The sequence below is a fragment of the Eleutherodactylus coqui genome, chromosome 6 (genome assembly GCF_035609145.1).
Source record: "Eleutherodactylus coqui strain aEleCoq1 chromosome 6, aEleCoq1.hap1, whole genome shotgun sequence".
In the NCBI taxonomy this organism is placed as follows: Eukaryota; Metazoa; Chordata; class Amphibia; order Anura; family Eleutherodactylidae; genus Eleutherodactylus; species Eleutherodactylus coqui.
This window is the reverse complement of record NC_089842.1, coordinates 198,594,433-198,738,611: the sequence shown is the minus strand read 5'-3', so window position 1 is coordinate 198,738,611 and position 144,179 is coordinate 198,594,433. Positions and strand designations below refer to the sequence as shown.

General features: G+C 43.2%; 1 protein-coding gene across 4 annotated transcripts; it reads right to left on the bottom strand.

Annotated features, from left to right (window-relative positions):
- Window positions 1-23,784: 23,784 nt before the first annotated feature.
- On the bottom strand, window positions 23,785-115,186 carry NOVA1 (NOVA alternative splicing regulator 1). Of its 4 annotated transcripts, none has more exons than XM_066608577.1 (5): window positions 114,537-115,186; window positions 112,769-112,912; window positions 34,308-34,474; window positions 31,771-31,842; window positions 23,785-27,939 (listed from the first exon to the last, which is right to left on the bottom strand). In XM_066608577.1, the coding sequence occupies exons 1-5, from the start codon at window positions 114,688-114,690 to the stop codon at window positions 26,932-26,934; spliced, it is 1,545 nt and encodes a 514-aa protein (XP_066464674.1). In that variant the 5' UTR covers window positions 114,691-115,186; the 3' UTR covers window positions 23,785-26,931. The 4 variants fall into 4 exon arrangements, with proteins under 4 accessions (XP_066464674.1, XP_066464678.1, XP_066464676.1 ...); XM_066608581.1 differs by lacking the exon at window positions 114,537-115,186 and adding an exon at window positions 113,846-113,880; XM_066608579.1 differs by lacking the exon at window positions 114,537-115,186 and adding an exon at window positions 113,691-113,822.
- Between the last annotated feature and the right edge of the window lie 28,993 nt (window positions 115,187-144,179).

Genomic DNA, 144,179 nt, shown 5'->3' with positions numbered 1-144,179 from the left:
TTCATAGCACTAAAAATATTCCGGAGTGTGAGGTCAAGCAGAGAGGGAGAACTCTGACCATGTACTGAATGCTGAAAGCACTTCTTTCATGTCTCATCTGAGAAATGTATCAAAAATATTTAAAAAAAATACAGAGAACTGCAACATGAACTCTGTGTAACAAAATAACAATCTAATAGCCCGAGAAACAATACATACAAAAATAATCCATAGGTAAGATTAGCGATATATAGTTAACCCAACAGTTTGGGACAAGCTATGCTGTTGTGCTGAAAAAGGACATTACAATTTTGGACAGTTTTTGAGGACTAAAGCTCGTTCTAGTTCAAATGGCTTTAAAATAACACCAAAAACATGGAGCTACAGCCAGGGTTTTTGGCTTTAACATGACACCAAAAGTGTATCGATTGCACTTACAAAACCGGAGCTATAGCCTTTTGAAGTGGGAATGGGAATACTGAATTTCCAGCTGTCACTTTTTATTCAATGATCTGTGATTCTCCTGTCTTTCCATCTGTCTCAGGAGAGAGGTAACATATATTTTTTTTCATATTATCACCCCCTCCATCAATCACAAAGCATTTTTGCTCTCTCGTTGCCACATATGGGGTCTTTTGCCCAGAAAATGAGTGTAATGATGAGGATTTACTAATCTAATCCCTCATCTACATTGTTTAATCCAACAGATTCTGCAGTCATTGCTGACCGTGGCATCTAAACATTTTCACAAACAAATGTAAAAAAAAAAAATGTTCCCCTTTACATAAGGCATTAAATACTGAAGAAAATGAAAGACAAAAACAATACACATAATTGGTATCGCCACACTCATAACAACCCATCGTTATTTAAGTTATTCAATGCATTATAAGTACCCGTAAGTGGTTCCAATAAAAACTAGAATTTGTTCTGCAAAATGTGTCATATAGCTACATTGACAAAAAAGTTTTAAAAAATGATGACCGCTGGAACACAAAAAGGGGATAAGATTTACTGGCACTTAGGGAAAACATTAGTTCTTATACTAAAGGGTTAAAAATGTACTTAAGGAGATTGAGTTCTGCATCAAATATATTTACATGAGTCATAAATACAGTAACATTTTGGAAGGGGTTTTCCAATTTTAATGAGAGTGTTAGGGAGTTAAAGGAGTGTTTCCATCTTGTAATATTATAGCACGTCACCAGGATATGACATACCATTATGATAGCTGAAGGTCTGAACTTTGCAACCCCACCTATCCTGAGAACAAACTGGCCTTGGTTCTTTCAGCTTTCAGGCACCCTCTGTGAATGAACCAGTAGCATAGGTTAATTCAAGTGAGGCATTACTATGCAGGAAAAAATCTGTGAAGCGTTTGGAATACAGTGCCTTCTCTCTGAGAATCATGGAGCTCTATGACAATCAGGAAGAGATGTTAATCCTATCTACACTTATATGCCATCACTCATTTTGGTGAGAAAACCATTTAAACTGTCTATACCTTTTCAATAGAGACACTAAGGATGGCTTCAAACGAGCATGCACGCACAAAAACACACTTCTATTAGAACCCATGCATTCCCTATGGTGTATTCACATGTCCGTGTTTTACAGGTGTGTGCCTGTAAAGATAGGACATGCGTGCACCATAGGGAATGCACACATTGTCTTCAATGGAGCCACGGCTGCTGCCCGCGGCTCCATTGAAAACAATGGTCTGCCGGTACCCCTGAATTGTTTTTCAGGGAAGAGCTCTACATATAAGCTCTTCCCTTAAAAACAAGAATTTTTGTATAATAAAAATAAATTAAAAAATACTTACCTGTCCGCCACTGCCGTGTCCTCATGGGGATGAAGAATACATCTGCTGCATGCAGCAGATGTTTCCTTCATCCTCGCAAGGAAAAAGAATTCGTTGCTGCACCTGCCACATCTGTAACAGATGCAGCAAAGGAATTCTTCATCCCTGCAGAGCATAAACAATTCCCTACCACAGCTATAACAGATGACAGCTGTGATAGGGGATCCAGCTGTCGGCATCCTGTAATTGTTTTTTTGGGAAGGGCTTTAAATGTAAGCCCTTCCCTGAAAAGAAAAAAACACACCTTTCTTTAGCTGCCGGGGCTCAGCCGCGTACAGCCGACTCTTCTCCTGCACTGCTCTGGTAAGTATTCAGCAGGCGGGGATTTAAAATCCCCGCCTGCTGAATGGGCTGTCTCTGATTGGCTGAGCACTGTGACCAATCAGAGGCAGCTCTCAGCTATTGAATGACACCTGAGAGCTGCCTGTGATTGGTCCTTGCGCTCAGCCAATCAGAGGCAGCACTCACCCATTCATGAATTCATGACAGCTAGTCTCCACCCTATGCAAGGCTCAAGGACAACTGAAAATTAGAGATACAACCTACAAAAGGAAAACTAGGGATACATGAAGAACCCAAGTCATATAGCTGTAGCAGAGTTTAATTTGATTCTTAATGCATTGTGATAACTTTCTGTGCCACCATTAATTAGCCCTTTCAATTGCTTTACAATGGTTTTTGTTGTGTAAAGATAACAATAGCTTCTTAATGGCTTAAGCTAACTAGTCACAGAAAGTTATCACAGTCAAGTTAAACATTGCTGCATCTATATAATGGCCAGCAATGGTGTTATTCATCATGTACACACACAGCATATTAATCTGAAATGTCATCTAAGTGCATCTAGCTTACTTTCTGTCAGTAACTATACTTTGGCATGTTCCCTTGTTTACCATATAGAGAGCCCTGTGCACAATATTGTATCTGTCCATGGTGCTGAAGGTAAAACATGTTCACTACTACTTTATAAGGCTATTCTTTTAAAGCGGAAGGATTGTGAGTGCCTCATAATACCGGTTTAATTGTACAGTAAATAGGTAATATATTTGTTTATCAAGGTTAGGTCTGTAATGGAGTTGTCAAGGTTGATAGATTAACTAAACTTGCAAATAAGTGTTTAATTATTCCACTATTATTTTCCTATATGATACAGTAAACATCAATCATAAAGTCACATTTTAAATGGTTCACAAAATTGCTGTATAATTACAACAAACACCTCTTAAATGTGGTACTTTGCTACTTTCTTGTTACTAGTTATTCATTTTTCCCCACTGAGATGTGCTAAGTGTGATAGACATTAAGAGGTGTAATAGACATTGCTAAAAACTAAAAACGCTACCCAACATTGTTATCACTTTACCAAGGAATTATTGCGACTACCCTCCTGTTCAGTTTTAAACTATAACAGCATAAAACTGCCAACACACCTAATGTTAGATGCCGATAAAGGTGGATGGAGACCATTTTCAACAATTGGAGCATTTTCATGACTAGAGTGTTATAGACCAATTCAGATACTCTTATATGTGTAATAGATTGATCTGATATACTGGATTTTTTAAATAACATTTTTATTGGAATTTGACATTAGTTAACTTTTTGCATCCTCTCATGTGACCTAATGAATATTCACGGCCTTTGCCTATATCACAGAGTAACATAAAACAAACAAAATCAAAAGCCCTTCTGAGATATCCACCCAATAGTCACATTGTAAGGGTTCGGTCAGACGAGCGATTTTTTTTTTAGTGCATGTATAGGCGCGCTAAAAAAAACCCCACACATCGTGTTTAGAAAAATCATGTTACTGGGTGCATTTGCACTCACATGCCTTATCTTTTGCAGGTGCGATTTTTTTAGTGCTTCTAAAAAACGGACACGTGACCACTTTCATTGGAAAGAATGTAATCAGTCACTTTCATTAGAATAGAACAACCTATTCTAATAGAGCCAATTTTTTTAATGCGCCTATACATGTGCTAAAAAACTCGCTCGTCTGACCATGGCCTTAATAGTCCAAAAGAGGTTGTAACTTACTTTTTACTATAATTACTTATTAATATCACACTGCCCATAGTGACAGCTTGCTACAACTGCATTTGGTACTCCTTAGGCCTCAGTCACACGGGCGCATCAGCACCCGTACATCGGTGCCGATGCGCCCGTGTGACTGCAGGAAGGAGACGGCTGTACCTAAAGACGGTGAAGCCGGTCACATGTTCTTTCCTCCGGCGCTGCAGAGAGACGGCCGTCTTCAGGTACGGCCGTCTGCTGGTGTCAGTCACACAGGCGCCGGTGTACGGGTGCCGATGCGCCCGTGTGACTGAGGCCTTATTCTGGTGTTGTATATAAGAACAGAGAGTACATGTTCCCTGTCACAAATATTTCTCCATCCTTTTCCCTATTATTCCACATTCTGGCAAATATGCAATTTTCCTCTTGTCTGGAGAGAGCACCTCTTAGGTGTTGGCGACATGCAAGAAGGTGCAGAGCTGTGTCCTTTTTATTTGGTTCTAGTTGGATGTCTTGAGAGGAATTAGGGTAGTTTCACATCTGCGGAAGGGATTCCACTTTCCTGCTCCGTTTGGGGAGCAGGAAAAGGGAATTCTTGCAGATGAACGGCTTTTGTCTCTGAGCAGAATGGCATCAAATGGACCCCAATGACTGTAATGGGGTCCGCCTGCTTTTGGAAGTAAGAAAAAGCAGCACTGCATGCAGTATTTTCATCCGGAGGTTCCGATGCAGATGTGAAACCAGCCTTACTGATGCCTGCAGATACGATACCTCTGGGTTTTTGGAAAGTGGTCCTGCTCTCACACTTTCTTGCATCCCTCTCTCCTGTTGCCAGTTTTAACAGACCTTTACCACACTTGAACAAGTCTGCACTGGCTCAGGTCCCATCCACCATTCCCCTCTCTGACCTCTACTCACTGCTTACCTTCCCAGATCCTGATTTAAAGCCACAAGGAAACACGACGTGGGCTGTATGTTCTCCGCCCTCAGAATGATAGAATCCTAGAATTTACTCATAAATCCTCTATTGCGAGCAAGCTCCATGAAACTGACTGCAAAGTACTCACTAGGTGCTACAATGTACCATACCGGCTTTGTAAAAAGCTTCTGTCTGTTTCCCCTAACTACTGGCAATGTCAAGGAGTGGAGGGTTCCCTTTTACACATGTTTTGGGATTGCCTGAAATTCATTGCTTTCTGGAGGAGGGTCACATGTGAAGTTCTTTATCTTGAGCTTCCAAAATACTCCTGACTTTACCTTCTACACATATCTGATGTACTGGAAATCCATATTAAAACACCCAATTAATGCTGCAAGATCATGTATCCCAGCCCTCTTTAAATCTAGTATAGCTCCTACATTCTCCCATTGGCTACAGAAGGTGGAGGAGATTATGACTCAGGAGGAACTCACTGCATTGCTACAAGATACACAGGCTTTCATATAATCTTTGCTCTCAATCATCTTTCAGGGTTCTGCCACATACGGGTCAATTCTAGGTGCAGTAGGGTAATTTGCTCCCCAACCTCTTTTTTTCTAACTTTTGTCTCTTTCTCCTTCCTTTTTCACCTTGCTGCACATTTTTCCAATCTTTTCTAGTGTATCTGGTTTCAGCTATCTGAATACTGTTGTGTAGGTAGATACTGAGATTCAGTGATAATTCTCTTTAGAATGTCTTCTAGTAGACCCCTTATTGTGGAGAGAGGATGATAGGGATTTCATTTGGACTGTTATATTAGTTGGTTACTGTATGTTGTTTTTACAAGAACATTATATGGTCAGATTTAAGTATTGCTATCTTACATTATTTCAAATATCCCATATTCTGTTCTCTCTCTCTTTTGGACTATTACAAAGTGACTAGCAATAACTGTGAAGAATCAGAGAACCAGATTTCCAGCAGACTAAAAGCCAGTCTAGTTGTAAAAACTTGTGATGAACATTTTTTAAAATATTTTTCCAATAAAGCAGTTTTTATTCTGCCAGACATCTGCTGCTGGATTCTTCACAGTTATTGCTATAAGTCATTGGAAACCAAACCTCCAGCGCTCTGAGGTTACATCCAATCTAAGAGGATCCATGTTTCACTCAGGTGAGCTGACCAACCCAACTTTTTGTCTTGTTGTTTTATTTATAAACAAAGAATAATTAAAAAAACTGTGCAAAAAAAGTGAATAAAGCTGGTACAATCAGCTGAGGAGAATAGAGCAAAAAAACTTGAACATTTACTCACATACAAGGGGACATTTACATAACACTCCTCTTACATCCCACCAGGTTGGATAAGCCCTTCAATGTCGGTTCCTCTATCCATAAGATCCATAGGACTCCTCAGCAACAAGTTCCAAGAACTCTTGTTTTGTTAATGAAGATGTAACCGTTTTATTGTTCTTAAAACAGTAAAAGTAATCTATGCATTTCAGGGCAACTCTCCTTCATCAGGAATAGAACAATGAAGCATAGTTACCCCATTTAAATAGACCACCTTAAACCCAGTCTCACCCCTTCTTCATGTCACGCTCCACAAGAGGATACTGGAAATGATGTAGGGGTATTTGCTATAATACAATACTTCTAAATTGCGTGGATTTCCTCCCAGACTCGAAGGAAAATTTAAATTGTGAATCTCTAAAGCTTCATTTCAACCAGTGTTTTCCAAATTCCAGCCCTCATGACCCCTCACCGCCATCCAACTGGTCCTGATTTGACGATATTTTATAGAGGGGATGCCTGTTGCAATGTCTAAGGCAATGACAATCATTACACTACCTGTGCAATATTGAGGACATCCTGAAAACATGACCTTTTGGGGAGTTCTGAGGATTGGACTTTTGGGAAGCATTGATTTAACCCCTTAAGGACCTCGCTGCTTTGTACCTTAGGGACCAGACACTTTTTAGGGATTTTACCCATATGGTGGTTTAACTGCCTTATTTTATTTCTTCTTCAGCCACCAAAATTATTTTTGCAGCATTTTTTTTCCTGTGACATATAGGCAAATTTTTAATATCTTTCTCACTGACTTTCTTCCCGTTTTATTGGGGGTAAAACGCTTAAAAAATGATTTTTTTTTTAACATTTAAAGTAATTTTCTTTTAATTAGCATATTTACGCTAAAATAAAGTATAGGAATGGGTTCCTCATTTTGTTTTAGACATTTTGATATATAACATGTATGGTTTTGGATTACAGGGCGCATACTGTGATGGTTTTGTTTGGCGTTGGCTTTGGGTAATTTTCTTTCTTATGCATATATTATTTTATTCTGTAATTTTGTTTTACTGATGTATGTAATTATTTTTTTTACCATCTATGTCCCCCATGAAGTCATGTAAGACCTCTAGGGGACATTCACATGGTCTTTTTTTTTAATTTGCCATTTTTTCACTGTAACTGGGGATCCACAGGAGCCCCAGCTACAGGAGAAAACATCCTCTGTAGTGACAATAGTTACTGGCAAAGCTGATCAGGGTCTGTGGGACCCTGCAGCTCTGTTGTGCCAGAGGATCCTGGCGGTCATATGACTGCTGGCTCGTGTAGTGGAAGAAACACTTCTACTTTTTAGTACATAGCACTCATTGAGCCAACAGCTGACAACCTGACTTGCTTCTGATTGATTGCAGAAGCAGGAGCTTTAATCCCCCGCCATGTTTTTACTATCATCTGGGGTTAAAGCCCAGGACCAAGCCCGTACATTTACTGTGTTTGGTCCTTAATGGATCAAACCATTTGGAACTAAACCATTCAAATAAAAAACCCAGAATATTTCCCTTCTGCAGAGCTTGTTCTATCTCGACAAGAATTCATGAACTTGTTCAGTTGGCGTTCCTTTAAAAATTTGGGATCGCTGTAATGTTTTGATACAAAGTGTCTTGAAACTGTCTACTGCATGAATCCATGCCCAATATTAAATCTATATGTATGAAGATTATGCATATGCTCTCTAAACGTTTAGATAAAGTAGTCCTGCTTACATGCCGAAAGCCACACAGTCATCCTAAACCAATTCTAAGCAGGCAAGTCAAACCATACTATTTTTTTTACGACACTTGTGCTCAGAAACCTTTATTTTCATACAACATACTAATCAGTTGTAAACCATCTAATGGGTGGTTCAATTGCTGGACTGGTTCAAGTTCTTTCCCTCTCAATTATTACAAACCATGTCCCTTCGCTAATGATTGATGTCTTCAGTTCTCATGAGCTGAAGATACCAGGCATTCCACACACTCCAATATCGGCACATGCGCATGACATCAGCAGCGAACACCACTACATATAGGCCAATCCTGGAAGTATGGTGAAGCACAGCATGTGGAACGTACAGCCTCTTATGTTCAAGGGAGCTGGAGTCGTCAATCATTAGTCAAGAGATGTGGTTTGCACAAATGGTGGACGGAGAGCCTGTACTAGTGCAGGAAGTGAACTGCCCACCAGATGGCTTACAACTAATTACCACACCATTTTTGCTATGCAAAAACACAGACTTCAGTGCATTGGTGGTACTGTAAAAAAAAAGGCAATGGTTAGACTTGTCTGTATATTCCACATCACTGGTTAGGATTAGGGATGAGCAAGCACGCTCGTTTAAGGCTGATGCTGGATCGAGCATCGGTCTTGTCGAGTAACTAATTACTTGACCGAGCACCAGGCATGAGAGTGGTAGGGGGCAGCAGGGGGAAGCGGGGGAGAGAAATCTCTCTCACTCTCCCCCCCTAACCCCCCGCATGTGGTGCTTGGTCGAGTAATCACTGACTCGACAAGACCGATACTCGATCGAGCATCAGCCTTAAACGAGTGTGCTCACTTTTCTCTAGTTAGGATGCTAACTGTAGGTAATAGACTTTCTTTAGGTCATAATTTTCCATTATAACTAGATCACAACCGTTGCACTTTCTATGTCCACATCTTAAAACCCAATTTTCTAAAAATATTCTTCTTTCCCTAACCAAAGATTTTTTAATCCTGATCACTGATGGATTTGTTCCCAACCCCACACTTACAAATAAGTCACTCTTGAGGATATTCCAACTCTTCTTCAGAATTTTTTTTTTCTTCTGAACATTAAGTGTTTATTAAGTTTCTTCGAGCAGATACAAAGTATTTGAGAAGATAATGTATACATGTGCAGACAAAGTTACAATGTGTAAATGGTACAAAGAAATTGCACTCAATTTGTACGTATAAACTTGTTCAGAATCACTTTAATATGTTTAAAATTCCCATTATATTTTGTTACGAGTGATTAAATACATTAGTTTACTCTCCTTCTTTCTTTTAACTGTCAAGCAATCCTTCCTTTTTATACATTTTGCTTTCATTTTTGCCACTCCGATTCCTTTAATAGTGTCAATAGATGACTTGAATCCTGCAATGATATAACAAATCTGTGTAATTATCTATATATCTTGGGAGTTGCACTACTGAGTGAATTAATTTCCGTGATTAATGGTCTACTTGGGTTTTTAGTAATGTAGGTACAACATGGAAATATGGTGTTGTCAGATTGTCTGTTATTAAAAAAAATCCTCTTCTTCTATAGAGAATATTGGTTACCTTGTGGGTCGTGAATTAGATTCAAAAACTTTTTTCTCAAATTTAAGCAATCCTGTTTCCAATTATAATTCTATAATAATCTACATTGCCTAAAATACTATTTGCCTCTTCTAGACAACATTGTTATCCATAATAACACCCCTCCCCCCATTCCCCATATTAGTAACTATTTTTTCCTAAAATCTTCCAAGGCTGTCTTTTGTCTATTGTTTAATTTTTGTTTCCCTTATCAAGATTTCTAAAACTATTTCATAGAAGGTATCTATGGAATGAGCATAGCAAAAGGTTTCTTAAAAAAAAAAAGACTGCCAAATTATCAGTGATCACATGCTCAAGCGATCTCGTTTTTTATCAATAAAAAAGAGGAAACTTTCTTTTCAGTTTTAGTTGTAGAGAAATGCCTCTTTAACCCATTAGAAACAACAATACGCCTTTTTACTGACCTCACTGATTGGATCTAAACCTGCATATACATCTTGATAAAGTGATGTCTTGACAGACTATTGACAGTCAGACTCCTGCTACAACAGCTAGTAGCGGAAAAATCTCAGATACTGGCAGTTTAACCCCTTATATGCCACAATCAATAGCAACTGCAGCACATAGTGGGGTTCCTTCTGATAGCCCTTGGCACCCTGTAATGCGATCACAGAGAACCATTGGGTTTCCACGTCAGCCAGAAGCCTGACCAAGGCCTCCATGCCTGCCAAGTAACTCAACCTATTATGCCCTGCCTCCTGCAGAGTTCAATAGGCTGATATCATAGTCTTAGTAGATTGCATAAATAATGCAGTGTACTATTTTAGCGATCAAACAATCGCTTCAAGTCCCCTTCAGAGACTAAAAAGTAGCTTAGAAAATATTCAATAAGAATTTTAATGCAAAGAAAAAATCTAATGAAAAAATGCATTTTCCTCACAAAAAAACTGGATAAAATATCCCCCAAAATTTAAAAAAGCAACACATAATAGGTACTACAGCTTTCATAACGCCCCAAACAAGAAAAAAATATTTTGTTGTTTAAATTGCTAGGTGAACGTAGAAAAAAAGTGTTTTAAAAAGTAAATGCTGCAATTGTCACAGTTTTTTTAGTTGCCGTCCCAAAAATGCAATAAAAAGCAATCCAGGAGTCAACTGTAACTCAAACTGGTACCAGTAAAAACTACAACTCTCACAAAAAACAAGACCTCACATAGGTCTGTTGCTGGAAAAATAAAAATGTTATGGGTTTTAGAATGTGACAATGTAGATTCAAGTGTTTTCCCTTTAGGCCTAGGTCACACGGGCGATTTTTCGCGCGATTTGCGCATGCGATCTGCGATTTCATAGAACCATTGCTGTCATTCAATAGCTGAGAGCTGCCCGATTGGTCCCTGCGCTCAGCCAATCAGAGGCAGCACTCACTCACCCATTCATATATTCATGAATGGGTGAGTGAGAGCTGCCTCTGATTGGTGAGGGCTGTGACCAATCAGAGGCAGCCCATTCAGCAGGTGACGATTTTAAATCCCCAGTTGCTGAATACTACCCAGAGCAGTTCAGGAGAACTGCCGGCCGCTGCTAAACTCCGGCTGCACGGACAAGGTGAGTATATATATTTTTTTTTTACACATTTTTGGATGATTTTCAGGGAAGGGCTTATATTTTTAAGCCCTTCCCAAAAATTCATCCCGCGCTCACCACCAGCCCATTGCTTTCAATGGAGCCGGCTGTATTGCCGGCTCCATTGAATTGCAATGGGTTGGACAGCGCTCCTGTGATCGGGGCCTTTTCCCCGAAAACGCTGCTAGCTGCAGATTTTTCGGGCGATTTTTCGGCCCCGGTCACGCGATTTGCGGATGCGCATCCGACATGCGATCTGCAAATCGCGGCAAGAGACGGTCGTCTGACTGAGGCCTAAAAATGTGTGTTTATTGTGCAAAAGTAGTAAAAGATTTTTAAAAAGTCTATATAAAACTTGGTTTTGCAGTAATCGTGCTGATGCAGATAAGAAAATTATTTTACCGTATGGTGAATGCTGTAAAAATAAAACCCAAAAAACAATGGTGGATTTTTGCAGGTTCTTCCCCCCTGCCCCCAAAAGAATTAAAAAAAATTAGAATAAATCTTATGTACCCCAGAGTGGTGCTATTAAAAAATACAACTTGTCCTAAAAAAAAACACACAAAAAACAGCCTTTATATGGCTATATTAACACGTTATCTCTCTTGCAATGTGATGATGAAAATCACATGGTCTTAGGGCACAAAATAGACTGGTCTCTAAAGGGTTAACATTAGAGATGAGCGAGCGTACTTGGATAAGCACTACTCGCTCGAGTAATTGGCTTTATCCGAGTATCGCTGTGCTCGGGGCTAAAGATTCGGGTGCCGGCACGGAGCGGGGAGCTGCAGGGGAGAGCGGGGAGGAACGGAGGTAAGATCTTTCTCTCCCTCTCTCCCGCCCGCTCTCCCCGCTGCGACTCACCTGTCAGCCGCAGCGGCACCCGAATCTTTAGCCCCGAGCACAGCGATACTCGGATAAAGCCAATTACTCGAGCGAGTAGTGCTTTTCCGAGTACGCTCGCTCATCTCTAGTTAACATCAATTTCCTGTTAAGTGATTCAAATCCACAAGAACTTCAAATAAATCCATCTCTGGAGGAAAAAAATGAAAGAGCCTTTTCTGATACTTCCAGTTCATCCCAGGTTCCATTATACCTTTTCGAATGGCTTTCTACTCCTGGGGGCACATCACAACTTGTTGATTGTCTCCTCATACTCTTTTGGATGCATTTTTCCCTTCTTCTAAGTTAAGTGTATTTCTTGCAGGTCCTCTTGCTATTGGGTTAAGTACTGTGTAATTTATACAGACTCATATTGGAACTATATTTTGAAATTAATGTCAATTCCACAACTTAATAAATCCCTGTTGAGCCATAAGAAACTGCAGAAGAGAAATATTTTGGATTTTTCATTTAACGGTTTAGATTCAAATGCTTTAAAGGGGTTGTACCATGAATAGCTTTTATCAGCTATGCATATGATAGGTGGCAAAAGTCTGATCGGTGGAGGTCTTCAGTCTCGGGAAAAGAAGCGGTAACCATGTTTGTAAACCCAATTGTGCAAGCCCTCCCACTCAAATTTATTTAAATACCAGGTTGTAATACAACAAAGCAGGAAAAACACCAAAGGAGGGTGTGTGCGTGAGTGAATACGTTCTAAAGGCACTATATATATTGGATGTTCAGGAGAGATAGATGATCTGAGTAGCCACTCTTCATTGCACCCATTAGAATAATAGGAACCTCCCTATTAACACAGAATACCCTAAAACGTATAACTGGTGTGGAGAGACATATTTATTTGCTTGTGTAAAAACATGTACAAAAGTAGCAAAGTTCAACTTGATACTTAGTTCTTTAAGTTATATGTCAGTTTTTTATCTTTTCAATGGTTTTGTTTGTGATAAAGCTAACTTGTTACAAGTTATTACAGCAAAGTTAAAAGAACCCTAAACTGTAAACCGAGTTATGATTTTACAATTTGTACAGTCAATGTGGCATTTAGTGTATGTTTTTGATTAATATGCCAAAATATGATTTTTCTCAATGTTTTTTTCTATCCACAATAAAATAAATTTAGGTTTAACAGAAGCTCACATGGTCCAGAAAGATGAAAGTTATGCTGTTGAGAGCCCTCAGATCCTACTAAACAGCACCATAGATGTCTCCTAACTCTTGTGCATGTGATTTGGAATAAATAGACTAAATTCAATGGAGATGTGTCAACCCTAAATGTATTTCCAACTTCTTGTCCTGAAAGGTCTATGAAAAATAAGGAAAAAAGAGACTTATACAGTACATAATGGTCTAAAACATAATTGGGGTGTGTTTTATTTAAAGTTACAAAGAAATGACTGAACAATAAGTGCATAACTGTACTCACCTCTCACTCCCACTCTGCTTCACGTTTCCCTGCTGGTTTGTGTTTACTAGGTGTAATCTACATATAACAATGGCAGGCAGTCAATGGCTGCAGCGGAGATGTCAGTATGGATGACTTGTCAGTCCAGTAAACCAATAGCAGCAGTAAACAGTAGAGCAGGAGTGCCAACAGATTTGAAAGGGTAAATGTAACAATTCGTTATTTTTAGCCAGGTGCAGGCCAGGCTGTGGTCACATTTGAGTTAGGGCTTTCCATCTCAATTGTGTCTCTTTTACATTTTTGGAGCAGAAAGAGGGAATTGAAGTGAAGTCTCCCCTACCCCCCATTAATTTCAATAGGTTTGAAAAAAAAAATTATATATATATATATTTCAGTTTATTTCCATCCCGTTATGTTTCTGTTTTTTTTTTTTTAACGGAACAAATAGAACTGCAGACTGTGCTATTTATACCATTAAAAAAAATGAAACCTTACAGAACAGAAGCGAACCGAAAGCATTCTGATTTTTTTCAAAAACCCAATGAAATCAATGGAGCAAAAAATGCAAAACATTTCCTGCTCTAAGGGCTCCTGCTCACGAGTGGATATTTGCTGCAGAATGCGCAGTTGGCGTCGCACAACGAATACCGCCCATCACTTACTATGTAGATCTGCTGCTTCCTCCACACAAGCGGAAGTCGACTGTGATTTCCACTCGCGGAGGAAAAGTCGCAGCATGCTCCATTTTTGTGCGGATTCCACACAGACGGCTTCCATTGAAGTCAATGGAAGTTGCCGGATTTGCAGCATGTCCGCAATGAACAAAAAAAGTTTGAAAAAAAAAATCTGTACTGCGGATGGACCCAGCGGCTCGCCACAGCACAAGCGCAGTACAGATTCTCCGGCGACAGAGCAGGTACGCATGGACCCCACTGCTGGATTCCGCATGCGTGTGCAGGTGGCCTAAGAATGGAACAGAGAGTTCAAATTGAATGCGGAAGCCCTAACACCGATGTGAACACAGCTTGAGGCCAGCTTCACATGAGCATATGCGCAATTGTACATGCCTTAGCACTACTTGTGAACAAACCCATTGAAATCAATTGGTACTATGCATATTGCGTGTGCAAATACGTCCATGTCAAGATAGCTTTATACTGGAGTTTTTCAAAATGTAGAAAAATCCCTTACAGTACCACTATTATTACATGTTTTATTACTGAAATGAATGTCACTAAACAATGTCCTTCATTACCTGATATATTACTGCTACTCTTTAAAAAACGATTGGTGTTTAGTAGAGATGAGCGAGTATACTCGTTAAGACTAACTACTGGAGCGGGTACTGCCTTAGCCGAGTATCCTCCCGCTCGTCTGTAAAGATTCGGGGGCCGGCGCGGGTGACAGGTGAGTTGCGGCGGTGAGCAGGGGGGAGAGAGGGAGAGAGAGATCTCCCCTCCGCTCCTCCCCGCTCTTCCCCGCAGCTCCCCGGCCCCCGAATCTTTAGAGACGAGCGGGAGGATACTCGGCTAAGGCACTACTCGCTCGAGTAGTTAGCCTTAGCGAGTATACTCGCTCATCTCTAGTGTTTAGCAATGTGTGACATATATGTGTTGAGGAATACAATGTGCTGCTTTTTCAGTCTTCAGACATGTGCCCCACTGAACCCCCTTAAATTTGCATTTAGTTGGCGCCTCCTACTTGTAACTATGGTGTGTACTGTATATATATATATATATATATATATATACTGATTTACTGTATTTAAAGAAATGTGGCAATACATAGAAATAAAGCAGAGGATCCAATTACAACAGTTTTACATCACATATTCTAGAACATTCATTTACGTAATAAAAATGTATTTTGATTCTTTATTAAAAAAGACTGAGGAAGGAAGAATCAAGGATTAGAAACTTACAAGAGCACTTACACTTACAAACAACACTATGCAAGTTATTTTTTTCAATATTTGCTTTCCTTAAATATTATTCTGATTATGAACCAAGTAATTTATATCAATATTTGGGACATAGTATCAGGAGTTAAAAATCTTACCTGCTTTTGGTTCTTTTACTATTTTTTCAACAAACTTTGCTTGTGTGATAACTAGCAAAACTACAAATCACTTTATTTACATAAAGTGATGTTTTTTTGTGTTACAAAAAAATTTTTAAAAAAATGCTGGTAACTAGAGATTAGAGATGAGCGAACGTGTTCTTAACGAACACTTACGCTCCCGGACACCGGCTTTGCCGAGGACTTCAGTGTCCGCGCGTAAAGCTTCGGGGGGCGCCGGGGGGCGGGGAGAGGCGCGGCGGCGCGGGCGGCAGCAGCGGGGAACAGGGGGGAGCCCTCTCTCTCTCCCTCTCCCCCCCACTCCCCGCCGCACCCCCCTGCGCTGCCACGGCGACCCCCGAACTTTTTTCGCCCGAGCACGGAATTGCTCGCAAAGTTCGGTGTTCGGGCGAAAAGGGGCGGAGCCGATCACGTTCGCTCATCTCTACTAGAGATCTCACTTCCTTCTAACTTGCAGTCTGTTGACATGCAAAATCCATCACTAGTATTGGAGACACCATAACAGATTATAGAATGGTCTTTGTTTGCTGCTTTCTCATGCTGCCTGTATAAGTCTACGGATAAACGAGGGGTGAGCACAAGGGACATGGCTGCAGATTCTAGAAAGTGTTTTATCTCACCTCAGTGTCGGATACAGCTATACTGCTCAATACTGGTGTATTATGTCCTCTTCTAAGGGTATACTATAATGCGATATTGAAACAGAATCTCCTCTATTTTCTGTATGGGTGACATTACGGCAACTAGTCTCCACCTGCAAGCTCAGGGAAAACTATTAGAGATGGACTCTGTAGAAGGTAAGATTGATGATAAATGCCATATGCAAGTCTTATAATGGCCAGAAATAGTGTACATCATGTACATATGATAGTTTATTCTTAAAAATGTCACTTGCAATGGCAGGTATGCTTTAAATCCATCTCCTGTGTCATGATATGCTCAAGATGCTAGATGGTCTTCTCCCATACTTGACACTGCAGCTCTGCATGTTTACATTTGTATAAGCATAAGGTCAGAAGCTAGTCCATGGACAGTCCCATTTTAGAAAGAATGGAATGAGTACAAACAACTAAACAGTACTGAAAAAGGTTATATTAAGTCATATGAACCTTAGTAAGAGACAGCCTGAATGTCAGCTTTAATGATTATATTTCGGCTTTTAGAATTGTTTGATGGAATTAAGCCTGCAGGATTATCACATGTAAGGCTCTCTTCACACTGGTGTCCTGGGTTCCCATTACTTTTGGCAGCAAGAAAAGCATAATATTCAGTACTATTCATGCTTTCAAAATGAAGAAAACCTCAATGAAGCCCCTGTGGACACCATTATCAGTCAATGTGTCCATAAGCCACGGCTTGGTCCTACTGTATGGAAGCCATGATACCAATTGTTGGTCGAAGCTATGTGACACAACAAGACTTCAATGGTGCTTTACGGGAAAGATTATCCTATTGCAAACATTTTGACAGCTGAAATTTTTCAAAAGTAGCATAGTCTTAGCAACTTCTCCCATTTGGAACAGTTCAAAGCAAACCTCCAGCCCTGGACAAACAAAGGTGGCCACGCCAGCTTCTCTGACTATGTGATGCACACTGTGCATTAGTAAGCATCAATAGTCTAAGACACTATACATGTTTTAACTAGTTCTGCCCAGTCAGATCAGCATGTATAGCCTATCGATGCATACTATGCACTGTGTACATCAGGAAGTCAGAAAAGTGGTGCAACCATCTTTGTTTGCCCAGACCAGAGGGTCACTTCGATATTTACATTCACATGAAAGAGACAATGTAGCCCCTAATATTTTGTATAATTGTTTGGTGTCAGTGTTCAGCATTTACTATTTTATGTTTCGAAGAAATGAAGTTTCATTTTCTGGAAAGCAAGATACTTTACATTGTTCATAAATAAAAATACAAGTCTAAAACTTTGTAATGTAACTTTTCTGCTACACATATGAAAAGCAATGTAACAATCTGTAAGGTTTATAAATACCAAGGAAAACTTGTTTAGTGGCATTAACTATTCTCTAGAGAACAACTTTATTTAATTATGATGCATATTCTCCTGCTTCACTTTTAATAATGACCTTGACTGGGGCCAAAGACCCTTGGCCCATTGGTTCATATGGGGAGTAACCGTTGCAAAACATTGGCACCTTTCTAGAAGTTGGTAATTTACATATTCCATCTTAAATGGGATGGATAGAGTAATTTCCAAACCAGAGACCGTTTTAGGGGCAGGAGTTCCCAAACCACGGAGAACATACTTCTTTATTAGATAAAGTTGTTTTCCCGTGGCAGATCTTATTTAAGCTTTTAAGTTCAAGAGCTCTTTAGAAACCAAATCTGTATTGCTAAAATGTGGTACTCTGATACAAGAGCATAGATATAAACAAAATGTCAGACTTCAACTTCTTTAGTGTTGTGGGATTCTCTTCTTTCAGAAATATCATTAAACATTCATGAGATCCTCTTCATTAAAACATATGTTATGCTTCCTACGGAATATTCACAACTGGTGGGCAATGCTTCATTCACATGTAACTGTGCAAGAAACAGTGCTGGAATACATAGGAACCAAAAGGATCTATAATTTGAAACCGAAAAATAATGATGGAAGTCATACAGGGTATCATCATCTGTGATTGCCATGACATCCAGCGCTGTTCCATACTTGTACATGTGAACCACTTCGAAAACCATCACGTAATTTGCCAGCAGTGTGTTTCTGTACCATTGTTCATTGCATGATATGTAACTGTGGTCACCCCTTTCTTAAACTGGGGACTATCTGAAGGTGGGCTCAGATTTAGCACCCAAATTACTTAATTTACCAATTTTTAATGCTTTCACACTGTTTATTTTTGTTTTCAAGTAGAAAAATATTTCTCATACATTCAAAGTGGTACACAAAAGAAAATGAGTGGGATAACTTTTTTCTGTTTTTCTTCATTGTTTTCGCTCGTATTTTCCGATAGCACCATATCGATACATTCTTAACGTAAACATCCTGAGCACTTTCTTAGAAAGCGAGACCAGAATATATTCATTTTCATATATTTTAAATATATATATAAATATATAAAGAGAGAAAGAAAAAAAGAGAATCTGGTGACTCTGTGTTAGCCACTGGGATGGGATGAAATATTTTAGAGTACACTGAGGAGAGTTGGGCATGGCAGGATTTAATAACTGTGTTCACAGATGTAATGATAGACAGGTTTGTGGGAAGAGCAAAAAAAGGGTCTGTAACGCTTCCATTATGATGAATCCATGCAACACAAGGTGTTGTACACCCCTGTGACACTGAATGGGTTACTGTATTATTCATGGAAAGGGCCACTGGAACTCACCTCATTTCTCCAGATACATCATATGATTGAGGTAGGTTCCTCTGACCCTAATAACCTTTGAGGAAACAAAATAAAGTAAAAAGACAAAATGTGTATGTGTTGACATTAAAATATGAGTTCAGCTCCCCCATGAATAGTGAATGAATGAAACATTCTAAGAACTACATTTGACGGGGGTGGCATGGATAAATTCTGTGAATTTTTGCACAGCTCTTGTATTCTTGCCCTGAATTTTTTTATTTATTGGAGGTCTGAGCTCATCTTACCAACGGTGATCAGGAGGGCTCCAGAATGCATTAACCTCTGAAAGACAAAGTAGTGAAAGGAAGAGCGAGGGTGTGGAGAGGCAGGTGCTGAGTGGAGTGAAATGGGATCTAAAGGAAAGTGGGAAGTGTAGACTTCAAAACCTTTCTACAACACCTTCACGATGGAGAGTATTAACATCTTTGTGCAGTGAACCTAAAGCCTTTCCTCTCATGTGTGAAAACCCTTCATTTAGAATTTTCGTATCTCTTTGTTTCTGAAACCAAATTCCATAATATCTGCAGTCATTTCAGAAGACCCTTTCTTTAAAAGTACTATTTCCTGATGGCAGGAGACTGTCCTGCTCAAGACTGAGGTAGCAATAGAACCTTGTTGTCCTCCTCATCAATGGAAAATTCACAGTTTAATCTACAATTGGTAGGAGCGTCTGCTGAAGTTGCCACACATTGTAAGACTTAAACGGGCTTACTAAATTTAATACAGTAGAATATACAAATATGGCATCTAGATAAAGGACGTAGCTTTCAGTTATGGTATAAATACAAGTACAGTGCTTTCCTTCCATAGGAAGAAATTACGTCACACCTTTGGGACTGGTCAATGCTATTCTGTACCAAATATAATAGATTTGCTTAGGAACTTTGTCTTCTTTTAACCATCTTAGCATTTGCCAATTGGTACAAGGATGTCATCAATGACTAAAAACTGTAACTCCACCTTATTACGGTAGTATCCGACACAAGTCATGGAGAACATTTTTTTTCTCAACACTTAAATAGACTTTTTTTGAATATGTTTAGAAAATTCTCTTGACAAATCAAAATCCATGACAACTATTGCCCGGGACGAAGCTATTACACTGACATATCCTTCTGGAGGCTCATCTTATAGTTTGCAGCCGACTGCCTGCTAGTTCTAGAGAAAGTAGGATTTCAGTCCTGAAACAGTTAAGTATTGGGAAAGAATTGTACAACAGAGCACCCATTCAATCACAGCAAAGTAAATGAAATATTGATTGAAAGTGTCCCTGAAAAGAGAAAGCCATTAAAGAGGCACAAGAGTCATGGCGTTCTTCATCCTCTCAGCTCCATCCCCCTTTCTTCAACAAAGCATGAAAATTAAGTGCATTATTCCCAGGAGTTAGGTCTTTGTCCCTGAGCAGATACTGCTGGAGAGGACAGAGATAATACTTCTAAAAGCAGAACCCCTTGAGTCAGCTTGAGCAGACCTGTATGCGATTGTGACAGCATTGCGTATGCCAAAAGAATTGTTGGAATTATACCCATTAATGCAAGCAAAACTCTCTGCTCCCTCATAAACCCCTATTACTGAAAATATTGCATGCTTGCTTAACGTTAATAATCTATTTATGGCTGTACCCACCCATGTAGGTACCATGAACCTAATCTTCTAGTAGAATCCCTGAGAGTAACCATGGATATTACTCCGCACGGTCACTGTGGTGTTCACTATGGCACTCCCGGAAAATAAAAATCTAAATTTTCAATGGCTTACTTAAAAATGCTTTAGCAATCCAATGGACCAATAAATTACTTACTACAAATTAAAGCTCTCAATAAATTGTGGGTTCATGGTGCATCTGTGATACAAAATATTGGACAATGGGGTAATTTATTATTCAATTTGCAGCAATTTTGTGGTGTGAAAAAAAGGCAATTTGTGGTGCACGCTATATTTGCATTAGAATTTTTGACTTTTCTCTGCACTCACAACTTTTGGAAAGTGGCAAGAAAACTGGGCAGGGTTTTGCAGGGGGATGAACGTGGTCAACAAGTCTCCAAAGTTGGGCAAATTTAGTTGGAAAAATATTAATGGTCTAGCCTTAGTATAGGCCATCAGACAGTGATCCCTGGGAACCTCTAAAAGTAGCAGAGTGAATGGGGCCCCATCACTGTTCTGGATATGCCCGGTACAACCAATTAGCTCTATGAAGGCATCTTCATACTACAGACCCACCAATCTCACATAGATAACTTATCCCAGGCTAGACCGTAAATGTATTTATTCACGAAATCCCAACTGCTGTCCACAGGATATATTTTGCCAGAACAGTCCTACGGAGGTCCTTGAGTCTATTCAGCAAATCTATATTGAGTTAGTGGAATCGTTCTTAAGTAGGAAATGTAGATTCCTCATATAACTGTTAGGGGTTGGAAAATGTTTATATTGTCACCGATTTTCTACCAGAACTGAATCAGAAATACCTGCTGACCATAATTTATTGACTTTTCCAATACACAAGCTAAACTAACTTTTCACTTCTAAGTTGTCTTTTACAAAGAACCGAGCTATTAATCAATGCACAACAGACAAAGCGGTGGGTACGTACTGCATGTAGAGTGTGAAAAGGACAGTGTCCAGTCTCATGCAAAAGTGTAGGGGTTAATCCTGTTAGAGCACATGCGTTAAGATGTAATTATTTCATACAAAGGTTTGGATTGTATTCCAGCCTCAGTGTCTTATTTTCCTGAGTAAAGTCTTCTCAATGTAATGTGGCTCTTAGACAGTGTGTATTGCAGAATAATCGGAGCTCTGTGAACATTGTAAGTATTATATAATATCAATGCAACATTAACTGCAGGCAGAACAAACCAACACTGGGCCCTTCTAAACTGCGGGAACATGTAACTGAGGTCCTCTGTTATCGAATAAGAGGTTGGTGCTCACTGAATGCGTTTATTTCTCGCCAATCAGGGTCTGAAATAGCCATTAGCATTTAAATTCCCCCTTTAAAAAAAAAGGATCAATTGAGAATTCCACAGAACAGCTGAAAGGACTGGCAAGGTCTCTGTATCCATGGCAATCCTGAGCCAGTCCCAATGGTCTATGCATGGGAGCTCATGCTTGGACAGAATTAAGAGAGTGTCAAGGCATAATTGACTGACTGGTTTACACCACAACTGTGAGCTACAGAGAAACAGAATAGATCTGCCTAAGGATAAATTCTACTTAACAGGAACTTGTACTTTCTGGAACTTTTTTTCTTAAGCTTTGAAATCATCAATTATGGTCTTCTAGTATGGCAACTCCACAGGATTGTTTTTATTGTCTGACCCAAGATTATATAAAAAGCAAACTGGGCTGCATAAAGTGTGATCGCAGCAATGTAACAACCCCCTGGTAATAAAAAGTTACAAGATCTGTAAACTTAGTATCAATGCTTTAAAATAGAAACAAGTAATAACTTGAGGGTATGTGAGAGAATATATATAGTCCCTTTCCTTGTTACTATAGTGCTGAGGGATGAAGGGGTAAGACTTACAGGAAGGGCTAGGTGCTGAGTCTATGAGTGAAGCTGAGTTAATGGTGATGCTGTAAAGAAGCACATTGTCAAGACATGAATGGGTCGGGCATTCTTTTACAAGACAAAAGCAGCTTCCTGTGTTGTTCTTCGCTTCAAGACGTGCTGCTGGATATGATTCGAAATGACAGGCATAGAGACCTTTCTCCGTGAACCCTCCCCCCCATCCCTCTTCCCCTCCACCCCACCTTGCGGTGAAGTTACAATTGTGGCTCTTTCTGTCCGATTTTTCTAGACTGAGGAAGGAAATGGATCCATTGAATGTACCCAAAAGCTATACATAAAAATGGACAATTAACTCTGTCACTGCAGAAGAGGGACTACAATGAAATGCCTTGGTGCCCTCCTGTGTCAGAGATTAACGGGCTGTTGACATGTTGTGCACCTTGTAAAATGACGAGAAGGCACTTAATATTTACATTTCATAAAAGGTGTGGTATTGACCTGCCACGGGATTAGCTACATCTAGGTGGCAGTGAGACCCTTGAGCTATATATATAAATGACTGGAATAACTATAGGGAGAGCAATAAAAGTCATGGCTATCGGTGAAATTTCTTTTTTGAACAAATGTTGGCAACATATAGAAATGGAGCCACTTGCAAGGAAAAAGGCAACGCAATGCATTTGTGCAAATACTAGATAGAAACACATTTCGTTTTGTGTGTTTTGGGGGGAAAGAAAGATGCCTTATTGCCAGGATGGTTTCAACATGTCAACAGTGATGGCTATAAGAGAGTCCATGTAACAAGACCCTCATTTCTTGCCACACATAGCCTGAACCATAGGGCACAGGGTTATTTACACTGTGAATGAAAATGTATGATCCCTGTTGGGATAGAGAGATATGACAAAGGGTCGGAAGCATTTCCCCCACGTTTCCGATAAATAGGTCTCTTAGAAGCCACCTCTCTGCTTCTCGCAGCCCTTGATTTTTTTTTTAAGTCTGAAGCAGCTTTTCCTATCGTTGTGATAAAATCGCCTTTTTTTTGCAAAATGAATATGCTGCAATGTACATGGGCGCTGAGGACGCTGCATTAGCTTCACTGGCTTTTCTCTACTGTAAAATAACACTAGGCGGACAAGAAGAAGGAGTCTTGTCGGCTTTATGTGATCTCTTCTGCTACTGCCGTCTGACCACACGGTTAACCAGAAGCAGAGCTTTGTCAGTGCTCGGATACGACCTACGTTATAAGAAGCGGACGTCTGTGATCAAGGTTGTATCCGTTGACTATAGTATAATGTCTGTAATGCAGCATGTTCATTTTTAAAGGAGGATATCTGAGCATGAAAAGCTGATGACCTGGAGCTCTTGTTGGTGCACCTGCTAACACCAGGACAGTGGGGAAAATAAATCTGATAGGTATTATTCACTGTTAATGTATTATAAATGAATTGAAACTAGTGACATGCAAGGAAAATAATGAGACGGGAGACAGTGATGGTACATGATGAACAAAGCACATTTATAATGATATGAGTAAATATATTCGCATCATCGGCTAACCACTAGTTACACTGTATTGTCATAAAAACTTACAGAGCTACAGAGACTATTAACGATAAATAACCATTACCAATTAAAACACAGTTGTACGACAGCTTTGCTCTTTCCATTTTAAAAACAAGCAATATCATTCCTTTTTTTTTTTAATATATATCAGTTTTCTCTTTTTGAAAATGTTTTTTTTTCTATAATCAAAGAGAACGTGAAAATGGAAGTAAAGAAAGAAGAAGAAGAAAAAAAAAATAAAGTAAAAGAAATTGACTTGATCATCAGATTGGAATGGCTGGATCACCTTGAGAAGCCTATGACGCAGCTTGTGAGGAAATAACAGCCAATGCGTCACCGGCCCCTCAGAAGTTGTGGGGCTCATAACAAGTGAACAGAAACTGCACAGGAGTAAGGCAGGAAGGTTTAGGGTAAAAGGAACTGATGGGAAGAAAGTTTTTAAAAATCAATAATCCACAATTTTCAGTGTCCGCTACAGATAGGACACTAATGACTTGGTTAAACTAACATGGTGATGAAGGTCTTTTTTTTTTTTTCTCTAAAGTTTAAAGAAAAGAAAACCAAAAGAAAAGAAAGATCACAGTTCAGAAAGAGAGATGCTGGACGAGAAGCCAGACGAGAGGACATCACAATCATTGTTCAGTTATCAGTTGCACAGGAGGAGCAGCGGAAAATGTCACTGAGTTGGTTATGATGGACGTTATCAATGGATTGAAGTTGAGATGGAAGGAAAACTGTTGTTTGGGAATTTCTCAGCCTGATGATCCAGAGGTAGCCAGCATTTTAGTTTTTTTTATTTTTTAGTATTATTATTTACTATTTTTAATTACTTTCTTGTCCATTGAATTTTTTTTTTTAGTTTTTATTAATTTTTTTTGTTTGTTTTGTTTTTTTTGTTTTTTGTTTTTTTTACGACTGCATGCATAGCATGAGAAGATGCTGGGTTTATGAACGACCACAATTCAGTGGTTTTGGTGGCCCAAATGCAGAGGTTAAACATAATGATCTGGCTAGTTGGCACTCAGAAACATGAAGGAGGTGACAAGTTGAAAAAAAACAAACAAAAACAAAAACAAAAAAAGGCTTATTCTAAAAAGAAAATTAATTTTAAAAAATGGCCCTTGGAGGAAACCTGCGCTGCGACAGGTAGACACACGCCGGAAATGAACACTACCTCAGCTAAACAAGCATGCAGGGAAGTACTGACTGAAGCCGACATAAAGATGCCCCACGGAAAAAGAACATGCAGGTAAACGACCATCGGAGCCTGCGGCGGCTGGTGTAGCCTAAGCCCCGGAGGGATCAAAAACAGCTAAAAATCACAGATACTGTTCACAGTAAAATCTACATTGACAACACTAAGAGATCGCTAGTGTTAAAATTATACACAATCAGAAGCGTTTTTTAAAAGGCAACGCCCTCGTTAAGTCGTTGCAGAGAATGAAACCTCATCAGCTAACAGTTGGCACTTTAATTTGTGCGTGTGTGCGTGGTTTGGCTTAGAAAATCCCCAATACGCACACAACGCAGCACTACATCTAAAAGGGGGAGGATGTTAATGGATCAACTGGTGCATGGCTGGCCAGGTACTATGGGGTCTAATTAAAACCCCAGTCCTACAAACCCCAAATGAAAGCCATTAACATAAACTGTAAAGTGACAACTAACGTGTCTTCGCTTATAAATTAATTTGTAAAAAAAAACTTTAAAAAATTATATATATATATCTATCAAAGCTGGAGGTTTGTATGATAAGAGAGGAATGCCTTCAAATATTAGCTGCCACAGCCCCAAACAACGGCAAGTAATAGGTTAAAGTCACACTGCCATTGTGAATTGTTGCTGAACATGTGACATCGTTGTCTCTCCAGATTGCGATTAAAAAGCGGGTCAACTAGTGAAGGAAAAAGCATGGGTGATTAATGCAATTAAAACAAGATGGGGTGAGAGACTGGGGATTTAAAAGGATTTCAGCATGAAGGGGCAGGAGGGAAAACCCAATGGAAGAAGAAAACAGACACAGCTCTTGTGAAAACCAAACGTCACCCATCAGAAGAGTTAAATCTGAGGGGATCAGTGAGCCATAAATGATAGAAATGTAGCCTGGCCAGCCGGAATATTCATCGTCATACAGGTTGTTATGAAGACACTGATCTGTAAACTTACCAAAAAAGGTTATTTTTCCACAGTTTTAACCATTTTAATATATATTTTTACAGTGCTTTTTTGCAACTATATTGCTTTTAGATAATATATATATATATATATCTCTTTTATGTTTTAATTTAAAACTATTTTTTTTCTTTTTTTTTATTCCAAAACATGTTTTGTTTTTTTTCCCCCTCATACGCTGCCACCCCAGGGCAGGAAGCATGAGTGAAGTTGGACAGTGCTTTTTGATTTTCTTTACTCCCTTTTTGTTTTATAGGTAACTCACCCACCCAAACCCCTCCCTGCTGTTTTCCAGCAAAACAGTAGTTCAGTTACAGCGTCACTTAGGACTAATACTGATAACTGTGCGGGTTCTGAAGGGACCAGCAACACTTGGCTCTGCAGTGCATTGCTGGACGCGTCAGCCCCTCACAGAGTTTTAAAACCTATGCGTCACTTCATGTTTACATTCAGTTCATTTTCAACTACAACAATGCTGGTAAAATGGCAGGCTTCAAAAACTTTTTTTTTTTAAACTTTTTTGACGCGTAAACAATAAAACCTCAACGAGAGAGAGAGAGAGAGAGAGAGAGATATAACCTGTCAAAATCCTTCAAATAAAAAAAAAAAAATAATAATAAAAAAACACTAAAAAAATTCCCTCTCTAAAACATCCGCAGAACATGTATTATTTACAGATGCGCTTTGTCAACACTGTTGCGTTCATTTGCATAATTATATTTTAATAACCCGACGCGCACTTCCCCTGCCAATAACAAAACAGAAACAAAAAATAAAAATTCAAATAAAAAATAAAATATAAATCGCTCCTGCAAAATACAGTACATCCATGAAAAGAAGAAGGGATAAGGGAGGGACAATTAAGTTAACATCCTGGGGAAGGGAAGAAGGACAGGGGGGGGGGCAATCAACCCACTTTCTGTGGATTGGCCGCCCGAACACCTTGCTCGTAAGTGACTCGTTGCGTGATTAGATACTGGGCAGCTTGCGTGGCAGCTGGTGTGCCTGTTATGGTTACCTTACGGTTTCTGGTACCGGGGACAAACTCCCCTTTTTTGGAGATTTGTATCCTGGCGCCAGTCAACTCCTGATATTCCACCAATGTCTTGCCACCTTTGCCGAGAATGGCACCTACTAGATTTTCTGGCACAGCAATTTCTACTACGTCCTTGGAGCCGTCCGTTGACTTCTCAGTGCCCAAAATGGCGCTAGCAGCTAGTGGGGATGCTGCCCCAAAATATCCATTGGTAGCTGCCGTGGCTGCAGCTAAGCTGCCTAGTGCAAACGTTCCAGCCGCTCCCCCTGCAGTGCCACCACCCGCAGTTGCTTCGCTGGCATATGTAGCCAGCAAGTTGGCTGCTGCAGCTGCTGCCGGATTAGCGCTTGCAGCGGCAGCTGCTAGTGCTCCTGTGGCTGCTGCTTGACTCAGTCCCAACCCTAAAGTATTGAGGTTGTAGCCGTAACTGGCCAAGGTGTTAAGAGCTGATGTAATAGCAACCAGATCATTGCCAGTGAATCCGGACAGAACAGCAGGAAAGGCTGCCACCCCAGCGAGGTTGGCATGTCCCAAAAGCCCTGCTGCTGCGGCAGCAGTAGGTAGAACTTCAGCAGTGTTGGCATATGGAGATCCTGTGGGATTGGAGTTAGCTACAGGTCCGGTGACATTGGCATAGCTGATGTTCAAACAGCTGCCACTCTGTGGGTCCTCCTGGATCTTTTGCACGATCAGCTCTACAGCTTTGCGGTTTTGTTCTGGCTCTCCACTTACAGTCACCACTCGTTCCTGCAGATTAATGCCATCTGGTTTTTGGGAAAGCTGTACCCATGCACCAGATTGCTCCATTACTGCTTTCACAGTGGCTCCTCCTTTACCGATGATCAGACCTGCGGTGCTGTTGGGAACGATGATCTTCACCTGAGGTCAGAAAAACATGAGGAAGAAACCAAGGGAAGAAAGAAAGATAGGTAGACATTACATCACTAAAAGTAAGACAAACAGTTCAGTGTGGTGGGGTGTTGGATGAAAGACAATGTCTAAGCAATAGAGTTCCTTCAAGTAGCAGACTGAGCCTAGATTACTAATTCTTTCAAGTCAGACTGTGATGAAATGTGGTCTTCAAAGTTGCATCAGCTTTCTCAGAAAAAAAAAGCTAAGCCGTATTATTGTTTTAGCATGACTCAACATTCATTGAAGTTACAAAACATTGTTCCACTGCCATATGATTTACGGATTCTGACATATAACACATTTAGTGGATGGAAACAAAGACTCTGTTCCTCAGCAATTGCTCCTTTACACAGAAGATACAATCTTTGAGATAGTTTAGAGATATCAGTATATCCAGGAAAATCAGGATGATTTTTATTTCTATACAGTATAACAATAGAAGAAAAAAAAAACAAACTGCTATTTTTTAGAAAAAGGGTTAAAGGTTGAGCACTACCCGGGTGGGGAGCAGAGGCAGTAAGAGGAGCTGCTGACAGTGTCTCGCAGGCAAAAAAAAAAACACCCATAAATTACAAAATTGCTGGCAGGACCAAAGAGCGCAGAGTGTAATTGACTGTAATGTAACACTGTAATGAAATGATTGATCTAATTAGCTCTGTCTGGTTATCAGTAGTGACCCCGGCATGAGGTGGGAGCTGCACGACTGGCTTTCCTGCATGCTATTCCTGCACCCAAAATTGAAGATCTTATGGCAATTGGTACTTGCTATGGAGCATCATGCAATGCTCAAGTAATCTTGAAGGGCCAGATAACAGTTTTATATAGTTTTTGCAACTCAAACAAAAAACAATATTACCATGTTTCCCCGAAAATAAGACCCTGCCTTATATTCATTTGTGCCCCAAAAGAGGCACTGGTTCTTATATCAGGGGATGTCTTAATATACTTACCTAGCAGCTGCGGCCAAGGTCCTCCCACCGATCTCCGGAGCTCCGGTGTGCTTCCTTGCAGTCCTCGGCCGCTCACAGAAGATTGTTTCCTGGTTCAGCGAATCACAAATCCCACCTCCAGGAAGCAATGGCTCTGATTGGTTCTCGAGCACTGCCAGCCAAGCAATGCAGCACTTGATGAAACAATGTGATGGCTGTGATTGGTTCATTGAGTGTGCATTGATTAGACTGGGCAGCACTCTAAGAACCAATCAACAACCATTGTGCTGTGGATGCGTGATTTTTTAATTTGCTGAGCAGCGTTCATCTTAGCGAAGTCTCTGCATCTCTGGCAGCAGCTTCTCCTCACTCTGCAGTAGATGTCGCTATCGCCACCGGAGATGCAGATGAACGCCGCTCAGCCAATTCAAAAATCCTGCTGCCACAACGCAATGGTGATTGGTTCTTAGAGCGCTTTTCAGACAATCACAGCCATTGCTTTGTTACATTTAGCGCTGCATTGATTGGCTAGCAACGCTCGAGAACAAATCAGTGCCATCACTTCATGGAGGCGGGATTTATGAATTCCGGAACCAGGAAATGATCTTCTGTTGGCGGCTGAAGACTGCAAGCAAGTGCACCAGAGCTCCGGAGACCAGCGGGAGGGACCCCAGATCGCGGCTGCTAGGGAATGTGTTGCTTTTTTAATGTAGTGTAGCTAGGGCTTATTTTTGAAAATTCAGGGTAGGGCTTATTTTGAGGTAGGTCTCATTTTCGGGGGAAACACAGTACTTTGTAAATCACATGACATTGGAACATATTGTGAAAACCTTAACTGGTGAGACATATTCTATAATGTTCTTCACAAAAGTACCAGTTAGGCTGTATTTACAAAGGCAATTTTATAGTGCAAGTCTTGCGCTATGTACGACGCATAAAACTAGCACGAAAATAGAACCCTTTATTTGCGATGAGTCTATTTGCATGTGCGAATTTTCTATTTTTGGGTGATCTTGCTCATTATTTCCTATAGTAGGTAAATGTTGCATCACAGTTGCATGCAGAGTGCAATGCAATTTTTGCCATTTAAGGTGCTGGAGCAGCATAGGAATTTGTTCTTACACATGAAACTTGCATGTAGAGCATCACACTTCCAGAAAAATCACATTTTTGCAATCTCGGTCCGAGTTTCTCAGACCAATATCATACTCGCCCATGTTAATGCGGCCTTAAAGGGGTAAAAAAAATCATTATACTACATGAGTGAATCACATATGTGGACTGGAGCTACCAGTATGCTTATATGAAGATAGACATGTCACCTAGACACAATTCACAAGGAAGAACTTTGCTTTGCTACATTTAAGGGCCCTTCTACACTGAACGATTATCGCTGGATCATGAGAACCTGAACAATAATCGTAAACGCTGCCAGTGACTGAACGATGAAGGATAATCTGTTCACTTATCGTTCAGTGTGGGCAAGCCTACAAACCAAAGATCAGCCTGTGCAAACAGGTAGTCATTCATCTATGTACAACTGCCTGTTTACAGGAAATGGAGGCAGGCAATTGGAAGAGCACAGAAGTGTTAATCTCTGGGAACACTGTTAGGCACTTAATCACCGAACCGTCATCCCGTGCAAAAGAACCCTAAGACGCTTTCATTACCACCCAGTCAATTCTCCATGTAAAATGGAAGCCAGTAGTATGTGCAGTTGACAAGTCTATCACATTGGAGACTTTAATTGGTTCTACAGGGGCAGATAAATCTGCCTGTGATAAAGAGTGACAGTTGACAATCTGCATTTCAATTGGTGCTCCGAAATTATAATTACACGGGCAGAAGATCGGTAGTGCGTGGACAAATGATCGTTACTACGATTGTTTGTCCCCATACAGAATACATTCGTCAGTGACAAATCTCCCCAGTTAAATGGCAAGATGTGCTGCTGCGAAGCAAGAAATCTCATGCCTGCATAAAGGATCTGATCAGTCAACGAATGAGCGATTAATGACTGCGTGAAAGTTTGTGCTTGATCATCAGCTCGCGTAAAAGGGTCTTTAGTTGGTCTTTCAGCACCAAGAGATCTAACTCATCTCAATATTTGTGGAGAAGTCAACACTTGATCACAAATTCTTTAATTCGCTAGCCTGTCTTACCATAGCAAAGGCTTAAAATAAATATAGAAGTTGCAATGAATCTAACAAAACCAAACGAAAAGTCATGAAACCAAGAGAGAAAATAATGGAATTAATGGATCATAAGAAAATGTCAACTGTTTCTAGTAAATGGTAATAAATAGTTTATACAATGCAAACTAATGGTCCTATACATGATCAACTATCTATTGGCAACTCTGTAAGTGCCTTATAATATCCCACCATCTGCTTTTGGAAATGATCTGTAGCGTCAATACATAATTCTAACCAATGTATTCTGCTATACCTGATAAAGGAAATGGTTTTAACCAAGCATGTGTGCCTAATCAATGTGTGCTGTCACCCTGAGGATCTATACTGCGTTGTCCGCTTCTGGATACTACAAAGTGCAGAAAAGTTTACTAGCATGTGGTGTCAGAGTTGATAAGCATCTCTGTTAATCATTACCCCTACTAAATCTATGTTATTGAAATTGTTGCCTGCAATGCATCCGAGCATCCTACTATTTGTTACTAATGACTTTGGTCCCAACTAAGGCAACAATAAACAATAACACTAAGTTATTTCTTGCTCTACGGGGGGTTACCACCTATAAAATAACCCAATATTGATCTGTATATTATCCCCCCATGATGATGAACCCTGGCATGTTGATGAGCTGTACTTCCTAACATGAATAACATGAAATATGGAGAATGGTACTGTACCTGGCTGGCTCTGGAGATGGTCATGGGGTCAGATGGAGAGGACTTGGTGGCTGGTGGTAATGATGACAATGTCTGCAGAACAAAGCAGGGTCAGAAGCAGAATTCAATCAGCTCTAGTAATAAATTTACCCCTTCACTGCCAGCATCTGCCTGTTGGAAAATTATGTGGCATAGACTTGTCTGGCACCGAAGGAGTTAAACCAAAGAATAGGGTAAGGGGGGAGAAAAATAAAAACGGAAAAGCATTCCCAGGAACAGCAAGGGTGAAAGGAGGATGGATGAGATCGGATTAGTGATAAAAAATAAATCAATTTCAGCAGGAAAGTTTAAAAAAAGAGGAAATAAAATCCCATCACAAACTATATATACAAGTCAAAGCAAATTCATTTCATGGTAACTGCATGAGCGATAATAGGAAATATCCTTTCATAAATAATAGCAAGAGTATACAGGGGTGTATGGAATAATATAGTGTGAACAATGGGGTCACACAGGATACCCTCCTATTACATCCTTGCAGGATTAGTACAATGAAAACTTTTCTGATTGTTTCACGTAGAAAACAATGAAATCTGCAGTCATACAAAATAAAGTACTCTTGTCCAAAGCGGAAAATCCCATTATTCTCTTAGTGATCCCATTCATAGAATAAACTGGACTTATCACTGTCCATGGATAATAAGTGGAAATTAGGGTCACTTTACATGGGACAACTCTTGGGTGTAGAAGTGCTGAAAAAGTCATCCCAACGACTATCGTTACTATGTTTTCACAAAGGACAGAAAAATCGCTCAGTGAACGGAGGCGGAGTGCGCCAGAGATCTCTTCTGGAAGCTTGCCTCCATTCACTGTGGACAAGTAGTTGTTCAAAGATGGACAACTGCCTGTTTACACTGAGTGAGAACTTGGTCACTAGTTGCTTTGTTTCAAGAAGCGATTTGTCATTCAGTACGCAGTCTGGTCCCATATTTACACTCAAAATCACTCATTTGAGCAATTTTTCAGCTGATAGTTGTCCCATGTAAAGCCACCCTAATTACGGTGTTCTGCCGAGTGTCTAATTGCTACACTAGACATTTGGATCTGAGCAGATATGGCCAGAAGTTAGTTTTGGTGCTGTCAGCAGATGTTAGTATGAAACAAGATATCATCCACCTAATGTCATTCTGATGCAGCCAAGTGTAGTTCATCTGAGTCTTGTTAAGAGTGGACAATCCTTTGTCAGGGCCGGCTTATGGTGCCCCACGGCCACAGATATGGCGCTGCTATTTACTTTCTACATTAAGTATAGAATATAGGAAAAGTAAGAAATACTTAAAGGCTATGGACACCTGTGGGAGCAATTGCGTTTTATTGAAATGTAAACATTTGGGGCTGAAAATCATTTTTGCAATAGGATTTAATTAAAAATTTTGCACCATTTGGCTTCTGCAGCTTCTACATATCACTGTATATAACAAGCTGCAGAAAATATCTCCCTTCAGATCCATTAATGTGCCAGACTGATGACTTGGTTTCCAGCCCTCATCTCTCCTCTGTTGAGGGATCTTATCAGCGCTTTTTATGACTTGAGCAAATATAACTTAGCTGTGGTCATAATGATCCTCTCTGCAGCTTGCTACATACAATGATATGTAGAAGCTGTAGAAGCCAAAAAGGTACAAAATTTCAAATAAATTCTTTAGCAAAAATGATTTTCAGCCCAAAATATTTTCATTGAAGTAAAAAAAAAGAAAAAGCCTCCAAAATGTCCACAACCTGTAAAGAGGCATTCGGGGGAATTTTAATTGATAGCTTATCCTTAGGACAAGCCATCAAAGACTGATCAATGGGAGTCAGAGGACCCCCACTAGGAATGCCATACATACATATATGTCTGTGCTTTGTAAAACGTCAGTACCAGGACCAGCCACACTCGTATGTAGGGCGCTGTGCCTGGACACATACTGAAAGGGTCATTTTGTTCTTCAGACTATCAAATGAAAGTGGCAGACAACCCTCTTAACTGGAAAGATTATTACAGGTATGTTGATATAGTTCAAAGTACAGTTACCACTAATATCTTCCTATTACTGATGGCTATTTTAAGTCAGCAAAGTGACAGCAATTTCCCAATATCCTCAGCAAAGTTCTATGAAACAGGATATGAGGTGCTGAAAATGTCTCATTATATGACATTATGTGATCTAGGCTCTGCTGAAACATATATATATATATATATATATATATATATATATATATATATATATATACACATACTAGCCAGCGCGGTTTCTGTAGAGGACATCTTAAAGACTAGATAGCACTGAGATTAGGGCATATAATACATCCTTAGATTCAGAATGGGAAAGTCCTGGTGGATTATGTAATCATAATTACTTCTACGTTATATTACAATTATTTCTTTATGAGTTCCCACCATTAAATCACTTGGTTGGCTCTTTCATCCATATTTGGGGACTAATAATTTGGCGTAACGAGATCAATGTCAACAGCGCTGGAAACAATAAGTTTATTTCTGAACTTCAGACACATACTTGTTTGATACGGTCAGGATTAACCGTAGTCTGTGGTTGCAGGATGCTGACCGGTTCCGTCTTAGCCACGTTCTGTGGCATTTCTCGAATTTTCTCTGCAATGAAGCCATGGACAGCATTGAGAGCTTCTACAGTGCCCTGGATCAGACAGACCCGCTCTGTGGTACCTGCGGAGAGAAAGTGGTTCATATTAAAAAAAATATCTTATTTTGCACTTAAGATCAAGATGAAACAAAGAAACATGCTTCCGTTTAGCGGCTCTCATAACGAAATAGATACGTAGATAGATACAAAAAAACACTATGTTGCAATTAAATGTACAAGTCTGTATATGACAAGCCCTGGCAGTAACTTGTTCATCCTGTGTGTAGCGCTCACCATGGAGTAGCACCCACCTAATGTCATTCTGATGCAGCCAAGTGTATTTCATCTGAGTCTTGTTAAGAGCTGACAATCCTTTGTCAGGGCCGGCTATGGCGCAGCTATGTACCTTCTACATTAAGTATGGAATATGGGAACAGCAATAAATACTTAAAGGCTATGGACACCTGAGGGAGCAATTGTGTTTTATTGAAATGAAAGCATTTTGCAATGAAAATCATTTTTGCAATAAGATTTAATTAAAAATTTTGCACCATTTGGCTTCTGCAGCTTCTACATATCATTGTATATAACAAGCTGCAGAAAATATCTCCCTTCAGATCCATCAACGTGCTAGACGGATGGCTTGGTTTTTAGCCCTTCTTCAGCCCGCGTGTAGCGCTCACCATGGAGTAGCATCATGAACCCTGCTGCACAACACTCTTCTGTACAGTAACTAATAGGATGGCTATTCTGGATGTATGTACGCACTCCGAGTTTTAGAAAGACAGACGCCATCAATATCTTTTGCTGGAAAACAGTCAGTGAGTAGAAGAATTATCTTCCTTTATTTTACTGCTTTTTGCTGCCATAAAGTGGCATAGCAATTCTCAGCGGTGATCCGCACGCCTGCCACGCCGCCAGAGCTGTGGTTACCATTGGTAATAAAAATAAAAGCTGTAAATCAACAAACCCGGGGAAAATGTTGTCATGTTTAAAAGCTTTCAGCCTTCATTAGTGTCTAAAAGGAACAGCAGGGTCCTTCATCATCATCACTGAGCTGACAGGACAGAGCGGTGTATTAAAATGCTGCTGAGAAGTGCTCACATAAAGCCAACAGAAAAAAAAAAGCCTTGATAAGTACTTCCCGCACCAGCGTATAAATCAGCGAGGCCGCAGGTCCGCCAGTAGAGGCGCTGCATCCTCCTCCTCCTGCTGTTATGCCACATTTACATATTACATCTCACAATGAATGTAACAAAAAGGAGGCACGTCAAGAGAATGTCATTCCCGCCAGTCCACATTATATATGGTAAGAGACCTGAATGAGCAGAAATGCATGGTTCTGATAACGATGAAGATGGTCGGCTGGGAAATGTCACACCCAGTTATTGCTGGTCATCTGGTAATACAGAGGCAGCTGAAATTAAGACCCATTAAGATCGTTCCCCCCTCCCACCCCATGGGTGGTGTAAACCTGTTCACTAACACCATAACATAATAAAAAAAAGAAGGAAATCATCTAGGGGTTTCTAACATGGGGTAGAAAATTGGGGGCTGCAGATGTGTCTATCAAAGGACTCCAAATTCTCAGGCTATAAGAGCAATGTCATTTTGTGTAAAAAATCATCTAACATAAGGACGATTGACGATGGATGGTTGATATACGACAGCCACTCATGGAAGCCGAGTAGCAACGGATGGCTGACAAATGACATTGGTCGGATGTATACAATTTTTTTTTCATGTCACATAACACATTTTGAGATATGCAGATTTAAGAGAGGACACGTCTGTCCTCGGAGGAGTAGAATGATGCAGTGTACAAACACCAGGAGTGGGCGTCCCATTTCGGGGCATATTTACTTTTTATGTACACCCCAGCTCAAATTTATATCTACAGAAGGTTTGTATGTTCTCCCTGTACTTGTGTGGCTTTCCTATTATGCACTAAAAACAAACTGATGGGTAATTGGCTTTCCACAAAACTTACCCAAGTATGTGAGTACATGCATTCGAGATATAGAAGTTATACTGCAAGCCGTAAAGGGAATGGGGACAGAGGATAGGGACAATCAATATGCTGCAGTAATGCAGGAAATGTAAAAAAAAAACAAAAACAAAAAAAAACCTTATTGCCTTATATGAAACTACATGAACTATACTACAATTGGGGCAATTAATAAACCAATTTGATCAATTTCCATTTTGTTGAGGCACAATTCTAACTTTCCTTACAAACGTGAAATTGGGACTAACCCTGCCCCCTGCGGGCAGGGTTAATACTGAGATGGGAAGAGGAGGTGTGGAACCCCATCCTTCATGTGTATATAAATAAACGTTGATACCCAGTTCTATTACATAAAAAGTATTGGATTATCAGGAACTGTCCAATTCAATTCTAATAATCAGTTTATATTAAAAGGGTTGTCCAGCTCTAAAAACTATTGCTGGACTAATACATCATCAATAGCAAATCTGCAGTGGTCTGTTGTCCGGAACCCCCACCAATCAGCTTAGTTCTCGTGCACTGAGCTGATTTATGCAGGAAGCAGATAGCTTTGTTCACACTGTAGTGGCCAGGCTAGGTATTGCAGACCAAGCTCTCTTTGAAGTGAATGCCGAGCCTGGCCACTGCAGTGGAAATGGAGCCGTTTGCTTCCTGCAGAAATCAGCTCAGTACATGAGCACACTGGCCCCGTAAACAGCTGATCAGTGGAGGTCCTGTGCAACGGACCCCTTGATCTACTATTGATAACCTATCCTGAGTATAGACCATCAATAGTTTACAACTGGGCAACAATTTTAACCTTTTCCAATCCACTGTCTGGTGTCTGAAGACATTATGATTTAAGGCTATACACCTCCGATGTTGGAAGACGTCCGTCGGGGTTCTCTTACTGTATATTGCCAGCCTCTCTGCTGTCGGAGCCTATCCAACGTGTCACCTCATGCAGTACTGGCTTTAGCCAGCAGATAGCACCGTTGTATAATGGCAGAAAAAGAGTAAGCCCTCTAGGAAAACCAGGATACAAATTGGATTGGAAAGGGTTAAGGAACTGCTGCGTTTGCAATTCCATTATGTAAAAAAAGTGTTTTTAGCTTGTCTAGCAAACAAATTGAGAATAAAATTAAAAAGGGATTTGGAAAAAAAAAATAGATTTTAATTTTTGGTGAAATCGCCTAGCCCTAACAATGATCAGTGTCTTATATTCTTCCCCCTAGTTTTCCATTAGTAAGAAGAGCAGGAGGAATAATCTTAGCACTGACGGCTGGAGAGGTGATTAGCTATTTTCAAACACGGCCGCATTGTCAAAGTTCTCATTGTTGTGATTGCATGAAAGTGTCCCGCTACCACTCAAGAAAACAGATTTCTTTGTTAACTGGTGCCGCTGTTGTAGACAAAGTACAACTGGATAAGATTATTATACAACGTAAATTAGAGGGTTGAAGAAAGCTACATTATAACATTACCCGAACCTCAGGAACCCTTTATTCTGACAACCCCTACTCCAGCAGCTTTGAGGAATCCCACTATTTAATGTCCTGCATGTGGAATTGCCAGTTTCGTACTTATTGCCCAGAGAAAATTGCATGTCTTAATTCCATCCCCGATCGAGAGGACCTCATGCGATGCCAGCGAAAGTAGTTGGATGCCGCTTTGCCTCAATAGTGACTGGCTCCAGATGCTGCCGAGCTCATAGGTGCAAATACTGTGTCTTTATAATTTAAATACAAATATAATGAAATCTTAATGTGTTGCCCCAACCACTTAAAGATTACGAGTCCTAATTGTAACAATTAGCAGGCAATTGGAATGTGCTAATTGTTCAGAGTGGCTAATTGCTGGTGTGTGCCTGTCACTGGATGAAAACTGTATTTATCTTGCACCCCCAACCCCCAGACACCATCCTCTGCCGGAGAAGAAGGGATTTTCAGGGTAAATGGTAAAGAAGAAATGTCTCCCAGGAGATTCTGTATCCAACCACAAGTTTAAACACTTTTTAACGCTTTCTTGGCAATCAGGTGTTAATGGAGTGAACCTGTAAAGTTGAGCTGCATAATAGAATAGCGGTGGCATCCTTAATGAATTGAGCTGCCCTTGCCGTATCCCTTTAGAATATGCCAATGGTAGCAAGTTTGCAAAGTTAAAAGCAGATTTGTAAGTTTTTATGTAAACAGTTAGGCCTCCTTCCCACGAACGGATTTACGCCGCGTAAATTCGCGGCAAAAATCCGCTGCGTGGCCCCCTGCTATTAGGTTCTATTGAACCTAATAGCACAATGCTCACGTTGCGTAATTCCACCGCGGAATTACGCACCGCGATTTCTCCCGTCCTCACCCGCAGCATGCTCTATTTGCTGCGGGTGAGGACGGGCTGTACGCGCTGACAGCTTCCATTGCAGTCAATGGAAGCCGTCCGTTCACGTTATCTCCCGCTGTAACCAGCGGGAGATAGCGTGAAAAAACGCTTCCCCACCTACCGCCGCAGCGTCATTTGACGCGGCCGGCGCGTCACGTGACACTGCCGGCCGCGTCGTGTGACACGCCCACCGCGTCACGTGACGGTGGGCGGGGAAGCGTTTTCACGCTATCTCCCGCAGGTAAGTATAGGGGCTCTGGGGGGCGCCGTGACGGGCTTCACTGCGTAATATTACGCGGCGGAGCCCGTCACGCTCGTGGGAAGGAGGCCTTAGGGCGCCCACCCACTGGCGTTTTTTTTTCCCTGCGAAACTCGCAGCATTTTTTTTCTGCAGGGGTCTATGGGACTTGTAATGTTAAAATCGCGATTTTGCGCGATCGCGATTTTAACATTACAAGTCCCATAGACCCCAGGAGAAAAAAAATGCTGCGAAATTCGCAGGGAAAAAAAAACGCCAGTGGGTGGGCGCCCTTAACATTAAGAAGAAATAAAGAAAAAGTCTCCTTCTTGGAAATTGGTTTGGTACGACGTACAGAACTAGGAAGCGTCGGCACTTCACCCGTGTCCTAGTCAAGTTCACCGTACCGCATTTGTTTCTCAAGCACCTACATTAAGTGCATATACCTCCCGAAAATCTCTTCTTCCACGAATGGGACCACAGGTCAGAATATACACACACGACAAAGTGCTACGGTGGAGGGATCATCCATGATGAGGCAGCTCCCCCCGTGGGGAGCCTCGTGGCAAACCACAAAACCAATAAGCTCCCCGGCATTAGGTAGTTGTATCATGGACCTTGTACTGGATATAATGACGCAAAAATGACCCATGCAACCGTGTCATATACTAATTCTAGGAGGGCACTTTAAAAATAAAGTGCAGATAAGGTCTTGAAATTGCCAAAAAAGAATTACAAGATTGCCCTGCGAGTCTCCAATATGGCCACATCTGACAATTTGTCATAAATATGCGTGAAATCTGTTGGTTAAAAGAACAATACGTTATGCATCTGTTCTATATGAAAATTAATATATATTCAAGGTGTTCAAAAATTCGATGCACTTATAACAGTAAAGCTTAGTGATAAATGCAGGGCTGCCATAATGGTTGGCTATCCAAGCCCCCATAATAATCTTTCTACTTGCATTGTTTATTTCTGCGGTAACATAGGATCAACAGTTTGGTCATTCCGTAGTCACTGACCAAAATCTCACTCGCCCGTGTGAATACAGCCAAACTCTACGCTCTGTATATAAAGGTAATATGGGAAGCTTTTCTTTGTCCGCACTATGTCCCTCTAGTCACCCAATTAGTGCTTACAGTCTACAACGTTTTATAGTATAAAGTAATCAAAGAAATATTTGCTGAGAAATGATGGCTGCAACAGTTCTAATAGGCCTAATGTGTTTATATAACGTGTGTCATCCACCCTGTGCCAGTCACTGTGCTGATGCCCCACCCTGTGCCCGTCACTACACTGGTTATCCGTCCACTATCGACTACAATTTAAACTCATCACTCTCATGTAGAGATGAGTGAGCATACTAGCTAAGGGCAATTGTTCGAGCGAGCATTGCCCTTAGCGAGTACCTGCCCGCTCGAGAGAAAAGGTTCGGGTGCCGGCGCGGGGGAGTGGTGAGTTGCGGCAGTCAGCGGGGGGGGGGGGGGGGGCAGGGAGAGAGAGATCTCCCCTCCGTTTCTCCCCGTTCTCCTTCGCAGCTCCCTGCCCGCCGCCGACGCCCGAACCTTTTCTCTCGAGCGGGCAGGTACTCGCTAAGGGCAATGCTCGCTCGAGCAATTGCCCTTAGCGAGTATGCTCGCTCATCACTACTCTCATCCATAAAGCTCTCCACAGTGCTGCACCGCCCTATATCTCCTTGCTACCACCCTACCTGTGCTCTCTGTTCTGCTAATGACTTTATCCACTTAAGGACCAGGGTGTTTTGGTCCGAAAGTATCAGACACTTTTTAGGGATTTTATCCATGTGGAGGTTTTAGTACCCTATTTTCTTTTTCTTCAGCTGCCAAAATTATTTATACAGTGATTTTTTTCTGTGACATGTAGGACTATATATTTTTTCACTGAATTTTTCTGTTTTTTGTTTCATTAGCGGTAAAAAAGCTAAAAAACTAGTCCCATAGTAGAAAAAAAGAGGAGCATAGGAGGGGCAAAAAATTAGAAGGGATACTCACATCCAAAAGGACATCTCTCTTTAGTCAAAAAATTCAACTACAACAAAGGCGACGTTTCGACTGCCATTTGCAGTCTTTATAATGCAAACTTATATTTGTTTACCGTATTTTTCAAATTAGTATATTACGTTAAAATAAAGTACAGGAATGGGCACATCATTTTGTTGCGTTTATATATATATATATATATATATATATATACACTTTAAAAAAATTTTTATTCTGTAATCTTTTTTTAACATCTATGTCCCCAGTGGCGTCATGTAAGACCTCAGGGGATCATTTACATTGTCGGTTTTTTTTATTACACACTTTGCAGGGGGGGGGGGGGGGGGGGCACATATACCTTTGATTTCTAAAGTGTTGCAGATTATGTTGGTGCTACATGAATAATGATGATTCTAACTATTATTAAATGATCTTTCTCTATAGAATACAATGTAATCTGTTTAGGCCTCCTTCTACCAGACCTGGTATACAAGTTTGGCCACGGAAGAGTAGCCCAGCACCACAATCTCAAGACAGCTATCTTTATTGCAATAGCAAACAATCAGCCCCATTGAGGTTTTTGTTGCCTTCCTCTGGATCAGCAAGGTGGGGTGGAAACAGGCTGAACTAGATGGACATTGTCCCCCTTCAGCCTATCATACTATGGTACTATGCTATGTTATTATGGATTTCATTTTACGCCAGCAGTATAAGACATGAAAGCTGCGCAGTGATTGGTTGCTATGAACAATAATGATTGATTTTCTTTTAGACAGCTTTTATAAGAGTGTGGCGTTCCTTTTCCGTTACCCATAGAGGATATACTGTTGTACATTTCAGATACCTGTTGTCATTTTTGTCAGCATCTTCTTTTTCTACAAACATTTCTTGAATCGGAGCATGAGGACATCATGATGGATGGGGCCACCGGGCCAGGAACCCCTTGCCAGGGCGCAGAGACACTTATTAGCATGTTGCTCACTGGGTGCCATGTAATACCGCGTTTCTCCTGCAGTGCCCGCTGCAGGGGAAACGTGCTTCCCTGGTGGTGGGGATTTCAAATGTCAGATATAACCAGCGGGTCTTAATTTAGAGAAGAGGTTGTGAAGATGGCGCTACTCCTTTAATGGGATCTGAAATCAGTTGGGACCCGAGATCATAGACTTCTCCAATGTGATCTTTTCGCATGTATCTCTGGCATATCAGAAGATTGCTTACACAGTTATATTACTGTATTAGGAGTACAAGGATACACAAGAATGGCAAATAGAAGAACCTGAGAAGCCACATTACTATAAACCACTCCTGAAGAAAATCAAATCTCTCTCGCCATGTCTTTCCGAAATAAATGGGTTAATATGTCATAGTGCAAATGTACTGCAGGGTTTATATTCCTTTTCATGCTTTGATTCCTGCTGCTATAATCTGCCAAATGCCTTAATAATCCCAGACCAAAGGGGTTGGGGGGAGTATTTTTTTTCTTGTGCGATTAAGCATGCACACATACATGTGGGATGAATACTGGGACATAGATTAAAGAGATGACACTATGATATGTATTAATAAATGATTACAAGTCATTACTAATGCGCAGTCAAGTAAAGCGAATGCACTTTTACTAAATACGCAGTTAAACGTTTCAGATCAAAGGCTAAAAGTGTTATGTTGATTTCTTCCAATGCATCAAACTACATGAAAACACTCCTGGTTGGAGTACCACTGAATTAGTTACTTGTTGTCCCAGACCTCTAGGCTGGATGAGGCAATAAGCGAGACCCCCTATTTAATGCCCGGTATTATCCTGCTCGTTTATAGTGTTTGGGATGAACTCCTTTTAAAATCAGGTTTTCAGTCTACTCATATACACCTGCAGCTCCTCTTATATATACTCCTTTGTTCTCTGCGCAGTTACAATCTGCTTTGTTCTGTTGGTGGAAAAATAAAGGCCTTTTTAGAATTGGCGATTTTATATCCCAACTAGATAGTGTTCTAATAGCACGAGGCCATGTGTAGCCTCAAAATAATCAGGAGGATGACTAGCACTACTCTGAAGAAGCATTTTATTATGACTTTGAAGCAGAAGCATGGAGATACCGAACCTCGTTCTAAATATCAGACATACTGCTTGGAGTTTCCCAGAGCCAGAGGAGAAAGCTCCTTCATATACAATCACTGTCCAACCTCCCTTAGAAGTTGTCAGAATCAAATGAAACTTTCTGTGTGATTGTAGCGTTGTTATAAGTAAAGGATTACAATGTCAGCGCAAAAGGATCGTTTATTGTGGAGAACTAACCGCTTGAAGGGAGGCTCTAGTACCCTGTTGTACTACCTCTAGCTTGGATACAAGATGTGATACAGGTGGGCATGGAGGCTATAGCACCCTGTTGTACCACCTCTAGCTTGGATACAAGATGTAATATGGGCGGACATGGAGGCTCTAGTGCCCTGTTGTACCGCCTCTAGCTTAGATACAAGATGTGATACGGGCAGACATTAAGGCTCTAGTACCCTGTTGTACTGCCTCTAGCTTGGATACAAGATGTGATACAGGCGGGAATGGAGGCTCTAGTGCCCTGTTGTACCGCCTCTAGCTTGGATACAAGATGTGATACGGGCAGACAATAAGGCTCTGGTACCCTGTTGTACTGCCTCTAGCTTGGATACAAGATGTGATACAGGCGGGAATGGAGGCTCTAGTACCCTGTTGTACTGCCTCTAGCTTGGATACAAGATGTAATATGGGCGGGCATGGAGGCTCTAGTGCCCTGTTGTACCAGCTCCAGCTTGGATACAAGATGTGATATGGGTGGGCATGGAGGCTCTAGTACCCTGTTGTACCGCCTCTAGCTTGGATACAAGATGTAATAAGGGCGGCATGGAGGCTCTAGTGCCCTGTTGTACCAGCTCTAGCTTGGCTACAAGATGTGATATGGGCGGGCATGGAGGCTCTAGTACCATGCTGTACCGTCTCTAGCTTGGATACAAGATGTGATATGGGCGGGCATGAAGGCTCTAGTACCGTGTTCAGCCACCTCTAATTTGGATACAAGATGTGATACGGGAGGGCATGGAGGCTCTAGTACCCTATTGTTCCGCCTCTATATTGAATGCAAGTTGTGATACGGGCAGGCATGGAGGCTCTAGTAACCCGTTGTACCGCCTCTAACTTGGATGCAAAATGTGATACAGAGGCATACAGGTTCCGTATGGTATCCTGCCGCTAATCGGTCCACATTTGCTGTAACTGAGCCTCTAGATCATGCCAGCTCGTAGAATGTTGAAGTTGGCATCCCAGATGGTCCCATATGTGTTCTATTGTGTTGTAATGTTGTGGAGACACTCCTGTGACACCCTTGCTGTGTGCTGCCAAGTATTATCCTGGTGGAAAAGGTTTCTTGGAAGCCGCCATGACAGACAACACGCATGTCTGCAGGATGTCCTCAACATATTGCTGAGCTGTCATTGTTTCTCATACCACTACTAGGGGTGACTAAGTTTTGTATGCAATAGCCCCCCAGACCATCACACCAGCAGTGGGGTCAGTGTGCTGCTCCACAGCTAAGGCAGAATTGAGGCCTAGATCTCCAGACATAAACGCACATGGGCGGATTTGAATTGTGAAATCCGGGGCGGGCGACTGCCTCCGGATTCCGCAGCAAATACCCTCCATAGCAAGCAATGCAAAAGTAATTATTCATACACACGAGTGGAAACCAATTGTGATTCCTGCTCACGGATGAAAAATCGCAGCATGCTCTATTTTCCTGCAGATTCCATATGAACAGCTTCCATTGAAGTCAATCAAAGCCATCCGACCCACAGTCCATCCGCAATTGCAAACAGACCGCGGATTCCGCAGGAAAAGCAGGAGTTCAAAAAAAAATCTGCACTGTGCATGTCCGACGGCGAGCCGTGTGGACCATCCGCAGTACAGAAAATAAGAAGAAAATAAAGGTAGGGGCGGATGATGGCTGGGCACAGGGTCGAAATACGCTATGGGCTCCCGCATGTGCATGTGGCCTTATAGAAAGTTTTCATACCATAGCTAAATGTGCACTGGCTAACTCTCCTCTATGTTTTAGGGCTGAGTCACAAGGGCATATGCAAGTTCTGTCAGTGAAGAAAACGCACCATTCTCAAGTGTGTGTACGTGTGTGTTTTACATCCATATTCACTGTGTTTTTTATACACGTTATACACATTACTTTGTTCTGGTAAATACAGACTAAAATAGCACATGGCGTTTATTGGTGTTTTTTATGCGATTAATCAGTATGCGAAAACAATGTTGATCTGAACGCACCAATACAAGTCAAGGTTGTTGCATGCTGTCTGTATTCCATCCATAAAGAATACAGATGCAATATGCACATAAGTACACCCATGTAAATGGGCCCTCAGTGGATGTGGGCAACAGGGATCGATGTATCGTTTCTGGTAGATTTGGGATCTGAATTTATAATTTAATTTCTACGGTTACTCATCACAACTCAAAGGGATTGTTCCTCTGAAACAAGTTATCCCCTATTCACAGGATGGAGGATAACTTGCTGATCAGTGGGGTTCTGTTGGGACTCCTACTGATGCGGAGAATGGGAGTCTGGTGCAGTAATGAACAGAGCGGTAGACGCACATGTTCACCGCCACTCCATTCATTTCAATGGGACCGACAAAAATAGCTGAGTGTTTGAACTCTATTGAAATGACTGAAGTGCAGTATTTATCTACCCGCGGGTGGTCAATGCATTCCTATGGGGCGCGGATCCGCATGCGGGAAAAACGCTCCGGATTTTAATTCTTAATTTGCCCGTGGACATGAGGCCTAAAGTATGCTGATGCACGCCAAAAAGCAACGCTCATTCCACAAAAACGATCACTTGCATGCATGAACCCCCTGGATGAACCAGATTGTAGGGCCGCTATGTAGAAGTGGTTCGTCTTCTGGTGGACTCAAGTTGACTTGCATTACATGGATAGTCATTTAACTGAATTGTTGTGACGTAATGCTACATTTATCCTGCAGAGGCCGCTGACTGCAACTACCCCTGTCAAAATCAGTAGTATGCCAAACGCACCTAGAGCGTGACTTTCTGAAAGGCTTTATATCAGATGGGATAAGGTATTCTCTTCGGGAAATGACAGGTTTGATAACATTTGGACTGGTATGTCATAAATATATAGACAACCAGTCTTGCCTCCCCCCACTTCTTCTTTCCCCTCTTTCTTCGGATGAAACAATGGAAATCATGGTTATCACTATTCCCCTATTTTTCCCTTTTTATTGAGATATTCAGCTTTCTCGTTTTGATCCTCAGACATTACGTCAGTTGTTGCAAAAATATTTTTGTCAATCTCTATTTTTTTCTATTGATTTAGATTTATTTGTATTGTCTTTATTACACTTCATCCTGTAAAGTCAATAAAAACTTTGAAACATGACCTGCATGACAACAAATCCGTGGTGTGTAGTTCATGTTCGTAAGCCACGTTCGCCTCTGATTCCGTTTCCAGCCTCTGGCGCAGATCCAGCACAAAACCCCAGACGAAAAAAAAAAATGGTTGCGCTATTGTGTCTGGGAAAATTTTAGGCAGCATGCCAAAAGGCCCCCGTTATAGTCAATGGAGTCCGTCTGGCGCAGTTCAGGTCTGGTAGATGCCAGGTAGATTTTCTTCGTTTGGCTTCTATAAAGGAAATTATAGCACAAGAGCAGTTGTGATACAATCAAGTAAACAACTGCGTGCAGTTGCGTAGTTGATTGCACAGATGTATATACGAGGCATAAATAGACATAGAATTGATTCACCAGATCATCAAGAATCAATGCAGAATAGGAATATTTCCTCATCTCAACACATCTACAGCCACAATGTTTACTAGACTGTAAAGCATACAAGGTATTTATATAGAACCTGCTCAAGTTCACTTCCTAGAATCCTTTACTTCCAGGATAAAATCAACTCAAGGGGAAAAAAATGCCTAAAGTTGTCATTTCCTATTCTTACCACTAGAGGGAGATGGAATCCGTTTCCATGTCTAGAAACCAATTCTAAAGGGAATCTCAGGATTCTGCTCCTTCCCGCTTCAAGGACAAATTTCACCTTCTAGACTCCTGCAGTCTACTGATGAGGAATACATATTTCTACTTTGCTTTACTAATTAATTGGCGTTTTTGTTTTATAAACGGTCATAATGTGAATGCTTTTACATTTTCGTGGTATCCTTATTACATCTGGTTTGAGGGTAGATGAAAGGCCATATAAAACTAGGACTGGGCATGCGAGCGCAGGGTGATTAGTCAGGGTGACCAGGAGAGACGTTGGTAGAAAGAAGCATTTTTCAGTCCAGCGTTTTTCACTGCCTGCCTTGATAAAAATGAAATCTTGTGACATCATTATGACACTACCAGTTTCCATGGCAACCAGCCGATGGAGCATTGTGTATTTTCAATTGAGTGACGGAACTAAATATTTTATTTCGCTTTCATGCCGCTGGAACCTGGGCATCACCATGACAACCAAGTTTCAGCTGCATGTAGGGTGATCAGCGAAGGCCATCAATCCTGACGGAGAATAATTTTATTCTGTTGGTTCGTCTTTTCTTGTCCTTGCAAGGGGAACGCTACAGGACAGCAGCGGTCAAGCCATATTTAGTGGCTGATTGGCGTCGTTCTTGATGACGTGTCCTATATAAGATGCTATGGTCCTATATCTTCCAGCGTTACGCCTTAGTTGTAGATATACCAGTACATTCGCTCTGCATCAGCGGCAGGCCTATAGAGATGAACGGGATGGATGGATTTTTCATGATTTTTAGTAAATGATAATCTTGCACATTCAGGGCCCAGAATACACCGCCCGTAATATCCTGGGGGTTGCTGATATACCTTCTTGGGCTACTTATTCTTAGGCCTCATTCACACAAACGTTTTTATGTGGCTACTTAGCTGCGATAAAGTGTCGGCTGGAAATCGCGACTATGGGAAGCATTGGATTCCAATGTATTTGTTCACATGGGCAATTTTCAGGCGTGTGAAGAAGAAAAAAAAAAAATCGCATTGTCAAAACGTCAAATTGCCACCTGTTTTCGGTCGATGATTTTTCATGCTGCGTCAAAAATAGGTCTTGCCCTATCTTTTGATGAAAAACGCTGGAAGCTCCCATAGACTTCTATGAGAGCTGAAAAAAAGGGAGGGGGAGGGAGTTTACCTGCGTCCGGCATTCCGGAAAGAAGACAGCTGGCTCTATTTAACCAATGTGAAACACTTGCTAATCCTCTAACGCACCTGAAGGTTGCGCCGGAGGATCGCTACTTCGCATAAGTGATGGGAGGCTTTTTTGCCAGAAAAAAAGGCTTCACATTGGCGTGAAAATGCATGTTTGTGAGTGCTATTTCAGATGAGTCCGCGCTCGCCCCTGTGTAGGTAGGCTTAGGCCTTGCTCACAGCATGGTAATACGCTGCGTAAAAATTTTGGCATTTTACCAGCACAGGGTACTGCATATCTCTGTGTATTATCACATTTTTTTCTTTAATATGCCTGTGCATGTACGCATATTTTACTCGTGCTGACCTTCGCTGGCTTCCTGGTTTCTTCTTTTCTTTAAATTTCCTAGCAACATGCATAAACAAAACTGCACATGGCGTATGCACGGAGTGTAGAACACACCCATATGAGCGTAAAACGCAGTAAAAACATGCTGCGTTCTCTTTTACGTGCGTAACACACGTTCAGTCAGGAGCGCTATCTTTTCTCCTTAGGGAGAGCACCTAAAAGGTGGGTGAGGAGACCTATAATATAATGCATGCTCCTCTGGGTAATATGCAAATAAGGGAGATGGAAGAATACCTCTGACATTTAGTCAGCACATTCTGCAATATGGGGTGAACTAACCTCAGCCCCAATACAGTACATGGGCACTCAGACACAAGCAGCAGTGCGTATGATGGGGTAGTGAGAAGAGTTAATTGTTGTGGATGATGTGTCCTATATTTGTAGGTTCTGTAGCCGGCTGCTGTGGAATGTAAAGCCATAGGGAGTTCCAGGGCCTTTAGTTTAAGCTGCAGAACGAGAGGAGGCAGCTGTTCTTTTCTGAGCAATCATCAGAGCTATTAAAATGAGGGGTTGTTCCTTATCTCCCTGTCACAGGCCTCCATCCAACATCCACTTTCTTATTGTCCATCTGTGTGCCTTTCTGATGACCCCTGACCCCTTTCGCCTCTAACCTTTTTTCAACGAAAACAATTTCAATCTAGTGATGAATCATTAGCATATATTCCCATCAGTGCAGAACACCAGAATGTGGGACTCTGCAGGGGGTGAAGGGTAACATATGACTATTCTGAAGCACGAAAAACAAGGAATTCACATGCAAAATACACAAACCGGTATATTAAGAGACCCTCCGTTATAGGGGAGCTCCCTCTGGGCGAGGCCGACATCACATGAGGGTAGAAAATCTCATCCGTGTCGTGTCTGCAACAGACGGCTTTTTTTTTTCATCTGCGTGCAGCTCTATATGTTCATTTTTTCTTTACCGCCTTGTCATCCATGTTTTTTATATCCGCAAAAAACCCCAAAACAGCCCCAATTCATTTCTTTCTATATATCTCAACAACGGATCAGCAGACGAAAGGTGACCATGTGCTGTCCCTTTATTTTCGCATCCCCATGGATTTGAATGTTGGAGTCCCATTTGCAGATCAGACCAGAACAGTGGATGTTGTGATGCTTTTTTGCGTGGACCATGTATCTGTGAGAATTGGCACACATTGACTACTATGGATTCATGTGCTGCCTGTCAATTGTAAACTCGTACAGCATGCCCCTGTGTATTACCCTGAACCACATTGCAGGGCCATTGTGCCCAACTCATGTTAAAGGGGCGGTACTGTCTCTATTTATTTTTACCTAATTAAAGCCAGATAGGGAAATGGTTTCTATATTTCTAATCTGTTTTCATTTTCTGACTGTAGATTTTTTAGTCTATTGTCTGTACATGACTATGGGGGCAGCCATCTTGCCTGAGCTGCTAACAACATTTAGAGATATGCTTTAACCCCTTGAGTGGCGGGTTTCCTACCACCCTGTCGTGCCCACCAGGGCAGGTTTTTTAAAATGGTCTAATCATTGAATTTCAACTAATTTTGCAGTTGCGTCTCAAGAGCCATAACTTTTTCATTTTTCCATTGACATGGCCATATGAGGGCTTGTTTTTTGCGGGACAAGTTGTGATTTTTTTAAACAGTGGGGAGGAAAAAAAGAAATGGGGAAAAAAGAAAAAAAGGGGCCATGTCATTAAGGGGTTAAATAATGTATTAACTTCCTTCTCTGGGTCAGTACGACGCATGGATACCACATGTGTGATTGTATTTTTGATTTTTTTACAAAGTAAGGGAGACAAGTGTTTTTATAATTTTTTACTTTTTTTTTTTTTTTTTTAATTTTTTTTTTGTCCCTTTAGGGGACTTCCACAGGGACCCATCAGGACCCCTGATCACATTCCAGGGGTCCGATGGTGACAGCCCTTTACATGCTGCAGTGACAGCCCTTTACATGCTGCAGTCACATAGACTGCAGCAGGTAAAGGGTTAACACAGCAGAGATCGGAGGTTTTCTCTGATCTCTGCTGTAAGAGCAGGTACCTAGCTGTCCTCTGACAGCCAAGCACCAAGCTCTCCCTGCCACAGAGACCATCGGCTTGCTTCTGACAAGCCGATGGTCTCTATGGCAACCTGTAAACAAAGCAGGAGGTTGCCGACATATCGGCAATATCTTCTGCTGGTTTTTCAAAGCCCTTGCACTGCTCTGTGTGGGTCTGTGCAGGCAGAGCACACTGTCACAGCTTGTGGCATTGTGCTCTGCAGCTCCCATAGTGATACATAGCCCGTAAATCTTCCGGGCTATGTCACTATGAGCAGTGGAGCTCGTCCCGGAAAATTTCCGGGCGTGCCACTCAAGGGGTTAATCTAGCTTCATGAGGCATTCACATAATGGTCAGGAGCTGATCCATCGACTTCAATGAGAGTGTGGTGGGCATGTTCTGTGATGAATGCAGAGGGGGAGGAGGTGAGCTGTGACATCACCTATTAAAGGGGTGGTCTCGCGAAACCAAGTGGGGTTATACACTTCCGTATGGCCATATTAATGCACTTTGTAATGTACATTGTGCATTAAATATGAGCCATACAGAAGTTATTCCACTTACCTGCTCCGTTGCTAGCGTCCTCGTCTCCATGGTTCCGTCTAAATTCGCTGGCAGCTTGCTTTTTTAGACGCGCTTGCGCAGTCCGGTCTTCTCCATTCAGCACGAGCCGCTTCAGTGTGCTCCCCGCTACAGCTCTTCTGCGCATGCGCAGACGAGCTGTCACTGCTCGGGAGCGCGCTGAAGCGGCCATTCTGCACCATCCTCTGTTAGAGGAAGGTGCAGAAACTGGAGCTGCCCAGCGGAGAAGACCAGCCCAGCCCAGCCCAGCAGCCCCGAGAAGCCTCCCAGGTAAGTGATGGGTCGGGGGGGGGCTGCCGCTGCGCCGGGCTGCGCCGGGGGGGCTGTCGCTAGGCCGGGGGAGCTAGCGCTAGGCCGGGGGGGCTGTCGCTGCGATGGGGGGGGCTGTCGCTGCGCCGGGGGAGCTAGCGCTAGGCCGGGGGGGCTGTCGCTGCGCCGGGGGGGCTGTCGCTGCGCCGGGGGAGCTAGCGCTAGGCCGGGGGGGCTGTCGCTAGGCCGGGGGGGCTGTCGCTAGGCCGGGGGAGCTAGCGCTAGGCCGGGGGGGCTGTCGCTGCGCCGGGGGGGCTGTCGCTGCGCCGGGGGAGCTAGCGCTAGGCCGGGGGGGGCTGTCGCTAGGCCGGGGGGGCTGTCGCTAGGCCGGGGGAGCTAGCGCTAGGCCGGGGGGGCTGTCGCTGCGATGGGGGGGGCTGTCGCTAGGCCGGGGGGGCTGTCGCTAGGCCGGGGGAGCTAGCGCTAGGCCGGGGGGGCTGTCGCTGCGATGGGGGGGGCTGTCGCTGCGCCGGGGGAGCTAGCGCTAGGCCGGGGGGGCTGTCGCTAGGCCGGGGGAGCTAGCGCTAGGCCGGGGGGGCTGTCGCTAGGCCGGGGGGGCTGTCGCTAGGCCGGGGGAGCTAGCGCTAGGCCGGGGGGGCTGTCGCTGCGCCGGGGGGGCTGTCGCTGCGCCGGGGGAGCTGTCGCTAGGCCGGGGGGGCTGTCGCTAGGCCGGGGGGGCTGTCGCTAGGCCGGGGGAGCTAGCGCTAGGCCGGGGGGGCTGTCGCTGCGATGGGGGGGGCTGTCGCTAGGCCGGGGGGGCTGTCGCTAGGCCGGGGGAGCTAGCGCTAGGCCGGGGGGGCTGTCGCTGCGATGGGGGGGGCTGTCGCTGCGCCGGGGGAGCTAGCGCTAGGCCGGGGGGGCTGTCGCTAGGCCGGGGGGGCTGTCGCTAGGCCGGGGGAGCTAGCGCTAGGCCGGGGGGGCTGTCGCTGCGATGGGGGGGGCTGTCGCTGCGCCGGGGGAGCTAGCGCTGGGGAGCCGGGGGCTAGCGCCGGTTACCTGCTGTCTGGTCGGCGGCTGCGGGGCGTCTGGTCGGCAGCTGCGATGCGTCCGGTTGCCATGGAGACACAGCTGGCGGCGTCTCGGGAGCGCGCACGTCGGGCTGCAGCGAGCGACGGGGAAAGAGCCGGCGGCCATCTTGAGGAAACTTTTATAACTTGCTGAAACGCTGGAACGGTAAGTACGAACCAGCTAGAAATGTCATTTACAGGGGGGCTTAGTAATGTATGTTTAATGGGGGGGACTGGGCAAAAAAAAAAATTAACTGCTTCCTCGAGACATCTCCTTTAAGAATAGTGGATCCTCTAGTATCTATATATAGCAGTCACCTTTCATTATAATCCTGTGATGAAAATCAGATGACTGATGAAACTTTTTCTCTAGAGAACAGGAGGGGTCAGATTTAGATTTATCACGTTTAGTGGTCAGTGTGAAAACTGCAGGATTTCAGGAATTAAAAAAAAGGGTAGTGACATCAAGCATTAAAAAAATTACTAAATAGACTTAAAAAATATGTTTAACAAAACCTTGATTTATACAATAGGTCATTTTCAGATGACACATTCACTTTAGATATAGCCAGATGGGCTTCTGTATACCGCGACTGATAAGTAATGACTACTGGCAGGAACGTACTGTACATTGTGGCCAATCAGATGTTCACTCTTATTACTGGATGTAACCACGAAGTACAAAATTAAAACCCCATGAATGGCCTAAATGTCCAGATATAAATCAACATCTTACTGATTGTTCAAAGAATAGGAAAATGAGTCTAAGTAGTGAGCCCTGGTATCTGCTAGAGCCTCTGGAGAAGAGAAGGCTCACGAATGACCAATCGTTGAACTGACTGCAATCCTTGAAAAATGTCCCACTGAATTGCAATAAGAGGATGTTGGCACTGGCAGTCTAATCTTAGGGTACTTTTACATGGTCTGACTAACGGCCAAAAATTGGTCAAACAAGCTATTTTCAGTGATAGTCGTCTTGTGTGAAAGCGGGACCCAACAGGGTACTGGGCAAGAAATCAGTCATTATTCACTAGTAGCTTGATTTCAGCTCACTGAAACAATGGGACTAATAAGAGAATTCTCACTCGGTGTAAACAGGCACTCACTCCTCTATGAATGACTGTCTGTTCACTGTGAATGGAGGCGGGCAGCCAGAAGAGATCTGCAGTGTGCTCCGCCTCCACTCAGTGAAACACAGCAGTAATAGTCGTTCAGATGGCTGACAGGCGTAAAAGCACCCTTAGTTATCCACCCATCCAGAACAGAAATGTCTGGTGCTTGTTCCCCTCTGTGGCCTTGGGGCCATTTCCCCACCCCTCCCTTGTTTGCTCACAATGCAATATGTTATGTAGTTGTCACCTAGAAGCGAAGGGAATGGAACCCACCAGAGCCCCTCAATCTAAGGTATATCTCTGGGCTAATAGGTCTTTGTTTCCTGATCTTATATTGAATTACAAATATTCAGGTGAGGCTGTGTCTCTTAAGGCCCTTTTACACGTTTCTTCATTTAATCGTTGACTTGTGCAAACACAGTAGCGATCAGCAGACAAATGAGCAACAACTCGATTGTTGGCTTATTTGGGCTGCTGGAGAAGTCATTGTTCTTGGGTTGTGAACAGGGATTGTCCTTCCGATAACTTTTAGGGCTATAGGGGACAAAAAATTGCATGTATGATCATTTGTTCCCTCCCCTATTCAGTCTGAATCCGATTCAGGTAAGGCCAAGTAAACAAGCCCTAATGCCAATGTCTGACACTTGTCAGCGATTTCACGTTAAACCATATTAGAAAAAGCCTCAAGGCGCTACTACACGAGGGCCGTTAACGCTGGGGTAATAGTGGCAATTGCCAAAAATGAGCGTAGTGCCAGCCGTATAATTTTCACCTTTAGGCTGGGTTCACACGGAGCGGATTTGCCGTGGAAATTCCGCCCGGAATTTCGCCGCGGCAAATCCGCCTGCGGCCACTAATCCCAGGATTAGCCAGCCAGGTGAACGAGATTTCTCAGAAATCTCGTCCACAGAGGACGGCAAATCCGCCACGGCAAAGCCGGCAGAAGCCGGCGCTGCGGAGCGAATTAGCTGGCCGCATGTTCATTTTTTCTTCTTGCGCTGCGGCCGCGCTCTCCTCTATGGGAGCGCCGGCCGCAGCGGAAGAGCGAGCTGCCAGGCCGCTTCAAAACACCCAGCTAAGTGCCTTGGGTTTTGAAGCAGCGCTTCGCCTGGCGGAAATCTTGCGGTTTTTCGCTGCGGCCAAACCGCGAGATTTCCGCCGGGAATCCGGTGTGTGAGAACCCAGCCTTACTCTAATCATAATACAGCTCTGATTTTTTTTATGTCAGTGTCTTAATGAATGAGTAATCGTTTGTTCCCATAGTAAATACATGATCACCAGTAACACTTGGCTTCCAAAGAATAAGCTATTTTTGATCCAATCAAGATCCAAGGAATGGTCTACAATATCCAATCGCCTATCTCCAGTAAGTTCTGAAGACCCAGCCATTTATACATGAGCTATACCCCCACTATTGTATCAGAAAACAATGGGATCTCTGCTCCAAAAGGCATTAGTGCTAACTTGATCTATTACATAAAATGTCTATGAAGGATGAAACTGAATGGGGTCCAGTCCAAACTTGTCCTGCAGACAAAAGTTCTCCAAGGTCTAAGAACCTTCCTGGCAGCATTTAGTAATCCTCAGTTAACACATCTGTTACTAAGGGATGGCGGTGCATCCAGAAATCACAGTAAGGTTAAAGCAGACCCATTGCAGTGGTTTAGAGCAGCACTTTGTGGGTAAGTGCTTGAATCTGTCCCCATGGTTTTACTGGATCAATTTTCCAATTAATAAAACAGAAAAGCTTTGAGCGCTTGAGATGCTCTGCTAATGAAACAGCGCAATTAGACAAACTTGCATTTAACTCCTTGGCTGCCAGAAATATCATGGTGTGGCGTAAGTGTTCTAGAATCACAAGAGAAAATGCTCTAGCGTAATCTCAAACATCACCTGCCCGCTTTATTAATATTATTAAAAAGTCCTTTTTTTAACCAAATTTAGGTAAAACACTACTGCAGAGAGAAAAGGAACACAATCTGTGACCGGAGAAGAAGAGTCAGAAAAAAAAAAAAAAAGGATGCAAACAACACGCCTGATACAAAGTCTTTATTTTAAATATCTCTAAAATAAAATATGGAATAAATTATCTTTTTGTCATTTCAACAAATTACCATTTTTCGTCCTAAAAGAGAATGTTCGGGAGCGAGACGATTTTTTAACTATAGCTGCAAACCTGGTAAAATAATGAAACCAGCAGTACTCACCTCTGGCCTTCCCGGTCTTTGTTCAGTTTGTACCACCTGATCTCTGCAGCCAATTAGAGGTCTCTGACTGACTGCAGTAGTCAGGTGGTACGTTCCGGAACAAAGACAGGGAGGGCCGCGGGAGCTGCAGCACTGGCTCCCCGGAGGGGTGAGGATGTGTGAATACCGCTGGTTTGATTATTTTCACATATTTGCAGCTATAGTTAAAAAAAACATCGCCCCACCCTTAGACGGTCCCTTTAAGCTTTGGGAGATTTTCAAATATAATTCAGTCCACAAGTCAACGGATGTGTATCTTTATGTATCATTAAGCAAAGAAGAAACCCTTTTACCCGCATTCTTTGTACAATTGTGACCCACATAAACGGCAGTTGTCACAACAGAGTTCTGCGTCTATGCTGCAGAGAAATGAATGGTCTGCTTCTTGTGCCATCAGATTCTCTCGCTGGTTGTCCCTCGTGTGCCTTGAGCTGACAAGGAGCCAGCGTGAAAATGTATGCGGTGTCCTCACTACGGAGAGGGATTTCATCAGCATCAGTCCCATGCTGCCTGCTAATACTCAGAGACGGCACACAGCAGCAGGAGCTCCACCGTCCAGCTCTTGTCGGCAGTCTCACTATAGTTGGTCCCAGCATGTGGAGCGCACGGTATGCGAGTCTGCGACAAATGGAAGGTAAAACAGCTCTGTGAGCTGGTAGAATAAGCACACGGTGTGCGGGTGTACTCTTAACGATGCTACATGCAAGGGCAGTGCAACATATTATCATTCGGATTCTAGTGGGTGGGCCATGGAAAAGTAGCCCGGTACCACACAGATATGAAAGTAGTCTAAGGCCGACTTTACATGGGTGTATTTGCGCATGCAAAATTGTGTACAAATGCAGAGAATGGAACCTATTGAATTCACATTTCTGTATTTTGTGTGCTCATTTTGGTCGTGCAAAGAAAAAAAAAAGAACATGTTCTATTTTTCTGAATATTTGCGCACCAAAGGTCTTCAAAGAAGTCAATAGGGGGTGCATGAAACACTATGTAATTCCGCAGGAAAAATAACACATCTGCAAGTAATCAGCCATTTCAATCTGTGCGTTTGCTTGCTGGGTGCAAAGGAACACACCTTGCGGCACAAAAAAGTACAGTAAAATACTCCGATGAGTGCACAAGATAGCAACCCGTGCAAAATGCAGCGCTCAGGCACGTGCAAATATGCTTTCACCCGTGGGAAGACGGCATACGTGTATGTTCAACGTAATGGAGATGCTGTGGATGTTCCACAGCAGAAAATTCTGCGGCAAAATCTGTCGTTTTCCGCTTCAAAAACAACAAAGGTGCGGATTTTGATCTGCAGCTGATTTTTGGGTCAAAATCCACACGATGGTGGAGAATTGGACTCTGTTCTTGATATGGATTTTGCCATGGAATTTACTGCTCGGCAAAATCTGTAACATTTCCGCTCCGTGTGAACATACCCGTAGGCCTTATTCGCACGACTGTATATACATGGCTAATTTAGCTGCGTTAAAAAATCCTGACCATCTGAAGCATTGGATTCCAATGTATTCATTCAGATGAGCGATCTTTAGCACATTGGCGATGATTTTATATGGCGTGTGAAAAGATACGTCTTGCTCTGTCTTTTGCCGAGATAAGCGAATGAGTCAACGGTGGTTTTATCTCTGTAATATATGAACGGCGAATGAAAAGCCAGCGATTCTCGTTCAGCCGTTGGCTCGCGGTTACACCCAACAATTTTTGTTCACTTTCGCTTGTTTGAACTATTTTGTGAAAGATTATAGTTCGGTCTAAAAGCACCCTAACTAGAGAGTATATGTGCCCCGGATCTAGCTCCCTGGCCAGACAGGTCCCCAGACATGGCCGCCCACGAGTGTGTGTCTACAGCACCAATACTCATCCTGTACTTAGGTCATGTTCATCTTTATTATGTAGTATGTATATAAAATAAGACACATAGGAGCTCTAACAACAACTCCTTCCGGGTTAATCTGAAGAAATGGTTATTGTGACGTCAGTTTTTACCTATTCTGCTAGAATGATTATTTCCGTTGCCCTCTACAACAACCGTAGGGTGCTGACCCTACCCATTCGTGTGTATCAACATATAAAGGGTGAGCCACAGAAAAGGAGCGCGGCACCACACTCTTATCAAAGCTGTCTATGGGAAAATCTGTCTGTGTTGGCCATAGCAACCAATCACACTGTAGCTTTCATTTTATCTCAGCAGTATAGGCAATACCAACCAATCACAGCGCAGCTTTCATTTTACCTCAGCAGTATAAGAAATAGCAACCAATCACAGCACAGCCTTTATATTATCTCAGCAGTATAAGACTTACAACCAATCACAGTGCAGCTTTCATTTTACCTCAGCAGTATAAGTCTAACAACCAATCACAGTGCAGCTTTCATTTACCTCAGCAGTATAAGAAATGGCAGCTGTGCTGTGATCGGTTGCTATGGGCAACAAGGATAGCTTTTCTTTCAGATGGCTACTTTTCCATTGCTGCCCCTGTATTTGTGTCTCAATGTGAATGATTTGCCAGATGTGAACCTAAACGCAATGTTATGTACTAAATAGTCTGTTTCTAAGGCCTCCTGCACACGGCCATATTTGCACTGCGGAATCTGGAGCTGGCATCCGCCTCCGGATTCCGCAACAAAAGCCACCCATAGCGCGTTATGGCAAAACGCTATTTTCTCTACGCGGGTCGAAATCGACTGCGAGTTTCCGCTAGCGGAGAAGAACTTCTGTGTGGCTTCCATTGAAGTCAATGGAAGCCTTCCGTCCCGCAACGGCGCAGCACAATCTGTACTGTGCCTGTACGTTGGGCGGCACATACACAGCACAGATGACAAGACGGCGGAGAGGTACGCTGGGGTTGCGCAGGCAGCCTAAGGCTACATCCACACAGGTGAGAATCTCATGTGAGTTTTGTACGTTGCGAGACGCACAAAACGCGCACGAATATAAACTCCTTTCTTTCGAATGGCCTTGTTCACATGAGCGATTTTTCTCCTTTGCAGTGATGCCGCGAGGATAAAAATCGCAGCATGTCCTATTCTTTTGACGTTCTCTCGAAAAGCTTTTCTCATTGTTTTCAATGGGATCTTAAAAGCCCTCGCCTGCCGTGCGATGTGCATGTGAGTCCGAGGATCGCCGGAGGATCGTAATTTCTCAGAAGCGACGCAAGGCATTTTTAAACGAAAATCGCATGTGGGCAAGCGCAACATTGGGCCTTCGCCTCTGTGAATGTTGCCTAAGGGGAGACTTTGTGCACAACTATTTTTCTGCCGCGGGCCGTGCACAAGGGGGCGCTAATATTTATGTGATTTAATGACACTCGGTGGAGCAGTAAGACCTTATTTTGGCGGCCTGTAACCTCCTCCCTGGCAGATGATCTTTTCAGGCCTTTCCTGCCTCCATCTGCTTTCTCGCTGGCTCTCAGCGATTCTCTGTAAGTGTTTCCTCTCAGATTAGAAGATGCCCTACATTCTGCCCTACTTCCCAGCGAAACACAGAATCCAGCAGAGGATTTGGAGATCTGAGTTTGCTCCCTGAGCTCAGCAAAATACATGGGGGAGGTTCATTTAAAGTTTAATGAGCAACGCCGGGCAAAGCAGATGTTGTGAAGATAAGGCTACGTGTCCTATTCTAGTAGCCTTCAAAGCCACAGTGGGAACACCGGTCCCTATGGGATCAGGATATGGCGGGTGATCGCCATGATTTCATTAACACAAGGAGGTCCACATACAGAACATGTCCTCCAATAAACCGGAGCCTACACAACAGTCATGTAGCATCCTCTGCTTAGGGATTGTGCCGTGGCTTCTTCTAGCTACAAGGTGCATTTAGACAAAACAATTATCGTTCCAAAAATCGCTCAAACGAACAATATAATCATTCAGTTAAAACACGAGCCAACCATTGTACAACAGTCGTGTGCTTCTCATTCGCCGTTCAGTTTCAGTCGGCATGAAAATAATCGTTGGCTTCTCGTTGCACAGAAATGTGAAACACGGAATGAGAAGTTCACGATTCCCAACGATGATCTGCCTGTCTAAACAGGCTTACGGGCGCGAATGAGCAGGTGATGACGTCACGGCTCGTTCGCTCAGGCAAACGAGAATCGTGAGGTTCTTGTTACGTGTAAAAGGGCCATTAAATTGGAAGTTTCTCTACAAAGTCTGAATTATTACATAATTACTACAAGTGAGGCATCTTCTAGCCTCGTTTCGCATGTCTTTGTATAAATATCTCTGCGGATTAACTAATAAATCAGACGACTTCCTATGGCATTCAATGCTGCATGTGATTTGTAAGCTTCCTCGAGCTCGAGCATTAACTCTTAATTTGGCCACCTGAAGACATACCAACTAGCAAATATTTGTGCTAACAGTCTGAACGGTCAGCACCAATTGGACACGCCTCATTGACATTTCCAGTAGGAATAACAAAGGAATACACGCTATGGACGTCTAAGAGCCAATGCTGATGGGTGGATTTGAATTGCGTAATTTACACGGTGCACCCAAGCAGATGATCTGCAGTTCAAGCCTGCACCTGAAATAAAGCATGCCGATTTGATTTGCGGATCTTTAGGTGCAGAAATAAAATCGCAGCATGCTCCATTTCAGTGTGGTTCCCGCACAGAAGGCTTCAATTGACGTCAATGGAACCCTTCCAATCCGCGGCCCGTCCCCAGCTGACACTGTGGACGGCCTGCGGATTCCACTGGAAAGCAGGACTTTAAAAAAATAAATAAATAAATACTGCGCATGCGCGCCGGCCAGCACTTTTGAAAAAAGAACACCCGGACACGTAAGCAGGGTCCTTGGCCGTGGGCAGGGTTGGATTCCGCTGCGGGCTCCAACATGTAGAATCTGACCCACCTGTGGACATGAGGCCTAAGAAAGGTGGTCCAAAACTGTTATTTTTATGGAGAATGAAATGATGTGTTACAGACATGAGGAAAGTTGCAGGTCCTCTTAAGGGTGTGTTCACACATTAGGAAAACGCTGTGAAATTTCTGCAGAGAAAATGCAGCAAAACCGCAGGTTCGAGTTACAGTACAGTTACAGCAGAAAACCTGCAGCGTTTGGTTTTTTTTTCTCTACATGTGATTACTTATAGTAAAAGGTTTCTGCAACATGTGAATGCACCCCTAAAGTGGGTCGTCCAGGAATGGTATAAAATGGTTGCCATCAATGCAGTCTGTGGAAACCCATTTTAGTACAAAAGAACTCATAGACAGACGAGGGTGGGCGCACAGCCTACGGCCACTCTACATACGTGTTTCAAATACCGAGCTAAACGCTGCAAAACGCATCCACTGATTTCAATGAGGCTACTTAGACAAGTGTTTGAATGCCATGATTTTCGAATGCTGCCTGCTCTATTTTAATGCGATTCAGCGTTTTTAACGCATCTCACCACCCATTGTAAGCTTTGGATTCATATTATGGACCTAAATCGCCCATTAAAGTCTATGGGATGGCGTAAAAATGCTGCAAATATATTGTTGCAAGTATATTCCCTGTGATTTTTACACATGTTGTCAAGAGACGGTGGGACAAAAAAGTGACATTAATTGAGCTTTCTTGCACTTTTTTTTTTTTGCACGTGTAAAAAAACTTAGCGAATTTGGTTGCAATGCAGACTTAAAAAATGTGCACATGCATCAAAAAAGCATGCAAGACAATAAAAAATTCTGTTTTTCATGGACCGAAACTGCATACACTGGTCTGAATGAAACTAAAGGCCCTTTTACATGGGACAAGTGTCAGGAAAATGAGACCAAGGCTGAACTTTTTGGACATAATTCCAAAAGGTATATTTGACACAATTAAGTCACAATGGAGGGAATTTTGAACAATTCCAAATATCAGTCCATTTTGGCACAAATTCTTCAGGCCTCGGCTAAAGATGAAGAGGAATGTCACCTTTCAGCACAATGACCCAAAACAGATCGCCAAATAACCAAAAGAATGGCTTTGCCAGAAGAAGGTCAAAGTTTTGGAATGGCCCAGCCAGAGCCCAGACCTCAATCCCATTGAAGATCTGTGGGTTGACCTGAAGAGGGCGCTACGTAGGAGATGCCTCACAATCTGACAGATTAGGAGCACTTTTGCAAGACAGAGTGGGCAAAGATTGCCAAATCAAGATGTGCCAGGCTGATAGACACCAACACAAAGAGTGAATGCTGTCATCAAGTCAAAGGGTGCAGCAACAAAGTATTGGTTTTAGGGTGTACATATAATTTTAGGTTGTTTTTCTCCACCCTAAGAGATTTCAGTTTGTTTTTCAATGGACTTGTACAGATAATGGGTCACATTGGAGGTGGAAATAAATGTGAAATGATTCATCTTTGTTGGATTTTTTAACATGATAAAACATGGCATATTACCAGGGGTGCGTACACTTTTTACATCCACTGTAGAAGACTAGGTGGAAGTACACGCATAAATAACTAATCTCCCATACTGAAACCACAATACCCGAGACACCTCTTGTACAGAGAAATTCAGCATAACAGGGTAGATTTAGCTGATGCCTGTTTGTAAAAACAATGGCATCAACAAGGGGCTGTCCAGGGAAATAAATGTAGCCAAACCCAGCCCGGGTCCAGTGGCACCAGCACCTCCACTTCCAACCTGACTCTGACACCAGGTTACATGATATAGATCTTCCTTCCCCTTCTCGGTGTCAGCGATGTGCTTGCAGGGGGCTGACTAACGTATTTTAATGACTAAGACTTTTCTGTCTGTGAACCAGATGTCATAGAGAAGGGGGTGGCTTAATTTAATTAGTAAAATGAGTCAGTCACCCCGGGCAAGCACCTCACTGCCACCTAGAAGGGGAAAGACCTAGTGTCAGAATCAGTCCACAAGTGGGGTTGCTGGAACTACTGGACATATTTCCCTGAACAACCTAAATATTTTTTAATGCCTGAGAGTAGCAGCTCAAAAAGACTAAAACATAATAATAAAAAAATCTATATATTTAAGGTGACCCTTCAGTGGGGAGAGCAAAATTGACATATAAAAGTTAGTAACCATAGGGAATGATTAATTACCTGTTTATTATACCTCAGATCCCTGGCTGCATTTTTTTAGCTCAGCTGTGATCTGTGACTTTAGATTTATAGCTACAGTGCGTATTCTGAAGTAGTCCAGGACACACCCCTTGCCTGCTTCCTTTGCAGTTTGAACCAATGATGAGACAGGGTGCGTGTCCCAGACTACTTCAGATTAGGCACTGTAGCTATCCTATAACCACAGATGACAGCTCTGTCCTAATGTAACTGAGCTAAAAAGCAGCCAAGGAGCAAGATCTGAGGAGAAACAAAAAGCATGTAACCATTCCTGTACATACTGACTTTCATACCAATTTTAAGCTTCTGACTAGAGGGTCACTTAAAGTGGTCACTCAGATAGGGAGTGGTTCAGCAACCAACAAATATGGAATTCATGCGGTATTTCAATGTAATTATTGACTGATTGCAATTTAGATTTCCAATGCTAATATGATTATAAATATTCAAATTGTTTCACCATAAAATCCTGTGTTCTATATTGTAGAAAGTAAAAATAATTCTAATTATACCATGGGATAAGCAGATCAGTCCTGGTGAAGGTCTGGAGCCAATTCTATGGCCATATATTAACAAAACCAAACCCAATTAGGGTCCCATCCCTGAATGTAGTCTTGGATCTACGTACTAACTCCCAAAACATAGCACGTATTAAAGAGGACCTCTCACCTCTCCTAATATGTCTGTTTTAGTAAATACTTGCATTCTCCAAAACATAACAATTCTAAAGAACCTTTGCATTCTACTGTTACTCTGTTATTCCTCCTGGAAATGTATGTATAAATTGAAACTGGGTGTTATCACTCTATTCCAATGTCTAATCAGTACTGACACTATTAAACTGCGGACACGTGAAAATAGTAACCCCAAGTTGTCAATTTATTTATACAATTCCAGGGGGAATAACAGAGGAACCAGACACATCAGAGTTTAAAACGGTTTTTCAAATACTTACAGTTGATGAGCTATCCTCAGTATAGGTCATGGATAGTTGATGAACTATGGTGGGGGTCCACCAGCTCGAGATCCCTACCAATGATTATATCTGATCCTCTAGCCTGCTGTCAGTGCAGCAAAGTTGAATGTCTGCATTGGGGTCGGAGCCACAAGTGTAATAGAAGGCATCGCTCCCACTGAAATCAATGGGAGTGAAGCCTACTAGTACATGTCCAGCTCCGATCCTAATGTGGGCATCAAGCCATTAAACTATTGATGACCTATCTTGAGGATAAGTCATTAATAATTAATGCCCGGAAAATCCCTTTAAGATGGTCCAGATGTTATATCATGAGTACTTACTGAAACAGACACATCAGGAAAGCGGACAGGTCCTCTTGAAATACCAATATGGAGGCCCGGAAATGTTATAATCCGATGTGATGCCCTATTATAACGTCCTCATCAAAACATGATTCAGAAACACTAATTATATTTAGCCTACAGTGTGTCTTTTCCAGCACTCTTATACATAATGTATCTACTGCAGCTGGTAAACTTGCAGCAACTAAAGAATGTATCATCCCCTAGAAATTTGTTCATTTCATTATTTATACGCACTTTCGCCCCAGCAAGCAATTTAATCCTAGTAACAAGTTCAAAAGTGGTATCTAGGTTCAGTTACTGTATGATGCCCATAGCCTGCCCTCCACGCTCACATGGCACGCTGAGGAGTCTACGGTAATGGGTGATAAGCATACGATTATGCCACTCTATGGCATCTTACGTATGTACTCCTGGGGGATACAGCCATTCCTATGCTCTAGTCTGCTTGTAGGAAAACCCCAAAGGTATGAGGGAATGAATGTGGGGAGGAAAATACATTAGTAATGTAAAGAGTTTCTTCTTACAAGAGATCTTCTACGTAGGGGCCTTGTGTTTTTAATGGAGCTAAAATTCTGCTCGTTTGGAATTAAAAGTCTAATTAGCTATGTAATAAACCCTGTTCATGGGACAATCTGCTTCGTCCGGGCTCACATGAGAGGATCAGATTCGGCATGTGGGAGGCCCGCACCGGATTCTGGCTGTGAGCCTGGCCGGTGACCCTGCATACCTCCCTAAACTGTACCATGTATGACCAACTGTACCTTGCCAGCGATCATGCACGGTACAGTTTTTTAAAAATGTATTTGCATTTCCCGTGCCATCGCGATAACGTGGGTACCCGTAGCCCATATGCAATGTTAATTGTGTATGGGATGCAGGTCGGACAGCCTCCATTGACATCAATAGAGATCATCCGGGCAGCGAAATAGAGCATGCTGCCATTTTTCTTCCACTTGCCAAATACGTAATTTGCATCTGCAAGTGTGAATGAGAAAAATCGAAAACAGATGCCTTTCAATGTCCGCGTTTTGACGTGGATCGTTCGCACAGATGGCGATCATGAAATCTGCAATTCAAATCTGCCCGTGTGTGTTATTGTTTTAATGTTTAAAGGGGTTGTACCAGAATTACTACTTATTCCCCCCATGATAGTAGATAACTTGTTGATCATGGAGGTCTCAACGCTGAGACCCTCACCAATTCCAAAAATGGGGTGAGTCATCGCACCCCCAGCAGCGAGGAGAATGCATGGAGTGATGTAACCAAACAAAAAACAAATGCCAGGAAAAAAGGTTTCATGCAAAGGCTTTCTAAGAAAAATGCAACTATGTTAGCCACAAGACGAATTATATCCTCAGGTATTAATACTTTACAATTTTAGGTTCAAAAATATATTCCTGAGGTTCTGAGTGGATTATCCCATTCGCACAAGACCTTCCTAAAAACAGACCCTCTCCTGCTATTCTGTTAAACCGTTTCCACGGTTCTGAAAAATGCAATGTACTACACACCTAATCAAATGAATGTGTCACCTTGTGAGGCCGTGGCGGTTTTAGATTTTCATCATTGTCTATCATTCAAGCCATCAAACTTACTGGATTTCTAAAAAAAAAACACAAAAATTTAACAGGGCGCATCATGGATTTCTTAGGATCCATTCAAAAACAGATCTGATATAGGAATCGTGGCTGCATTATAAACAATTGTCATCACACTAAGAATGGATTCACATGGGCAAGAAATCGCACGATTTTTGCGTGATAAGAGAATTCGTAAAAAAGCAGATTATGAAACCAATGATTTTCAATGGTTTCCTTCCCATCTGCCATGTTTCACTCATGCATTGTTAAGAGAACAAAAAATAGCGGCGTGCTCTATCTTTCTGCAATGTGTGACTTTTTATCTCCCATGTTTCCCTATGGAGCCTCCCTTTTATCGCATCGCAACGCACAATTAAAAAACGTGCGATTCCATCGTGGGCGGCAGTGAGGCGATGCGAGATCATTCTTAAAAAAAGCCTTGCTGACGCTCAAATTTCGCAGGAACAAAGATGTGATTTTGCCGCAATTTTCTTGTGCCAAAATCGCAATCGCCCGTGTGGAATTAGCCTAAAGTGGACAAAGCCTAATATAGGTTTACACCAGGTTTGCTCTTTGCAATGGCTCTCCTCTCTGCTAATAAAGGCGCAGAACAAGCGAGGGTCCTCCCTCTGTGACATCCATAGGCCATTATAGAGCATAACAAAATATTATTTGTATAGTGCCAACTAAGTCCACAGCGCTTTCAGGTAATTTGTTTATTTTTACCAACCTTGCAAAGATGGAAGGCTGAGTCAACCTTGACCCGGCTACCCGAACCATGCAGGGATTGAACTCGCAACCTTCAGGTCGTGAGTGAGAGGTTAGGACTGCATTTCTGCTGCCTTAACAATCTGCACCACACGAGGCATAAGGAAAAGAGTCAGAATAGGGACAACCCCTTTAAATTCTATTTACTTGAGATGATTTATTTCCAGCAATAAAGCCCTTTCTTAAACAGTCCCCATTAGATAGATGGAGTAGCGAGTGCAGGCGCAGGCTGGAGGAGCGCCTGCACTGTATAATTAGAACAGCATCCTGCCTCTGGCCTACATATCCCATATACCCAGGGAAATGCACAGAGATTTGAGAAGAAGAAAAAAAAAACACTATTGTCACTGAGAGTCTAAATTGGCCTGGTCCCCGGGCGACGGGGGAGGACTATAAATAACGTTTTGGTCGGTTTCCATGATTTTCGAGTGTGCAGCAATGTTTGGTATTATTGCTGCGATGGAAGGCCTGAAAGCTTATGTGAATAGCAGAAACACAACGGCTCACAAGGGGGTTATTAGAGGGGTAATTCTTATTTAAGGCCACAGTTAAAATCCTTTTTCCATCTTCCTTACTGAACATATTAAGATGTGATGAAAGATTTGTAGATTGAAAAAAGACAGTTTTTATCCCTTTTAAATTTACCCAGAACCTCTGATAATCTGCCATAGAAATGTTATGTAATCCGGAATCGCAAAATGAAACTGGAAATAACAAATTCTAAGACTTCTTATAAATAACATATGCATTTTGGTTTTGTCTCTCTAGAGTCACCTCTATATACTGTGCTATTACTGATAATCCAACATATTTTATAATTAAGTCTTCTCTATCAAGGATTAAAAGACATTTCATTCATGTGAATAAGGCTTGCAGAAATCTATGTGGGGGGGGAGGGGGGGGGGGGTAAAAAAGACAAATCAGAAAATCAGATCAGCTATTTTTCGTTTTGCTTCAGTTTCTGTCCTCCAAAAATGGAACTGAGACGGAAACCCTACATGCATGTCACGTGTGGATTTTACTATGGGTAGACCAAGGCTGGACCAACCCTTACTGTGCCGTAACCATTGTAGAAAAAATGGGTGGAGAAACCCTATGGTGATGCCTAAAGGTGTAGGCTATGGCAAGGGCGTAGGGATGAGTGAATAGGACAAGATGGGCTAGGTGAAGGTGCTGCCAATCAGGTGTATACCTTACTGGTGGTAGGCATGAGGTGATGCAAAGACAAGGGGTGTGAGAAAATACATGACATGAGGCACAACCTTCTAAACGGGATTTTTTTTAACAAGACAAAAAGGTTCAAACGTAATAAGCCAGCATAAAAGGCTTTTCCGGGCGAAGAGCCTCTCCTTCAGTCAAGCTGGAGGGAGAACGTACAATTGATAAAATTGGTGGTGAAGTGCATTGGGGTGTGGTGGGGGTTTATGGAAGGGAAGTCAAAATTAAACAATGACCATTAAAGTCAAAAATTAAAAACAAGGTTTACATAAAATCTGTACGACGTAACGCAATGGCAAGAAAGGATAATAGAAATCAGTCACATTAGAAAGGAAATGAACAGTAAAAGGTCAATTAACAATAAAAAACATTTGTTCAGTAACCAGGATAACATATTTTACATCCAGATTTTCTGCAGTTATTGTATTTCATTTTTGTCTTTTTGGTCATTGTTACATTTTTGCTTCCCTTTGATATAGTCTCCCCCTTTCCCCGCACTTCTCACCAGCTACTCTGTCAAAGATTTGAACCTTTTCCTCTTGTTAGAACGTTCTCATTCGGAAGGTTCCACCTTGTGGTGGATATTTTTCATACCTCTTGTCTTTGTGCCTGAACCGCATCCATCAATCAGAGGTCCTGGGACATACAATAGGTTGGTGAGGTTGGATGGAGTCCATTCTTGAACCCTCTGTGAGGTTCTATCAGAAGAATTCAGATACATTCTCCGGCTTCTCTTTTCTCATTTTTTCTGACATTGTGCATTATCTATGGGTACCAGGAACCGGGACTAGATGGAATGTAATAGAACGTCTAGAAATTCTGCAAATGTTTTCAGGTTGTACATTTTCGGCAAGGCATGTGGTCTTGTTTTTTGTAGGAAGAGTTTAGTTTCTATTGGCACCAGAGGCGTAACTTGAAAATTCAGGGGCCCCAATGCAAAACCTGTAACAGGGCCCCCAACTATATGCTTTATTCATACTACTAGGCTCCCTATATGGAGAAGAGAGGCCTTATGGGCCCCCTAAGAGTCCTGGGCCTGGGTGCAACCGCACCCCTTATAATTAGACCCATGATTGGCACCATTTTGAGGTACATTGAACTTTTTGTTAAGTTTTTTAGGAAGCGAACAAAAGCAATTCTGGCATCACTTTTTAAAATTATATTTATGTCATTCATCATAAATAACAAAATGTTTTCACTATCCTTGTTGTTAGGAATGCGATAATACCTATTATGTGCTGCTTTTTAAATTATTTGTTTGCATTTTATACATTTTCTTCAATTTGATTTTTTTTCTTTTAAATGTTATTAACTTCTTTCAATACTATCTATTTAGTACCTCAGAGGGACTTGAAGATGTGATCATTCAATTGTTAGGATAGTGCACTGTGTTTCTTATGTAGTACATTTCTGCCAACCCTTGAACAGCAGCCTATTAGACTCTGCAGGAGGCATGGTCTAATAGGCTGAATTACCTGGTAGAAATGGAGGCCTTTGTTAGGCTTATGGCTGCTATGGGAACCTATTGGTATCTTGCAATTGCACTGCAGTGTGCCAATGGGTGACAAAAGGAACCCCCTCCCTACTTAAATGCTGCAGTTGCTGCTGATTATGGCATGTAAGGGGTTAAACTGCTAGAATCTGAAGTTTCTCCGCTTCTGGTGGTTAGAGCAGGAGCCTGGCAGTCAGTAGTGAGCTAAGCCACCACCTTAAAAAGATGTACGTCTAGGATTAAAGGCCATTAGTGAGGTCAGTAAAAAGGCATATTGTCTGTCACTAAGGGGTTAAAGCAAGTATATGATAATTACACAGTGTTTGCAAGCAATGTATTAGGCCAATAGAAAGTAGACAGACTCCCTCCAAAAATCCTCTGTGCGGTCACGCTACTTACTCACATTACACGTTTAGCTCCTGTGGGTGTTTGGAACGGTCTCTAATATTTGCTAAGTGTCATCTATGAGCAAATTCACCCACACAAAAGCAGATGAAAGGCAGCTCACATCAACACCAGTTATCATTCTTCCGTACACTTTACTGCAGCCCACATACATCACATTGTTTTCTACCAAACCAATTATTAATGCAAGAAAATTCCAAAAATATCAGGAGAACCTCAAGGACATTCCAGCCACCGTCTACAAAGACAGAGACTAGGAGCCATCTTTAGAAGAGGTCTTCAACAGCCAAGAGTGGCGCTGAGACCCTTTGACGTGGACAAACACCTTAAAGGGGATTCTAGAAGATTTCCATAACCAAGAACATAAAGTAGATCGCAGCTTACCACTTATATGTCACCTACCCATTGGTCGAGGGGGGCAGAACTGCCATTAATCTACATTCATTTCATTGGAGGTACCAATAGGAATTGTTAATAGGACTATGAAGTTACAATAAGTTTTCCACTCAGTTGTGTTAGTATCTCTACATCTCAGAGTACGTTTTTTCTGTAGGATCTCCTATATTTTAGAACATACAATCTAAAAGGTACATGCTAATGACAAAAATATGTCTTCTTCTCATGTTGCACTTTCGATCCAGTAACCGCCCCTCTTCCCGTAAGTCAACTGTGACTATCAAATCCAGGCGAGCGTCCTTCTGAAATAGGATGTTTTTGTTGTTGCAATTCAGCAGAGGATTTTTCTTGTACATACTTTCAGCATGTCGTCAAAACGATGAGGCAATGGATTCTCAAGGATTCTGGGAAACGGGTATGGAGCTCTGAGACGGATTAAAGAACAAGAAGGGAGGAGAGCAACACACAACAATGGCCATAAGCCAACGCAATAGGGTTACAACTTCTAAACACCCGTAACTCTTTCCAAGCCATGAAATGTACTTTTTGTCTGCACTCGTAAATGGCCGTTATGGCCATATTATCGCACTATGCTTCTCAGGAACTGTTTAAATGGATGGCACCGCGCTGTGCTTGATGTTACCACTCAGTTTGATCTCAGTGTGCACTGTTGGTAGCTTCTCGACTAACGCTGACCCCCATATATATAGAAATATTCTTTTTTAGACCTCTTTCGCAACCACTTCTCACTTTCTCCCATAAGAGCAGTGTTATCATGGCCAGCACTTCATCAGGTTTCCACACGGTCTTCATAACTGAAAGCCAACCTACCTGACACTTCTTTATCGGCAACCGTGTCGCTATTCCCAAATCAAACCAGTCACTTTATGCTATCTCTGCAAACATTGGCGTAAGCCCTCACCGTCTTATATGTTACATTTGTTACTACGAAAGATCAATACGGCCATCACTACATCTCTCACCAGGATCGTCATTTGTCAAGGGGAGTTGGGATAGTTTACAACTGGACAATCCCTTTAATAACCATAGTTTTGCTAATAACAAAGCACCTAGGGAAGACATACCATATAAGTAACCTACAAAGTTGTGGAACCCTAGCAAATTAGGGGGTCCGCTGTCACCCTAAAACGGCTTCCTGGTGTCTATCATACACATAAATAATCAATTTCCTGGCTGACTAATACTAGTTGAAAGTTAGATGTAAGGAGAGTTATACTTTGAGCTACATGGGTATCTTCTGTTGTCCGTGTCTGCCCCTGATCCTTAAAACCCTTCTACACGGCTCGAAGATTGGGCAAGGACGTTCGTCCAAATATGCGCACGCCCGATCATTGCACTAGTTGCACAAGTTGTATTGGTGGTTATTTTGGATGCCAACCAGTTTCCCAATACATACACATTACATAGACATAGGCTGTTGGTTCAATAGTAACACCTGGTGAACAATTGTTTTGCAGACACATTTAAAGTGCAACAACGCTTTTGAAAATCTTTTGAAGTATCGGGATATATCAAAAGTTTTAATCGCATGGGGTCCGACTGCGGAGACTCCCATCGATCCGAGTGCTATCACTGCTGACTAGCTGAACACGGCACCACAGAACTTCCATTAAGACGTACAAATCTCGCACGAATATGAGCCCCATTCTGAGGTCATACACATGAGCGTTTTTTTCCCTGCATTGCGGTGTGGAAAAAGATCGCGGCATGTCCTATCTTTGGATGTTCACTTAGAATGCATTGCCCACTGTTTTCAATTAGGCCGGCACAAGCATTGCACAGCGTGCGTGCTGCATGCGAGTGAGATGAGATGTTTCCAACTAAAAACAATTGGAAACACTTGCCGAACCTCCCGCATGGCTCGCAATTTTTACAGAAGCGATGCCCCTATAAACGTAGCCTAAGGGTGGCTTTACAGGGGTAATAAATGGTTCGTACTCTGATTGGACCACAGTCGCTAGCGGGGTGCCACAGGGTTCAGTACTAGGCCCCACTCTGTTCAAGATATTTATCAATGACCTGATAGAGGGGCTGCACAGCAAAATATCAATATTTGCAGATGACACAAAATTATAAAATATAATTAATAGAACGGAGGACAATGTGCGGCTACAAACGGACCTGGACAAGCTGGGGGCTTGGGCAGGAAAATGGCAAATGAAGTTCAATGTTGAAAAATGTAAGTTTATGCACATGGGCAGGAGAAACGGATGTCACTAATATACACTAAATGGGGTACTGCTAGCGAAAAGTGATATGGAAAAGGATCTAGGGGTATTAGTGGATAATAGACTAAACTGGAGTAACCAATGCCAGTCAGCTGCTGCAAAGGCAAATAAAGCCTTGGGGTGCATTAAAAGAGGTATAGGGGCGAAGGACGAGAACATTATCCTCCCACTATATAAGGCACTTGTCAGACCTCACATGGAATACTCCGTACAGTTCTGGTCACCGGTGCTCAGGAAAGATGTTACAGTGCTTGAGGGGGTTCAAAGAAGGGCAACTAAACTAATACATGGAATGACGGGACTGGAATACCCAGAGAGGCTATCCAAATTGGGATTATTTACTCTAGAAAAAAGACGGCTAAGAGGTGATCAAATAACCATGTATAAATACATGGGGGGACAATACAAGGATCTCTTCCATAATCTGTTTACACCCAGGACCATGACGGTAACAAGAGGATATCCGCTACGATTAGAGGAAAGTAGGTTTCATCACCAACATAGAAGGGGATTCTTTACTGTAAGAGCAGTTAGACTGTGGAACTCTCTGCCTGAGGAAGTGGTGATGGCAAAATCCTTAGAGGAGTTTAAAAGGGGACTTGATGTTTTTCTGGAGAGGAAGGATATTACAGGATATAAATATTAGGTTAATTGTCAATCCGGGTATATAGGCAGGTAGGAACTATTAGGGGTTGATCCAGGGAACAGTCTGATTGCCATTAGGGAGTCGGGAAGGAATTTTTCCCCAAAAGGGCTAATTGGCTTCTGCTCTTGGGGTTTTTTGCCTTCCTCTGGATCAACACAGGAGGATAGACAGGCTGGACTAGATGGACATTGTCTTCATTCAGCCTTACATACTATGTTACTATGACTATGGCTCGCTCCCCTGCCTTCACACAGGTGCAACAGTCATTCAGTGAATAGAGGCAAAGCGTGCTGGAGATTTCTTCCAGCTGCCAATTGTTGCTCAGTACCCTGTAAAATGCTGCGCTTACATGGCCGGCAGTCGCCACTTAAGAGTAGATTTATTTTTTAACACGCAGCGGAAATTCATTTGCTTTTATATGCTGATATTTACTTAGAATTTAGGTGGAAATGGTCTTTAAATGGATCCCCCCCCAAAAAAAATCTATATCCATAATACAAGGGTAAGCATTGCTTGGGACTGGAATGCATTCAATGCAGCCATGGTGAAGCTAATGAAGGCAGAGAATACGTAAGCAGTAAATAGTGAAAGGGGCAGACAATGCAGCTGAAAACAATAGGGAAAGTGAAGAAAAAAAAGTTCACTTGAGAGCGAGAAAGTGAGAAAAAAAAAAAGTTAGCAGCACAGATGAGGTAAGACACAGAGAGAGGGTCAGAAACTCATGATTTGGCTGTTCTGACTCAAAGGAGCAGGGATCCAGGAAAAGGAGCCTGGAAAACAGCAGAAGCCCAGCCAAGAAGCCAAGGAAATTAACACAGAAAATGCCTTTAGTTAAGTGCGGTGAAACAAGCGCGGGCCGCTCCCCGCCAGCGTAGAACTGTACAGACCGGCCAAGAGTCTGCTGCCATGTTTGCACAGAAGAGTTTGGGTATAAATATGTGGCGGTGCTTTGTACATACGTGTGTATAATTCATTATGACTCGGGGTGTAAGCGGTTGTGCGGTGTCCAGCGAGGGTGTGTCGCACTCTAGGAGCGAGTGTTTGGAAGCACAGCCGGTAACCGTGGTTACACAGCGCAGCCCAGACATGGTGCCACAGTCGCTACCACCTAATAAAGAGTTATGGGACGGGGCGTGAAAGGGTTACAAGATGACTTTTCTGGTCAGTGACACACATCTGCCCAGCGTTATGTAAGAGCACAAGCATCTGTCTGTTCTGCATTAACACTGATTGTTTTCTTTCATCGTTGCTCAGCCGATCTGCTGGATAAGAGCGGCCACAGCTTACAGCGCTGCAGAGGGGGGAGCAGGCTGCACAGACTCCCACGGCCGGGGAGCAGGAGGTCACTCAGCCTGCACCTGCCGCCACCAGTACTCCACACACCATGCACAGCCAAGCACTCCGCACGCCATGCACAGCCAAGCGCTTCGCACGCCATGCGCAGACAGGCGCTCTGCATGCCATACACAGCCAAGCGCTCTGCACCCTGCACCCCAAGCCCTTTTCAGCTTGTAAGATAAGGTCCAAATCAATAAAAAAAATACAAATTTTATTGATCAATATCAGGTACAAAATCATAAATGTGGACACAAAGAGGTGCAAAACTGGCAATACCAGACCCGTAAATCCCAGTTAGGCTAGTTTCACACGATCAATCGCAATTTTGCCGCAAAAAAAATGTGGCAAAATCGCATCTTTGTTCACTGCGATTTTTGAGCGTCAGCAATGCTTTTTAAATAGAGAATAATCTCGCATCGCTGCCACCCGCGATAAAATTGCATGATTTTTTATCGCAAAAGTCAATGGGACTTTCTAATCTTAAAATCACAACACATGTTTGCTGCGTTGCAATGCGATAAGATGCAGGCACCATAGGGATACATGGGAGATTAAATAAATAAATAAATAAATAAAAAAATCGCACATGGCAGAAAGATAGAGCATGCTGCGATTTTTTTATCTCTCAGGGTTCCCGCACACTAGCAAGAGCGATATCAAGATGTGATTAACTCCCCAATATCGCTCTTGCAATCCTTCTGAAGCCCTGGATGCAAGATGTTTCTGCAGGGAAATAGCCTCCCATCCCAGCAGGACTGAAGGAATCTCCTGTCGTGGTTGTCACATGGCTTGAAATATAAGCCCTACCCTGAAAATAGTCCATAACTGTAGGAAAACTAAAATAAAAAATAAGAATACATCACCTTAGAAGCGCTGTCATCTTCGGCGCATCTTCTGGCAGGTCCGCGACACTCTTCTTCTGCTTCTCTTATGGCTGGGGATTGTAAATCCCCACCTCCTGAAACGCTGCCTTTAATTGGCTGAGTGCTGTGACCAATCAGAGGCATCGCTCAGCTGTCATTCCATGCTGTGACAGAAGTGGCAGAGGATCGCGAACCTCACCATTGATTTCGATGGGGCTGGACGAGAACGCAAAAAAATGGACATACTGCGATTTTGTTTTAACACTGCATCGCAAGCGTTAAAACATCGCAAATGTGCATGGAGCCATTGAAGACACTGGCTTCATAATTTTTCAATCTCTCGCAGCCTCGCAGCACTGGGAAATCGTGCGATTTCCTCGCCAGTGTGAAGCCACCTTCAATATCACATGAGTAAAAAACATAGTGGATGCGATTTACAGCGGTTACAGCAGTGCTGGCATGCGTTTTGACAGAGTTTTGGCTGCATTTTCAGCACAGCGATTGCAGTGTGGAATTAGCCTTAGGGTGGTTTCGCATGCAGCGCTTTTTCTTCTGTCCAAAAACCGGCCAGCTGGGCAGAAAGCAGATTGACACCATTATAGTCAATTGGGTCCGCCTGGCGCTGTTCGATTCCATGTCCAAACAAAGCAGGAAAGCAGAATCCCCAGCACAGATGTGAAACAACCCTTAGGCCATTTTCACACGGCCCAGAAAATCCCGCAAGATCTGTGCATTGCGAGAGGCACAAATCGTGTACAAATATGAACTCCATTCTTCTTTCGTACACGAGTGATTTTTCCCGCATGAAACCATGATGCGATGCAATGCAGGAAACAAACTGCGGCATGTTCTATCTCTGTGCGTGATCTCACATCGCATCCCCATTGTTTGCAATGGGGTGAGCGGGAGAAACTCTGCATCCGCGAAGTGATGCGAAGCTGTTTTCACATTAAAACGCCTCTTATCACATGGTGGGGAGCACGATATGGGGGTGGGATTCATGGCCTCATATTGCGCTCGCTGTGTGATTTCTGTGGACTCGCAGAAAAATTGAACAAGGAAAAAAACACTTATGTAAAATACACCCATTGCAAATAATCGGTTGTATTTTCATGCGACTTTTGTGTTTTGCAACTTGCACAGGAAACTCCCCTATTTGCAATAGGAGGAAGCAGAACAGGGGCGGAACCTAGCTCCGCCCCCATTTCACCTCTCCCATTGCAAACAGTGGCGAGGGGCAGAGAGGGGGCGGGAGCTCAGTGCACTACTATGGGCCCATCCCGTCTCCTCCCCCTGCAGAAAGGGACAAGGTATATCGGCCAGGCGTGAAAACCTGGCCAATATACGCACGTGTGAATAAGCCTTTAGGGTGCCTTCACATGTTGCTGATTTGCTGCAGGTTATGTTGCAGCTCAGCAGCAGATTTCACCCTTTCAATTTGAACTCATTTTAAAAGTGAGAAATCTGCGGCAGGTCTGCACCAAAGTCTGTGTTACAATCCGAAGCAAATCAGCGAGGTGTGAACCATATAGATGCACTAATAATGTTGTGCTAGAAGGGTAATGACACACAAATAGCTTCCTGAAGCCCTTTAGGAAGCAGGTAAGTAATATGCCACAGTGACCATACCCATCCGTGTACTCTCTCAGCCAATCAGCAGAGTGGTGCTGAGTCACATGACATAATTTCCTGTAGCCGTCCCTCTTTAGGCAGAATCTGTGGTAGATGCCAAAAAAGGCAGATTTTTATTGCAGTTGTGCACTTGATTGTCCATGGATGCACACGCTGATTGAGCACTTTTCAATGTGCCACTCCACATGAAGAATTCCCAGTATGGATTCTGAACTAAAAAGTGACATTTTAGTTCTTTTTTTTCCAACCTGCAGATTTTACATCCATTTGGCGTAGATTCCAATCCGAATCCATAAGTTATATAGCAGGTGTGCATATTATGTGGAATCTGCATCAAATCTAAGCAAAATCCCCACTATTACTTTTAACGGGTACCACATTCCTTCAAAGTGTCCCCAAAAAGTTGGTACGCACACAGAATAGGACTTTTTTCAGATGGCTCTGCGCACTCTCCCCCATTCATCTCTATGGGAGAGTGTGCAAACACAGAGGTCAAGAGCCACGCTGTGTGCACCCACCAACTTCATGGGTATACAGCACAGGGACATGGCACCTGGCGAGTATGAAATACTGCTACCCAGACTACCCGTTCCCTCACTTTTTGAGACCCATAATGTAGTTTAAGGGCCTCAAAGGGGATGACAGGTTCCCTTTAAATGAAAGAAAATCTAAGATTATTGCATAATAATAAACAAATCATTTCCCTTATCTGTCCACCTTTTCCCTCTGTCAAAATATTCCTCCCAAGATACAGAAAATAGATTTCCGTATTCCTACTTTCTCTGTGAGACACGGTTACATGCAATGTTTGCGGCAAAGGGATCTATAAAAATATTGTTTTTTTGTATGAAAAGAGCAGATTTTCTGCAGCATTAATTATAGGTTAGTTTATGTTACATATTTAGCCCGTACTCAAAAGGTTCCATGCTGATTTCCCTCCCCAGCGAGTTACTGACATTTGTTCTTTGGTCTGATTGACTCGAGTTGCCATAGTAACGTCATTACTAAATTGCTTTTTAATAAGTTTTTTTTTATCTTCATAGTGTTGCTGCATCACTTTGGACATAATCCCCATCCAGACAAAATGTGCATACAAATGTACTTTCAGAGCAGCGCTTTTCACTGGTAATATTGCCCAGCGAGCAAAGTGAAGACGTGATGAGAATTATTAATTGTAGCTTTCATCTTCTGGAGGACATAAAACATATAAATAGACAGAAAAAGCAAAAGAACTTCTCAAATGTATTGTGGCACTTAGGGTATGTGGGCACTCGGGTCTTCCTGGACGCTTCTGATCGGTGCATACACATTCACAGAGCCGTCGTCCAGAGTGTAAGAGCCCTTTTTACACGGAACGAATATTGCTCAGATCGCGGGAATCTAATGCTAATCGTTGGGCGTAAATGCAGTCGGCGACTAAACGCCGATCAATAATTTATGCAGGCATGAAAATCAAATGACGGCCTGTTTACTGCGAATGCAGGTGGGCAGGCGGAGCGATCTCGGGCTCACTGCGCGATCATAGCTCCTGTTTTGTAAGGACTAGAGATGAGTGAGCGTACTTGCTAAGGCAAACTACTCGAGTAGTGCCTTATGCGAGTACCTGCCCGCTCGTCTCTAAAGATTCGGGGGCCGGCAGCGGAGAGTGGTGAGTTGCGGGAGTGAGCAGGGGGAAGCGAGAGAGAGATCCCCCCCTTCTCCCTGACGGGACCCGAATCTTTAGAGACGAGCGGGCAGGTACTCGCATAAGGCACTACTCACTCGAGTATTTGCCCTTAGCGAGTATGCTTGCTCATCTCTAGTAAGGACCCAATAATCATCCTGTGTAAAAGGATCCTAAAATGTTTAGCATAAGCCCAGTGACTTGTAACATAATAAAGCAGACTATACCATAAGTGTTTCATCACTTCCAGCACTTGGGTCTCCGCTCACTTCCAGGTAGCTTTGGTCATATGCCATCTAAGCACGTGACCACTGCAGCCAATCCTTGTCACATATTTAGACGGCAGGTGAAAGACTCACTTGGAAGCGAGACTGGGGCACCAGAGGTGATAAAACAGGCAAGAATAGTTGGGTTTATCATTTTAAAAAGGGCTTATGCTAAACATTTCACTCCCTGGACAAGCCCTTTAATTCACAGTACCACTAGGTTCTGCTTGTTCAGTGTCTGCACACAGCTTGTATTCAGGAAGTGTAATCTTGTAAGCAGGCGCTGCACAGTAATGTAATGCAGGGAAGACTAACTTTCCCAAAACGCAATACAGTAAGTACCTTGCGTTATATGAGAACAGTTAAAGGGGGTCTATCAGATTAAACATGCTGCCCAAACTGCAGGCATGATGTTATAGAGCAGGAGGAGCTGAGCAGATGGATATATAGTTTATGTGGAAAGATTCAGTATAGCTTGTATTTTATTCATTTATATCTCTGCACATTCTGAGCTGAACAGTCCAGTGGGCGGAGCTATCAGTGATTGGCAGCTATCTCTTTACGGTCATAGGCTGCCCCTGTAAGTATAGTCCTACACAGATAGCTGTCAATCACTGATAGCTCCGCCCATTGGACTGTTCAGCTTAGAATGTGCAGAGATATAAATGAATAAAATACAAGTTGCACTGAATCTTTCCCATAAAACTATATATCGATCAGATCTGCTCTATAACATCATGCCTGCCGTTTAGACAGCTTAATCTAGCTGACAGATTCCCTTTAAAGGGGATTAGAAAATAAAGGTCTGCTTTTTTGCAAAAATTGTCCAAAATCTTTTTTTTTTTGTTTAACATTTTTTGACGTTTCTCTAAGCAGCTACTTTGGGCATGGCTCTTGTAAGATTTTGATCGGTCGAAGGAAACATTTGGCAGAGACCCATATTCCAGCATATTGCATCTGCCATAACTTCCATATGTGCCGTCACCAAACTTTACTAGAGTCCCGAACGGTAAGTTTACTTTGTTAAAATATTCGGGTAGTTAGAGATGGAGATGGTTCTGTTAGGCAGATGGCCAAGGTTAGAAGTGGGATGTGATGCACAGGGGTTAATTTACAAATGAAGTATTCAAATGACCCGTAGGAGGACAGATTCTTAAGCACTCCCTGCTGATTTGCCCCCATCGTTCACCCTTGTTGACCCTGGCGTGTGTAGAGGAAACATGAGCTCTGCCCCTTAGAACTAGCAATAAAACCAGCGGTACATGTGCTGTTCCATGACAGATCTTCTACCCATGCGGGTCCCATCCTTTATGCCACTAGCAGACCACAGAGAATGCTTTGTGTGTGCCACGTTGCAGTGGGAATGACATGTGGCACAGGTGACATCTGTTGCTCTGACCTTATAATGAGAGATATGAGCAGTGGATTTGGTTGGAATTAATTACGCCCTGATCCCGCACAATGCCCAGAGATGCACCGTTTTTAACTCCATATGATACAAAAGGATTACCTCTCTAACATGAAGTGACACATACTAGGGGCACGAAGCCCATCAATCCAGCTGTAGAGTGACACAGACAGATGGCGAAATCTGTGCCGCTCGCTACATAGTATTAGATCAATTGTGCCAGAGCTATACTTATATCACAATGTAACCCACGCAGAAACAAACGCTAGAAGAACGGGTAAACCTACCAATATAGGCAATCCATAAATGACATTTTGTCAGTGCCAACCGTATCAAGTTTCCCGGTGTCTGCTACCAGGAACAACAGGGATCTAACAGATTCTATTTTGGGGCCCCACTTCTGTATGGGAATGACATGCATGTGAGGCCAAAGGCACAAGAGCGTATGCCAACTTATCTGTGTTGCATCCGCAAGGAAACACACTTTTTTCATCAGGGTGCAGTTCCGTATGCGGTCAATGTGTCCATTTTTGTATGTTACATTTTTCATGTTTGTAAAGAGAAAAAAAACTGAAATAGACCCAATTCGTTTTTTTCTACATTTCTTGACAACAAAATTCATGAACACAGGCAGAACGCGGATGGCGTCAGACTGCTGTCCGTTTATTTTATTGCATCCCCATTGACTTGAATATGCCGAAAATCAGATCAGAAAACAGCAAGCTGCGTTTTTTCCCTCTAAACACTCTATGTGTCTGTATAGAAAAACGGATATGTGAATTGGCACAGCGACTGCGATATGAATTCATCTGAACCTACAACTGACTAGTCTCCGACAACAGACAGCGCATGGAGTGAAAACACGCTAATGTGCCTTAGGCCTTATTCACACGACCGTCTATATGCAGCTATTGTAGCTGCTTCCAAAAATCGCGCCAGCAAAAAAAGCACATTGCCGATTGATTTTTTTATGCAGCATCAAAAGATAGCTCTTGCCCTATTTTTTGACGAGATACGCTGAAAGCTCCCATAGAAGCGGAAAAAAAAGGCAGGGGGGGGGGGGGAGAGAAAGTTTAGCTGCGTCCAACGTTGGGAGAAGAACACAGCTTCCTCTATTTAAAGGGGTTGTCTCGCGAAAGCAAGTGGGGTTATACACTTCTGTATGGCCATATTAATGCACTTTGTAATATACATCGAGCATTAAATATGAGCCATACAGAAGTTATTCACTTACCTTCCCTGCGCTGGCGTCCCCGTCACCATGGCTCCGTCTAACTTCAGCGTCTAATCGCCCGATTAGACGCACTTGCGCAGAAGGGTCTTGTGCCTTCGGGTCTGCCTGGCAGCAGCGGCGTTCTGGCTCTGCCCCCTTCTACGCGTCATTGCGTAGCTCCGCCCCATCATGTGTGCAGATTCCAGCCTCCTGATTGGCTGGAATCGGCATACGTGACGGGGCGGAGCTACGCGATGCCGCGTAGAAGGGGGCGGAGCCAGAACGCCGCTGCTGCCGAACCAAGCCGAAGGCAGAAGACCCTTCTGCGCAAGCGCGTCTAATCGGGCGATTAGACGCTGAAGTTAGACGGAGCCATGGAGACGGGGAAGCCAGCGCAGGGAAGGTAAGTGAATAACTTCTGTATGGCTCATATTTAATGCACGATGTATATTACAAAGTGCATTAATATGGCCATACAGAAGTGTATAACCCCACTTGCTTTCGCGAGACAACCCCTTTAACCAATAATAGTCATTCCAAGAACTTCTGCCGACCAAGGGATTTCTTCATATTTTGTCGCCAATACCCCTGTGTAAACGGACGAGAAAACACAGCTAAGGCTCGGTCGGGGCTTGATCGTGGCTATTCTTCATTCGTGCAATTTTTAGACGTGATCGGCCGAGCGTAAAAACGCATACGGTTGTATGAAGGAGGTCTTACAGTCCTTTTACACGGCACAATAAATTAGAATGATCATGCAAGCGGCAGTGATGAGGCGAACGTATATCACTCGCTTGACTTGCATTTACACAGAATAATAATTGGTCAGTTTTAATTGTTCACTGGATCATATCTGCGCCTCAAATTAACCCTTCTACCACTGCTTTCTACTCAGCAAATTGTTACAATGCCTCTTTACAAGAAAATATTCACAGTAAATGAATGACGGCCCCATGAAAGATCCAATCAGTGATAATTAATGATTTATCGCTGATCGTTTGCTTGCTTGCCTAACAATTATCATGCAAATTGCTCAATCTAGTGATTATTCACACGATTATTGTGCCGTGTAAAAGGGCCCTTAGATGTAACTCTTTTGGCTAATACCTAGGCCTATTTTACAGCACTGTAACGTTTTACTAGGAAATTGCCTCTTTTGCTATCCCCTGCCGTATACTTTTATCTGGCTCTAGTCGAGCTCCGGTTTAGGCAAATTGGTTACAGAAACGGCATAAGCCGGCTTTTTTGTTCTGAAAAATTTCACAGGAAATTACATGGAAACCGCAAGCAGCACATTGCAATTGCATGTAATCTGACTATTATGTAGGGACAACCCGTTGGTAGAACTGCACGCTGGTCACTGAAGTCACTGTAGAATATCTGTAAATGTAGCTGACTGCTACGAAGATTTCTGGGGCTCTTATATAAAGGCGTGGGCTGTATTCTAATGTCCAAAATAGGGCCATGGATATCTGAACCTGCACTCAACTACAATTTGTTGCTTGGGACGTTCATGTAATTTTAGCTGCTAATTCATTGCTGAAAAATAAGACATGTCTCATATTGCACCAAAACTGCATGAAGCGGATATTATTACACTCATTGTCAAAAGCATCCTTCCCTAGAAGGAGTTGTCGGGATGGAATGAAACTTTGTCTGTGTGACTGGAACGTTGATATAAGTAAGTGATTACATATCAGAGCAAAAGGAGAATTTATTGTGTTACTGCAGTGATTGGGAAAACAGACCCCTTGAAGGGAGGCTCTAGCACCCTGAATACAAGCTTGGATACAAGATGTGATACGGGCGGGTATGGAGGCTCTAGTACCCTGTTGTACCACCTCTAGCTTGTATACAAGATGTGATATGGGTGAAAAGAAGGCTTCAGTAACTTGTTGGGTCACATCTAGCTTGGATACAAGATGTGATAGGGGCAGGCATGGAGGCTCCAGTACCCTATTGTACCGCCTCTAGGTTGGATGCAAGATGTGATACGGGCAGGTATGGAGGCTCTAGTACCCTGTTGTACTGCCGCTAGCTTGGATGCAAGATATGATACGGGCGGGCATGGAGGCTGTAGTACCCTGTTGGGCCGCCTCTAGCTTGGATACAAAATGTGATACGGACAGGCATGGAGGCTCTACTACCCTGTTGGGCCGCCACTAGCTTTGATGCAAGATGTGATATAGGTGGGCATGGAGGCTATACTACCCTGTTGTACCACCTCTAGCTTGGATACAAGATGTGATACAGGGGGCATGGAGGCTGCAGTACCCTGTTGGGCTGCCTCTAGCTTGGATACAAGATGTGATACGGGCAGGCATGGAGGCTCTAGTACCCTGTTGTACCAGCTCCAGCTTTGATGCAAGATGTGATATAAGTGGGCATGGAGGCTATACTACCCTGTTGGGCCGCCTCTAGCTTTGATACAAGATGTGATACGGACAGGCATGGAGGCATACAGGTTCTGTATGGTATCCTGTGGCATATCGCTCCATGTTTACTGTAACTAAACTTCTGGGTCATGCAAATTTTGAGACTGGCAAACTTGGTGTCCCACACATGCTCTATGGGCAATAAATCTGGCCACCAGGCAGGCCACAGTAGTGTGACAATGTTGTGGAGACATTCCTGTGACCCCCTTGTGTGTGCGGCCGAGCATTATTCTGCTGGAAAATGCCTCTTGGAAGCCGCCATGAGAGGAACACATGTGGCTGCAGGATGTCCTGAACTGTTGATCTGTCATTGTCCCTCGTACCACTACTAAGGGAGACCGACTGTTGTATGCGATGGACCCCCAGACCATCACACCAGCAAGGGGCAGTGTGCCACTCCACAGCAAAGGAAGGAGTGAGGTGCTCACCCCGAGGTCTCCAGACATGAGCACGGCCATTGTCAGCGACCAACCAGACCTGGATTTGCTGCTGAACACAACCTTATTCCGCTCAGCAGCAGTTCAGTTTCATTGTTTATGACAGCACTGCAAACATACGTGACAGTGAGTGAGTGTCAAAGGCAGAACAGGTAATGGGAGCTGTGAGACCAAATGTCCTTCAGCCAAGAGCTTGAAAATGGTTCCGACAGACACAGGAGCCTGTAACTATAGTGTCACCCGTCTCTGGATGGCGGACAACGAAACAGTTGGAGCTGCTCATGCTTGTCGATCAGACGATCCGCTCTACTGGTGGTCTGTCGGGGGGTCCTGAGCCCGGTCACCTTGTGTGCCCTCATGCATCCACTGGTCTCAACACCTCTTAACAGTCTGTATTTCTTTGGCTTTTTTTCCCGCGCTGTATGAAGAGAGGTCGCCCCATGATCTCTCTTCATACATAGGCCGCCGATACAGACCGTCAAAAGGCATATCGGCGGTTGTTAAGGGGTTAAAGATGCCTAGACTCCATTCAAATATCAGTATTTGTTAACTATGTAGCATTAGTATTTGTCAGCCAAAACCAGGAATGGAATGCACAAGACGAATTGAAAAATTTGCACCTCTTCTGTATTTCAGACCCGCTCCTAGTTATGACATAGACATACAGTTGCAAAACACTGACCGAATACTGCCGCCCGCTTGGGGCCTTAGTTCGAGTTTGCCACTAAGTATTTGTTCTGGAGATATTCTCTGTGAATCTCATTCATTGCAATGCGGCGAGTGGAATCTGTGGGTCAAACTACATATAACACATGGATTTCATCGCGGATTGCAGTGTGGATTTTAATGAGCATTAAGTTTCGAGTATCTCTTCCCTATGTGTGATCCCACCGTTACACTTCTGTATGGCCGAGATGTTCTACACTAATCTAAATCCCTCACACAAGCGTTTGAAAGCCATTTGATGTGAATTCCGTTACCTTGACCTCATTCTCAGAACATCCACAAAGGAGGAGCCGCTTTCATGACACGGCTTTACTGAAATTCCTATAAATATTTATGGAGCTTGATCAATTTAATCAAAGAGATGTCATTGGAAGATTCTGGTGGCAAATAAATTAAAGCAACATAATTCTGCGGTGAGTTATTGCCAAAGGTAGCGAGTCCCCTCCCTGCGCTCTATCAGCCTGTCAGCACTCAAAGGACAATTTATCAAAAGCGTATTCTCGTAATTAAGTTTCATCTTCTGAAACATCCTTATAGGAACCTACGAGACGCAGCGGCTCGAGAACAGAGTGGTGGAAAGCTGTGGTCAATGCAGGATATGCAGGTATTACTGAAGTGTAGAAATTAGTATATCATTTATATGCCGTATTTAAAGTGTGTGGGGAAGGGGAGGGAGCGAGTACGTCTAATAAAGCGAACGTACCGAAATTAAAGCTGGCCGTGGCAATCAGGCGATCACAAGTTTAACGCACGATTGCGTGAACCAAATTGCAGCCATGCAAGCAAATGCACAATCAGTTAGGAGTTCTCTCTCTGCTCCGCACCGCTGATTGGGGGTGACCGCCGGTGGCAACCACTGCTGCTCCCCTGCCTCCACCAATCCGCCTTACATAAGTGCCGCTATCTTAGAGCTCTGCTGCTCCTTCTGTGGAAGAGAAAGAAAAGGCATAGAAGTGTCCATCCGTCGCCCGCTACTATCCCCTGCACTGTAATATGGTAATTAGTGAAAATACATTAAAATAAATATCTGATCGTTCGATGTAAGCCTTTATTGCCAAACTTCCGTTCCCAGACCTAGAAGACCAACTGAAGAGGTCTAATATCCGGTAGAGCGGATCTTGAGGACACCACCCAGTGCAACATTGTCCCAGGGGCTGTTCACAATAGGATTCAAGCATTAGTAAATCGTATATATTTTAATGAATAAACAAAATTTTTTTTAAAAAGTATGAAAACATAAAGCTTCATGTACCCATAAGCTAAAATGGGTTAAGCGAGGTGCAAATTTGCATATGTTTGACTGTTAGTAGATCTGTGAACTTGTATTTGGGGGTGAAAAAGTATAGCCTACCACGTCATTCTAGCCCAAAAAAAAACAAATTATATATATATATATATATATATATATATATATGTATGTAACAGTCAATGAAAAGAAATGTATGTTTCGAAGCATTTAACATTTGATACATTTTGGTATCACATGTGGTAAAGAAGAGGAAAGAGTATTCCACCTTAAAAAACGTTGAGATTATAGTTAAAAATGTGTACATTTTTTAAAATACAAATGGACACGAAACGTTTAGAACCATGGCTACCCGTTTAATGCCCACGTGTATAAAACGTACAGGTATGCTTAAGATCTCATACGTTTTTATATTTTTTTTATGTACGTTCAACCCATCCATTGTGTACATGAGATCCTAATGTGAGCAGCCCCTCACCCGCTCTCCGTCATAATGGACAATTATCTGACAGCGGGCAGAAGAAAACCGGCCATTCAGCTCAGAACTGTGAAGTGCATGGTGTATAGAAGAAAGTCACCCTGGACAGTTTCCAATTGACTACAAAGTAAAAAAAAAATGGATCCATTTAAAAAAAATCTGTTTTTGTTCCGTTTTTGATTCTTGTTTTTTCTGCGCGCTTTTTTTCACTGTAAGGCCTTGGTCAGACGAGCGTGTTATTTTGCATGCCTATGTGCGTGTAAAAAATAAAATGCGTCTATTAGAACTATTGGTTTCCCGTGAAGTGTTTACATGCCCGTTTTTTTGTGGCGCAAAATACTCGCACCTGCAAAAGATGAGACATGCGTGCCTAGAATGCGTGCCTTTAAGGTCTGTGCTGTGCATTAAAGATAGAACCGCACTCTGTATAGGTGCGAGCTGCGCATAGTTACATTGTGTGAACACACTATTTTGCGCACATGGAAAAAAAAAGTGCAGATCTTCGGTCATGACTGAGGCCTGAAAAAAAGCAAAAAACAGAATGGAGACGAAAAATTGAGAAACGCGTTGTAACGGAAGGTCGTCAGTGTCAGTGCGTGTCTATGGGCAGGAGAACTGCAATGTTTTCTTTCCGTTTTGCTGCTCCTGTAGATGGAAAACAAAGTGTGCAATGGCGCTAATCCAAAGTACAGCGCTCGGTGCGTACCTTCACCGGACAGGACCAACAAAAGACTAACAGTAAATCATCTCGTTTCGGTAATACTAGTGATAACATAATTGGTAATGAGCCAGCTTTTCTCAGGCTTTCTAGAGTATTGTGTGCCAGTAGAACGAAAGCCATGTAATGTAAGATACACGTCGCCTCCCACTTGTATAAAATGTCACTTCCACGCCTGTTATTAAGTAGATATTTCGCTAAAGGATTACTTACTCCAGAAATAGACCACTAAAATCATCGGTTCAGAGTTTATCCACGGAAGGCAGTTGTCACCCCACTTTCCAGGACCTCTGCACGGCAAGAGCCCCTCTTCGACTAGTGATAGCGATCGGCTTGCTTTTTGACCGTTTGCCCCTCCAGCGATGGCACCCACTGTTCGCTCCCAGCCCTCATTACATTGAGATTGGAGGATAATTGTCTATGTAAAGTCACCGTGGACTCGCACTACCCCCAACAAATTGGGAGCCGCAACCGAACATCTGTCCGTACTTTGAAACACACAAAAAATGAGCATTGCGCCAAGCGAATAATCCTGTCACCGTCATTACCATCACAAGAAAGCACCTGTCACATCAATGAAAAGCCTTTAGTCATTCACTCTTCCCATGATCTATATGTAGAACAGGCTGCAAACTGATGTATATACGTACAACGGTCTGCAATCTGTTCTCCAACTGGATGATGACTACAACTCCCAGCGGGCGACTATCGCTCCGCAGGCCACTGGATTACAGCCTTCCGGCTGCATAATCTACACAAACACCGTGTTGGGCTCCCACATGCAGATTTGCCCCATTGATTAGTCTATGCAGTTTAAGTGCACGAAAATTGCGCCATTTTCACAGCATGCAAATGTGCGTATTTTGTGCAGTGGTAGTGTCTGTTTTTTTATTTTATATAGGTGTGTGTGTATATATATATATATTTTTTTTTTTTTAATTTATTAAAAAATGCAAGGCCAAACTGAAGTTACCTTTTTTTACACTGTCCCCCAGCAACATGAACCCAGCAAATACGCACATAATATTCACTGCTTTTTTTTAGCGCTCCCATAAACCTGAATAGGCAATTTAGATCCGTAAATACGCATCAAAATAGAACATGCTGCAATATTTTTGATGCGAGCAAAAAAAAAAACGTTTGAATACAGCCACGCAAAACAATGGTGATGTATGCTGTCCATAAAAAAATTAAAAAAAAATATATATATATATATACGCACACACACACAAAACACAGGTAGAAAATACGCCCATGTGAAGGAGGCTGATCTCTGCAGCATATTTGCGCCGTTGATGGCGTTAAATCCACGTGCGAATCTGCATTAAACAGCAGAACGCTAAGGTTCACCCTTGGAGTTCTGTTGCGGATTAAACCGTCAGAGTGCCATGTGAATGGGACAATTTACAGCCCTTAGGGAACTGAGTTTAGAAAAACGCCCGCCAATCTTTCCTGGCCCCCCAGAACAAGGGTCACTCTTAATAAAAGGGGTTTAGAAAAAAAAAAAGAAAACGGGTTTGCTGTTTTTCCAGAAACCGCTCCATGTCGGTCCATGGCCCGTACAGCTCTGTTCACTTGAATGGGATTCAGATGCAATACCGGATACAGCCTGTGGACAAGAGTGGCGCTGTTTCCAGAAAACACTTTTTTGATGGTGTATGCAGGGTGGATGTCTATGCTCAATAAAACGCTAATATTTATGACGGGATAACTTTCCTACACAATATAAAAAAAGGTTCGCTATAATTGGGTTTGTTAATTAGTGAGTAAAATAGCTGTAATCATCCGAAACAGAATCTGATGGAGCTGTAATTGCTGGCAAGGCTGTGGGTTTGTGTGTATTTATTAATTATTGTGTCAAAAGCAAACATTTGATTTGTCACACAGCAGATGGGGATCTAAAGCTCCGAAAGGAAAAAATCCGGCACCATTATTACATTTGTCCAGCGTCAATACCAGCTGTGAGCGCAGCTCCTCACTACATGGAGGGTCACCCAAAAGTTGCACCTACACTCCATCCACACCCGATATTAAAAATGCACTGTGTATGGGGGTCTGTCAGTACCCCTATCAATCCCATAGGAAAATCATCTTCACACGTGGTTAATTAATAAGTGCGCCGAAGGTTGTTTTGTTGATTTTTTACTCTCCAATGAGCCAAAGAAAAAATAAACTTTGCACTAATTGAGCAATTACTCCAACATCAGCGGCAATCTTAAATTAACAAGCCCGCTTCCCCGTGCCAGAATACTCTGCCAGAGCCCAGGAAGTTGGGCATTATAGGCCTATATAGAGACAAGAATAAAAGGCCGGCGTTTGTCATCTCATCCAGGCGCGGAGATTAACCCAACGCTACACTTGTTCTCATATGTTTGGCTGTAAGTCGCAGGGTGTTGGCTCCTAGGAGAACAGTCTGTAATTGTTAGTTTAGGAAACCTCCAATCCGACCCAAAGGGGAAGCCCTGTAATCACCCACTACCACACCGCTAGTAATTTCACTTGTCCTTGTGGTTCCCACGTAGCCGGCTTTACATTTGTGGTTTCCGAGAAGGGTTTTTGTGGGAGATTAACCCTGTTATTGCTGCCAGCCTTCAGTCTATGGGTAAGCTGGCGTTTTCAGATGTAGATAACAGCATGGGATTGATTTACTATAACATAAAGTGCATGGCATCAACCGGATTAATAGGAATTATTGACCGCCGCGCTTCAAGACGTACATAAATTAAACAACCAAAATTGCGGTGGTTTTGGATTTGTCAGTGTCTGGACTCTCCCGTCCAGGATTGTCACTTCTGGGCTGCACTTTTTGCAATCAACGGTTTTTCTTCTTCAGTGGTTGAAGCAGCGTTGACTTTGTTCTATACAATGCCTTGTGGTCACCAATCACGGGAAAAAGCCAACGATTCGCAAACTCAGCTCTGCTACATACTGTATCTAATCTCAGCGTCAGATGGGCAGTGTACAAATTGATGTTACCACAAGAGGATACACTCAGAGTAAGTAAAGGGCCACTCTGCCCCCTCACCTGATTGCCGGACACACTCTGGAGTCTCCTCTGTGGTCATCATCTTGATGCTGAAACATATTGATTTTACTTTGACATCTATCCCAGGATGCATCAGCACAACTACTCTGTTTTCCTGAAAACAAGATCCTGTCTTATATTCATTTTTGCCCCAAAAGAGGCGCTAGGTCTTATTGTCGAGGAATGCCTTACTTTACTTATCTAGCAGGCTCAGTCCATGTCCCTCCTGGAGCTTCGCCCGCTTCTTGCAGTCCTCGGCCGCCGACATAAGATCACTTTCCGGCTACAGGATTCATAAATCCCGCCTCCAGGAAGCAATGGCTCTGATTGGTTCTCCATCGCTGCTTAGCCAAGCAATGCAGCCCTCGCTGAACCAACGCATTCTTCGACCGCTGTATTGATTGGCTGAGCAGTGATCGAAGAACCAATCACCGCCATTGCGTTGGGGAGGCGGGATTTATGAATAGGCCAATAAATACTGCGGCTCAGCAAATTCACAAATGCCGCCTCCACAACGCAGTGGCTCTGATCACAGCAAAGAGCGGCAGGAGGGAAGTGCGCCAAGCCTGCTAGGTAATGAATTCCTATATTTATATAATGCAGTTAGGGCTTCTTTTTGGGGTAGGGCTTATATTTCAAACTTCCCCCAACCAGGGTAGGACTTCTTTTCATGGTAGGTCTTATTTTGGGGGAAACACAATATATCATTTTTTTTTCTGAGGAGGAAGGGGAAGGACGACAGTTTTATTATTATTAGCTCCTACGGTCTTCTAAATAAGTTCCGGACCATAAGTATACAGTCAGGAGGATGAGCTGTGATCTCCTCTATTATACCTGTATGACAGGAGTTGTGTGATCATCATCAGTAATTGTGATAGGAGTGACTGTGCCCCTCCCCTACAGTCAGGGCCTGTGTAGCAGCATCACAGAGAGTGAGAAATTGACTAGAAAACGAACACATAACCCCAAGTAGATAGTCCGAATTGAAATCACATGACCATCTAGGGGAGAAAGAAGGCAAAGAGTTTCGGATAGAGAGGAATAACAAAACAAGGTAAAACTAACCCACTTATATGCAACATTTGTAATTGGCCAACCTCTCATATCTGACCGACCTGCTATAAATGCAGTGTTGAAAAAGTAAACCAGAGTGATATCAAAACCTTAAGACACTGGCCCGAAAGGAAGCCATAAGTATGGAGGATTGTTCGAGACTCTACACTAATAATAATAATAGTCTGGGCTATTAAAAGACATTTTCTCCAACTCCTGTACGCTACTATCTACCTCCATAACCCACTTGGACTGTGCGGTCGACAGCAACTAACAACCCAGTTACCATAATCACTTTTAATCCTGCCTCAATTACTGTGACAGACTTAGCACTTCTATCGGACTTTTTTTGGTCCCTCTTCATGGTTATTCTTTAGCAGCCCTTTTCTGCACAATAATATATTCAGCACTAGGTATACCAACTATCAGTATTGCATCCCTTGTAGCTTTATAGAAAGTGAGTACTTTCAGCTAGAGGTACAGGCTGGTGATCGGTGTACTACAGGCTCGCTGCGGTATATTAAAGGCTTCCCTCAAACACACTTTTTCGCGGCATTTTTGAGAGGGTTTTGAAATTCATGCATCTTTTACAACTCTTTATTGGTCACACATTTTTTATATTGGATTATTGAGGGATTTTTTCTTCTTTTTACTACAGAGCAGTTTATGGAAACGCCTGGAAAAGATGCCGTAAGTAGAGCATGCTGCATTTTAGAAAGGGACAAAAAAAACAGACACACCAGGCACCCAAAAAGGGCATGAAAAGTGATGAAAAATGGCACCCTGCAGTTCTGCAGTACATTTCGTCACTCCCTATTGACCTACAGCCAACATCTGACTACAGTGCATTTTACTAAGAAAATGTGTTAAAACACCAGAAAAATACTGAATAAAAAACAAGCAGCTTATCATCTCACGCGAGGCTCTGGTAGACTCTACAACCAGTGGGTGACTATACCAATTACTCCAGTGAAGACCGTATGGGCCACTCACTGATCCCCTAAAGTGCTGCTAATACACATCCATGACCAACCTATAGTTTCCCAGCCTGCATTTCTTGGGGTATGTTCATACGGGTCAGAAATAATGCAGTCTCTCTACATCGGAATTAGCTGTGGAAAACCAGCAGTATTTACATTACAGGTATCGTTGATGGGGATTTTTAGTAATCCCATCTACACGCTGCAGAGAACATCTGCAGTTTAACTTGACCTACACTGCGGAATTTAAAGGTGCGTTCACACACTGCAGATTTCAGTGCAGATTAGTAGCAGATTTCACCCGATTGATGTGAATTCAATTGCAATGTAAAATCTGCTGCAGATCTGCCCCAAAACCCACAGCAAATCAGCTACATGTGGACTTATCCCGATTCTGCAAAATGTCAATTTATGCTATTCCACAGTGGATAATCTGCAGCGTGTGAACATACCCTTAGGGGAACATGGCTGCTGGTTTGAGTGGAATTAAAGAGATAAATGCAAAAAAAAAAGAAATATTACTTACACAGAAGGTTTTAAAGTAGACCCAATGACCCAACTTCCTTCTTACCCGGTTTCCCATTCCTAAAATAAGCCCTAGCATGATTTTCCAAGATTTTTGAGGATGCAGAATGATTTTTCAGGCTTTTTGAGGATGCTTGAACTATTAGCCCTACTTCAAAATTAAGCCCTGGTTACAGTTAATAAAAACTCAATTTAAATAGTGTCCAGACAGCTATACATGTAAAAAGTGAAATCTTTTGGAGCAAAAATTAATATAAGACACTGTCTTATTTTGGAGGAAACGGGGTATATAGGGGCCTCTCCTAAATACAGGTCACTGAGCAGAAGCACAATGTATTCTACTCTCCTAATAGCTATAGGCAAGCACTAAATTTGGGGTGTTGTAAAGCAGATGTAACGGGGTATTCACATTTCGTAATGACACAACATATTGCTAGGAGATACAACAATATGATCGATGGAAGTCTGATCCCTAAAACCCTTCTACAAAACCTCAGCATTTCTCCTGTAGACTACATTCACACGTCTGGATTTGCTTCGGACTTTGTTGCGGACATGCCGCAGATTTCACCCTTTCAAATGAATTCAAAATGAAGGCATATCCGCACCAAAATCCGCACCGAATCAGCTACGTCTGAAGCACGCTGAGACAATATTTCCTACACTCCCTGTGCAATGTATTGTCACTTCTGAACGGGGTCTGTGTTGCCAGTCTATGAACAGCAGATGGCAAGGAGAAGAAGAACTATATCTGGAGCAGTTGGATCACCACCAATATCCGAGCAAATATGCCATCATTTCCTACCATTGGAAAACCTGTTTAAAAAAAGAGTAAATTAACACATGTCAAATTTGTTGACTGCCGCTGAAAATCAGTACTTGCATTCATCGGAATGGGTTGTTTTGGCGGGAAGCACATGGCTTTCTTGAAGTCGCTAGTAGAAATGACTGCACCCTATGTGCCGCACGTTAGGCTCATCCATGGATGCATATCATAGACCAATGACTTGCGCATGTATATCCTTTTGGAGAACCGTAGCAGTTTATCACCACTAGCATTGACAATCCTTTTCTTCCGTAATGCCACACCATTAAGCGGCGTGCGACGCTGTCATTTTTTATTGAAGAAAGCAAAATAAGGAATAGGGTGACAGGTTAGTCAAAAATTCTGCTGGCCTAGCTCCCGCTAAGATCTGTATACGGTAGCCAGCCCCTTGCAGATGAAAGGCCGTCATGTACTCTATGGCATCCTGACAGATAAACTACCTCCCTTCCTTCCCCGGCACAAGGCTTGCCTCATTAGTTATAGACCACAATCCTTGTTCTGTGCTTTATTTGCAGACAGTGCCTAGCTTCTTCTCTGTCCCCTTCCTCTGGATAGATGTCACTTGTCATTAGATTTGCACCGCTCTGCGTGTTTACAGATCACAGAAGGAGACTTCGTTAGAAAAAAACTAGAAACGAGGAGATGAGAAGCTAAATTCTGGAGCAATCAGCAAAATAGGGAAAAAAAAAAAACAACAGAAAAGTTGTCCTCGGCGGGACGTCTCCGTGTCTTGGACATGTAAGACAATTACAGTAGGAGAAGAGGAGGAAATAACCTAAGAAAGAACAGCAAAAACAACTTTCTAAAATCTTTGGCCGAAACGCAATCTCACTCTCTCCGGCGTTTGAAATGGGACATAATATAATAATTAAAATCTGTAATGGCATAAAATGAGGGGGTATGATTATTTACTGCCTTCTGTGCCAGTTTGGTAATGGACTCTTTTAATATATGGCCTAGATATCAAATGAACGTTCAGCAATTACGGATGAATATGGATACCTCAGCAGTCTGAAGCGCATTACAAAATAGGCTCATTACAGATAAAAGTGCTATAGACGAGAGGAAGACATAAAGTGCAATGATGACTTGTATCTGAGAGAAAGAAGGAAATTAAGGCGGAGGACAACTAGCCCTCCCAAATAGTCACTGTAGGGTGGGAACCGAAAACAATACAATAAGGAGGATGCCTATTGTTTTCAACTCGCACCCCATCAACCTACACTATTCCCTAATTCAGTGGATCCGCCAACAATCTTGTGGCGACCACCCTATTTGCCTACAATGATTGGATTTTGCCCAAAAAAGAAGAGACTCTAGATGTGTTTGAAAGCCATTTATCCAGCTTTGCGCGTAGCGATAACGGTTCGCCCGAGCGAATGATTCTACGAGTTTGCTCACTCAGGCGGTCAGTTTAAACGTACAGATAAATAACTAAAATAAATCTTGTTATTTGTATAGCGCCAACTTATTCTGCAGCGCTTTCAGGTAATTTATTTATTCCCCACCTCCACCAAGCTGGGTACTCATTTTACCGACCTTGGAAGGATAGACAGCTCGAGATGGCTACCTGAGCCAGGCGGCGATTGAACTCACAACCTTCAGGGTAAAATGAACGATAAGCGAATGAATTATCGTTTATCGTTGGCCATGTTCACACGATCCAGCGATTTTTTTCGAACGCTAATCTTTCTGCGTAAAAGCATCCGTAATGAAAGACATTCCCATCCACAGACCAGTACGGATATGTTTATGGTGTGCTCAGAAAGGACTGCCAGTAGCCGAATGATTTCCCTCTATGTCTATGACCAGCATGAGATTCCTGCTGCCCAAACCACGGACAGCATGAACTCGGGACAGGAAGTCTATGGCCTGATGGGATCATGCTACGACATTTCAGAATAAACACATTTGAAGTTTGGCTCCGAGTCATGGGGATGGGCTACATGACGACTGACAGCTCTCTGGCCTTTGCTCTATAGGGAGAGAACTGAAATGCCACACCCTTTAGGAAATAAACAAAACCATACATGGGGCAATAGGCACAGCGGTCCCGGGCAGCAAGAATAAAATGACAAAATCCCTTTTAGGTCCCTTTCACACTTACAAATAAGTAGGTTTCATTTATAAAAGCTGTCTGAAATGAGCAGTGCAAACCAGGCATTGCTTATAAATACTAGTGCAAAATACTGCCATATGATAAGGGGCCTTGAAGGAGGACTCTCATGTCGGGAAGTATTCCCTATCCAAAGGATAGGAGATGATTCTCGGGTCTGTGGGGGTCCGCAAATATCTCTAAGTGTTGATATATGAAAGATAATGATTCTTAGAGACTACTAGACATTCAACGGTGATGGACACATTGTTTTAAAAACTTTTGAAGGCTATTCCAATAGCCAATTAGAAATGTTTAGTAGTCTACCAAATAACTAGTGGCTAGCTGATTTTACAGCCCTGGACCAGTCTTTGGTTTCTATTTCTGACAGTGATGGTGATCAATGAGTGGAACAGGTTGCCACAGGAGGTGGTGAGTTCTCCTTCAATGGAAGTGTTCAAATAGAGGCTGGACAAATATCTGTCTGGGATGATTTAGTGATCCTGCACTGAGCAGGGGGTTGACCCTGGAGGTCCCTTCAGACTCTACCACTCTATGATTCTATTCTATGATTCTATGGTTTCAAAGGGCTTTACAGGACGTGATCTTATCAATATCAAATTGATGATGAGCCAACTTTTGACACCCTCTGTTGATCAGCCATTTGAAGAGGCTGCAGCATTCCAGCAAGCGCCGCTGTCTCTTCCTTGGCCTGTGATGCTGCGTTCGTTGGTCACCTGACCTTTTGCGCAGCGAACTTTCCTTCAAGTGAATGAGCTTGAACTGCAATAGTGGGCACCACAGCTATGAGAGAATAAATAGTGCCGTGCCTGGTGTTCAATGAAGAGGTTATAACACTTAGCAGAGTGCCATGGTGTCTGTATACAGCTGATCGGTGGTGGTACCAGGAGTGGGACCCACACTAATGTGATGTGGATGGCCAATCCTAAAGCCGGGCTCATTGCATATTATCCATGCAGTTTTTACACGCATAATATGCAGTAGCAATCTCCCATACCCTTTAATTGCGCTGCGCGAAATACGCATGTATAACCCCCCCCCAAAAAAACGTGACATGCACTATCTTGTCATGTATTACGTGTGCATATATGCCAAGATAGTATATAGGGATTGACAGCATGCTGCAACTATGCATTTGTCATTGTCTGCTTGCTGCATGCAAGATGGATGGATGGATGGATGGATGGATGGATGGATGGATGGATGGATGGATGGATGGATAGATGGATAGATAGATAGATAGATAGATAGATAGATAGATAGATAGATAGATAGATAGATAGATAGATAGATAGATAGATAGATAGATAGATAGATAGATATGCGTCATGGCAGAAGCACGTTCTTGTGAGCCCGACCTAAGGATAAGTTATCAATATCCAAGTCCCAGGAAACCCCTTTTAACCGTTTTCTGTATCCTCTTATCACAAAACGAATTTCTCCAACATGCTGGTCCATGTTTTTACATTAGACAAGCAAAAAACATGAAAAGCCAAACGTATTTCACCGTGTAATTATTATCGCACGTCTCCCTGTTTATTCTGATCTCATGTAAAATAAATAGCATATAAGCAAAATAATCCAAAGGCGGTGCTTTCCTTCCAGGCGCGGAGTGCTTGTGGTCTGGCACATTTCTACTCTGTTTAGGAATTAATACACTCTGAATTTATTACAGCTACACAAACATGACTTCCCAGGAGAAGACGCGTCAGCCGCTGCCTCAATATTACGGACAGCAAGACAATAGGCGGCCGTCTCTGCAGGACCAAGAAAAAAGCATTAGGACGGCGTGGAAGGGACTCCTAAAATCTGAGAATGACTAACAAGTCCGTCCAAAACCACTCTCTATATCTAAACCAGTCATAATAGAACACATTGATTCCAACGGGTAATACAGCTTTCCGTATTTTGCGCACGCAAAAAAGAAAAAAGTTAACATGCTTGAATTTTGTGCGCACCAAAAGGTCTCCATAAGGGGGGCTGCAAATGGGTGTGCAATACGCAAGGGGATGCGCAAAACCCTGCGCAATTCCGCTGGAAAAAAACACATCTGGAACTACTAGGCTAAACGGCCATTTAAATCGGTACGTGTTTGTTCGTTGCACGGGCAACGAATGATTTTTTAGTTGACCGTTATTGACTAGAAATCAATGTGGTGCGTTTGAACTTTTCCTCTGATAGTCGGTGAAAGATCTTTAATTTTCATGAATGATCATTCGTCCAACAAGGACCTTCCTCCTGAAGAACCGTCCCCAGAGATCGATGGTCCGTGGCTTGGTGTCACTGAACCAAGTCTGAGCTACTTTACTAGCCAATATGGACTAGAATGTGGATGGCGAAACCAGGCATCTGTTCAGAAGTTGTTCGCCAGAGTTGTGGCCGGCTTTAGGATGGTCCTAGTCACGAAACATCCCCCTATTCCAAGAGTAACGAAAACCCATTTCTGAGGCTGGCGTCACACAGCCGGGTTGCGCAGGTATTTGCGCATGCAAAATCTGCATGCACTAAACACAGAGCATAGAACCCATTGATTTCAATGGGTTGACTCTCATGGGCACGCAAAAAAATAGGTCTCGCTTTATTTTCCTGTGTTTTGCGCAGCAAAACTGCCATAGAACTCTATGGCAGGTGCGAAAATGTGCAAGGGCAAGGGTGTGACACCGCGCAAACTGCAGGAAAAACAAGACAGCTGGCCCTTATTAGGTTTAAATAGGCATTAAATTCCACATAAAGGGTGTGTCCCGTGCGTGTGTGAAGTACCTTCGTGTGCGCAAAAATTACAGCACTATGTACAGACATGCTGACTATGGTCCTCTTCAAACCCCGTTCATTCGCTTGCTGCGGCAAGCGTATTTGCGCCAATGCTCGTGTGATGCCGCCCTTACACACAACTCCTTGAATACGTTGTTGCTGTAGTGGAACAATGCATCCTAGACTCACATTTTTAGGGGAAGGTGGATTTGTTTTTCCTTAAAACACGTTAAAACGGATGGCACAGCTGATGTAAGCAGTCAGTCGGTTCTCCGTCGTGCTGACAGGAAACAAAGTGCTCTATTCCTCTATTAATACTTCCAATTCTTTATCCTATCCTAGTGATTTAATAAGAGAGCAGATCTGCTGCATCATCCGCCATGTTAGAGGACATACATTATAACAAGGAGGATAAAACGAGCATTTTGCCTTCAGGTAAAATACAAGATCTACACGTATGCCTGTATGTACAGGAGCGCCACCGCGTACGGCAGCCATTGACTCCCTGTGCAAGTGGCTCGATATACCTTGTTGTGTGTTCATCCGTAAAGGAAAACGTAAAGGGCTGTGTTTCCTATACAGCAAAAAAATAAGAAAGGTATGACGGCGACTTATAGCCGACACCAAAGGGTCACTCTTCTGTCATCTGCTTGGTGCATGGGGGCCACATTGTGCGTGCAGGGAGCGTTCCTGGTGCTAACGCCAACGAATGCGATGTGAAGTGAGCCTAAGACAAATAAAGCGACTATTACAAATCTGTGGTATACGCCATATTAAAGAGAAGCTCATTCTCTCGACCGCACTTTTACAGTGTATTACGCACGTGGTGCACAGCCGCAAGATACGCAGTGAATGGAGTCCCCGAAAGTACATGGATACGCAACACGGCTAGGAGACAGAGCAGGAAAAAGGAAAAACAAACAAGTCACACTGCGCATGCCCGCGAGCGGGAGATACACGGCCATGCGCAGTGCACTATCGTAGCGTTTCATGCATACAGCCATGTGAATGAGCCCTAAAGAGGAAAATCCCGCTAAAACATGGCAGAATTCATCATGAATCCAACCTATTTAACCCTTAGCGTACGCAGGAGACGTACTCACAGGTTGTCTGGAGCCAAAATGTTGTCATGTGCGCCAAACCGCATAGCGCCATGTAGCCAAAAAAGATAAACCAATTATTAGTAAGTATATTTGGAGCAGGCAAGGAATTTCCTGACTAGGAATGTATCTGATCCCTTTATTACAGAGCTTTGTGTGGGTGTTTGGTAGCGACAGGCGCAGTCCTCCATCGCTTCGTAATAATAAGCCCCAACTGTAAGGCTCACACGAGCAGAAATGAATTGGGATTTACGTGCGCGATGTAGGGGTGTATAATACATTGATTTTCACTATTCCTCACACACTTGTGTTTACTCATTGCGTATAACATACATGTAAAAAAGAACACAGCATGTTCTATTTTACCGCGGATTACATGCAATAGAGCCCTATAGTTCTCCATGGGTTTGTATAAAACGCAGTACACACACAATTACATTGCATATGTTTATACGCAATGTCGCTAACAGACAGAACGGAAAAGTAAAAAAAAAAATTCTGCGGTACACCACGGTAAAACACTGCGTTTTATACAGTGTTTTACCAAAGGTTCGCATGAGCCCAGCCTTAGGCCAAGTCTACATGGTAGCTGATTCTGAAGCGCGTTTTCACGCGTATTCCTGTACAGAATTCACTCCCTCATCGAAAAGAGGGGAATTCCACAGCGGCGATAAAATGAACATGCTGCGGAATTGACCTCTGCGCCGCACGTTAATTTCCGCACGTGTTTTGTACAGATTATTTCCGCACTTTACTGTTGAGATTTTCCAAATCTCATTCAGTATGCTATAGCTGTTGCAGAATTTTTGTGCAAAGGGTCCGCATGGAAATTCCACTGCAAATCCAACCCATTTGGACAACAACGATGGCTGCTCTATGGGCTGCTGCGGAGAAAGATCTTAATGCCATATACCGCATACCTATATAATAAGAGCGTCAGAGGGTTTTTCTTGGTCCCTCAGACCTCGGAGCTCATTGTGGTGCGTGAGCCTTACATCCAAGCAGCGAGTGCAAAACATACAATCTGTTCCCTGGAAAAACTGACTTTTGGTATTGAACGTAGGGTTGTAACTTAAAAACAAGCGAGAAGAGCCGCGTTCTGCTGGTTTTTTCCAGTGCAACATGACCTTGATCCGCACAATCACTATTGTGTATTCTAATTGTGCGCTAATACAACTCACACAGCTTATTTTGATTTCAGATCCCCCAGCTGGCGCTCAGTGTCACTTCAGCTGTTCACAGGCCCCCACTTTATTCCCCGCTCACCCCCCTCCAGCCTTTATACAAGTAGCCAGAAATTACATTCTCCCAGCCAAGCGGGGAACCCACACCTACCAAACACACACAGATACAAGTCCCAGGCCCACCCGTACGCAGGCTTCCTGAGGAAATCAGACCTCCGGCACGTAACCCCTTCACTGTCAGGACGGACGTATACATATCGTACATACACCTCTCTGCGGGCGATCATGAAGTATCTAATGTTCGTTATTAACTGATGTCATTAATGTGTTCTCGTCTATTAAATAATAATGGTTCTGACTACCTGTATGACACGGGGAATTATTCATTTTTACAATATATGCAGTAACAGGATTGCAGTAACCCCTTCTCAGACAAATGTCTATCCATGACTACAAGAATATTTGTTATTTAGGCATCATGAAGATTGTGCACCACTCTATACCAAATCATTCATAATGTGGGTCTCACAGAGATACAATAGGAGCCCATAGCTGGCTATAACTTCCACATTCAGGATTTATGAGGATCCCATGCAAGAGGCTTAAAAGGGAATCTGTCACTCCCAACACGCCATCCTAATCTGCGGGCATGATGTAATAGAGCAGGAGGAGCCGAGAAGATTGATATATAGTTAGTACTTTATTCATTTATATCTCTGCACATTCTGAACTGAACAGTCCAATGGGCGGAGCTATCAGTGATTGACAGCTGTGTGACTGTACATAAAGGGTAGCTGACAATCACTGATAAGACTGCCCACTGGACTGTTCACCTAGGAATGAGCATGAATAAAATATAAGTTAGGTGGCTTTCACATGGCCGAGAAAATCTCGTGAGATTTGTGCGTTATAAGACGCACAAATCTTGCACGGATATGAACCCCCTTCTTTTGAATGGGTCATACACATGAGTGATTTTTTTTCCTGCATTGCGGTGTGGGGGAAAAAAAAAAATCACAGCATGTCCCATCTTTGGGCGTTCAATGGGGCCGGCAAAGCATCACACAGCGTGCCATGTGCACATGAGTGTGCTGCGGAGCTTCCCATTGAATCCCAGGATCACTACTTCCCTGAAGTCATGTAAGGCGTTTTTGTAACAAAAACGCCTCGCATCCGCGGGGACAATGCACGATGGCAAGCGGAATATCAGTTCCATGGCCCAATATCGCACTCGCCCCTGTGAAATTAGCCTAAGCCTATGTTCACATCTGCATTATAGGATTCGGTTTTCTTGCTCCGTTATAGAAGCAGGAAAGGGTTAATCCCCTGACAAAAAGTCATCCGTTTTATGATGGAACCGAACTGACCCCATTATCTATAGCGCTGCCCGTTATTTTTTTCAGCCGGTAAAATACCAGATGCTGAATAGATAGTTCTTCATGCAGGATCTTTCCTTCCGACATTTCATGCTGGCTCTGCAACATAGCCGGGCTCACACAAACGTATGTGCATTGCGTATTACGTGCGCACAATACGCAGTGAACGGAGTCAATGAAGGCACATTGATTTTCATTGTTCCGCTCAAGCTTGTGTAGGTTATGCGTGTAAAAGAGAACGCAGCATGTTCTATTTTACCGCGTATTACGTGCGTACAGCCCTATTGTTTTTTATGGATGCATTTGGAATGCAGTGTATACGCAATTACATTTTGCGTATACACTGCAGTTTTTACGCATGTTGCTAGGAAACCTGAGAATAAGTAAAAAGAAAAAAACAGGTAACCAGTTAGCCAGTGCAGAACAGCATGCATGAAATATGCTGCACATGCGCTGGCATACGTGACCAAAAACGCCACAATATGAGATTCCCTACGCAATTTTAATGAAGCCTTTTAGGAAACGGTGGTGTGATCCCGGCCTTTTACTGAATTGTCTTCCCCACAAAAGCCATATATTAATCTGCTCAGCTCTTCCCGCCTGCAGAACAGACTGCATTTTCAAGCTGACAGAGCCCCTTTAAGCCGATCCAAGCAGTTTTGGATGTTTGTGCGTGGGAGAGATGGGGCTTTCTTACCTTGTAAGCTTTATACAAGTGAAAATAGTCTGTTTCCACTTTTACTTAATGGGATCATTATTTTTCTTTTTTTTTCGTGGCCCAAATTTTACCATTTTTGGTTAAAAAAAAAGAAAAAAAAATTGCCCGCTTTTTGTAAAAAAAAACATTCGGCCTGTAAAAAGTTAATCCAATAGAATTTACAGGTTATGTTTTTCGATGCCTAGTAATATAACACATATGTACTTTATCCAACACCTGATATAGCTTGTTAACGCAGGTCTGAAAGGAAAAAAAAAAAAAGCATGAAATGACGGTTTCTGTCATTTGGTGCATTTTTTTATGACAATCGGTGGAAAACCCCAAACTACAGTATGCTGAGTTCTCCCTAAAATGCCCCAACCAGATATACAGTAATATTATGCTATTGGCATATATTATGCCATTGCAGCATACCCCTGCCTCCTTCTAAGATCAGATGACGTCATCTCTTACGCCGGTAGCGCACAGATCTGCGGTGGATGGACATGCAGCGCTCACACTGATTTAGGTGATGATGGCAGCTATCGCTCTCCTGGAAGCCGGCTTTTATTAATCAGTGAGCCGCACTTAAGGATTTCTACCAGGGTGATGCAAAGCCCATTACATTCCAACAGTCTGACATGCTAAGGTCTTCTGCAGGGAAGATACACTAGCAGAGGCGAGGAAGGACACATATGTATCAAATGCCACCTAATCATGAGTTGGGCAAAGAATGTAACAATGTATTTCTATTGTCCATATTAGACTAAAGTCTGACAGCTTCTCGCTGTCCTGTGTCTGTACATGAAATACTATATATTACACATCCATACATACAATTGCCGTAAGGCTCTGTTCATCGCCTACACTATTTTACGGAAGGGTAGAACTCATCAACTTTATGATGCGTTTGCTGTAGAGTATCATGCAAATAACACATAACACCCATAAACAGCCCCGTGCACGTATACATGATGTGATTCCACTCCAGAGGGATAGCGTACAGAATTTTTGCGGTAACGTAAAGCTGTATTTACGTGAACGCTTGCGATATCAGCCAATTTTCCTGCGCTTCCCTATGATTTTGATGCATGTCTGATGCATTTTTGCTTTAAAAATGAACGATTTGCATCAGATTGACTTGTGTTGTTTTTCATGCGCGTTAAAAAAGGTAAGTTGTTCCAATAGTAAAATTCTGGAAAAATGCATTGCTCTCGCATTCAAATCGCATGGCATGCAGGTGTGATGCGTTGTTTTTTTCATGCTTGCTTAAAAAATAATGGGCAATTCTTGAACACGAATCTCCAAAAATGGGACATGCAGCAATTTTTCGATCTTAGACTAACGGCCCGTATCGAAAACAGGCGAAACTTGCATGGGAATATCACCCATGTAAATATGGCCTAAGAGCTTGTTCACATGAGCATATTTGCGCCACATATTACATGCGTAATTTTCGCCCTCATAATACGCAGTGATTAGAAGCAATTGATTTTAATGGGTTCGTTCACACAAGCAAATTTTGGCATGCAATGTGCAACCGCGTGGGAAAATACACGGAATGTCCATTTTTGGTGCGTATTATGCATCGTAGAAGCCCAATGAAATCAATAAGCGTGCATAAATACTTATGAAATATGCAGAAACCTGTGTATTTGCTGCATATTCGCGCATTACATCAATGCGATTTTGTGCGTTCTTTTTTCGCAGGCAGTGTGAAAACACGCTGGAGCAGGCGACATACACAGGCTTAAGTGATTTTTGGTTGCGTAAATACGCTGCGGATTTACTAGGACGAGACGTGCTTCTGCTAGTGTGATTCCGCCTCAAGTGCTCAATGCAGCTACGTTTTTCCTTACTTAGATCAAGGTATCAGTATGCCACCCTAACACTGTATGAGAATTCAATAGAACAGAGAATGCCCTACTGACGCCCCCCACACAACAAACTCCAGGGGGTGCATTACCCCACATGCTCCCCGCTCTCAAGATACGACGTTCTTGATTCATCAAGACAAGTAACAAATTTTGCATCTAAATCCAGAGTCTGCCATGCAACATACTGGGTGATGCCATTGAGATTGACAAGGCATGACCCACAAAGATTGAAACAAGAGTTAGTCCTCGGTGGAAAAACCTCTTTGGGCCCTTTTACACTGCGAGATAAATCTGACCGAGCAGTGACGTAGTAATCGTTCACTTGCATGCATTAACACTGACCAATAATTGGGTAGTTTTGATCGTTCATTGGATCATAAACACGCCTCTCTCGCCATCGCTTTCTATTCTGCAAATCCCTAAGACACCCGTTTACACGTAAGGCTTTGCAGCAGATGAATGAGGTTTTTTAGGTCCAATGAGTGATAATGTAACAATTTAATTGCTGATCATTCGCATCTAACAACTATCGATCATTTATGCCTATTCGCACGTTAATGGTGCAGTGTAAAAGGAACGTCCTGTGGATGATTGTTCCAAAGACAAACAATGTAACAATAAACCCATTACTTGGTGGAGTTGTTACAAGTCTTAAGCACATGCAATGCTTGCTATCTCTTTAGCATGTGTGTCGATGGCTTCCTTGGCGTCACTGCAACAATGAGGCTCAGACATGAAGAGAATGTCTACAGAATGTCTCTCCTCGTTGGCAGGTGACTGGACGCATGTTCAGGAGGTAACTGTCCCTGCGGATGACCCAGGGCTGTGAAATTACAGGAATATCCTCACTTCCAGAGCGGGTGGGGGGGGAGTAGAAGTGCCCTAAAACTTGGCTGGGGTCCAAATGTCTAAATGAGACACTCAATCTGACTCTTCTGCTCCAAGGGTATACAGGAATATAGATGGTAGATATGTGCAAACTCAATGTGTCTGCAGAAGATTTGTTACGCAGAGCAATTTGTTGCCAACCCTTTAATAACGACGTATGACTCACTCATTGTGCCAAGTGTAATGGCCTGCAAAATGCTTTCTATGCAGTTTTTAAACATCATTCGAATTAAGTTCACGGAATAGAAATAAAAAAAACCTCTAAATGTACACTGAAGCAAAATTAAGTTATCCATTTCTGTTAAACTGGGAGGACAAGCATCTGACATCGCTTCCTATAGCTGTGAAATATGTCCAATGGTGCTTTAATGGAATAAGCCAATATGCAAACTAATTCGTCCTTATATATACCAAAAGGACAAAAGTGGGATTGCCTGATGTCAAGGAAATGAGAATGTAGCGTCTGACTGGGTTACATAAAATTCCGACAGGTGCTAGTCACACAACCGTATGCTAGTGTATCAGTATGTAGCGCGGGAATCGCATGAACGCTATAATTTGGTTATTGTGATATGATGAATAATAAAAGACGGGGCTGCTGGTAATATAATAGCATGTCATATTTGAATTCTTCTAATAAGGTGCCGGGTTTATCATTTGATCCCATTTTTCATAGGAGTCTGGTAGGCATAATGAAACCGTTTATTAAAAAAAAAAAAAAATTGCATGAATAAAAACAGAGGGAACCTTCATTACGATTTCACGTAACCCTTTATTCTTCACTGCGAATAGTTAAAAAAAATGATATGTTAGCAACTTGTGTCATACTAGATTGTGGGCATGAAAAGAGGGTGCAAGCAGGAGGTTACTGCCCACTTCCCTGTTGGATGGATCGTCTCCTCCTGCCCCACCGGTCAGGGTAATTAAGTCAACTGCAGCTGCAGTGAAACCTGACACTTGGGGTGCTTATATTCCACCAAGTCTGGTCCCAATTACCTGCCGGACGTGGATCGTTAAAGGGTTAACTTTCATCACTGTGAGAAGGGTTAACGTGGCCACCACTCCTCCGTTACACTAAGACACAAGTGCTGGTGTCTTCTGGATGAAACCTGTTAACGAAAGCCTGGGCTATGGGATCCTGATGAGTGACAGCTCCCAATCCCATGTAAAGCCATATTTGCCGGCCTCGTACAACTAATCCCTTCCATGAACTGTCATTCTGATACACTTCTATATACAATACTGTAAAATAAGAACCACCGAACGACCCCCAATAAGACTGATGGCATATTACCCTAGGACAAACAGGACATTCACGCTACTGGAATATTCTCCGTAAGCTATACTCTTGTTTTATGTGTAATGCAGATGTGATTTACCAACATTACTGCATTTGGGCGATTATTCACCAACGCACTGCAACTACCGGCATGATAATTTATAGCTTCCTACATTGCAGCAGAGTAAAGAAAGCTAATTAATTGGGATTGGAGGTTATGGTACCTAACTGGATTGCCACCTTATGAAAATATTCACTTTTTAGGAAGCATTAAAATATAATTTTTATAGTTTTTTTTAAAGCTTGTTGAATCTAAGTGGATTTCTAATTTTGATTTTCCATCAAGTTCCTGTAGGTTAGATGCAGGACCCTGCATTAAGAAGCATGCAGCATCTTTAGATGGTGGCAGCCCAGCATTATACTCATGTATTATATATGTATACTCAGGTATTTACAAACACTTTTCGACACGTTGATCACTGTTTTCAGATTTCTATCCTACACTGTACTAGAGCCCACTGTTATGCCCAAAATCTTTGGTGCCGACTATGCCCACTTGTTCCTATTTATGATCTGTACGTGGTTGACATGTGTGCATTTCAATGCCAAATTCCACTACTAAAAAGAAATGCAAGTATCATTTTATCATAACCAAGGTGCAATTTTGCACCTAGCAACCAGTCTTCACTTCTTCATTTCCCAAAACACCCAAAAATAATGTAAGGTAATGTTTGTGTAGATTTGTGATTCTAAATAATTGTGCGAAATTGTGATTGAACTGTACTGATTGAAAGTTTACCAATTCCATTCAGATAGTCTCATCTACCGGCCTGCCTTATATTTTTAGCACAATGGATGTTAGAACTACTATTTGGACATCTAGACCACCCCCCCGCCTCGCCACCTTATCCCCAATTACATGGTGAATGAGTGTTCTGCAGATGCCTCTGGTTCTTCTCACTTTGGACCATAGTATCCTAGATCTAGATGTTTTCACTCCATACAAGACATGCACTGAGGAGAAAATCACAACTTTAAAAATGTAGATCTTCATTAAACCGTCACTAACGCTAAAAAACAACTTATTCTAACATACAATTACAGTTTCACACGCATGGATATTTAGTAAGCTGCTCTGACAGCCAGCCCCAAAATATGAAACGTTAGCTTCATTTTAGTACAATCTAAATGCCCACATATAGATACTAAAAAAATGAGTCTAAATGAAAATAGGTAACATATCCAATGACCCGAAAACGTAAGATGGACGAGTTTGTAGAATGTGGAAGAACATAACTAATGATTTACACCCTTCGATAGAATCCGAATAGTTTGAAGGTCCCCATTGCTGAATGAGCGCCAGAACTACCAGCAAGTCCTGATCACCGTATGACAAGTTGCTTCCCTGTATACTGCTGGCCGGGGCCCAGAGACTCGCACGTAGTCACATCAGTACACAAATAAATAGCTGGGACAAAAACAAACAATCTCCCACATCAGGGTAAGGACACCCGTGATTGTATTACAGAGTTGGCAAGAGGCAGAGAAAGGAAACTTCTTTGTGCTTCTCGTCGGGTTGTGCGTCGCAGCCAACTTTCATTCTCAGGTAAAACTACGGGAGAGATAACAATTTTTTTTTTATTTCCAAGAAATTCAGATGTAGGAGGTGGGGAGGGGTTTGTGATATAAAAAAATACAGGAGTGTGAAACTGGATAGCGGAGAGAGAAGAGCCTCAGCGTGGCCGTCCTTATCTGTGTTAATAACTGCCACCGTGTAAAACAGATTGGGAGCAAAGTAATTGTGTGACACGCTTCAATGAACCCTTTCTTATATCTCAGCATATCCGCTTGCATGTAGATAACAGAAAGTCAATTGTGCCTGCATACCTTAGTGGCCAACAGCGGGCGGAGTGTCAACTATGCCGAAAGGATGTAAAACATGGCTGCAGGAAAGATGGCTCTTGGGGTTGAACTTAGTGCTGCTTGTCGTAATCTAAAGCCTCTTCCTGTACCCTTCCAAAATGGCCGCTGTTGGAATCACCTGTACGTCATTACGGACTTCTTTCGACAACACGTGGCTCTTAGTGAAACTGTGAATGAATTTCTTGCAACAAAGAGTACACACTCCATGACTGAGCAGAGAAATACTAGAATCGTTGCGTCGGATCGAGAGAGCGAATCCAGTAATGAAATTAATGGCTAATGATATTTCCGGATTGGAAATGTGTATTCTGCGTTAAATAAAAAAAGATGCAACCAATGACGCATTCTTCGGCAAAAAGAAAAACGTACGTGAAAACAATTGACAAACTTACAGATAATCCTAGAAACTATTTTATATACTAGTCACAAACTTTCTAGGAAATGTGGAAGCCTCCTATCTGAACACCATCACGTACTTAATGAGTTATCTACAGCGGAAAATCTTTCACCAATACTTATTATATGACCATAACCCTTTCTCCCCCCCCCCCCCTCTTTCACATGACGCCGTGCACTACATGCGAGAAAATAGTATGGCGTCATCAAAGATTATACCTAGTGATAAGAAACGGGGATAATATAAAGGCGACGGATCACTCAACACACACAGCTTGACCCTCTATCTGCGACCTATAGACCGTCACTATATGTATAATCCCAAGAAATATGTAGTAGAGCAATGAAATACATATGTCTATCAATAACACAAAGAGCGATAAAACATAATAAAAAGGTGTGCTGGGTGCATTTATTAATGTATACGAACACTGCGTATATAAACAAGCTGCAAGAAAATTGTCTTTTTTTTAGTCGTAATTTAACTTTTTACTGTTTAATATATCCAATGAATATAAAAATTACCATTTCTAAACCTTCCACCGTTCGCTTTCCTTCACCAGATAGCAACTAGATAATGAAACTAGAGGAAAAAAAAGCATCCAGTGACTAGAAGGTTAAGTGAAAAAACCCCACCAGCTGTCACAGAGCAAAAAAACGCATAAAGTGACTTAATTTCATTCCTGATTGTCTAAGTAATAATATGCTGCAAGGCGTTGGAAAAAAAATCCCATATGGGCAAAATTAAAAAATTAATTATCTAAATACGGGAGATTTTTTATTGAGAATTTGCCATTTCTTTGGTCTTTTTGCTCTCTAATGGTTTCCTCTGTTGGTTCCTAAAGGAGGTAACACTGGATACAATTGATTAAGAGGGAATAAAGGAATCGTACGACGCAAAGTCTATTACGTCATCCCTGCGGAAACATCGACGAGACCCCATGCTGGAGTCTTCAAGACGTCTTCACTCTACCAACCAGATTCTACATCGATCTAGATTATATATTTATTTCACGTCTCGGTTTTTTTCTACCTAATAAATGAAAACAAAAACCATGGTACTAACTAGTTAAAATAGTGTATTTGTATATAGTCAACAGGTTATTGGCACAGAGGGGATAAAATGGACAAAGAGGTTACCTAGCATATTCATGGAACAAGTAGCATTTTAGGCCCAAATGTAACAATGTAGCATCGTCATTCATTCATTCATGCTGCAGATATAACCATAAGCATGTGTTGAGCAATCGTCTACATTATTATCCAACATGGAATGGCGGTATAGACAGTATGTAGCAGAGCTGAATATGTCATTCTTGAGTTTACCTGCAGTCCTATTGAAAACCACAAATAATACACATTGATTTACAAGGGTTGTGCCAAATGACAAACTCAGCTCCCTGCTGCATCTGTATGCCCAATAATCACAGCAGCATTACGCTATGTATAAGGCGCTCATAATCTGAATAGATTACGGTGTGGATATTATTTTGCAAAATCCCTATAGCACATATACCCGACTCTACCTGTGCCAAAGCATAACCAAATCCGCGCCAACCCTGGCACCCCTGCATTATTCCCTGAGTAATTTGGACTATGTTTTCCTATAACACTGGAGTGCATTTAATACAACCTCATGTATAATGCAAGAAATGCTATTTCATTTTCAGCTGTTAAACAGCAAATTTAATTTGGCTGAGCGCTTGTCTGCCAGATATATTACCTTATTAAATTTGAGCGCTAACCCCCCTTATGTTATTTTTTATCTGCTTATGCAGTGAATTCCCATTCTTGCTTCTGCTGAAATTCAGATTTCCATTGATTACATACAAAACACATCCATTTACTAACATCGAGATCTAACGTCTCTCTCTCCGCGTACTACGCTCAACCCAATGCAAGTCATCGCTAGACTACCAGTGACATTGCTGCTGCACCTTACAGGGTGACATTGTAAAAATCTGCCAAAAAAATCCCCTTCTTAAAAAATGCCATTAATGAATACTACTCCATTACCAGCAAGTCGTCTTGTAAGGAAGGGGAGAAAACTAATCAAAAACGTCAACCGTGACTAGAATAAGTCAGACATCATCGGGGAAAAAAATAATAAAAAATACTGTCAAATATTAATAATAGGAAAATCACAAAACGCTTAAAAAAAAATCAGTCTGGCAACGAGGCAGAACTCATTGAATGAAATCCTGCGCGCTGATTGATGGTGGCCTCCTTAAAACAATGTTTTGTCTGCAAGAAAAAGAACACCAAACATTTGCATATCTTTATCTGATTTCTATTTGCAAACACTGCAGCAAATTCGGTCACAACAGACGTCTCGTGAACTTTGTCATTTGCATGACACTGTATACCAGGTTAGAAAACCAATTCTGCATAGCTCACAAATGGCATGGGATGATGAATAATAATTGCAGTCGAAGATCAAGTGTGATTAGAATGGATTTTGCTGGTCCGTATGTATATCTGCTCAGGACGTGACTTTTGGCCTACTGCCTTATTACGGTTTATTTTCCATAGTGTGAACATACAATTATCCGGGTGACCTTTAACAGGATGACACCACTGCCATAGCAGCTCCTCACAATGGTAGCCCTTATACAGAATGTGTATGTCTACATGATAAAGACTTATTCTGTACCACCATACATTAACTAACGTATTACGGATCGCTCGATCGATTCGTCGCTGCAAATTCTTACCTGTTAAATACTTTAGTAGGACGAATTTGATAAGCACATCACAGACACACATTGCAGTGTATGATTATAGGGGAAACACTATAGGGTAAACCATGAAAATTAGCTCGTGCAAAGCAATTGCGCTACAAAGACTGCACGCCTCCAATCTCAATCCTCCCACAAAGCTGCCTTTTAATGAAAAACAAAAACCACCTGTTTCGCTTTTTTAAAAAAATCTAAACATCAATACAGATGTAGCAGAGTGAAGTTTCTGGGAATGCACTTCAAATCATTAGCTATCAAAGTCCCTGTATAGGACTGCAGGTAAAACGATTGCATTGTCTTTAAATCAAGAGACAAAAAAGATGCAGCCCAAAGAGTTAAATGACAATTTCAGCTCTGCTGCATGTTAACACACAGGAAAAAAAATTTACATAAGCACCCGAGGTATATAAACTCGTTAATGCGGAATACCTCGAAGAGTAAACACAAGTACAGAGGACGAAATAATACTTAGGACAGCCACCTTTCAGCGAGCCAACAAAGCAAGGGATGAGAAATGCCATATCAACTGCCTGTCAATCACTGACTTAAGTGATCTTCATCAGACCTGCTTCTTACCTGGATAAAAATCTTTGGATTTGGACAGCTTGATTGTGGCTCCAGTCTCTTTCTGTAGCTGGACGATGGTCTGCCCACCCTTTCCTATGATAGATCCGGCTGCGTAACTAGGAATGAGGACCTTTAGGAAAAACTGGCCGTCTTCTGCAAAGCAAAAAGAGACAAGAGAAAAAAAATCAACAGTTAGTTCAATGAGCGTCAATGAGAAAAACCAAGCAAGTCAACATGGCTACAAAAATCAAGAAAACATCACAATCGCCTCCGTCGTAGTAATAACAACGTCTATAAACTATGTAATTCTTTAAAAAAAATCCCAAGACTGAGTAGCGTTCAACCTGCGCTGGAGGAAAAAAAAAAACATGTCCAAAAAAAAAAAGGAGTAAAAAAAAAATGTGATCGTCACGACGAACATACATGTATAGCCGAAACGTCTGCAATCTTTTCCGAAATCTGCGCTCTTACAAAGTCTCACCTCTGAACAGCATGTTTAATTTGTAAGCATTAAGACGTTGCCAAGAAAGAAGAAAAAAAAAACCTCAGTGTAATATGACTTCCACGCTAATCCCAATGTATTTCTTTAGCTTCTTTCAATCTCTCATGATCCTCCTATAAGCTTATTAATTAAAGCAGTTTAAGCAGATTTTTTTTTCTCTCCCCCCCCCACACCCCCCCTCTTATTTCAAAGCGATCTACGGCTTAAATCACGGTGGCGCACAGGATAGAGAAAAAAAATAAATAAAAAAATTTAAAAAAAATCACATGTAGCCAGATGCAGAATGGAAGAAGAAAAAAAAAAAGGAAGAACAAAAAAAAAAAAAAAAATTAAGATATAAGATAGAAATCAAATATGGAAGTCTCGCTGAATGAAATGACAGGAAATGCGGTATGGTAATAGTTTTTTAATATATAACAAGTCACTGACTTTGCATAACCTCAACATGTTCCAGTAAATATATATCCCTGTACAGTTTATGATAAAAGTGCAGGTCCATGTGTGATTCCTGTGCTGGGAGCATACATCCAAGCCAAGAAAAAACCCACTGATCTTCCTTGCAATTCCTCAGCAAATGCATTCACCTCTGCATCGTTGCATTGTTATGCCTCCAATAGAAATGAACGTGAAGATGCTGGGACACATCACCAGGATGCAGAAGAAGCACCCCCCAGCTCCTGTGAGCTGAGCCTCTCTCTCCCCCCCCTCCCCCACAAGCTCACAATTAATGATTGGGGGGATAAAAAAAAAGGCACACTGTATTACTCCCAAAAAAAAATCCAGGCACTCCACAAAGGGAAAAGGCTTGACTGCCTGAAGAAAAGGATGCCCAGAAACAATGAGAGGGGACCGAGAGGTGCAGCCACTGATGTGCAGCTGACTGCTCTGGTCCCTGCCTCCTCCATGCATCTTCCAGCAGCACTCGCTATTAACCCCCTCACGCCTGCAAGACATTGCAATCTTAGTAGCCTTCCCAAAAAAAAACTAAAGCAAGCAGAAAAAAAAAGAAAACCCCCTGACATGCACCCTTCTCTGAAACCCCCCTAAACACAATAACATAACATGCAAAGTCTATCTGTATATATAAAAGATGTGCAGGTGGAAGATGTGGAGCACAAATAATAAATAATGCATCATAATAATAATAATAACACAAAAAGACGCCATATTGGCTGCAATTACAGTGGGTATGAGGACCCCCCCCCCCCCCTTTAATAATGCCCATAATGGGGTGCACTAGGGTGCAAGAAGGGTGCAGAGATGCACAGCGCTCACCTCCAGTGTTGGTCCTCTTCGTGCTGCCAGCCTCCGGAGGGGCTTCCAGGGGTCTTTTCCTTGAGTCTGGGGGGTCTAAATCTATGGGGACCCCGCTGTGGGTCCCGTTTTGCTGGATGGGAGCTGCCGCCATCATGTTGGTGGGTTGCAGCATGCAAAAGGGGGGACACAAGGGGGGGGAAATAAAAAAAGGGGGGTACCCCACTAGCTGCACTGCAAGCAACTGCAAAAAAGGGGGGAGCCCCCTGGTGCACCTCCAAAATATACAGACACAGCAATAGAAGAAGGGAGAGGGGAGACGGAGACAGAGAAGAGCGAGGGAAATAAATAAATAAAAGAGAAGCCAGGAGGGGGAGGAAAAAGGATGGAGAGAGGGAGAGAGAAGAGAGAGAGAAAGAGGGGAGGAGTGCAGGACGGAGGGGGCGGCGAGGAGACAGTGCGGGGACGAGGAGAAGGATTGGGGAATGAGAGGAAGATAAAGGAGGGAGCAGGTAGAAGCAGAAAATAAAGCAAGATGGCTGGGACTGAGAAACACAGAGAAGAGGGAGGGTGCAGAGTGATGGGGAGGGAAGGGCTGAGGAGCACAGAGATGTGAGGAGAGTCAGTGCCGCCGCCGCCGACCGCAGCAGCCTCTGACTTCTCTCCTCGCTGCTGTCTCTCCTCCTCCTTCTCTCTTTTGTCTGCTAGTAATCCCTGCCTGCCGCTGCCGGCCTCACCGCTGACTACAGGGCGGACGAGGCGGCCGGCCGCTCACTGACACGGAATGTTTACACGGCCGCATATTCAATCACTCGGCGCACAAGGAGGTGTTTTTTTTTCCAAGGCAAATGCCAGTGTGTATGGGCTCCTAGGAGGTACGGTGACGCGCCGGTCACGTGCTCGGCGGCTCACATGATCGGGCTGCTTCAAGGGGAGGGAGAGAGGCGAGGATGCTGCTGCTGTGCTGGAAGGTAATGAGGGGATGGAGGAGAAGGAGGTGAGAGGGGGGATAGAGGGAGCGATGTGTGAGAGAGGGGTGAGAGAAGGGGGGTCACGGGGAGCAGGCTGTGAGAGAGCAGGGTGATAACAGGGAACAGTCTGTGAGAGAGGGGGTGTCAGAGGGAATAGTCTGTGACAGAAGATGAGGATAACTGGGAGCAGGCTGTAAGAGAGGAAGAAGATAATGGGGAGTAGTCGGTGAGGAAATTGGGGAATTACAGAGCCATTTGTGAGAGAGGAAGGGGATTACAGGGAGTAGTTTGTGAGACAAGAGGGTGATAACAGGGAGCAGTCTGTGAGACAGGAGATGTTAGAGGGAGTAGTCTGAAAGAAGAGAGGTATAACAGCAGTCTGTGAGGGAGGAGGTGTCAGAGGGAGCAGTCTGTGAGAGAAGAGGGGAATTACAGAGAGCAGTCTGTGAGAGAAGAGGGGAATTACAGAGAGCAGTCTGTGAGAGAGGAGGCGGATAACAGGGAGCAGTCTGTGAGAGAGAGGAGGTGTCAGAGGGAGAAGTCTGTGGGAGAAGAGGGGAATTACAGAGAGCAGTCTGAGAGAAGAGGGTGATAACAGGGAGCAGTCTGTGAGACAGAAGATGTTAGAGGGAGTAGTCTGTGACAGAAGAGAGGTATAACAGGGAGCAAGCAGTCTGTAAGGGAGGAGGTGTCAAAGGGAGCAGTTTGTGAGAGAAGAGGTGTATAATGGGGAGCGGTCTGTGAGAGAGGAGGTGTCAGCGGGAGTAGTCTCTAACAGAAGAGAGGTATAACTGGGGAGCAGTCTGTGAGAGAGGAGGTGTTATAGGGAGTAGTCTGTGAAAGAAGAGATGGATAATGGAGAGCAGTCTGCAGAGAAGATGTCAGAGGGAGCAGTCTGTGAGAGAAGAATGGGATAACGGAGCAGTGTGAGAGAGGAGGTGTCAGAGGGAGAAGTCTGTGAGAGAGGAGGGGATTACAATGAGCAGTCTGTGAAAGTAGAGCACAGTGGGAGTGAGAGAAAAATGGCTCCAGACGCAACGACTCCAAAAAATGGTGATGATGGTACAATAACAATTTTACCATATAAGGAGTAAAACCAGCAAAACAAACGCGTTTTGAGGACAAACCTCTTCTTCAGTAATTGCTGGGGCATAACATGCTGGATGGCTACGGTGAGTATTTAGGTTGCCATGCCAACACGGTCAATAGGGAAACTATAGGGAGAGGACCAGGCTTCAGGTGTGGCTCCTGGTGTCTGAAGTGTAGGTATCTTATTAAAGAAGAGGTTTTTCCTCGAAACGCACTTGTTTTGCTGGTTTTACTCCTCATGTAATAAAATCTTTATCTCGCCATCATCAACATTTTTTGGAGTCGTAGTGCCTTGAGCCATTTTTCTCTCACTCCCACTGTGTACTTCTTGACCTGTCTTATACAGGTACACGTCTGGCCGGTAGCACCTCCCACATATAATTGTACCGCTATTCATCAACAAACTATATACATCAACCCACGGAGTAGCTCCATCACTTTTCTTTGACCCTTTGTGAAAGAAAAGGGGAATTATAGTGAGCAGTCTGTGAGAGAGAACTTGTCAGAGGGAGCAGTCTGTGAGAGAAAAGAGGAATAACAGAGCAGTCTGCAAGAAATGTGAGGTCAGAGGGAGTGGTTTGTGAGAGAAGAGGGGAATAACAGAGCAGTTTATGAGAGAGGATGGGGATTACAGGAAGCAGTCTGTGAAAGAGGAGTGGGTCATCGAGAGCAGTCAGTGAGAGCAGGGGGGGAAGATAAAGGGTTGCAGTCTGTGAGAGAGGAGGTGTCAGAGGGAGTAGTCTGAGAGAAGGGGGGAATTACAAAGAGCAGTCTGTGAGGAAGGAAATGGATAATAGGGAGCAGTCTGTGAGAGCAGAAGGGGATGACAGAGAGCAGTCTGCGAGAGAGAGGAGATGTCAGAGGGAGTAGTCTGAGAGAAGAGGGGGTTACTGAAAACAATTTGTGAGAGAGGAGGAGGTCATGGGAGCAGTCTGTAAAATGGACTGTCAAGGGAGTATTCTGTGAGAGAACAGGGAAATTACATAGAGCAGTCTGCGAGAGAGGAGGGAGATAGCAGAGAGCAGTCTGCGAAAAAGATGTTAAAGGGAGTAGTCTGTGAGAGGAGGAGAATAACTGGGAGCAGTCTGTGAGAGAGGAGGTGTCAGGGAGTAGTCTGTGAAAGAAGAGGGGAATTATAGTGGACAGTCAGAGAGAACTTGTCAGAGGGAGCAGTCTGAGAGAAGAAAGGGATTACAAGGAGCAGTATGTGAGATAGGAGGGGGATTATAGGGAGCAGTCTGTGAGAGGAGGGGGGTTACAGGGAGTAGTCTGTAAGAAAGGAGGTGTTAGAGGGAGGAGTATATAAGGAAAGGGGGATTACAGGGAGTAGTCTGTGATAGAGGAGGGGGATAATGGGGAGCAGTCTGTGTGAGAGGAGGTGTCAGAGGGAGTAATCTGTGAGAGAAGAGAGGGATAGTGGAGCAGGCTGCGAGAGGAGGTGTCAGGGAGTAGTCTGTGAGATAAGAGCAGCATTACAGGAAGCAGTTTGTGATAGAGGAGGGGGATAATGGGGAGTAGTCTGAAAGAGGAGGAGGTCATAGGAGCAAGCTGTGAGAATGGAGGAGTCATGGAGAGTGGTTTGTCAAAGAAGAGGGTGATTACAGGAAGCAGTCTGAGAGAGGAGGGCGTTACGGGGAGCAGTCTGTGAGAGAGGAAGGGGTCATGGGTAGTGAGAGATAGAGTGTAAAGTAGTAAATTGTGGGAGAAGAGGGGGTTACAGGGAGCAGTCTGTGACAGGAGGGTGGATCACAGGGAGTAGTTTGTGAAAGGGTGTCATAGAGCAGTCTGAGAGATGAGGGGGTTATGGTGAGCAGTTTGCCAGAGAAGTGGGTCAGTGGGCACAGTCTGAGAGAAGAGGGGGTTGCGTGGAGTAGTCTGAAAGGGAGGGGGTTAGAGGTAGAGCACTGACATGGGGAGCAGTCTATGTGAAAGGAGGGGTCAAGGGGAGCATTGTGTGAGAGATGATGGGGTCTTGTAGAGTAGTTTCTGAGAGAGGGGGTGTCAGAGGTAACAGTCTGTGAGAGTGAAGGGGGTTACGGAGAGCAGTCTGAGAGAGTAGGGGGTCATGTGAAGTAGTCTGTGTGATAGAGGGTGTCAGATAGTAGTCTGAGAGAGGAGGGTTTCAGAGAACAGTCTGTAAAAGAAGGTGTGTCAGTCTGTGAGACCAGAGGTGGTCACAGAAAGTAGTCTGTGAGAGAAGGGGTGTCAGAGATAGTAAATTGCGAGAGGACCAGTTATGGGGAGCAGTCTGTGAGAGGAGGGGGACACTGGAAGGAGTCTGAGAAAGGGATTTGCATAGGGAGTAATCTGAGTGAATAGGGGTCACAGGGAGCAGTATGTGAGAGGAGGATGTTACAGGGAGCTGTCTGTTAGACGGGGTCACGGAGAGCAGTCTGTGTGAGAGGGGGTGTTAGTGAGCACTTTGCGAGAAAAGAAGGACATCGGGAGCAGTCTCTGAAAGAGGTGGGTGTCGTGGAGCAGTCTGCGAGGAAAGGAGGAGCAGTTTGGGAGAGGGAGAACGCCAGAGGGAATTGTGTGTGAGAGAAGAAGGGGATTGAGGAGAGTGGTTTGTGAAAGAAGTGGGGGGGCAAAAATCAGAAACTATGAGAAAGGGGGTGACGGGGAGCGGTCTGTGAGAAGAGGGGTCATAGGGAGCAGTCTGTGAGAGAGAAGGAGTTCAAGGGGAGCTGTCTGTGAGAGAGGAGAGAGTTCATAGGGATATTAGAGAAGAAAAGGGTCAAGGGGAATAGTTTGTGAGAGAAGGGGGAGTCACAGGGAGCAGTCTGTGAGAGAAGAGGGGGCACAGGGAGCAGTCTGTGAAAGGGGAGGAAATAAGGGGAGCAGTCTGTGAGAGAGGAGGGGGCTCAACAGGCAGTATCTGACACAAGACAGGGTCAAGGAAAGTGGCTTGTGAGAATAAGGGGGGGGGGCACAGGGATCAGTCTGTTAAAATAGAAGTGTGCAGTGGGAAGCAGTCTGTGAGAAAGGAGGTTGGCGGTGGGAACATCTGTGAGCGAAGGATGGGGTTTAAGGAAGTCATTTGTAAGAGAAGAAAGGGGTCATGGGAAGCAGTTTGTGAGAGAAGGGGGTTACAGGAAGAAGTCTGCAAGGAAGGGATTTAGGGGTAGCAGTCTGAGAGAGGAAGGGAATTAGAGGAAACTTAGAGATGAAGACGGTCACAGGTAACTGTGAGAGAAGAATAGGGTTGAGGTGAGTGGTTTATGAAAGAAGAGGGGATCACAAGGAGCAGTCTGTGAGGAAGGTGTCATGGGACAGCCTGTGAGAGGTGAGATTGAAGGGGAGCAGTCTGTGAGAGAAGAAGGGGGTCAAGGGGAGTAGTTTGTGAAGAAAGAGGATGATTACGGCAGCGATTTGTGATAAAATGAGGGTGTCACGGGGAGCAGTCTCTGAGAGGGGAAGAGGGTTATGGGTAGCAGTCTGTGAGGAGAGGGGAAGAGGGAGAGCAGTCTGAGAGGAGGGGAGTCATGGGGAGCAGGCTGTGAGAAAAGGGTTTTACGGGGAGCAGTTTGTAGGAAAGGAGAGGGCCATGGGGAATGGTTTCTGAGAGAAGAGGATGATTGGGGGTAGCGGTCTGTGAGAGAAGGAGGGTGTCACGGAGAGCAGTTTACGAGTGGAGAGATTGTCACATGGACAGATGTGTGAGAGGGGGAGTCACCAGAAGCGGTCTGGGAGAGGGGAGTGGGGCCATGGTGAGTAGTTTGTAAGAGGGAAGGTATTTCACATGGAGCGGTCTGTGAGAGGGAATGGGGTTCACGGGGAGCAGTCTGTGAGAGGGAAGGGGGGGGGGGTCACGTGAAGTGGTCTGTGAGAGGGGAAGATGGAACTGTCTGAGAAGAAATAGTCAAGGTGAGTGGTTTGTGAGAAAAGGGGGGCATTGAGGGCTGTCTGTGAAATAAGGGGCCACAGGGAGAAGTCAGTGAGTGAAAAGGGGAAGTTAAAGAGAACAGTCTGAGAAAAATGGGGGCTTGCTGGAGAAGTGGGGGACACGGGGGCAGTCCAGTCTGTGAGAAAATAGGTTTTAGGGGGAGCAGCCTGTGAGAAAAGAGGTGGGTAGATGATTATGGGCAGTAGTCTGTGCGAGAAGGAGGGTGCCATGGGGAGCAGTCAAAGAGAGGAGAGCGTCACTGGGAGCAGTCTGATAGAGGAGGGAGTCACTGGGAACAATCTATGAGGGGAGAAAGTTTGGGGCGGAGCAATTTGTGAGAAAGGAGAAGGTTCAGAGGGAACTAACTGAGAGAAGGGGTTTACACGGAGCTGTCTGTGAGAAGGGAGGCAGTCACAGGGAGCAATCTGTGAGAGGATAGGGCTGTCATGGGGAGCTGTATGTGAGAAAGAGGAGTCTCTCTCATCGTCACTACTATATACCAAAAAATGTGCTGTGTGTAAGGGCAATAGTCCGTGTGATGGAAAGGGGGAGCAGTCTGGGAGAAAGGAGAGGGTTTCACGGGGAGCTGTCTGTAGGAGAGGAGGTTAAGGGGAGCGGTCTATGAGAGGAGAGGTTGTCACATGGACAGGTGTATGAGAGGAGGAGTCACGAGAAACAGTCTGGGAGAGGGGAGGGGAGCCATGGTGAGTAGTTTGTAAGAGGGGTGGGGGTCTTGAGGAGTGGTCTGTGAGAGGGAAGGTGGTTCATGGGAAGTGGTCTGTGAAAGGAGAGAACGGTCACAGGAAGTGGTTGTGAGTGGAGGGGGGTCATGGGGAGTGGTCTGTAAGAGGGAGGGAGGGTCAGTCAGAGTCAGAGTTGTTTCTGAGAGTATAGTGGTCACGGAGTGGTCTCTGAGAGGGAAGGGAGTTTACAGGGAGTGGTCTGTGAGAGGGGAGTTATGGGAAGTAGTCTGTGTGAGGAAAGGAGTTTCCTGGGGAGTGGCTTGTGAGAGTGGAGGGGATTCACAGGGAGCGGTGTGTGAGAGGGGCTGAGGTTGACAGGCAGCGGTGTGTGAAGGGGGGAGGTTGACAGGCAGCACTTTGTCAGAGGGCAGAGCGGTCACAGGGAGCAGTCTGAGAGGGAAGGGGGTTCACGTGGAGTGGTCTGTGAGGGGGGAGGGTTGTCATGGGGAGTGGTCTGTGAGAGGGGAGGGAGTTCACAAGGAGGGGCCTGTGTTGAAGATGAAAAAAAGAAAAAAGAGAAACTCCCCGTGCTCAGAATGTCCCAGTTAGATGATTAGTGCCAAAAGACAGTCAGAAATGTGTCAGACAGATTGTATGCATTGAAGTATTATGGACACCGTGAATAGTGGTCAAAGGGATATATAAATGAATACTGGTTTATTCAGTACAAGATTTAAAACAGAAATAAAGAGTTCCTTCTTTAAGCACACAACCAGGGCGGGTGACGCCAAAATGTCACATAGACTGGGAGAGGGGAACCATAGTAAGTGGTTTATAAGAGGTGAGAGGGCGTTCACAAGCAGCGGTCTGTGAGAAGAGAGGGTGGTCACAGGGAGTGGTTTATAAGAGGGGAGGGTAGTCACGGGGAGTGGTCTGCGAGAGGAGAGGGGGTTTACGGGGAGATGTCTGTGGGGGGGGGTCATGGGGAGCGATTTGTGAGAGGGAGAGGGTCACAAGGAGTGGTCTGTAAGAGGTGGAAAGGTCACAGGAAGTGGTCTTTGAGAGGAGAAGGTTGTCATGGGGAGCTGTATGTGAGGAAGAGGAGTCTCTCATCATGGATACCATGTAAGAAAAAAAGTGTTTTGTGTGATAGGAGGGGAAGCAGTCTGTGAGAAAGGAGAGAGTTCAGAGGGAACTAAATGAGAGAAGAAGGAGGTCACAGAGAGCAGTCTGTGAAAGGAGAAAGGAACACGGGTGCTGTCTGTGGGAAGACAGAGGTTTACAGGGAGCGGTCTATGAGAGGAGAGGTTGTCACATGGACTGGGAGAGGGGGACCATGGTAAGTGGTTTATAAAAAGTGAGAGGGGCCATGAGAAGCAGTCTGTGAGAGGATAGGGAGTTCACAAGGAGCGGTCTGTGAGACTGTAGGGTGGTTACAGGGGGTGGTTTGTGAAAGGGGAGGGTAGTCACGGGAGTGGTCTGCAAGAGGAGAGGGGGGTCACGGGGAGTTGTCTGTGAGGGGGGAGGGTCATGGGGAGCGATCTGAGAGGGATGGGGTCACAGGGAGCGGTTTGTAAGAGGTGGAAGGGTCACAGGAAGTGGTCTGTGAGAGGGAAGGGGGTCACAGGGAATGGTCTTTGAGAGAAGAGGGTTGTCACATGGACTGGGAGAGGGAGACCATGGTAAGTGGTTTATAAGAGGTGAGAGGGGCCACAGGGAGCAGTCTGTGAGAACATAGGAAGGTCATGGGGAACAGTCTTTAAGAGCGAGGTCACAGGGAGCAGTAAGTGAGAATGAAGGGAGTTTATGGGGAGCGGTCTGTGAGAAGGGGTTCAGGGGGAGTGGACTGAGAGGGTGTTTACAGGGAATAGTCTGTGAAAGAGGAGTGATGTCACAGGACGTAGTCTATGAGAGGGGAGGTTGTTCATGGGGAGTGGTTTGTGAGAGGGGAGGGGGGTCATTGGGAGCTGTCTATGAGAGGAGAGGTTGTCACGGGGAGCAGTCAGTGAGAAGAGAGGGGGTCACCGGAAGCAGTCTGTGAGAGGGTGGGTGGGGGGTTCGGGGAGCTGTATATGAGGAAGTGGAGTTTCTCAATGTGGATACCATACAACAAAAAAAGGGCTGCGTGTGAGGGGAATAGTCAGTGTGATGGAAGGGGGGAAGGACTTTGCTCTTGCAGCATGATGTCCTATATGAACGCCTGTCCTACAGATATCATTTTAGGTCTCAGAGTTTTCTACAGGACTTCTGATTTTCTTTGTTTTTTGAATGTCATAAACAGAAAGGGGTTTGTAAGAGGTGAGGTGGCCATAGGGAGTGGTCTGTGAGAGGGAAGGGGGTTCACAGGGAGCAGTTTGTGAGAATAGAGGAGGGTCATGGGAAACAGTCTGTGAGAGCGGTTTACAGGGAGTGGTCTGTGAGAGAGAAGGGGGTTTACAGGGAGCGGCCTGGGAGAGGGGGTTTAATGGGAGGGGTCTGTGAAAGGGGAGTGGTGTCATGAGAATTAGTCTGTGAGAGAGTAGGTTGTTCACGGGGAGTAGTTTGTGAGAGTGGAGGGGGTTCACAGGGAGCAGTCTATGAAAAGGGAGAAGTTACAGGCAGTGCTCTGTCAGAGGGCAGGGGGTTTACAGGCAGCAATCAGTGAGAGGGGTCATGGGGAGTGGTCTGTAAGAGGGGAGAGGAACCACGGGGAGTGGTTTGTGAGAGGGGAGTGGGGTCAAGGGGAGAAGTCTGTGAGATGGGAAGGGGGTTGCAGTGTGTGGTTTGTGAGAAGAGAGGGGGTCATGGGGAACAGTCTGTGAGAGTGGATGGGGTCACGGGGAGCAGTCTGAGAGGAGAGGGGGTCACGGGGAATAGTCTGTGAGAGGGAGGAAGTCACAAGAAGCAGTTGTTAATAGTCTGATCAGTGGTAGACATCCACACCGATCTGAGAAAGGGGTCCCTGTGTCCCCCTTTCCTTCTAACTGTGGGCTCACTGTACCCTCCTTCCCCACAGTGAGAAGCAGATTAAATGGAATAGCGGTTGCACAGGCGCTTTGCCTTTCCATGCATTTTCAGTGGGACTGCTGGAGATAGCCAATCGCTTGCACTTGGCTTATTATGTCAGCCCCACTGTGGGTGGATGCAGCCAGCCTGCTGTAAAGAGAAGAGGGGGACATTGGATCCCCGTTCTTGGGATCGTGGGGGTCTCTCAAGGGAAACCCCCTCCACTGATCAGACTGTTATCACCTCTCCTATGGACCGGAGATTAAAGTCAATTGTGGTTCAACCCCTTTAAAGGAGCACTCAGCAATTTATAGACTCCTTACAATCATCGCTGACTCTGAAGTTTTCCTTATTTTGTATTGATTTGGCTGCTGATCACTATAATAACATTTTCAAAAGATGAAGCTGTGCCCTACATGTTCGGACCCTCCTAATGCAGACTGCGGCAACCCTGGCACATGCCTCCAACACGTTTCCTTCAGAAGTAATAGGTATGCTGAACACCAGTGGAGAAAATCACAAACGTCTACAGATTTTCTCCTCTACAGATTCACGCAACTTTGCCCCCCACCACGCCAAAGAAGTCTAATTCACCTCTCATCTCCTCACTGTCCAATAACACAAAAAGACTGACATTTTTTACTCCCTCCTTAGCCCGAAAGTACACCCTCCTATGAAGGTTCTTAGTGCTGAAGATCTGGCGGCTTATTTCAAAAAGAATATTGACAACATCGATCAGGAAATAATCTCACAGTCTTCTGATGAGCTTTGATCCCTTTCTCTCCTGCACATCCTCTAGTTCACTCTCAGCATTTGACCCAACAACAGAAGAAGACTTCTCCAGGTTCTTCTTCTTGCCCTACATTTTAGTGACCCCATTTCCTCTCACTCCTACCATCGCATCTATTTCATTATGCCTGAGGAAGAACCCTCAGTAGGTTCGAAAGCTCATTATAACATCCTGTATTTTTGTTGGCCATTAAAAGGTATGATATCTACAAGATTACTTGGTTTCTCTTGCTGAGAACAATCACAGCTATATTCAAGTTGTCTCTTTCCTCTGGTATCTTTCCTAATTTTTTAAACATGTTGTCATATGTCCATTACTAAAGAAACCGTCTCTTGACTTGTCTTGTGCTGCCAACTACCAAACGTCTCTAAGCTCCCCTTCTTGTCAAAACTCTTCGAACATCTGGTCTACTCTCTCCTCTTTCAGATTACTCCCTTCTCGACCCTTTACAGTCTGCTTTTGTTCTCTACATTCTGCCTTTACTAAAAAAACATCTGACCCTTAACATGCAGACTGCTAAACGTAGAAGCCAAAGTGTCTAACAATGCCCTGACGGCTAAATCGAACAGCAGCTACTCTACTGATTCTTCTGGATCTCTCTGCGACTTTGGTTACTGTAGATCACCGAATCCTCCTCAATATGCTTCACTGTATTGGCTTGAAGGATACTGCTGTATTCTGGTTTTCCTCTTACTTCTCTGACCAGTTGTTCAATGTATTGTTTGCTGACTCTACTTCTCTTCCTTTTGTTGTGGTTCCTCAGGGTTCAGTTCTCTTCATTTTTCCATCTACACAAGCACTATTGCACAAACTATCAGCAGATGGCTTTTGGTACCATCTTCCCGTGATACTGCACCTTTCCTATACAAAACACCAAGTTTTGTTGTCTCCAAAACTTATTCTCTCAAAAACTAAATTTTTTGTGTACTCCTTGTATTCAATCATTTGCTCTCTCTTGTTACCTGCACCTCAAAAACATATAAAAAAATTCACCCTTTTCCCACTATGGATACATCAAATACTCTTATTGTTGCCCTCATACATTCTTGACTTGATTACTGCAACTTGCTACTGATCAGTCTTTTCCTCACTAACCTCTTTTCCCTCCAATCTACCCTGAATGTAGCAGCTAGGTTTATCTCTTTGTCCAACCGCTACAGTGATGCCTCCACCCTGTGCCAATCACTGCATTGATTGGTCATCAATCATAGAATACAATTTAAAGTCATCATTCTCATTCATAAAGTTCTCCATAGTGCTGCACCAACCTTCATCTCCTCCTTCATCTCTATCAACCTACATGTGTTTCCGCTAATTACGGCCGACTACTGCTTCATTTACATGGGATGGCTGTCTGCTAGACGACTGCATAAGCAGGTGATGTCACCAATAGTTGTTAGCGCTCGTGCAGAGCATTTAGGCAGGCGGATCTTGCTGAAGTATCGCTGACTCCTGCTTAGCGCTTCACATTCTATATGAAGCATTTAGTGAGGAGCGTTTACACGCCAGCGATGATTTTCATGCTGGTTGAAAGAGAGTGAGTAACAAATAGTAAATGATAGCTTTGCATTTAGCCATAATAATCACGCATTTTCGTTTGAACGAATTTTGCGCTATAATTGTTTGAATGAGGAAGTGACATCACCGCTCACTTTTACTCTCTCTCTTGGAAACCTGACCCCCTTCTTCTCATTGTATCCTCCCACACTCCATATATCCTCATGCCTGTATATATACAAATACGACTGGTGACCAGCTCATGCAGCTTTATGTATAGTACCCTCTTCTTTTTAAAAAAAATGGCCAGACCATTACACAAAACAAGTACTTGTACCTTTTGTCTTACCCATATATTTTTATTTTTAAAGTGGGGTGCTCAGATCTGGACACAGTATTCCAGATGAGGTCCAAGAAAGATAAGAGGGGGATAATCACCTCACGTGATCTAGACTCTATGCTTCTCTTAATACATCCCAGAAATGTGTTTGCCTTTTTGGCTGCTGCATCACATTGTTGACTCATGTTCAGTCTATGATCTATTAGTATACCCAAGTCTTTTTCACATGTGCTGCTGCTTAGCTCAATTCCTCCTCCCATTTTGTATGTGCTTTTTTCATTTTTCTTGCCCAGGTGTAGGACTTTGCATTGAATATATTAGCCCTGCTCCCCTTTCCCACACTGTCACCCAAGGAAGTTGGTGCACAGGTACTCATCTCTGCAGGCTGTGTGTATACACCTAGTTCTCTTTGGAAGTGAGTGCGCACTTCCTGCAGAGATGAATCCACTGGTGCGTACTTCCATAGGTGCAGCTTTCTGTTTTTTGTTTTTTTTTGCAGGATGACCTATAGTTTCTACTGGTAATATAAAAGTAGTTTTCAACACAAATACTAATGATGACCTATCCTGTGGGGAGTAGTCATTGAGAGACTGCAGAAGGTACTGCAGTAAACATAGGAGATTAGGTGAGTATAATTTAATGATAAGGTGACCTGAAGATTTAGGCTGCCTGTCCACGGGCGTAGTGATATCCCATGGCAGATCTCCACCGTGGGAGACGTCGCACCTCCCCCCCCCCCCCCCCCCCTGGAGCAGGAGACAACTGACGGTTCTTACCTGCTCTCCCATGAGAGTTGGCAAGTATCATTACAGTACCGCAAAACACCTTTAATAAATAACAAAGTGAGTCTTAAAAACCTGGGAAGCATGCAATTTAAAGGGATATTTCCACCATATCTACAGAGTGTCCTAAAAGTACGATGAATGTATAACCCAGAGGTAAAGCCATTATCTGATGTAGCAGCTGCCACTTTCAGGTGTGGAATCAATGGAAGAGGTGGCTGCGCTGTTTGCATTACTCCCATAGAAGTGAATGTAGAGAGCCCAGACATACACGCCTACCTCTGCAGTCATTTACCAACTCAACAGGTGGGGCAGTGGTTGAGGGAGCACCATTCTGGAAATGGGGGCTGGTTCCAGAGGTGGGATTTACATGCTGCTAAAGTGGGAATACCTCTTTTAAAAACAATGGGGAGCATGATAATAAACAGGAGGAGCATAGCAAATAATGCCCATGGGCATCATAAAATGTTAGTATTAAACACGGAGCATGAAGCACAGCTGCTCTTTGGCAGCAGTCACAATAACAGCAGTTCAGAATAATGGTTTGTCTCGTCTTCTTGTTACCTGCTTTCTAGGTAAACTCTGGGGAAAAGGTTTTTATGTTGCTGAAACCAATAAACAGATTAAACATAAATAAAAGTTGAGCAGTTGCCCAATACAATCTCTTTGGTTGGTGCTCTCATTTTCCAAAGGTCCTCTAAAAATAATAAGAAGGGTGTGATTGGTTGCTATGGGCAAATGCTCCATTTATGCCTTGCACTACTATTAGATTAATGGTGTAGCTGACTATAACATTCAGTATCCTAAAAAAACTGATGTGTTTCTTGAAGCTTCTGGGCCTGTATTTGCCATTTAATATAGTGGGGACAGAGGTCCCTCCAGCCAGGGCCTGGATGACTGCAGTATATCCTATAGCTACAGCTCTGCTTCAAAAAAATGTTCTCCAAAGAAATGTATGTGAAAAGGTTACAATTCTTGCATGTTTTGCATAGTTATTAGGTCGCCCCTTAGCTGTATTTTTTCAAAACTAAATAACCCCCAATTTTGATAACTTCTCTGGGTATTGTAGTCCACTCATTCCATTTATTATTTTAGTTGCCCACCTTTGAACCCACTCAAGCTCTGATATGTTCTTCTTGAGTATTAGTGCCTAAAACTGTACACAATATTCAATGTGTGGTCTGACCAGTGACTTGTAAAGAGGAAGAACAATGTTCTCGCCATGTGCTCCTAGATCTCTTTTAATGCACCCCATAATCCTATTTGCCTTGGCAGCAGCTGCCTGACACTGGTTGCTCCAGTTAAGTTTACAGTTAACTAAACTCCTCAAGTCCTTTTCCATGTCAGTTTTACCCAGTGCTTTCCCTTTTAGTGTGTAATACTGACATGTTTTTTTTCTCTGCCCATGTGCAGAACCTTACATTTATCAGTATTAAACCTCATTTGATACTTTTCTGCCCAAGCCCCCAACTTATCCATATTCTTTTGCAACTGTATACTGTCCTCCCTTGTGTTAATTACTTTACATAGGTTTTTCTGCAAATATTGATATTTTACTGCGCAATCCTTCCACCAGGTCATTGATAACTATAATAAAAAGAATAGAGCTCATTACTGCCCCTTGTGGTACCCCAATCTAACTGTGTCCCAATCAAGAGTATGTACCATTAATAACCGCTGTCTGCTTTCTATCACTTAGTCAGTTAATTACTCGCACACATTCTCACCCAGACCAAACATTTCCATTTTATATACCAACCTTTTATATGGCACAGTATCAGACGCTTTGGAAAAATAAAGGTATACAAGTTCCAGCGACTCTCCTCAGTCAAATTCTCTTCTCCTACTGCTCATAGAAGTTGATCAAATTGGTTTTACAGTAGCAACCCCTCATAAATCCATGCTAATATGGAGTTATACAGCTATTTTCTTTTATGTACTCTAGCATAGCGTCTCTTAGAAAACCCTCAAACATTTTACCCACAATAGAAGTAAGACTTACTGGCCTATAGTTTCTATGTTTATTTTTTGACCCCTTTTTAAATATTGGCACCACATTTGCTATGCACCAATCCTGTAGCACAGACTCTGTCACTATAGAGTACTTAGCCCATTAATGCTATACGACATACATTTATGTCCTGCAGCATCGGGGTATGTATGGATCTCCCTCCATACAATGCTGGCGCCGGCTTTTTCTTACAGCTGACACCTGCCGGCAACATCCCCGATAAGCTGCAGGGCTCATCGGAGCTATTAAATGTTCTAATAGCAACATTTAAATCCCTCGCCTGATTTTTGGGGGTCTTGTACGACCCCCCCCCCCCCCAACGATGAGATCACAGGGAGCCGTGCAGGTGTCATGGCAGCCGGGGGCCTTCTGAAAGGCCCAAGAGCTGTCATGGCAAAATGTCTATCAAGCCATGCCTGTGGGGTGGCTTGATAGAATGCCTGCCCAATCACAGTATGATGTAATGCTATAACATTACATCATACTGCAGGAGCGATCAAAGCATCACAAGTTGTTGTCCCCTGTGGGGACTAAGAAAAAAAGTTAATTTGAGATTAATAAAATTTTACTAATTATTTTTAAAAAGTAGTAAAAGTTAAAAAAAAAATTTCGCCATATTTATAACAAAAGAATCTAAATAATAAAACAAAAATACATATTTTTATCGCTGTGTCCGTAAAAGTCCCATCTATCAAAGTAACACATCATTTACCCTGCACAGTGAACGTTATCAGAAAAAAAAATAATGCCAGAAATGCGTTCATCCTTTCTCCAAGAAAAAATATGAAATATCAAAAAGTCCAATGTATTCCAAAATGGTACCAACGCAAACTACAGCATGTCCCGCAAAAACTGAGCCCTTGCACAACTACGTCCACAGAAAAATAAAAAAGTGTTTGCGGTCAGAAGATATAGTGGATTAACCAGCAACACTGACTCTCAACCCAAATCCGTGTGGAACTCACAGATTCCAGATGCAAGAGCCACAGAAGTGGGGAGCCTGAACCACTGCTCCCTCAAACGCACATAGCAAAACAAATGTAACTCTGTAGCAGGATACCAAGGTGCCAGGTTTGCAAAAAAAGAGCCTTTTATTCCTCCATTTAAAGGCTTAACGTTTCGATCACACAGTGTGATCTTTCTCAAGCCTCCCTCCAGACTGACATCCCACAAATAAATACAGTGTACACACATCCTAACCAATCAAGACAGAGCTTACTCAGATGTATATAATCATGTCTACACAGCTCAACAACTTAATCAGACAATAACCTGCCCCAGTTGTGACTCCATTCCATCAGGACATATGTAGCTAACTGGCGTCCCATGTTACATTCAGGTGTTTCCACCCGGATCCCGTTGTCACTTATTGCATTGGTGCGCACGTGGGAGATTTTATCAGACAACGCGTGATCAGTGTTGTCAAGGAAAATTGTTCTATGTATATTCGCACGCGCGGGACTACAGCTTTTAAATGGAGGAATTTTTTGCAAACTTGGCACCTTGGTATGCTGCTACAGAGTTACATTTATCTTGCTATGCGGTCAGAAGATTGTGGCAAAAAATAATAAAAAAAATTAAATATAAAAAAAATAAAAGTATTACAGCAAAAAAAAAACCTATATAAGTTTGGTATCGTAGTAAGGCCGCCTGCAGACGAGCGGGTCGGATCCGGCAGCGAGAATTCTCGCCGCGGGACCCGACCCGAGAGCCTGCAGGGACGAGCGCGTGCTCACCCGCACCTGGCGGCCCTGGCTCTTTCATGTGCCGGCGCATGCGCAGACCGGAGCCGGCGGCCGGGTGAGTGCGAGCCCCGCACAAAAATAGGACATGCTGCGGTTTGTTTGCCGCGCGAGATTTCGCGCGGCCAAACCGCGGCCGTCTGCATAGGAGTGCGTATTGTAATGCACTCCTATGCAAACTTTCAGTGGCGGAAATACCGCCGCGGGATTTCCTCCCGTGTGCAGGCGGCCTAATTAGTGTTGAGCAAACATACTCTATTATTTCTTAAAGTGCCAACACTTTCAGTTTTAATCTTTTTGCTGTTATATAGTTGAAGAACAGTTTAGGGTTAGTTTTACTCTCTCTGGCAATGGGTCTCTCTGTCTTCACCTTTGCTGCTTTTATCTTCTTTTTACATATTTTTTTTCCTTATAGGTTTTCAGTGCTCCTTTGTTGCCTTCTTGTTTTAGTAATATAAACGCTTTCTTTTTGTTGTTTATTGCCACATTTATATTTTTTATTGAGCCACATTGGTTTCCTCCCATTCCTAACATTTTTATTCCTGTAAGGTATGAACCATTCACAGTGAGTATTTAAGATGGTTTTCTGTCTGTACTTTTAATTTTGAAGACATTGTGTCAGTCAACAAGGTTAGGGCATCTTTAAAGCTGTTTGAACTTTGCGTCCCTAAAGTTTAGTATTTTTGTAGCTCCCCAATAAAATTTCCTATTGAAAGATAAATGGAAATTTATTATATAATGGTCACTATTTGCCAGTTGCCTGCACCTTTGTTATTCTGTCAGGTCTGTGGGCTAATATTAAGTCCAAAATGGCCGTCCCTCTAGTTGGGTTTTGTACAAGTTGGGAAAGATAGTTAATTATCTTTAGTTATTGACAGAAACTTGTTACCTTTTTGAGATTGGCAGATTTAAGCTTTCCAGTTTCTATGTAGATAGTTAAAGTATTGTATAATAATTACCTCATTGTGATTTGCTGCTTCATCTATTTTCCTCAGTAATAGATTTTTAGTAGCTTCTGTCATATTTGGTGGCCTAACAAAAATTTGTTATTGTTTTTCACCCCATGTAAATCTACCCATAGAGACTCCACATGCTCATCTCCCTTACATATATCTTCCCACAGTGTCAGCTTTAAACAAGATTTTACATACAGACAAACTCCATCCCCTTTCTGGTTTCTACAATCTCTTCTGAACAGACTGTAACCCTGTAAATTAACCGCCCAGTCACAGCTTTTATCCAACTAGGTCTCAGTTATTCCCACTATGTCATAGTTTACTTCAAACATTATTACTTCCAGTTTGTTTACCTTATTTGTCAAATGTCTACCAATATTTATCTTACAGGTAAGAAGTTTTAGGTTATTTTTTTTTTTTAATAAGATTATCCCTACTAACTATTCTGTCAGTTCTAACTGTACTAACCCTTCCCCATTGTTCCACTCCCATTCTTATTACTTAGTCTCAGGTCACTGTCTACACTATGTTCTCCTCTATTTCTCTGGTTGTTCTTCCCCCAGTCCCTAGCTTAAACACTCCTCCGACCTTCTAGCCATCTTCTCTCCCAGCACAGCTGCATGCTCACCATTAAAATGCAGCCCATTCCTATGGTAGAACCTATAGCCAACAGCAAGTTTGGCCCAGTTCTCCAGGAATCAAAATTCCTCCTTCCTACACTAACTCTTGAGCCACTTGTTTACCTTTCTAATTTCCCGCTGCCCTTCTGGTGTGGCAAGTGACGCAGGTAGTATTTCAGAAAATACTACTTTGGAGGTCCTCGTCCTAAGCTTACTGCCTATTTCTCAGAAATCATTTTTAAGGATTTCCCAACTGCCTCTAACTTTATCATTGGTGCCAATGTGCACCATAACTGCTGGGTCTTCACCGGGCCCTCCTAGTAATCTGTCAACCTGATGCAATGTGTCAAACTTGAGCTACAGTAAGACAACACACAGTTCGACAAACACGGTCTTTGTGACAGATTGCCCTGTTTGTCCATCTAATTGAGTCTCCCACTACCAGGACCTATCTAGCCTGCCTTGCGCTCCTATTCCTATTGTTACTGGTGCAGAGATCCCTTTGGCGGTCAAATGGAATGTCATGCTGCAGCAGTGCTAACCCTGTAATGGCATTTCCCTCGTCTGCCAATTTAGCAAAATTGTTGGGGTATTCCAGTCCAGAACAAGTCTCTGTGGTACTCTTTCCTCTACCACTCCTTCTAACTGTCACCGAGGTATCTGCCTGATCATCCAGCACTCCCATACTACTATCTACCCCCACATCTACCCCAGCAAGTGTCTGCTCAGTGAGCAGCAAACACCTTTCCAGTTTGCCAATGAATCTCAGCGTTGTGAGCTTCCTATCCAGGATCTGGGCTTCCAAAAGCACAATATACTCATATCTCATGCAACAATTGTTGTTGTCAGCCATTTAGTCATTCCCAACCCTCGGTGACTCTAAATGCTCCCTCCATGTTGTTCGGTTTTGCATTGTTTCTTTCAGTTGTATGATATCCATGCCAGTATCAGCCATTGCGTCCTTTGGTGACCGGGTCGTCTTTTGCCACTAATCTGTCCAAGCATTATAAATTTTTCTATTGACTCTGCTCACATTACATGGCCAAAATACAGCAGTATGTACCCTCAAACAGCTGTTAAAGGACTTTATCCTTGGAAGATGTACATTGGCCAGCATTGTCAATCATGGAGCACATTCCAATTGGGGATTTTACAGCTAGGTTAAATAAAAGTATTATATGCAAGTGAAAATTAAAATAGATAGCCAGTAAATAAATATATGTGACTTTTTTTAAAGCCTCTGAATCGAAAGTCACTAATCTCAAGTCGCACACATTAGAATGCAGTACGTACACTCTAGTACTAATCTACTATTAGCCCAGAATTATGGTGGTGTATGTGTCCCCTCTTTTTAATGTGGCTCAGTTGCTCCCAGTCTTGCCTTTCAGTGCTGGGGTCCTAGGTTCAAACCCCATCAAGGTCAACATCTGTATGAATTTACATAGTAACATAGTAACATAGTATGTAAGGCCGAATGAAGACATTGTCCATCTAGTCCAGCCTGTCTATCCTACTGTGTTGATCCAGAGGAAGGCAAAAACCCCCAAGGCCAGAAGTCAATTAGCCCTTTTGGGGAAAAAATTCCTTCCCGACTCCCTAATGGCAATCAGACTGTTCCCTGGATCAACCCCTAATAGTTCCTACCTGCCTATATACCAGGATTGACGCTTAACCTAATATTTATATCCTGTAATATCCTTCTTCTCCAGAAAGACATCAAGTCCCCTTTTAAACTCCTCTATGGATTTTGCCATCACCACTTCCTCCGGTAGAGAGTTCCACAGTCTAACTGCTCTTACAGTAAAGAACCCCTTTCTGTGTTGGTGATGAAACCTACTTTCCTCTAATCGTAGCGGATGTCCTCTTGTTACCGTCGTGGTCCTGGGTGTAAACAGATCGCGGGAGAGATCCATGTGTTGTCCCCTCATGTACTTATACATGGTTATTTGGTCGCCTCTTAACCTTCTTTTTTCTAGAGTAAATAGTCCCAATTTTGATAGCCTCTCTGGGTATTCCAGTCCCGTCATTCCATGTATTAGTTTAGTCGCTCTTCTTTGAACCCCCTCAAGCACTGTGACATCTTTCCTGAGCACCGGTGTCCAGAATTGTACGCAGTATTCCATGTGAGGTCTGACAAGTGCCTTATATAGTGGGAGGATGATGTTCTCGTCCTTCCATTTGAAACACTCCATCCAGATATTGCCTTTGGTCAAATTTGAACCTAAAACTCCAGCAGTGCAAACAACTGAGCCAGCACACTTCTTTCTTATCCGGAGGAGAAGAATAAGAATAATAAACACGAAAAAAATATACATACTCCTTGCAAATGTTGTCCTTAATCAGCCGAGAACCTAGAACCCCAACACTACAAGGCAATAGTTCTAGCCACCAAACCTCTTCCTCCTTCTTCCTTTTCTCTTTTTCTTCTCTTTCTTATGCTTCTTTATCTCCTTCACTTTCCTCTTATTCTGCTTTTCCATTGCAAAAGGAGGACATTTATTTGTAAAATAATTTTCAGTCGATGTTTGCTAAAAATCAGGTCAGGTTGACAGGATCCAATTTTGCGAAAATCAGCTCGATTTTATCACCCAGCCGGTTGCGATAAGCAACACTAGTAGGCATCAAATTTCATTGCCTACCACAGGATGCCACTCAAAGTACCAATAATGTAATGTGCAAATGGGCTTTTTATATTGCACTGTGTAGCTTGTTGGGAAATTGCATTGTGTAATCCAGTGTGAACATCGCCTATTTTATGTTGGCATCGTGTGTATTAAAGTGTAGCTAACTTTTCAGACAATTTATGCTTATCCGATAGCCTGTGTGTGTAGTAAAACATAAAACAAAAACTATATAAACTTTGTATTGCTGTAGTAATGCTTATCCCTGTTCACCTAGATTCTGATTGGTTTGAATCACACATGTAGTTCTTGATGCCGTTTTGCTATGATGGCCATTTCAACAATGTGTAGGCTCTGCAATTTCAAGGAATGGACAACTAAAACCAAAAGCTGAAACAATACCCCCTTTGCTACAATATCACAAGCAGAGTTCTTCAGAGAAAGTGGAGAAACTGCCTTCATTCCCACATCACAGCCTTCCTGTTGCCTCATTGTCCTCTTTCTTTATTTTTTAGAGTCATGCTCAGGAGGTGGGCCAGTAGCCAAACTACTTACATGCTTCTGCTGAAAAAAGACAAAAGTCCAAATTCAACCTGTTAATCATTGTAAATGTACAAATTCAACACAAGTGAAAGTGGAAACAAAAACCTCAGTGAGTCATCTGTCAAGCTACTCCAAGAAAACTTAAAGCCTCTTTTCTAACCCGGCAGGCAGACTATATTTGTTGGTTCAGACACATCATTGCACTATTGAACTGGCCCACTGGAGAATCCTCAAGTGGGCTATAATGTCAAATGAGCACTGTGAATAATGATGCACATGGGTATATTGACCCTGTATGGGTCACTATAGAAGGCATTGTTTTGGACCTCAGGGCATTTTTTTATTTTTACTCTTCATTTTGGTTCAGAACTGTTTTGCAATTTTTTATTTACAGGAAATTAGTAAATGTATTCTATGAGTTTTTACTGTTACATTGATACTGAATGTATATTACTTGATGCTGTAGGATATTTAATTTTTAACACTCAGCATTCCAATGCTCCTATAGTTTTATATTTCTCTTTATACATCGCTTTATTTTCTACAGGAAAAGTTGTTGGTTATTTTAATGGCTTTGCGAGGAATTTAAAAATGTTATATTGTTTAGATCGTATTGTACCATCAAGTAGATAGTGAAAACAATTAAGATCTGACAGTGTTTTATGCTGCTTTAGTCCATTTTTTGATCAAATACCAATAAGCTGGTTTTCTATTCTATTGTCCCATGAAGACAACCCCTGGCTATATGACCTATATTCAGGACTCCCCTCTATGAACCAGAACAGAGAGTCTCTCTGTGAGGTCCACTTCACATGGATGTTTTTGCGCGCAATACGCAGAGAATGCAACCCATTGATTTGAATAAGTTTGTTTACATGTGCGTATTTTCCCTGCATATTTCGGTTACGCAAAAAAAGTAACATGCTTTATTTTCCTATGCACTTGTGCACCCAAAGTCTGCATAGAAGTCACTAGTGATGCGCAAATGTGTTCAAAATACGCTAGACGATGTGTGCAACGCTGCGCAATTTCGCAGGAAAAAGAACACATCTGGAACTCGTTAGACTAGCCATTTCAATCAGTGCATCTTTGTTTGCCGCACACAACTTAACATGCCTTGCTGGCGCAAAAAGTACACTAAAATACTCTGATGCATGCAAAAGAAGCATAGGTCACTCCGCTAATACGCAGCGGTCAGGCGCACACACATACGCATACATTCACGTGAAGGAATCTCAAATTCTGTCAGACTCAAACTGACATTGTATTACATGGACATCCATTCATTCTCCACCAGTAATATCATCTGTTTGCTGGGAATGCAGAGAGTGGGATCTGGGCAATCATTACCGAAGCTATAAACAATGCAACCCTTCTAAATGATTTGTCCAAGATTCAGAAAAAGGATACTTTGCTTTTTTCCACTTGTCAGGAACAGCTCGACTCTTTCCTATGCTTTGTGTTTGGTTGCGGCTGAACCTCATCCACTTGGATGTACCTGGGCTGTAATACAAAGTGCGCAGCGTTTTCTAAATCCAGTACAAATTACGGCCTCATGCACACTGGGCAAATTGAGCAGCTGATCCCGCGCTTATCAACAGGCATGGGTGAGCCACTGCTCAATGTGCCCATTGATGGGTGTGGAGATTCCTCTCTCCATGCACACCCATGGATTTTATTTGTGACCGCTGCGTGTCAAAAATTAAATTGCAGCATGCTCTATTTTAGAGCAGATATACAGGGACGGCTTCCATTGAAGTCAATGAAAGCCGTCCATGCCACGGCACTTCTGCAATGAGCATTACAGAAGTGTTGCAGATCCGCATCATCACCTAGGCAACGATGCAGGGAATTCTGTACTGCGCATATGCGCCGGCGGCACATCTGCATTACAGAAGAAAAATATTCTGACAGGTGAGCAGGGTCGCCGACAGCGGGCACGGGAGGATTCCATGCAGGATTCCCCGCGGGAAATCTATGCGTGCTCATGTGCATGCAGCCTTAATCTTATGTATAAGAAATATTAGCTCCTATATATTCACATTTCATTACAATGATTTTCATTAAATAAGGGGATGTGTCTCCTGGAATGTATTTAACATTGCCCGTGCCTTGTGGAACTAAAATATAATTAAAATTATATATATATATATATATATATATATATATATATATATATATATAATTTCAGGGGTATTGCACATATAGATATAGTTGAAGTGCAACACCAGAGATGGCCTTTAGGGGGTTGGAAAGCAGGCTTTCCAAAAATGAATTGGTAGAGAAAGGGTGTAGCCTGCTCATTAGTCAAGAAACACCTGTCCGAGTGTGGCAAGAAAGGAGAAAAGCTCCTGTCTTGCTGAGTTCAGTGCACCCTTCTGTGAGAATGTTCTGTTGTAGATCAAGCTGCTACAATGAGTCTGACAGGGAAGAACATCCCCTATATTCATACCTTGGTTGACTAAAGCTGATTGACTTTTGCTTTGTGTTTAAGGCACTAGGCCTAAAGCCCTATTTACATGGGACGACTGTCGGGCAAAGGATGCCCAACACTTATCCTCGCATGTACTTGCTCCCATACTGTTGTACAGCAGCTCACAGCGGGGAGGCTGGAGGAGATTTCACTCCTCGCTCTCCCCCGCCACTCTCCATTCACTTTAGCAGCAGCTGTTTAAACTGCATAAAATCCTAAACGTTGATTATTCAGTATAAACAGCAGCCGTTCAGTACTCAACGGCCGCTGCTAAAGTGAATGGAGAGGGGCGGCGGAGAGCGAGGAGTGAAATCTCCTCCAGCCTCCCCCATGCTGCGAGCCAGTGATACTTACTCCTGTGTGACAGCACAGGAGCGAGTACATGCGGGGACGAGTGTCGGGCATCGTTTGCCCAACAGTCGTCCAATGTACATGGGGCTTTGCCAACGTGGTTCCAATTTACAAAAAGGGGACCAAAAGTGAGCCTGGTAACTACAGGCCGGTCAGTCTCACTTCAGTAACGGGAAAAATATTCAAGGGGTTTCTAAGAGACACCATCGAAGAATACCTCAAGGAGAACAACGGAATAACTCCTCACCAGCATGGGTTCATGAAGGGTCGATCATGTCAGACCAATCTGATCAGCTTCTACGATGAAGTAAGCTCTAGGCTGGACCTGGGAGAGTCTATTGATCTTGTATATCTGGACTTCTCTAAAGCATTTGACACCGTGCCGCATAATAGGCTAATATATAAAATGAGACAGCTCAGACACACATGTAACCTCGTAGATCCGCAAATATGCTGCGGCGAGCATTTTTGCACATACGCTCGTGTGAAGGCGCCTTTAGTGGAAGTTTATAACCACAACTGTCCTGGAGCCTCCGGTATAAATCTGCATGCAGTGACACATCCATTTAATCTTAACTTTGGGGACCCTAAACTGGAGCATCGTTGCTAGAGTTTACTGTTGAGATCTTGCTGCTAATCACATCTCTAGAAGATTCATTGATATCGGAAGGGACTGGAGATATTGCTCTATAAACTATCTTTGTGACATTTTATAGAGGTTAACATGAACACTAGCTGCTCATTTGCTGTATATAATAATTATTTATTGCAAATTGATCATGCAGCGCTGATTTTCTGAAATACTGACGTGCATATTAAGGTGCCAAGAATATTATTAAGATATACAGTAATGTTTCCAGAGTCAGAAAGTTTATGCCTGGATGCCAGCAACCAAACTCTAGGAGAATCCAACCCTTAGAAGACTTAGAAGTTGTTCTGGTGATTTATATTCTCAAAGTTTTTGTACAGTACATAGTTAAAAATATATATTTGTTGGATTTTTTTAATGATTTGTTACTAATGATCTTTTATTAATTATCTTTTGTATTTATGATTGAGGCCGGCTTCACACAAGCGTATTTGTACACTTTTCCTGCACATTTGCACACCAAAAGTCCCAATACGCTAAGAGAGTCAGGAAGGGTATTGTTTCTCCATAAGGGCTTCTTCAGATGGCCATCATCTTGTCCCGTTTTGTGGCCGTGAAAATCACAGCTGCAAAACGGGACGAAGCTAAAGCATTGATTTAAATGGTTTCGCTTTCAATAGCAGGATTCTTGCCAATTAATACTACGCGCAAGAAAAGATAGGGCAGGACTTATCTTCCTGCTTTTTTTTCAAACTCACACGCAAAATAAACCAAACACTGGATCATGTGCTAATATGCTCTTTATCGGCGAGTGTATTAGTGCATGCGCTAATCTGTTTGAGCTCTCAGGAGGACACCTAGAAGGTGTGTGAGGAGATTTAAAAAGGCCATTCATGCTCCTCTGGGAAACATGCAAATAGGGAAGATGAAACAATGCCTCTACAGCGCCACCTATTAGAAGGCGAGGAGAAAAAAGAGGGGTGGAGCAAAAACCGTTGTGTTTGTTGTGAACAATGATACAATAAAAGTCGTGAAATGAAGTGGTAACTTCAATAATGGAGGTGCTGCCTGACCAGATGACGCACCACCTGGGTGGGCGTGATAGAGTAAGAGAATAGAAAAAAAACTAGCAATGGAGACGGCGCAACACTCCAGATTAAAGCAAATCTGAAGTGACCAAAGGTATGTGAAACTTCTCCTTTTATTTAATAAAGTACGTGATCAGCTTATGAAAACGCGTTTCGGGGATAACCCCTTTGTCAGTTCAGCTGGTGTTTAAAATATACAGGCAATTGGTGGGACCCAAAAGGGTTAATCATTAGATCTGTTTGCCTGTGGAGTGCGGGTCAGCCAGGGCAGGAGCAGGAGAAGTTCACCTATTAGAAGGCAGCATTCCAGTATGGGCTGGAACAAGGGGTCCGTAGGGGCCTGTAGGTGGAAGCCCCGCATGACAAGGGGGGTTAGGTAACTGGTGGAGTTAGGGTAGGTTAGGGTTAATAAAGTGAGATTGGAAGAGAGTTAAGGGGGTGGTGTAGGTGATTGAATGGTGAGTAAAGGGGGTGGATTAAGATATAAAAGGGGGCTGCAGAGCAGGAATGCCATCTTGAGGGAGAGAGAAGTGTAGTCCCGCCCTCTTGCCCTATTGGATTCATGTTGATTGAATGCAGGGGAAGTGGCAAGTTTTTACTGTCATGGCAGCTATGGCAGGTGGGGTATCCTTGGAGTCGGTTTTTAATCGGTTGGGGGGGAATTTGGTGGGCACGGTCTCACCTCGTAATACTCCCTCCTTTGTGTCATTTGGTTGGTGTCTGGGACTTGGCTAATCGGGGGGCGGTAAATCCCTCCCGGCCTTGATCTACATATATTAGCCACCCAAGGGTGGCTTGTGGTGCCCCCAAGCCTGTCAGGATGGCTAGGGGCAAGGTTTATTTCCTACCAGTATGTTAAGCACCATTTTGTGGCTCCAAGGACTCCCTTTCATTGTTTCATGTTATATTGCTTAAACATACAAACGTGTTTGTGCACGTATAGACGTCTATGGCAACTTAAAAAAAAAGGAGAGGGAGGGTGTGACACTCCAGACAACGCAGGAAAAAGAAGAACGCTGGCCCTAATATAGCTTTAAATAGCCATTTCATTCCAAGGAAAGGGAGTAACATGCGTGTGTGAACTGGCATTTTGAGCACAAAAATTACATTACTATGCGCTTTCACGCACATATCAGCCTGTTTAGTGCCATCTCTTCAAACCTAGTTCATGCGTAAATAAGATCTGTTGCGGCGAGCATATTTGTGCGTACATTAATCTGTAGAAGCCCTTATAATGAGACTAATAATAACAATATTTATATAGCGCCAACATATTCCGCAGCACTTACAAGACAGGGGAGAACAGATACAAAAACATGGTTACATGAAGTAACAATTCATGGAAACAATAGGGGTGAGGGTCCTCCAACGAGCTTACATGCTACAAATAATGGGGTGATACAGAAGATAAAGGGGCTGGAGATGTACTCGGTATGGCGAGGTGGAGAGTGAGGGATGCTATACACATGGTCAGACATAAGCCATATAGTGGCTGAATTGGTATGACTGCAGGGCTGGTTTTAGGTGGCTAGCAGGGATTGCAGTCGGTAGGACAGGGAGCATGGTATCAGGCGGAGTACAGAGGGGTTTGGTTTAGGGGATATGGTATGCCTCCCTGAAGAGGTGTGTTTTTAGAACATGTCTGAAGTTTTGTGTGTCATGTTTTCCTGGATAGTTTTGGGTAGCGTGTTCCGAAGGACTGGTGCTGCTCTGGAGAAGTCTTGGAGACAGGAATGAGAGGTTAGAGTTAAAGGGGCACTTAATCTGATTTAGTTGGTGGAGCAGAGGGCATGGGCTGGGTGGTGTATTGAGATGAAGGAAGCAATGTAGGGTGGCACGGTGCTATGGAGGGCTTTGTGGATGAGGATGGTGAGTTTGAATTGAATTCTATATTTGATGGGCAGCCAGTACAGTGACTGGCACAGGGCAAAGCCATCCAAGTAGTGGCTGGACAGGAAGCCTGGCTGCCACATTCAGGATGGAGGAGGGGGTAGAGTCTGGCACGGGGAGGCCAATCAGCAGCGAGTTGCAATAATCAAGCTGAGAGTGGATGAGGGCAACAGTGAGCAAAGGGAGGATTCTTGAGATGTTCTTGAGGGACAGGTGACACGCTCAGGCAAGGGATTGGATATAGGGGGTAAAGGAGAGATCAGAGTTGAATATAACCCCATGACAGCGGGCGTACTGTCTGGAAGTTATGGTGGTGCCACATACTGTGATGGAGATGTCCTTAGAGACGAATCACTGTCCTTAGTGGATTAACAGGGAGGCAAGGCTCTCCCAGAGTAGCTGGCTTGGTAAATGGGAGACACAATCTCTTCCAGAGCATCAGCTGCTCCCTGGAATGGAAGATAATCTTCCCCCCGGGGTCCTCAAAGTCCCATAGAAAAAGACGCATCCCCGGGGATATGGCTGCCCGGGCCACTCAGTTGGCCTGGTGGATGATGATCCAAGAGATTATGAGATCCTCCACACTGTAAGGCAGCAGCTGCGGCATTGGTCTCTGGTGAGGCGCAGGGGTGCTGCAGCACCAGACGTGGCAGTCTCTAGACAGTAACAGATGGAGGGGCAGTATTCATGCTCACCTAAGCAGACGTCTTCCTAGGCCTGGCCAGTTGAAGTACTCCGGGAGGGATTAACCTCTTTTTTGGTGGCAGCACTGGAGCAATGTCCTCCATCTCCTTCAGGGGTTCCAGCTCATCACCCCAATAGTACTGAGGTTCGGGTGGTGGGTAGCCCGTCGGCACCCCACAAACCACTTGGCTGCTCGTGCTGGTTGTCGGAGACATCTTAATCTCTGCCCAGCCAAAAATGTTCTGAGCCCAGGAGTCTGAAGCCACAGGTAATTCCTCCCACTTTGGTCTTCAACAAGTCCCACAGCAGGAGTACTGCCCCCCTACTTTGCGTCAGGCCAGGGCATAGTTCTTTTGGTACCAAGCAGCTTTGGCGGGAACTACTTAGCTGGAGTGAGTCATAGAGAAGAGCATTGTGTATTGGGTACCATCTTGGGTGGCCCCATTAAAACTTAAGTGGCAGTCCATTAAACTTGTTTGGCGCAACAGTTCAGATCCTGTGCCAAGTGACGCCAGAAAAAGTATGATTCTGCAACACCCCAGAGCGGTGACCCTAGACACTTGACCAACGTGGAGAGCTGGGAGGGTTAAGTGTTGGCTTGTCATAGCGGTACTTACCAGACTCTCTTCCCGGAGTGATGATACATAGCTAAGGCCAGAGTAGGATTACAGGCCACCTTCCACACTACAAGGATAGGGTATGCCAATACACGGGATGAGGCGGGTAGTAGTTTTCACGCGTTATGCCACCATTCCCACACACCGGTATGTAACGCGGTAGAGAATAATCACAGACACTTGTGTATAGTACCTGGGGTCGCCAGGAACTTTACTTGATTAACTTTGGCAAAAAATTATTCACAGTAATGCAGGTACAATTCTTCACAGAGAAAGTAGAACAGAGATCAGGGAGGATACACAGGATGACACTCGTCCAACAGTCCATGTTATCTGTATGGTACCGCTCCTGGTCTGGGAGGAAGAAAGGGGGTAGGGGTCACTCCACAGACACTCTGGCAGCAATTATTTACTAAAAGGATTAGTTCTGACACCCCACACGGGAGACACGTGGGT

What these genes read in the sequence shown, in the direction of transcription:
- NOVA1 (XM_066608577.1), bottom strand. Translation starts at nt 114,690, where the DNA reads ATGCTGCAACCCACCAACATGATGGCGGCAGCTCCCATCCAGCAAAAC. An exon ending in ATCCTGACCGTATCAAACAA is followed by an intron (nt 31,843 to 34,307) that starts GTATGTGTCTGA and finishes TTTGTTCTGCAG; the next exon opens with ACATTGTCATCATTACCACC. An exon ending in CCATCTCCAGAGCCAGCCAG is followed by an intron (nt 27,940 to 31,770) that starts GTACAGTACCAT and finishes TTCTGACCTCAG; the next exon opens with GTGAAGATCATCGTTCCCAA.